At 33.4% G+C, this 144,179-nt stretch overlaps 8 protein-coding genes and 1 long non-coding RNA gene across 16 annotated transcripts; 3 read left to right on the top strand and 6 right to left on the bottom strand.

Annotated features, from left to right (window-relative positions):
• Positions 1-23,392: 23,392 nt before the first annotated feature.
• LOC126705459 (cyclic nucleotide-gated ion channel 1-like) lies at positions 23,393-45,530 on the top strand. Of its 2 annotated transcripts, XM_050404485.1 has the most exons (9): positions 23,394-23,555; positions 23,929-24,073; positions 25,641-26,040; positions 29,524-29,733; positions 30,894-31,177; positions 34,650-34,761; positions 42,528-42,764; positions 44,472-44,865; positions 45,242-45,514. In XM_050404485.1, the coding sequence occupies exons 2-9, from the start codon at positions 24,036-24,038 to the stop codon at positions 45,268-45,270; spliced, it is 1,704 nt and encodes a 567-aa protein (XP_050260442.1). In that variant the 5' UTR covers positions 23,394-23,555; positions 23,929-24,035; the 3' UTR covers positions 45,271-45,514. The 2 variants fall into 2 exon arrangements, with proteins under 2 accessions (XP_050260443.1, XP_050260442.1); XM_050404486.1 differs by lacking the exon at positions 29,524-29,733 and having other exon boundaries at positions 23,393-23,555; positions 45,242-45,530.
• Positions 45,531-48,867: 3,337 nt separating this feature from the next.
• On the bottom strand, positions 48,868-57,544 carry LOC126705758 (glucan endo-1,3-beta-glucosidase 6-like). Its single transcript, XM_050404950.1, has 2 exons — positions 56,382-57,544; positions 48,868-50,203 (listed from the first exon to the last, which is right to left on the bottom strand). The coding sequence occupies exons 1-2, from the start codon at positions 56,711-56,713 to the stop codon at positions 49,087-49,089; spliced, it is 1,449 nt and encodes a 482-aa protein (XP_050260907.1). The 5' UTR covers positions 56,714-57,544; the 3' UTR covers positions 48,868-49,086.
• Positions 57,545-61,528: 3,984 nt separating this feature from the next.
• LOC126706926 (glucan endo-1,3-beta-glucosidase 6-like) lies at positions 61,529-64,190 on the bottom strand. The gene is made up of 2 exons (XM_050406510.1): positions 63,230-64,190; positions 61,529-62,500 (listed from the first exon to the last, which is right to left on the bottom strand). Exons 1-2 carry the CDS (start codon positions 63,559-63,561, stop codon positions 61,690-61,692), a joined length of 1,143 nt encoding a protein of 380 aa, XP_050262467.1. The 5' UTR covers positions 63,562-64,190; the 3' UTR covers positions 61,529-61,689.
• A 7,264-nt stretch (positions 64,191-71,454) lies between these two features.
• Positions 71,455-74,526, bottom strand: LOC126706979 (uncharacterized). The gene is made up of 2 exons (XR_007648782.1): positions 74,235-74,526; positions 71,455-71,728 (listed from the first exon to the last, which is right to left on the bottom strand). It is a non-coding gene; the product is annotated as an uncharacterized LOC126706979 (long non-coding RNA).
• Positions 74,527-78,455: 3,929 nt separating this feature from the next.
• LOC126706729 (uncharacterized) lies at positions 78,456-99,342 on the top strand. Of its 2 annotated transcripts, XM_050406263.1 has the most exons (25): positions 78,456-78,679; positions 80,232-80,355; positions 80,519-80,581; positions 83,857-83,958; positions 84,073-84,241; positions 84,394-84,492; positions 84,717-84,866; positions 85,843-85,882; positions 86,106-86,163; positions 86,285-86,367; positions 86,920-87,018; positions 87,135-87,250; positions 87,339-87,457; positions 89,257-89,327; positions 89,465-89,570; positions 89,978-90,117; positions 90,280-90,438; positions 90,535-90,638; positions 90,885-91,060; positions 92,115-92,304; positions 96,076-96,175; positions 96,336-96,504; positions 96,916-96,998; positions 97,545-97,621; positions 98,777-99,342. In XM_050406263.1, the coding sequence occupies exons 1-25, from the start codon at positions 78,572-78,574 to the stop codon at positions 98,946-98,948; spliced, it is 2,877 nt and encodes a 958-aa protein (XP_050262220.1). In that variant the 5' UTR covers positions 78,456-78,571; the 3' UTR covers positions 98,949-99,342. The 2 variants fall into 2 exon arrangements, with proteins under 2 accessions (XP_050262220.1, XP_050262221.1); XM_050406264.1 differs by lacking the exon at positions 78,456-78,679 and having other exon boundaries at positions 80,341-80,355; positions 80,519-80,577.
• A 4,104-nt stretch (positions 99,343-103,446) lies between these two features.
• On the bottom strand, positions 103,447-108,594 carry LOC126707693 (organic cation/carnitine transporter 7-like). Its single transcript, XM_050407545.1, has 6 exons — positions 108,435-108,594; positions 107,854-108,122; positions 106,599-106,836; positions 104,554-105,067; positions 104,256-104,458; positions 103,447-103,859 (listed from the first exon to the last, which is right to left on the bottom strand). Exons 2-6 carry the CDS (start codon positions 108,120-108,122, stop codon positions 103,602-103,604), a joined length of 1,482 nt encoding a protein of 493 aa, XP_050263502.1. The 5' UTR covers positions 108,435-108,594; the 3' UTR covers positions 103,447-103,601.
• Positions 108,595-111,547: 2,953 nt separating this feature from the next.
• On the bottom strand, positions 111,548-132,624 carry LOC126707696 (organic cation/carnitine transporter 7-like). 5 transcript variants are annotated; one of them, XM_050407553.1, is made up of 6 exons: positions 132,255-132,624; positions 131,097-131,365; positions 130,225-130,316; positions 129,601-129,714; positions 112,024-112,419; positions 111,548-111,908 (listed from the first exon to the last, which is right to left on the bottom strand). In XM_050407553.1, exons 3-6 carry the CDS (start codon positions 130,226-130,228, stop codon positions 111,694-111,696), a joined length of 729 nt encoding a protein of 242 aa, XP_050263510.1. In that variant the 5' UTR covers positions 130,229-130,316; positions 131,097-131,365; positions 132,255-132,624; the 3' UTR covers positions 111,548-111,693. The 5 variants fall into 5 exon arrangements, with proteins under 5 accessions (XP_050263510.1, XP_050263508.1, XP_050263509.1 ...); XM_050407551.1 differs by having other exon boundaries at positions 111,550-111,908; positions 129,601-129,718; XM_050407552.1 differs by lacking the exons at positions 111,548-111,908; positions 112,024-112,419; positions 131,097-131,365; positions 132,255-132,624 and adding exons at positions 127,925-129,088; positions 129,205-129,507 and having other exon boundaries at positions 129,601-129,718; positions 130,225-130,667.
• Positions 121,129-123,848, bottom strand: LOC126707695 (spermidine hydroxycinnamoyl transferase-like). Of its 2 annotated transcripts, none has more exons than XM_050407547.1 (2): positions 123,713-123,848; positions 121,129-123,162 (listed from the first exon to the last, which is right to left on the bottom strand). In XM_050407547.1, exon 2 carries the CDS (start codon positions 122,893-122,895, stop codon positions 121,504-121,506), a length of 1,392 nt encoding a protein of 463 aa, XP_050263504.1. In that variant the 5' UTR covers positions 122,896-123,162; positions 123,713-123,848; the 3' UTR covers positions 121,129-121,503. The 2 variants fall into 2 exon arrangements, with proteins under 2 accessions (XP_050263504.1, XP_050263503.1); XM_050407546.1 differs by having other exon boundaries at positions 121,129-123,137.
• A 7,208-nt stretch (positions 132,625-139,832) lies between the features above and the next one.
• Positions 139,833-140,393, top strand: LOC126704654 (uncharacterized). The gene has a single exon (XM_050403687.1). The coding sequence runs from the start codon at positions 139,833-139,835 to the stop codon at positions 140,391-140,393; it is 561 nt and encodes a 186-aa protein (XP_050259644.1).
• The last annotated feature ends 3,786 nt before the right edge of the window (positions 140,394-144,179 follow it).

Here is a 144,179-nt window from a genome sequence, read left to right as displayed (position 1 = left end):
ATTTGGACAGTTCAGAGTTAACATAGCTGTTGTTGGATTGCTGCATTGGACTCCCCACGGTAGCAACAGTCGATTGCTCTCGATTCCTCAGGCTTGAAAGCGACTTTCGGGGTTCCAAACATCGATCCTCAACTGTAGTAAGACTCTTTTACCCTTGCTCCCCTTTCAAATTAATTTCAAATCCTGCATTAATCTCCTTGTAAAAGCTGAAATTTCGAACTATGCAAGTGTGGGGATTTTCATGATTTTGGGTGTTGTGGTCTGAAATGGCTCATGGGTTTTTACATATGCATGTTGTTCATACGATTTGTAGCATTTAATTACATAAACATAGTTGATTTGTACAAGCCCATTCAATTTAGGGTTCATGTGTTAATATGGAATTTTGGGATTTTCATGGGTGTGGGTGTTTTGACGTGAAATATGTAATGGGTTTTTTGTATGGATGTTGTACACACGTTTTCTACCCTTTAATTGCAAAGAACGCATGATTTGTGAGAAATGAGAAATTAGAGTTCATGTCTTCATATTGGGAATTTGGGGATTTTGATGAATTGCTTCATTTGATCTGAACTGGTTCATGGGTTGCTGTGTATGCATGTTGGCGACATGTTATCTATCGTTTATATTCAAAATTTTCACATCTTGGTATGCATGTTGGTTCATTTGCCAATCTTGTTCTTCGTGGAATTTGGGGTTTTGTTGAATTGGGTATAATTGCCTAAAATTGACCACCATGGTAAGTTTGATGGATGGTAGTGACTGGTTTTACACCCGCTGCACAATGTACACTGTGGGTTCGCATGTTTTTCAAATAACTTGACTGTATGGGTCAATGTTCATGTACATACAGAAAATTTTTCATTTCAATGCATTCATTCATTGACGCATATTGTGCATCAATCTCATGCAGTCTTTTTGTCATGCATATGTACATTGTGTTTATGTGTCTCTAACGCAGTTCTAAATATTGGTTTTCTGTTGTGCTTTCATTCCCACCTGTAGATCCTAGTTATGGCTCCTAAGAAGTCTAAAACCATTAAAACCAAAGCCAAAAGAGTGTCTGCCTCCTCATCTAAGCCTGCAATTGTGTTTGATCAAATAACGTTTCAAACGGTTACAAACGAGCAAAGGTTTGAAAATGTAATTCAGTATAGGAAAATTTGGCCGGAACGACAAATCAATCTAGATGAATTACCACTTGCTTATCCATAGGAATCTACAGTGTAGGAACTGGTTGTCTCTATGTAAAGATTTACAACCCCCTCCAGTTGCCCTGATTAGAGAGTTCTATTCCAATCTCCATATTCGTTCTGATGATAATTTGGGTACTTGGATTCGAGGTCAAAGTTTTGTCATAACTAAGAATGATATATCCAATGCTCTTAATGTACCTCGTGTTAGAACACCTACTTATCCATACTCGGAGCGTCCTCCTATATCTGATGTTATGACTCTTCTTTGCGGAAGATCAATGACATGGGGATCTGACCTAAGAATTAACTCGAGTGACTTAACCGAGCTTAATTATATCTTATTTAGGATAGCTTGTCACAACATCTTCCCCATCTCCTATGTCCATACTATTCCTATAGAGAGGTGTTTCTTTTTGTATGCCCTCGTCACTGATGCCTCCATTTGTTTTCCTTCCCTTTTCTATCAAACGCTTGTTGGGGCAAATAGGAGTAAGAGTAAGAAGCATGGTCTATTCTTCCCAGTTTTCATCTATAGGGTTCTAGACTATGTAGGGTTAGAAAACTTTCCTTCCCTAGAGTTGATCCACATCACAGCCCCTATAAGAGCCACCTTTCTCAAACAGCGGACTGCACAAAAGAGGAATGTTGGACCGAGTGTTGGGTCATCAAAAAGGCCACGAGTACAGTCCACTGCTGGAGACGATCATGCTGAGCAGAGTCCTATTGATCCTACAGCTACCGTTGCTGACATTGGTGACGATGGGGTACATGCTCACAGCACAGCTGCAGAGCCCACCATTCCTCCTCCCTTATCTCTTCGTGCTATGATGGAGACCTTTATGACGACTCAAGCAGCTCATGGACAGCTTTTAGATGGGCTTATTGCTGAGGTTGCTGTGTTGAGAGCGGATTTTTCAGAGTACAGCAGTGCTTTTCCACCTCCGCCACCCTTTGACTCTTGATGATTGCCTTTGGCAATACATAACAGACAGGGGAAGTAGGGATTGTAGCGTAGAAGCTTTAGGGTTAATTTGTAGCTTCCATAGATTATATGAAAGTTTTTTAATGTGATTCTCAAGTATTTGTATATTATTATATGTACTCTTCAAGGTCCACAAACATGGTTTTAATTTTATGATAATATGTCCATTTTCACAATGTGTGATGACTTTTATATTGAATGATCCTTTTCTTTCTTTTTTTCCTTCAACTGGAATGTTGATAAGGTAACCTCACTGATAACATATGCATATTTGAAGAAAAACTACAATCATTGAAATGATAACAGAAAGGAACCTACCTCATTAGATGCATTATTGATTAGTTATGCAATGGCTACACCAAAAAAATAAAAAGAGATCATAAAAGTAGATTAAACACATACTAGCCTCTGAGCACGCACGTGCGCAGAGGTTGTTCTATTTTTGTGGGTAAGGATTAATTTTAAAGCATTTCTTATAATTTGGGATTACTACATTTTCCAAACAAAAAAAAAGTACGGCGTTGTGATTCACCGCACATAATACTCATCACACCCATACGTTTTTTTTATTTGTTTTAATTTTTTTTTTTTTTTTTTGTGATTGGAAAATGTAGTAATCCCAAATTACAATATTAAATGCTGTAAATTAACCCTTACCCAAAAAATTGAAGAGACTCTGAGCACGCGCGTGCTAAAAGGCTAGTTTATAGTTGTATTTGATAGATTAAATTTGCCGTACTCATACACGTTTATACTTTTGGATGAACGTTATATAGATTTATTTTAATAATTAATACCTACGTTTCCTGTTTCCTGTCACTGATTTGTTTTGTGTTTCCACTTCTCCATCCATATCCTTATATTTAGGGAATTTAAAAGATTAAGGTGGGGAATTCGTGTGACCCTATCCTTATTTAAAAGTTTATCAAAATAAGAAAAACTACACGTTTTAAAAAATCCCACTTACTACACATCCATAACAAAAGTGAAAAAGAGTTGAAATTTCAAATATACTTATTTCACCGGTGAAGGAATCAATAATGGTTAGCCACTTACTACACCCCCATAACAAAACTTAAAAAGAGATTAAATTTCAAAGATATCAATTACCCTTAAAACTGAGAAAATGCACGTAACATTGTTCATGGAGCAGTAAAGTAATAGTCGATAAAAGAGGAAATGTAAATTGAATTTCACATAATTATACAATGATAAATATAATTTATGTTATAAAAGAAATATGTTTACAACAATTTCTTAGATAACAACCACTTCATGTGAGGGTTAAATTGGGTAACATTATCTAGTAGCTCAAATATATAATATAATAATACCCTCTAAAATAAAGTGGCATAAATTACATTTTAAAAAAAATACCGTAAATTACATGGAAAACTTGTTTACATAATACCCTCTAAATAAGAGTAGTGTAAATTACTTTAGGGAAAAAGTAGCGTAAATTACCACTTCAAGCAGTCTAATTCCCTTAAAACCCAACACCAAATTGGCCAATGATGAACACATTCGCTCCAGCCTGCAATGCCTCCATAAATTCCTTTAGATCCGGTCATAGAGTGTCTTTTTTTTCTTTTCTTTTTTCTGTTTAAATGAAATCAATTTTCAAATAAATTATCTATAATTAAAAATTTTGTAGAAAGTCTTTTATGGTGAACGTTTTAGAATATATACTAATATTAACTCTTCTTGAGCAATTTGATATTAAATAGATGGAGTTAAACTGAAAAAGTTTTCGTCCATGGAAATACGAAAATCAAAATCTTTTTCTTTCATGGGACAGATAATTGTTTTTGCAGATAATTGGTGAATAACAAAATAGAAATAAGTTTCCCCACAAGCAGTTTTCCAAATTGTGTCACTTTGAAAGGGTTTTTTGGTCTTACTTGTGAGGTGATATTTCCCCCAAAAACACTTGCAACCCGAAATACTACAATCACAATGATTTAGACATCATGCATCGAAAACGTATATGAGAGACTCAGAAAACAGTAATTCAGAAAACAGTGAGCACAACTAAATCTATCAATAAATCTATCAATCAAGAGATGTGGCATGAGAAGGAGACCAGTTAAAAGAAAAGGGTACAGAACCAACAATGAGCACAACTAAACTAACTAGTCGCTAACCCGTGCGATGCACGGGAAAACTATTGGAAAATAATAAAGCATGCATATATTAAAAGACAATTTAAGTTCATGTATGCTTGCAAGGGATACATACCTAAATCGTTCTTGCGGTAGAAATAGAAGCCTTATCTTTAAGATAAAGAACCGATGTAATGCTAGTGTGATCCACTATATGGCCAAACCTGTAATCCAAAACAAAGAAATGGCTAAATTTGAGACCACAAGTTCATATAAATAAATAAATAAATTAAAAAAGTTGAGACAAATCCCAATTCTTTCAAAAGCGATTTAAAATCTACTATTTGACAGTATATAGAATATTATTGAAGTTGTGATCTCACAAGTCATACTGTTCGTAGTAATAAGCTATTGATTATTTATTATCTATGAGTTTTAATGTTGAATTTTAATTGTTTAGTACTTGATAATTGATATCCAAACCTGAAGAATAAATAACAAAGAAGCAATTGAAACATACAATTGTCGCTAACCCGTGCTATGCACGGGAACTTACCTATTTCTGAGGTAAATTAAAATAATTTTATAAAATCTTAAATTGATTAAGAAACTACACCATTGCATGAGTTGCTCTTGTATGACTTCAATTTGTGTTACAATTTGATGAAGAAGCCATTGCTTGAACTTGCAATGACTTATACAAAATTTGTTTGTCAGACAATTTCATATACTGCAAAAAAATAACTCAAAAATTCAGATATTAAAACTTTTGAAAAACCAAAAAATATTAACGAATTAGATGATTCACTGCTTAGAATTTATTGAAACAAAACAAAATATGTATGACTAAATATACAACAAATATAAGAGAAAGATGGATTACATTGAAAAGAATAATCCATGACTATAACTATTGAAAGGAATCAAAAGATTCAAAGCCTATACACACACACGCACACACACACACACACACAACAAAGAAATATAAGAGAAAGACGTGTTACCATCAAAAGAATAATTCAGATGTTAAAACTTTTAAAAGACTAAAAAATATTAAAGAATCATAAGATTTACTTCCTATAAATTTTTGAAACAAAAAAAAAAAAGGTATATGATTACACAATAGAGAAATATAAAAGAAAAATTGCTTACCTTCAAAAGAATCATACTTGGTATAGTTATTGAAATCTGTTAAACATGTTCAAATATTGCAAAAACTAACACAAATTCAGATGTTAAAACTTCCAAAATGTGAAAACGGATATATAATTAAAGAATAAGTGATTGAAACAATTCGAAAGAGAAATATAAGAAAAAGAAAAAAGTATACAAACCCATAAAACAATCAGTTTTAAATTTTAACAGGTCTAAACTTTAAACGATGAAAAACCATAAAATAATTTTTTTTTAAAACAAAGTAGAAGAGAAGAAAATAAAAGAAAAAGAGCTTATACCTATACTCAGCTTTAAAAAAAAATAAATAAAAAAATTAGGGTTTGCACTGCTTTTATAGTGTTCATGCTTAACCTTGCAAATTTGGAAATAAATGATCAACTTTTGAGTTTCAATTTAAGTTTGACTCTCTCTCTCTCTCTCTCCCTCTCTCTCTTATGTATTTGTGTATAAAAGAATACACAAATTTGTATGATTCAAGGAAAAGATGTAGATTACAAAGAAAGTATGAAAATACTCTCAGAAAACCCAAACTCTAAAGAGCTCTCTCACCACAAGGAGAAACCTTAATTACATTACAAAACCAATGTTGAGGCACAAAACATGTGTGTGTGTATATATATATATATCCGTGGAGCATAATTATGGAATCCAAGTAGGACTTTTTTGATAAGCATCCAATTAGGACTTGGATTGCTTAAGTGGGCAAAAGTATTTTCTATGGATTTCTAATCTATATATATATATATATATATATAAAACCGAAGTCGTGCGATGCACATGTCCATCATGCGCCATACTTAGATTTGAAATCTAATCGTTAAATTTGAAGAGTATAATGAAAAGTTAATTCTAGTAAATTATGGTTACAATCAAATGATTGGATTTAGAGAAATGTGTGGTCAAAGTTGGTCAAACCCGATCAAATTTAATAGATGGTCCCGATATCACTGGACTTTGTGAAATTCATATTCAAATCTTGATCATTAGGATTGAAGAGTATCATGACATATTGATGTTGGTGAAATTTGAGACCAATTGGATGGTCAAATTGAGATAATATATATAGTCATATAAGTACACAACACATGCCCATCACGTGCCATACTTAGATTTGAAATCTAACCACCCAGTAACTTATTATTAAATTCATATTTTGGAAATCCAATCGTTGGATTATATTTTCTATATGTTCTTAACATGCATGACAATTTTCATGCCAATCGGATGTAATTTACCATTTATTCTGTAAACTAATCTTTTATGCATTATTTTAAACTACAAAAACTTGAATTTAGACAATTGATTTATGACATGCCTATTAATCTTTGATTACCTTAAAATTTTGTAATCATGAAAAATGTATGAAGATAATGTAATCTAACGGTAGATTTATCAAAATTCACATCGAATTAAGAAATATAGGGTTAGGTTCAAGTTACACCTGACGTAATTCTAAAAAATGTTACACCACCCAATAACTTATTATTGAATTCATATTTTGAAAATCCAACCGTTGGATTACATGTTCTACATGGTCTTAACATGCATGCCAATTTTCATGCCAATCAGATGTAATTTACTATTTGATCTATAAACTCATATTTTATGCATTATTTTAAACTACTAAAACTTGAATCTAGATAATTGATTGATGACATGACTATTAATCTTTGATCACTTTAAAATTTTGTAAGTATGAAAAATATATGAATATAATGTAATTTAACGGTAGATTTGTCAAAATTCACATCGAATTAAGAAATATAGGGTTGGGTTCAAGTTACACCTAACGTAACTCTAAAAAATGTTACACCACCCAATAACTTATTATTGAATTCATATTTTGAAAATCCAACCGTTGGATTATATGTTCTATATGGTCTTAACTTGCATGCCAATTTTCATGTCAATCGGATGTAATTTACCATTTGATCTATAAACTCATATTTTATGCATTATTTAAAACTACAAAAACTTGAATTTAAATAATTGATTGATGACATGGCTATTAATCTTTTATTACCTTAAAATTTTGTAAGCATGAAAAATATATGAAGATAATGTAATCTCACGGTAGATTTGTCAAAATTCACATCGAATTAAGAAATACAGGGTTGGGTTCAAGTTATACCTAACATAATTCTAAAAAATGTTACACCACCCAATAACTTATTATTGAATTCATATTTTGAAAATCCAACTGTTGGATTACATGTTCTATATGTTCTTAAATCATCTTTTATGAATTATTTTAATGGGAACAAATTTTTATTCACTTTTAAGAGAGAGAGAGAGAGAGAGAGTAAAAAGGCTGAAATTCTTGAATTTTAGGCTACCATTTTGAAGTTGAAAGTGCTATCATTTTTTTTTATGGGTACAATTGTTTAGAAAATAAGGACAGACCTTTTTTATATAGGATGTATATAAAAGGGTTTTTTTTTTTTTTTTTTTACTGTAAACAAAAGGTTCATCTAAAGAATACAAAGTGCTATATGTTTATACGTTTCTTTTTATTTTTCTTTGAATTTTAGAATAACTTTTATCTCCAAAAAAATTAATATTTTAATATTTTTTGCGAAGGTCAATCGTGGCCCTCGCAAATAATTTAGTGTTAGTAAGGGCATATTTTTAACCCACACAAAAAATAAACTTTTTGCAAGGGATTTTTATTGTCCCTCGGAAATAATTTGGTGGGAACATTTCCCTCCAAAATTTTTGACATTTTAATGATTATTTTGTGAAGGTCGATCCTAACCCTCACAAATAATTTAGTATTAGTGATAGCTTTTTTTTTACCGTCACAAATAATACACTTTTTGCGAGAGACTTTTAATTGTCCCTCGCAAATAATATGGAGGGAAAATTTCCCTCCAAAATATTAGTATTTGTGACGGCTATAACACATAATTGCGACAACTTTTCTTGTTGGTCACAAATATTTCACATTTTACTAAGTATTTGCGAGGGCTTTATTTTGCCATTGCAAATAAGATTTTTTGAGAGGGCTTTTTGGATCCGTCAAAAATTCTTGGTCGCTAATAGGCATTTTTCTTGTAGTGATTGCGAAGATCATCTGCTGAATTTACCATTATTAGTAGTGCAAAGATAAATTTCAAACAGCCATTGCACATTATTAGTATAACAAAAGCCTAACCTGATATAGTATTGGATTCATGTGAAGTGCTCCCAAAGATAGTATTCACACTATTTGGAATAAAATAAGTTGCCACCTCTTCTACCATCACATCCACAGGAACATCTAATAAGCTGTCAACTATAACTTCTTTGTCACATCTTTGGAGGATTTCATCATTCAATTGAGACAACACCAGCGTATTTTCCACATTACCAAAATAATAATAGGAGCCTTCACTAATTGTTTGTTGATAATTCCCACAGTTTTTCCCGATTTCAATCTCTTAGTAGCATCATTTTTATCATGACATTCAAAGGTATAGATACCAGAACCATACTTCTCTACGTACCTCAAATAGATTTCCATTAATGGTTTTACATTGAAGGGCAAAGGTACCAGGACCATACGAATTACAAACATCAAATAGGTTGCCAGGGTCCACCTCACTTCTACAACACATCTCTACTTGAGTTCGGATACCTCTTTTTGTTTTTTCTTCTTTTTTTTGTTATTTAAAATCAAACGCCTTTTTGACCTTGTAGCTCGTGCGTCGTCCATAACTATCTCAAATAATATACTTGTTCCATAATTATCGAACCAGTAACACAACATTACTGCTAACCACTCACCATATTTGTTAGTTACTTGAAAATTTATTAACTGGGAAAATACAAAGTTCTGGTAGTTTGTGAATACAATAAAAAACAGAAATGTTAAAAGCTCTAACGAAAATCATATTAACAAGAAGTCATATAATTTACCAGTAATAATAACAATACTATCAATAAAAAAGTAGCTAACCTTTTTCAAGAGAATAAAAAATTATTTATACATTATCAGGGTTAAATACTAACCACACTGCAATCACAACATAAACAGGGGGGAAAATTGACCTTTGTTAACAAAATAAGTAGGTACTATGGAAAATCACAGCTAACTACTTGACACATGAGGCATAGGAATAATTGCCAATAATAATAACAACATAAACAATAACAAAGAGCTGACCTTTGGTAAGGAAATAAGTAGTTAAAAAGCCTCAGTTCATTGGCAACAGAGTTTTCCAATTTTATGACAATCTCCTGTGGGGGAAAAAAGCACATCATATAAGGACATAAACTGTAAAAACATTGATGACGACCTTTGTTAAGACAATAAGCTGTTTAAAGACCCTTTATCATATAAGTTACCGAAAATGTACACACATAAAACAAAATATACTATTACGCAATCAGGGGAAGAAGAAGATGTAGAACCAAATCTGTTTCGAAATTCGATTTCTAAAGCATGGGGAGACAGTCCTGTGTGTGCAATATAAACAAGTTTTTTGAAATATATCATGGAAATATTAATGCATTATCAGAACTCTCAATTTCAATTCAAACAATTCCCTAGTTTCCTCGCAACTTGTTCTGAAACAGAAAATAAACATGCAACATAAATCATAGGAAAGAAAAAAATTATATAATTAAAGAATAAACATTCTTCACCAAAAGGAAGGAAAGCATAGGCAGATGAAAGAAATGAGTAATCAAACCTTAGGAATGGTTGGAATTCGTTTTGCATAGTGTAAACCAGGAGCAGTAAAATTCTAAGTTTCCTTGCAACTTCCTATGAAACAAAAAATAAACATGCAACGTCAGTGATAGGAAAACAAAAAAATTATACAATTAAACAATATAATTTTTTCACAACAACGAACGAAAGTATAGGCAGATGAAAGGAAGAAGTAATCAAACCTTAGGAAGCATAAACCAGGAGCATTAAAATTGTCAGTTTCCTTGCAACTTGTTATGAAACGGAAAATAAACATGCAACATCAATCATAGAAAAACAATCAAATTATATAATTAGACAACAAAATTTTTTGACAAAAAGGAACGAAAGTTTAGGCAAATTAAAGAAAGGAGTAATCAAACCTTAGGAATGGTTGGAATTCGTTTTGCAGAGCATAAACCAGGACCATTAAACTTGTAAAGAAAAGTAAAATCGGAATAGATGGAGAACCTCTTCCTATATAAGATACATAAATAGCATTCATTGAAAAAGAGGGGAGCTGTATGTTAAGGTGGCTGAATCGGTGTGGTAACTGGGACCATGCACCATTAGTTGAGTAGGAGAGGAACAATCTTGGGTTTTGATTATTGTAGAAGGAGAGGTGAACCTGAAAATACGCGGGTGTGGGGGAAAAAAAATAAATAAAAAAGGAGCACAGCTAACTTTCACCTAACTTCTATATGAAAGTAAGCGTAGTTACAACTGATCCCAGTTAAATTTAGACAGATGGAGGAAAATTAGACACCAATTTCATATTTAAATTGGTGTCGTCCCCACATGAATCTAGACACATGACATTGGTAACAGTTATGACCCTCTTCATATAGTGTTTTTCTAGCCTGTATTGACATGACAAGCCCTAATAACTTTTGATTGTAATGCTTGAACCATGAAATGAGGTTATAAATGCACCACAATAATGACCTTCTTTCTACCCCACTAAATTCGTAGATTGAGTAAGCTATGAGTCGCAACGTCTCAATGTCAAATCGTAAAATGCAAAACAAGTTTGGATCTACTTCAACATGTGGATCATCAGAAGTTCCAGCAGATCAACAACTACAGACATACACAGACCACTATGGAGGAAAATGGGTCGGAAAGAAGAGAGATTTCGTTAATATGCCAATATACACGTACGAGAGTCTTGGAATCGTTGGACACATCATAGTCGGCAAACCCACAAAACTAAGTACAGAAACAACCGCAATAAAGTTCATCGTAGCAGAACCACCATGGTCAACCCTATATGAGAAGAGGTGTGAGTTGGAGGTGTATTGTCGATGGCATGGGTTACGAGTTCCTAAGGCACGCTCAGCCGAGTTACCTAGAGATGAACCTGCCAACATACTTGCTCGTCTTGAACAAGAGAACAATCAAATGCAAAGGCGACTAGACCGTTTTCACGCAATCCAAAAAGCTAGGAAGCATCTAAAGGGGAAGGCGCAAGAGCGAGCCATGAAGTCTATTAATGAAATTACTACGTTAGATAATGAAAGAGATATTTCAGGCTTCTCAGATTCAAGCAATGATGACTTCCAGAAATTTCTACCTACGAATATTAGACGTTGTTGTTAATGTTTACACATTCTGTGCAATACAAAATGTTGTTCTTAACGTCTGACAAATGATGATTATGTACGTTCAACTTTTGCAAATCTAAAGAGTAACTGTTCATTAGTTTTCGCTAAATTTAAATGAAATCAGTTTCTCATTTTTTACCTGCTGTTCTTTGTTGCTACATATGAAAATTTAAACTGAAAATTTCATACATTCTAAAATACAGACTCTTCCAAACCACACACACCAACCACTCTTTCACAAAAAAACCATATGATTCCTAAAGCAAGGACTCGCTGGAGTAGAGTGGGGCCCAACTGAGACCATCACCGTCGAGGTGTAAACACACACATTTGTTCAAGATAATACTCCCTTCCAACATGCGTGACATGAAACTGGTAATGTATTACATTGTTATGTCAGTATGTTGCAATGTTTTCAATGGATTGGCTAAGTGTATATGAAATCACTTGCTCATTCTTTCCCTGTTTTTCTTTGTTGCTACATATGATTCTTATGCTTTGGTTGGACAATGTCCTCTGCTTAGATATGTTGATGTTTCCAATATTCTCTCTGTGTAAATTGAAATGTTACCCACATAACACTCATCACCCAACTTAGATTTATTACACATTACTTGTAGGAAAATTTAATAGATTCAATACATACAGACTCATCCAAACCGCACATATGATTCAATAATACGAATAATTCATATATATGACACCATGAGTCGTTGTATCATATACCCGTATCAGTGTATCTTAGTTCTGCTAGTGTACTACTTTATATAAATATATTACATACAGACTCATCCAAACCAGGCCAACCACTCATTCTGTCTTCCTCTTTATGTACAAGAAAGTTTTTTCGTAACAAACTTTTGTCTGACTTCATGTTTTATGGCCAAATCAGCTAAGGGATATGTTTCTATCATCTTCATCTAAGTCTATTATTTCTATCTGATAATCTTCCAATTTACAGTTCTTGTTGGGTGGATATTGAATCTCAGTGGTAGTCTTATCAAATATAAGAACATGGAAGCTTGAATTTCCTTCATATCTGAAGACTAAAAAATAATCATAACAGATAGAATGGTATTCAACGAAATCCTGCCAACCATTACAAAACCAAATGTTGTTATCAACTTTCTTCAATCCCACTTGCCAAATACCACCATAGGGAGCAGTGAGTGTAGCTACGATGGATAGCTCAGCACTGTTGAACCCTGACCAAAAGTACCCATCCACACACACGTGAAAATACAGAGCATCCCTTGAAAGTTTATGCATTAATTTTGGGGGTGAGCTGTCCACCATTTCTACTTACACACTTTGCAGTGCTGCATGTGCTGCTCAACAGTGCTTCACACTGTTGAACCCTGTCCAATCATATCACCTACACGCACATCAATACACAGATATGCATCCTTTTGCAATGCACTGTTTTCAAGGATGCAGAGCATCCCTGAAAAGTTTATGATATATTTAACACAGCTCGGCACTGTCTCGTCAAGTCATGTCAGATGAAGCACAGGAATGCTAAATAGTCTTCACGTGGACCCTATCTAGTCATATTACCTACACGCATGTCAATACACAAATATGCATCCTTTTTGCAATGCACCGTTTTCAAGGATGCAAAGCATTCCTGAAAAGTTTATGATACATTTAACATAGCTCGGCACTATCTCGTCAAGTCATGTCAGATGAGGCACAGGAATGCTGAATAGTCTTCACGTGAACCCTGTCCAGTCATATCACCTACACGCACGTCAATACACAAATATGCATCCTTTTGCAATGCACCGTTTTCAAGGATGCAGAGCATCCTTGAAAAGTTTATGAAACATTTAATGCAACTCAGCGCTGTCTCGTCAAGTCATGTCAGATAAAGCATAGGAATGCTGAATAGTCTTCACGTGAATAAACACACAACCTCCTTTGCAGTACACATCACCAGCCTTCTACTGTAGCATAAGCTATAGCCACATCAAACAGCTGCCTCAGCGAACCACGTGCACCAACAGGTGCCACTGTATAGCCAAGTCATGTTCGCAATTTTGCTTGTGCTCCTCAACACCTCACTAAACAATACAATGTCGAGACATATCATCTTTATTCACGTGAATACTTACCCTTATATATAATCACATCCACGTGAATACTTGCCCTTGCAAAACTCCTATATAAAGTCCTAGTCCCATTTACATCTACCCTTGCAAAACTCTTATATAAAGTCCTAGTCCCATTTACATCTACCCTTGCAAAACATCTACACATACCGATCAGAAGTCACATTTTCCAATGTCAATGCGCAATTGGATGCTACCTCATTTTCCAGATAACTATAGGAGGGAGAGAGATTCCGACGAGAGGGAATACTATGCCGGACTGCGGCGGGAGTGGGACTTTCGTGTGAACGAGTCCAACGGAACGTAACAATGTCCTCAACTACGATGACTACCTGTCAGAGTGAATTCCTGTCAGAGTGAATGCCTATATGGTATGTGTGTTATGTCTAGGGTTAAGTCAATAATGTTAGTAGCGTTAGTGTTCAATATGCAATGCATGCATATTGGTGACATCGTGTAAGTTATTTTAAGTTTTCTGTGTTATGTTGTAGGTGCTTATTGTTATGTTCTAGGTGCTTATTGAAAAGCATCATGTGTGGGAATATTTAACTTTTATGCGTTCTGTGGGAATAAACTAGATTGCGAATAATGTGCATGGTCCTTACAATCAATAATAAGGTTTACATGGTACAAATGCAACAACAATGACACACATACATTTAAAACATAGTTAACAAAAATAGTTAAACAACAAAGTCTAATTACACCACGACACGATTACTCTTTATCTGACATCTCCACGTCTGACTGATAAATGGGATCAGCAAGAAGTGATTGCATGAATTGTGCGTGCTCATACCACCCTCCCTCCACTGACTCTCGAATCTCGACTTGGCTCCGATATCGATTAAGACGTATCTTCATTCGATTATTTTCTTCTCTTATGCGGTTCAATGCTTTACGAAGTTCGTCAATCTTGTCTCTAGGCATTTGCGATGCGAGTCGCCGAGGCACTGGCAACTTAAAACCAACCAACTCATCATAAAACATTTGTTATTCACGAAATAACCAATCCCACTCCTATCTCATGGTATTGTGAACGTAAGCACTAATTCGCAGATTCAGATTAATTGGATAGCTGAACTCATCTTCCAATACCCAGCAACGACCCATAGCAGTGAACACATCGTGAGGCCTATAGAGTTATGGGTTGCCAGAACCATACATTGACACTAAATACAATAACATCAAATGATCAAGTTAACAGTGTGCATCAACTGTTGGTAAATAATGTAATGCTGCATAAGATGGTACATGACAGTGGCGGAGCTAGGATTTCAATTCAAGCGGGGCAAGCTTAGAAGTCAATATTAAAAATAAAAAAAAAATAAAAAAAAAAAAACGAACTATATTAAAAAAAATTATAAAAACAACTATAAGTGTCATACAAAAACTAATTATACGTAAACTATAGTTAGACATTTAAGTTAATACTATAAAATAAATTGTGGAAATAAATTAATTTTAAAAATATTTAAAATATAGCAATTTACTTGCAAAGTTGTATACACTTCTCACTATCTTTTCTTGATTGTTTTTGAAACTATAGGAAAAGTTTGACTTTCTATTTATTTTTCAAAATAATTAAAATTTTAGTTCATAGCATAAACCCACAATTTAAAACTAAAATGTCAAGAAATTGAGGACCAAAAAAAAAATTCTGTAAAATATAGGACTATCAATTGAAATGTCATAAGAAAGACACTAAAATGCATTATTATTATGCTAAGCTTAAGTGCATGATAATTAAAAGCTAACAGCTAACAAGTCAAAGCTCTAGGTGTGTGTTATTGTGCCTAACGGAAATTCTTCCAATTATTTTTGCTTGTGTCACGAACACACAATATAACCCAATGTACACACATAACATTTATCACCGTTTCTATAGCTTATTGTACATTTCTTGTAACATCAAACAACACTAAACAACTAATATAACCCTAAAATAACATTCAAGAAAATACACATAAAACTCATTCAAGAAAATACCAAAGCACAAGTAATACAACTTATTAAATGAAAATTATACTCTAACAAAAAACATACATTATGATTGACAAACTTTTATAATATCTACAACTACGTTTACCAACACAATAAAATTCTCTATGTATTTCAAAGAAGAGAATGAGTTTCTTACCTGAGATGATGGAGAGATAACACCAAACAACTGACAGAAAATTCTTAAAATGAGGAGAATATCTGAAAATGATGAGGAGAATTGCTTGAGAAGTAGATATCGCAGAAGAACTCGATTATAAAAGAGCCGAGTACGATTAATAACTCGATTTCCACTTAATCGAGTTCAGCTTCACGTGCAAACAACTGATGTGAAATAGCGTCAGAATAGCAGAAAACTCAATTATAATAGAGCCGAGTAAAATTAATAACTCGATTATCAGTTAATCGGGTTCTAAGTACTCGTTTTCTTCGTTGCCGAGTTACAAACAGTAACGTGGAAATTTTTTATTGCCCAAAAGCGAGGCTGGCTCATCAGGGTGGCAGGAACCTGCCCACAACTCGGCTTCCTAATAATCGAGTTATTTAAGTAACTCGATTATACGGTAATCGAGTATCTAAACAAGGGCACGCCCCTATATAGTTTCGAAACAGGGGCATAATGCCAAATATTTTTCCCATAAAGGGCAAAAGGCCAGAATCCTCTAAGTGTGACACATATAATATGTATATGTGTTATGCTTTTAGGGGTAAATAGGTATTTACCCTTAATTTAAAAACTATCTAGTAAAATGCCCATATTTTGAGACTATTTAGCAAAATGCCTTTGTTTTGGACAAAATTGAATTAAGGGGTAAATACCCATTTTGGCCCTAAATTTAGTATAAAAGCTATTCATGGATAGAATATAGGTAGAAATGAGTATTTACCCCTAATTTAAAAACTATATAGCAAATTGCCCCTGTTTAAAAACTATTTAATGAAATGCCCATGTTTTAAAACTCAATTTTAACAAAATCGAGTTTTGTGTAAAACTTGATATCCTCAAAATGTTCTATGTATATTTTTAAGTAAAACTCAACATTGCTAGTGTCGATCTCCACCAATAACTCGATTTTATTAAAATTGAGTTCCAAAAACATGAGCATTTTGCTAAATAGTTTCAAAATAGAAGTATTTTACTACATAGTTTTTAAATTAGGGGTAAATATTTGTTTTGACCTACTTTTAGACAATGTTTAAAAATCTGTATGCATGTGGGTGTATGATGATATATGTATGTCAGTTATAGATTTTATCTTTCTCAAGACAACTTTTGACCTCACCACTATTCCATAATACAATCTCCACTAATAACTCTAAATTATTGATACTAATATGGGAAGTAGTATTTTGCCTATTGTTAATGAGAAAATACTGTTCTAAAAGGGTGTAACTTTAGTCAAGTTAGCATACAGCTTCTTATAATGGTCCATTAGGGCATCAGCATTGGTGGTAGCAAAAAATTAGCAATTTAGTACCACAAAAAGCTATTTTATCTATTTAACCACCTCACTTTACAAAACACCCAATATTAGTGGTTTATTTTAGCATTCAACACAATAAAATTATATAAACAACACAAAGATGGTTGTGCACAGTGGAGGACCTAATATAACATTGTTTTTTTGTTTAGCATTTGAGCTACAGTGCACACGCAAAGATGGTTGTGCATTGTAGCTCAATAGCAAAAAAAATTGGCTTTTCCTCCATTGATGCAAGAGCATTTTGTTATATTTGATTGGTAAATTTAGCATTTTACCAATTTGCCTTCATCAATGCGTACTAATGGCTCTCCGAACTGTAAACTAATTATTTTGTCACATTAGTCAATCTATAACCGTATTTTTTCCTCCAATACCTTGGCAAAGTATGTCATTTGTCATCATATGTATAATCTCAAATAACAATAAATCTTGTTGATGAACTTTGTCATAATCAATTCTAATACGCTAATTATTGTTGTATATGCTAAGTTGTATACAACTATATACCCTAAACACAATTTCACAATTTTTACTAAATATCCTGCCTTCAAAACATGATTTCAACTGCATGTTTCCTATATACAATGTGTAAATATCACTGCTGATTTTAATATTCTCAAAGAAAGTAAAAGGAATAAACTTTGTTATTAGTCTCTTTTTTTTCTGCTGAGAATGTTATTACTCTCTTAGAGCATTAGCATCAGAAAATTCTAATTCTACTCTATTTTACCATTCCAAAAAGCCACTTTATCATTATACCATACCATTTTACCATTCCTCCAACATCCCAAAACTCTATTTTTATTAAAATATTTTTTTTAATCATTCTTTATTATTTATTTCCAACCGCTACATTTTTTCAGACTTGGCTGGAATTTCATCATTTTTTTCATCCTTTTTTTCACTTTCTCTCCCATGCTCTTTGTCACTTTCTCTCTGCCCCTCCATTTCCCTTTCTCTATGCCTAACTGCCTCTCGAGTTTGTGGGTCTCTCTGGTGCTGGGTGTGGCTGGGCTGCAGTGGTTTTTCGTGGATCGTGGAATTTCTGCATCTCTGCGGTGGATCATGGATCGTGGGTCTCTACGGTGGATCGCGGATCGTTTTTCGGTGAATTTTAATTTTGTTGGGTTTTGATTGATTTTGGTGGGATTTGATTTTTGTGGTTGGGTTTGTGGGTTGATCGGAGTGGCTTTGGGTGCTGGTTGTGGATGGGTATGGGTTATGGTGTTGGTGGCGGATTGATTTTGGGTTGGGGTTCACGGTGATGGAAGGTAGGTGGGTGAGTGGGTTTTGGTTGATGGTGGGTATGGTTTGTGGTGGTGGTGGCTAGTGGTGGGTTGATTTTGGGTTGGGGTTTACGGTGGTGGCAGGTGGGTGGGTGAGTGGATTTTGGTTTATGGTGGTTGATGGTGGTTGGGGTTGGGGTTGAGGTTGTGGGTGGTGGTGGTGGCTATGGTGGCTATGGCTGTGGTTGTAGCTGTGGCTGTGGCGACAGTGGGTGTGGGTAGTGATGCTTCAGCGATGGAGATGGGTGAGAGGCTTGGTGAAGCTTCAGTGATGGAGGATGGTGTGTGATGTTGATGTTGATGTTGGGAGGAGGATGGTGTTTGGGTCTGAAGAGAGGAGAAAGCAAACGGAGAAACAGAGAAGGAAGAGAGAGAAGATTTCGTGGGAAAAAACATAATAAAATATTATTATTTTTTTACAATACTGTGAACAGTGCAATTCTATGTTTAGAATTGTACTGCAGCAGTATTACAAAAAAATTTGCAATACTGCTGTTTACAATTCCCTGATGCAAGAGTTTTTGGGGCTTAAAATGCCAAATTTCCCTTAGATTTGGCATTAGCATTCCCCAATGCTAATGCTCTTATATACTCTATATCCACATGCCACAAATTTCCTTGCAATTTTCTGAAACATGTTACTTTGGACCCGTCAGATAGTTTAATAGCTTTTTTTTTTTTTTTTTTTAAAGAGAGTTTTAATCTATGACGTTCACTCCTAATGATAGCTCTTTATTATTAGATTAAGAGACCAATCAGATTTTGGTATAGACGGGAATTGAATCTCAAATCTTTTATACAACAACTTTACCATTTTTTTTTTTTTGAGAAAGACAACTTTACCAATTGAACTAACTGGAACTTATAATTTAATAGCAGTTAGCATTAGGTAACCTGTAAAATTCCTATTTATCTCTTTCGTTCTAGTCCAACCAAAACTCTTTAATAACCTGACTACATTATCAGTTAATGTTCTAACGTTTGGAAAATTATTGAATATTCCGGAAGTATCATAAATGTGTATTTCCTCCTCTCACATGAATTGTAGGTCCCACAATAAATTTAATTAGTAAGACACACAATTATGTGAAAGGAAAAAATACATATTTATGATACTCCGAAAATACCCAATAATTATCCCTTACTTATAACTACCTATCGTACATACATTAAGTGGTGACTAGCCAACAATTAATGCTGTCTTATTCATTTAGTAACTTTACCAACAATCGTACATTCATTAATTTATGGTAGATGACATGCATTGATTAGACATAAATATAATTTTTAGGTTATTTCCATTCAAAAAAAAAATTAGGTTATCTAGCCTGTAGTTTGAATTATTAATAAATTACAAAGTGAACTTATTTATTCATTTTTGCCAAATGTTTTGTTAGGAAGTTGCGAACTTGATTTTTTTTTATTCAATAAGTTTTGGTGATAATTTTTCTATTTTATAATTATTGATGTGATATATTACGACTTGTGGTGTATAATGTATATTGAAAACTATGTCAAGAATGAGTTTATTTGAAGGTGATAATGCTTTAAAATACAATTTATTATCTTAATAAATCGTGAAAAAAAAATGTTTAAAGATCAGTAATTTTTATTAAGAGTTTTGTAACTCATCAATTGACATTTTTTTATAATTTCTACAGAAGCGTCCAGTTTCAAATTCTCTCATAACTATTGAATTATATAAAACAAAAACAAAAAAACAAAAAAAAAACAAAAAAAAAAAAGAAATAGAAAACATAAAAGATTGCTGACTTTGATTTCTCCCATTTGTTACACGTAAGTGGTTGAGTTGACTGCGGAGTCTTCTTGGAGGAGTCTTCCTTCCTGGCCCACAGGCTATGAGAGGTACGAAGGACCTGATAAATAATACTAACAAATTGAATTCTTTTTTTTTTTGAAACTAACAAATTGAATTCTTATCCGTTAAGCTTAAAGGCCTTATAATTTCTACAGGAAAAATTATAAAAAAAAAAATTATAAAAAAAAAAAAAAAAAAAAGGAATTCCTATTGGTTGGTGATGAAGACGATATTAATAGCGAGAAAGATCGACTTATATATGTCAAGCAAGCCAAACGGTCATATATTGTAAACTTTGAATAATAAGGCCTGAATAATAAACTTAGAATCAAATATGACAAGCAAGCCAAACGGTCATATATATATATATATATATATATATATATATGTCACATTTGTATTTCAAATTTTCAACAATAATTGTGTGAATTAATCTAAAAACATGGACGGTTCAACCAAGGAGGTCCATGGCCAGGGGCCCCTTAGAATTTTTTTTTTTTTTTAATTTTTAAATATAGTATATAATTTTATGAGATTTTATAATTTAGATTCAAGAAAATTCTTCTTAGCCCTCTTAATATAATCCCAGGCCCCTTTAAAAAAAAGGCTCAAACAATAAAAACAAAAATTTGCACAAACAACAACAATTAGGGCCCCCCCCCCCCCTAAAAAAAAAAAAAAAAAACTATTAAAATAAACCATTTTTATGAGATGTGTTAAGACATCCCAAATATAATTGATAGGGATGAATCACAAAGCATATGGATCCCCTTCACAAAGAAAAAAAATGTAGCGACGGTGTTACCAAAGGAGATAGTCTGGACTACCTAACAGCCAAAAAAGTGACAGACAGAGTCATGTCCTGAATGGACAGATTTCTTAGAGCAGACGAAGCCTTTAATACGGACGAACGTGACAGAAATGGATTCAAAGGAGACGGATTGTTGAAGATACGTGTCGCCCAGGTGGCACTGGGTAGTCTCCAAGAATCCTAAAAAGGAAATGCCTTGCATTCTACATTCAACCATAATCACAGGAATCCATACAAGGAAAGGATCCCTTGATGATATGAGCATTAATGAGGATCTTCCCTACAAAGAAATACCATCTCCACCAAGAAATCAAGGTCGACTCTACACTACTATAAAAACCCCAAAACTCTCATAAATCAAGGTACACATAATTTACCATAGCTTTGACACTCTAGAGTTGTACAAAATTTCTCTAACTTAACTTTCGGAGAGTATTTGGCTAGTACCACACCGGTACTCTCCGTAATGTCTTCTTCTCCTTTGTTTCGCAAGTTTTGTCTAGGGCACATGAGAGCCATCCAGCTTACTGACGATTTTTGACATCATCAATAATAATTATAAAAAAAAAATTAAAAAAAAAAGTTTCTTAGGTGTCATAAATTAGGTCCTTTAATTAAATTCAAACAAATAATTAGATACTGCATATAAGAAAACATATCTAAAATTAAGTAATTTATTATTAATGATTGTCAATGGGTGGGTTAGTGATAGGGAACATTTCAATTGGTCTCATCTGACAATGAAACTCGATCCATCAGACACATAGACCAGTCTGACATACCGCTAAGTAGCCAGCTAAACCAGCACAAGGACTATTCACTGCAGTGAGTCGTCCAGCCATCTTGACTAGTTGAATGCCCGTATGGATGGACGAGTGAAAACAGTTCACTTCTCGAGGTGATATAAGTATTCCCATTCCACACTTATCCACGTATGGAAACTATTACACACACCACACTAGAAGGTATTCCTACAGATCCATACCCACTAAGTATGAGAAGTTAAACCTAAAGATCTTGGTGCCACTAACTCTAGTCTCTCCATTATACTAGTGCCTACATTCCTACCTTCTTGGGAAGGTGGTCACCCTAAACTACTACATAAGCACCAAAGCACCTCCATTCTAAGATATGTGTGCATAATTTCATACTCATACTTTTAAAGTTTCTGGAGATTGTTGTGAGTTTCTGATTTAACCTTTGGAGGGTTTTTGGCCCGCACTACACCAGTGCACTTCGTAGGTATTCTGCTCTTCAGGTCTTCTAACACTACGAGTTTGGATGATTCTCTTGTTGATAATCCTGAGCATCATTAGTTGGGATCATTACTTTTAACTAAATAACTTAAAACTTCAATTATTTTCATCTATTTGTCTTATGTATTTCATTGAGTGGTCCACTAATTTTCATCTATTTGTCTTAGGTATTTTCATCTATTTGTCTTATATATGACAAGCTTAACTAAGTCATAGTAAGCTTAACAAAACAGCATATGTCCAAAGGTAATTAATGTGCAATTCACATGATTAGATAGACCCTTAAACACTTTTCATTTTCTATTGTTAATATACTAAATGAGTACTAACTAGGATCTTCACTAAAAATAGAAAATTCATACATTGGTCCCCTCAATTCAATTGAAATCCTCGGTCCATCCCTTTCCAGTGCTGATTATGAGCATGACAATAGTTGCATTTATTTATTGCCTGTGTCTGTGTGGGTGTGTTGATTATTTATTGCCTTAAATATGTTTATCCATGCAAAACTTGTGATAACTAGTTATCTGCTTGTCTTTAATAATTCATTAATTCATTAAAGTTGCCAAGTTGGTTGTAAAGCCCGTAAGAGATATACGTATATATAGTTGCAAATCTGATACTATATAATTGTAACTAAATATTTTGTACATAAAAAAAAAAACAATTATTTTATATCTTTTCATTTTATGATATTTTGTTAATATTAAATAAATACTAATTTGAATTTTCATTAAAATTGAAAATTTATACGTTGGCCCCCTCCATTAAAACTCTGCTAGCTCCGTCCCTTTCCACCCATATTTTATTGGTTGGTGAAAAAGACAACACAGGAAGACTTGAGGGATTGACCAGTGTGAATGGTTCATATCACTCACCAATTAAGATCATGTTGACGGGAGTTACTCTTATTTATTTCTTGCAGCTGCTTCTGCACCTTCGCATGCTCTTAAAATTCTATAAGAAAGCCAATTTTTGGAACTCTTTGGTTTGTCCAGATTCCCTTCCCTCTTGTTCCGCCTTGTAAAATGCATGCTACTTGAGTTTGTGATCAGGTTCAATTACGCATTCTCTTTCTCAATTAGGGGTTACCTTTTTATTTTTTTATTTTTTTTTTTCTTGAACAAGTATTCGTTCCGTTAACCCAAGAAAGAACGAGAGGGTATGCTAAGGTCAATACCAGACCAATAGACCACGCAGTCTCAACCAAGCCAACTTTATCATATTTTCAACTAACCACTAAGGAGATATATATTTAGTGATAGTATTTTATAACTCCAAAAAAAATATTTATAAATACTTTTTGTTTACTTTTATTATATTTTTGAACAATTAGGTCAATAGCCTTGTTTTTCATTAGTATTGTTGCACTTTGAAATAATGAAAAATTTGTTAGTATTGTCTAATCTCTGTTTTACACTTCTCCAGGGATCAAAATTAATACCTTTTTTTTTGTAAAGCTCGTTGGGTTGTGTAAGCATAGTTCAGAGATTGGTTCTTTGTTTTGGAGGTTGGATCATCGACAAGCTTTAGGTATGAGTAATCGTAGCCCATCGCCAGAGAACGTTGAGAGGTAGTTTCTTTTTCTCTACTGTGCTAACAATAACCTTTTTTTTTTCTTTTTTCTTTTGGCCAATAATCTAACAAATTTAGTTCTAAATTGTTGTTGTTTTCTTTAATAAATAAATTGGTTATTATTCGGCTCTCAGCTAAAACATTTTTCAAGAAGATTTTGTATGTCTGTTCTATTCTGTTTGCCACTAGTACTTACTAGTACCTAGTGGTGTGTATGGGTTGGGTTGAAGGATTTTTTCAACTTAATCCATCATAGTGGGTTACAAAAATTCAACCCAATTCAATCCATCACAGGGATCCAACCTAACCCATGTGGATCGAGTTAGACCCATGGTTTGGACAGATTTTTTTTTTAATTGCTATTATTAACATTAAATTGAGAATTAGAACACTATCACTACAAATAAGAGCAAATTTATAACCAAATACTACTGAGTATAACACCAAATCAGCACAAATTATAAGAGAAGAACTAAAGATTTGGGTTTTATTTGAGAAGAGGGGTAAAAAAAATTTAAAAAAATATTTTTAAAAATATTTATTAAAATTTAAATATATATTAAATATAAGCGGGTTGGGTCGGGTCGGGTCGGGTTGGGTTAGATGCATACAAAACAAAATCATTTGAAATTAAATAGTGAATATGAATAATTTTGACCTTACTCAAAATTGAAAAATAATTCACCGGCTAGAGAGCAGAGTCCCCAAAGCATAGTAGTCCAAGTTGAACCATGATTCGAAAACCAAGTAATTGACTGCTGATAGAAATGTTTAGCTAAGAAGAAAATGCTGCAGCCTTATGCTATTTATTACCAGAAGTATTGATAAAAATTCGAATTTACATATGCTTTTGCCAAGTTAATTCAAAGTAATTTTTATTATTCAATTTGAATTAAATTATTATAATATTTTCTTTAATTCAACATATTATTAATGCTAATTGCTCTATAAAATTCCAAAATAATGCACTCCAATCATCTTGTGCAAAAGAGTGGGAGTCTGGAAAGAAAACATATATACGGTTCCACTAATTCAACTTCATATGTGCATAAGAGTGGTAATTGGTTAGGTTTGGGGTGGATTAGCCTCTTTCCAATCCCAAACTTTTTAAATATGAGGAATTCCATTCCAAACCTTTTTTTTTTTTAAATAGAGAGAAATCAGTGTGCATGTACTTAGTTATAAAAATCTAGCTTTCTTGTAAATAGAATTAATGATAGAGATGTTTTAATTTTTAATAAATAATGAATTTCAGTTAGGTCAATTGGTAAAATTTCTTATTATTGAATAAAAAATTTGAAATTCGATCTTCACTTACACCAAAAACTAATTAGAATTTTAACTTAATGATAAAGAACCATCATTATAGAACACACGTTATAGATTGAAAGTTGAGTAAGGTTAGCTTATATTAGTTTAAGGTGTACAAAGTCGACATAACTGTCCTAATACATAATTATTTTTTTTTTTTTTTTTTTTTAAGAAGATCCTAATACAGAATATCTGATAGCTTTTTTTTTTTTTTTTTTTTTTTTAAGGCAACCTCTAATTTTTATGTTTGCCAGGTCTTTGGTCAGGAATGAGAATAAGGATATCGAGGGGCAATGTCGTCCAAGCGAAGTTGTTGAATCTGCTTCAAAGTCAACATTTAAGCCATTGGTAGATTTGTTCCTTAAATGGTATGAAGAAATACTTGTATTGTTTCGCGCGTTTGCAGTATCACTGGATCCCTTGTTCTTTTACGTTCCCGTGATCAAAGAAGACAAAAAGTGCATTGGGTTAAACGAAGTGCTGTGGACCATAGCTATTGTTTCGCGATCGGTCACCGATGTCGTTTACCTAGTGCATTTTGTAGTGAAATCCTACAAGGAGCGAGGGTCGAAGGCAAATACCACAGGTCGGGAAAATGGTCGAAGGCACTTATGGTCCATGTTCAACGTTCTAGTTATTCTGCCTATTCCACAGGTAATGGAGACTTTAGCTACATTGTAAGTTGGAAAAATAATATTTTCGCTTATTTTTCTAGTAATTTGGAACTAACAAAAAAGACTTTATATATATATACACACACTTCTTCTTTTTCTTTTTTTCTTTTTTGACGTAAGCCTTCAAAAAATTATTGAGTACTTATAATTGAGCATTGTTTTCATAACTGGACCAGACCAATTTGTTCAACCGGGTTAATGCAAAAATTGTTTTCTTAAATGCCTTAGTACTCCAAAGCCAAAAAAATACATCTAATGCAAAAATTAACTTTACCAGTTGACTTTTTGTATTTATGTTATATTATTTTCTTAAATGACTTGTTTTTATTTATTTGAAGTTCCAATTTAGAAATACTCTTAAGAACATTCGCTTAAACTGGAAATTAATTACAAAAAATTTAACCAAATTTCATGATTACATATACAAGCATTTACAATCAAACATATTTTCGATAATAATTTTTTATTATTATCAATAAAATACAAACTCTTAAAGTCACACATGTGTGTATCTTTGAAAGCTCGATAGTCTAAATGCTAGAGCTAATTAAGACCCCCAATTTTAATTAAGGCTTGATTAATTTTAATTTAAACACACTTAATTGTGAATATACGTAATTATCAAATTAATTAATCAAAACACTCAACAATTGCATGGATGAACATATAAGTGCAAGGCAAATATGTAAAGGCAATAGGGAAAAGAAACTAAAGTCCAAGATAACACGCGATGTGTTATCAAAGAGGAAAACTTTTCTGCAACCCTCTAAGCCAAAATGAAGTTTGAGTACAAGGATAACCAAAATGACCCTCCAAGCCTAATCTATCCTAAGTACCTGAGCCCACCAAGCTCTAGCTACCAACGGACTTTACTAAACCTTGTCTTCACTAGCTTCCTATATCCCACAATACTTTCCACGCTCCAAAACACTCTCTACACTCTGAATGAGTGTCGGTTGTATTTGAGTACAAACTCCTCTCAAGGTATAACAATGGGAGAGGGGAGGAGAATAGACTAAATAGGAATTTTCACTTAAGGATGAGTAGCTCTCTCTAAGATGTGGGTGTTGTGGAAACCAATCTCTGGGGTTTTCTCTTTGATAGCCTCCTCACAATTTTGTGAGTAATGAAGGTATAGTATGGATGAAGGGTTGGAAAGTCACACTTAAATCCAGCTGGTCAATGTATCTCGCGAGTTGGCCAAGTTACGAGTGATTCGTGAAACAGATTGACTGTTGAACTTCCTCAAGTGCTCCTCACATGGCCTTTCATAGGTGCTACAGTCCCAAGCCAGTCATGAGCAAGTCACGAGATCAACTGTCTTGAGCAATCTAAACCAACTTAATACTAAACTCATTACAATTAAATTCCACAAAATATAAGGAAATAAATTAATGAAATTACAACACTTTTTGTCATGAAATATAGACAAGATAAATATTATGTAAAAACCATAACTTTACAATCTTTTAAACCAAAAACTAGTATAAAATATCTTTCAACTATCAAACCAATGGTCTTCTCAAAAAAAAAAAAAAAATCAAACCAATGGCGGAGCCACTGTAGGTGCACCCCCAATCCTCCACACCCCCCCCCCCCCGGCCATTTTTTTAATGCCTAAACAGATATTAATTATATATGTGTGTATGTGTAGTCCAATTTTTTATTTTAAATTATTAGATATTTATCCTTATGACTAAATGATACTTTCGGTTAATGAAATTTGGTGTTTTTGGTCCTCGCAATTTAAAAAGTTCTAATTTGGTCAGTAAAATTTTAAAATGAGATAATTTGGTCTCTCCATTTTTTATTCATTACTAATGGGGGTTGAGGCACCCCATTTTTGAGGGACCAAGACGAATCAACCAAATATTTAAGGAACCAAAATTGAACCATTCTCATATTTAAGGGATATAAATCAAACTTACCTTAAATTTTAGGGACCAAACCAAAGCATTTTAATTTTGAAGGACGAAAATTAAAATTACACAAAATTTCAAGGACCAAAGGTATAATTTATCCATAAAATTATTTGTTTGATTATATAAATTTTATATCAAGTCTATGGTTTCTAATATTAATTTGAATAAAGTCACGATCCTATATATTGTTGATGAGTTGCATGTATATACTAATAATTCGGTATTCGTAAATTTATAATGAATATATATTAAAATAAAATGGAAAAAAGAAAAAGAATTGAGCTTCCTTCTCATAAAAATGATAGTTGATTAAAGATAAATTAAAGATATTGAATCTATTTTGTCAATCTTGATTCTTGACTCAAGTTTGTTGAAGTTTAATAGGTATATTTTATGTAGTACAACTTTGGATAATAAAATACTTGATTTATATTTTGATCTTTGTTTATAGCACAATGTTACATATCCAACTACACATAGTAGGAATACAATGTATTCAAAGAAAAAAAAATACTAATCGTTATATTTATATTCGACCCCATGAAATAATTTATGGCATCACCACTACTTCAAATATAGTCACACTGTACCAATGTTCAAGGTTGTCAAAATCAAGATTCTACGTAGGATCACGGGAGGTAGGTAGGATTGTAGATTGTAAGATTCTACTTATTTTCATATTTTAAGCAAAAAAATACATTGATAGTGACTTTATACGTTGAGTAATCACATAAAATATGAATTCATCCATTAAAAAAAAAAAGATTTGCATCATATAATATAATTTGCATGCCCTACATCGTTACGTCTATATTATCGAAACAAATAAATTTAAGTTTTAACACAATGTATCTAAAAATTTTAGTACATGTTTAATTAGCAACTAAGTACCAAGATATTATTGACACATATTGAAAATATTTTCCAATTTCTAAGTTCTAAATCCAAAATAAGTTAAGCTAGTTAGCAAATGAAAATTAGCTTATTACAATCTGAAATCCAAAATAAAATTCTCATTTTAAGGTAAACTAGCTAATTATAAATATGAAATCCAAAAACACATGTTTTGGTAAGATCGGTAGGATCCCATACGATCCTACGATCCTGCACGATCCTACATACATTCCTACCATTTTTACGATCCTACTACGATTCTAAACGTTTTGGTGAGGTAAGATCGTAAAATCGTATGATCTTACGATCTAAATCGCGATTTTGACAACCATGCCAATGTTTCTAATTCCTATTTCTTAATAGCAGTACCTAACTACCTATATTATAAAGATCTAACACGTAATTTTCAACTGACAAAAAACATTAAATTTTTTCTTGGATAAGGAATATTAAGCTACTTTTATTTTACAACAAAAATATTTTCCTTTAATAAAAAAATTTCAAATAGATTAGTAATAAATCAAAATGTGAATTTGAAAAAAATCTAATACACACATAATTATTTTTTCTTTAAATTATCACCGTCCTACACATAATTAGATTATATCCATTGACTCTAAAAACAAAACTTGTTGTAATCCATTCAGGTGGTAATGCCAAGCATATTTTCAGAGATGAGACAGAAAAAATCTTCAAATATAACAATCTTGAACTATGTAATTCTTTTGCAATATGGGCCAAGAGTTTTCCAAATCTACCGATACTGGAAGCAACTCAAACGCGCAGGGAAAACTAATAAGGCTTCCCTATGGATCACAGCTTCATTGAATTTATTTCTATACATCCTTGCTGGTCATGTAAGTTTGCTTACGTAGTAATTTCATATTCTTTATTTTTAATCTTCGCAAATGTTGATTCTTTTATCAATGTATTGTTGTCTTTCTTAATATCTAAATTCCAAATCAACCTTCTTCTCAAAAAAATCTAAGCCAACCAACCTTGCTAAATCAAAATCATATATTGAAGAAATATCCAAAAAAGAAAGAAAAATAAAAATTACGAATGTTTCATTTTATTAATTTTTAGAATTACCTAGATTAATATTTTTGAAGAAATACCTCAAGAATGAAACTTAGAAGGTGCTATCTCGTGTAAGAGTTGTGTTGGGGAGATCATACCTTGGAAAGCTTCAAAATGGGTAGTTAATACAACATATATATAGGGACAACACTTGACTCAAAAGGCTGGCTTAAACCAATGGGTATGGGCCTAATTGTGTTATATTAACTACTTACCATTCTCATTATTATTCAATATGAGACTTCACTTATATATGTATACCCAACAATCTTTCCCCTCACTTGTGAATCTTTGCCTCTTGTTAGGCAACAAACAAGTCGCATTTGCTCTCCTTTGCCTTATGGACTTTTTCTTTGTCAACATGTCATCCATGAGCCTTATGTATGCCATCCATAAGGACCACATCTCAACTTTGTATGCTCATTTTTTAGAACTTAGCTTGCACTACTGTCTATGGGAACCTTGCATCTCACCATTTGGCAATACCCTTTTGTGGGATTTATTTTTTTATTATTTTTTTTTCAAGATTGTCTGTATGAGCTTCTATATATAGGCTTGTTTGGTGTGATCCCTAATTGTGAAGGCTCCAAGTACACACATCCCGTCCCTGTGCTTTGGATGCCTTTGTGCCTAATCTATGCGAAGTACGTTTCCATCCATTGGTAAAGTTTAGAGAAATATCTTGATTCGCTTATTGAGAAAAAAAATTTTTTTTTGAAAGGGAGACGTTTCCATCCATTGGTAAAGTTTAGAGAAATATCTTGATTCGCTTATTGAGAAAAAAATTTTTTGTTTTGAAAGGGAGAATAATTTAAGTAGTAGTTTCATATCCATACAATTCTCTTTTTCTCTTATTGTTATAGTTGTAATGGTTATTAACCTTTGGTTACGATATCTGCAAAATTTACTAATTTATAATGATAATCTAATCAATTAGGTATTGGGAGCCTTTTGGTACTTTTTCTCTACCCAACGACTAGCGGCTTGCTGGCACAAAGCTTATGAAATTCATAGTGATGGGGTTGAAATTTCTTTTAACTGTGACCACAGTTTTAGAAATATCTCTTTATTAGATGATTTCTGCCCTATTGATACACCAAAGCCAAGAAGTACCTTTGATTTTGGAATATTTCTTGAAGCCCGTCGATCTGGAAGCTTAGAGTCCACAGGTTTTCTGCCAAAAGCATTTTACTGTTTCTGGTGGGGCATGCGAAATCTAAGGTCTGCACATGATACACCCTTTACTATTCCATATCAAAATATATAAGTCGCTATGTAGTTCAAGTTACACATGATGTAACTTTAAAAATATTACACAACTTAATAATTTATTATTGAATTCATATTCTGAAAATCTCATTGTTGGATTATAGGTTCTATATGTTCTTTAACATGCATGTTAATTTTCATGTCAATCAGATGTTATTTAGTATTCGATTAATAAATTTATATTTTATACATTATTTTAAACAAAAAAAAAAAAAACTTGATTTTAAATAATTGATTAATGAAATGACTATTGATCTTTGATCACCTTGAATTTTTGTAAGTATGAAGAATTTATGAAAATAATGTAATTCAAAGATGGTTCGATGGATTTGTTAAAATTTGCTTTCAAATAAAAATATTGAGTGATGTAACATTGTTTAAAGTTACAAGGTTTATGGCTTTTTAATCTATTCTTAAATTTGTTGTTTGCACACAATTGAAACTAAAATAATTATGAGTAGTGCTACATGCAATATGTACTACAAGTTTACTACATTAAGCATACAAATTGAAGTGTCACCAATAATAAAAAGGTAATTCAAATATTCAATTATGAGGTGGTTAGAACCTACCGATCACATTCATTAGCATATAAGTTTGTAAGTTATATTATATGTAATAAAACTTGTAGGGTAAATTGCAAATTACACCCCTAAAGTTTGGGAGTGATTGAATTTTACACCTTGAAATTTTAGACTTTGGATTTTACCCCCTAAAGTTTTTGGTGTTTGAATTTTAAAACCTGACATTTTAAAACATGGATTTTACTCTCTAAAGTTTAGGGTTGTTTGGATTTTACACCCTCAAATTTTAAAACTTTGGGATATAAAATCCAAACACCCCAAAATTTTACGGAGTAAAATCCAAACACTTCTAAAATATAGGAGGTAAAATCTAAATTTTGAAACTTCACGGTGTAAAATCCAATCACCCCAAACTTTAGGGGTGTAATTTGCAATTTACCCAAACTTGTAATACCTATAATGTTTTCCAATAGTTATTAGTTTCTCCTAGTTTTATTAATGATCTCATTAAATAAAAATATCATTAACTTCTACTCTTTATTTCTTACATGGTAAAATCGTCAAGTAGAATAGAATTTCCTAGTGAACATTGGGATCACAATAGAAAGAAATACTTGAACCATGAATTGAGTTCTTAACGAATTTTCATAGATTTGGATCATCCTAGAAGTTCACAGGATTTTTTAAGTTTGCTACTAATAGAATTATGGTTTGCTTTTATCCTGAAGATGCTTTGGTTTTTTTTTTTTTTCTTTTCTTTGGCTATATTATATTCCTAATATAGATATATATGTCTTTGTAGTACTATAAAATAGTACTTTAAGCACAACTCAAGATATATATATTAAGTATTTTATAATCTAATGTATCCTTAAGGGTCGTGTAAGGTGAAAAGATCCTGTTCGGGTAAAAATCGAACTTAAACAGTTTGCAAGCAAGTCAGATTAATCATATTATAAGTTAACTAGTAGTTTTTAACATGCAATAATAATAATAATAATAATATGATCATATTATTATTGTCTTTCTAGTTCCTTTCAATACAAATAAGAGATCGCAAATAACTAAAAAAGGAAAAAGAAAAAAAGAGAACCAAAAACAAAAACAGTTTAAATAAAACGTAACTAATACATTGATTTCTAAGTTTACGCAATCCAATGTTCACTAATGAGTAATGATATCATCACCTTAAAATAACATAAAGAAAATGCTAATGTTTGTGAACTATGTCAAGTTATCAACCTTCTCAGTTGCACCTCTTCTTATTGCATGTAAAATAATAATAAAGTTCAATTATTTAGAAAGATAAATAAACAAAAAAAAATTTAAAGAATAAAATATAACATATTAGGTAAAGAAGAATAAATAAATATTTAATATAAATTGTACCTCAAGAACCAAACTTCAAGTTGTGTGAAAAACTAATTTGGGAAAAATGATTTCATTGCATTAATTAGGATTACAGAAGCTAATCTATATATACAAGCTAAAGGAAGTAACTAACTCTAACTAACTCCCATAAAATGTGCTAATCAGAAAAACTAAAATACTAACAGCTCTTGGCACGTGTATTACTAACAGTAGTTGGCACGTGTGAAACATATATACAATATACTACTAACTAAACTACAAGTCCTATATAGCAACTAACTACATGTCGTGCTCTGTTCTTCTATATCTTGACTTCCCCTGTTTTCTGTGTGTATGAGCTAATCTATAGCAATTGGTTTTTTATAAGTTGACCAAAAGGCTTCTTCTTTTTATAAGTTGGCAAGTAATTTTGTTAGTATTTTTATCTACAATAAAAAATTTTAATATAAGTCAAGCATACAAAGAAAGTGATTCAATAAAGAATTAAAAATTATGACTATTCTATAACAGAATCAACTTACCTAAAATCATATAACCAACTTAAAAAAATATCACTTTAAAAAACATGTTGGGTTCGATTGTAACCCATACAATAATTACCCATAAAGATTTTTGAGATAGAAACTAAGTCACTAGACCTCCAGCACAATAGACAATGTATCATAGCTTACCGCTTTTGCTGCAATTGCTGAACTAGCCTTTAGTCTCCACACTGATTTAGTGCCGCAAGCAAACAATCCAGAAGCAAATCTCGAAAATTTTGTAATAGGCTATCAGTTGACCGAGAGTCTTTTAAGAGTCTTCTAAGTGTTTTTTTTTTTTTTCCCTGATTGTCAATCTCACATGACCGAGCCTTCATTCTTGCATTGTCAAGATTGTCTTGTATAGTGAATAGATACTTCAACCTTCATTACCACTATTTACATTACAGTATCAAAAGCCAATATTCATGTTCTTAACATATATGTTATATTTCGTTCAAATAAGATGTTATTTATTATTCAATTTATAAAAAAAAATTTATGCATAATTTAAGATTATAAAAATTTGAAATTTAAACATTTAATTATTGATATAGTTATTGATTTTTAATCTTCTTGAAAGTTTACAAGCATTGAGGACATAATAAGAAAATGAAATCAAATGATGGATTTGTCAAAATTCACATCCGATAAAAAGATATAAAAGAAGTTTGTAGCCATTGTCTTCTTTTTGCTTTTCATTCTTTCCTTAATTTCCTCTAATTGTGTCGCATTCATGCTTCCTTCTCTCATGGATGTAATGGGCTTGAGCCCCATCCTTAATTAACAACTGCTCTTGTGTATGGGGTTGGAGTTCCTATTTGTCCAAAAGCCATAAACATGTGATCTTGATCCTGCTTTCTTACTTTGAAGGCCCAAATATAGATCTTTCATTTTCTCTTTAACTTATATATTTCCCCTAAATTTTCGTGAATTCTCATTTTTTGAATTTTAGTTCGAAATTTTTAAGCTTAGTGTCTCATACATTATTGTTGTGGTATTTTGCAGTTCTTTTGGGTCAAACCTCCAAACAAGTAGCTACATATGGGAAAACATCTTTGCACTTGGAATTTCTATCTTTGGTCTGTTATTATTTCTTTATTTCATTGGAAACTTGCAGGTGAGTGCCCAATCCCTTCCTTTCACTTCTTTTTTTGTGAAAACTTTTCTACACTTGGAATTTCTATCTTTGGTATGTTATTATTTCTTTATGATAGGCCAAAAATGTATTGACCCCTTTGGTAAATTAATCAATTAATTAGCTAAGTGAATTAATTAGATTCAATTACATGCAATAAGCGTGGTAGCACAAACAAATCACCAACTAAGTTAAATGCAACAAAAAATAAATTTGACACAGGTGATTTGTTTACGAATAAGGAAAACTACTAAGGCAAAACCCCACCGGGTGAATGTAAGGTCATAACTCCCGAGAATTCACTATTATCAAAACAAGCGGTTACAAGTAAAAGGAATCTTAGTACCTAATACCAATCTACAGTTGAACCCTTACTCCAATACCCAATTGGACTTGTGATGTAGCGACAATCTCTCCGTTCAATGCACGACTCCCAATAGCCTTCGCCTAACAAAATCAACCACACAGACATGCTCAACGGCCTACCGTGACCAATACCCAAGAAACTCGTCCCAAATGGCAACTGCACGCGCCTCCACGCACAGACACAAGCTCCGACTCTCCTCACACGCACCGTCAAGGATTCTCAACTCCTTCATCGAATTATGGTCACACACACCGCCATGTAGGCCTTGTTGTTCACCGATCTACAAAAACCTAAAAATCTGGCCCTCATCCGACCCTACAAGCGCTCTCATGTGCCACCTGGAAGTCCTACACGCGCTGTTGCCATCACACTCCTGCCACATGCCGTAGAACTACGCCAGCTTCTTATAACGTCATCCATGACATCATTTGATGCCTTAGATTGTCTTTGAATTCTCATTAGTTATTTGGACCTTGGATTATCTTTGAATTCTCAATACCTCATGTGATTCTTTAACCATTTGAATTATCAGCTTTTACATCTTTGATTCTTGGATCAAAGACACTTGGATTTCTAATTCTTGAATTTTGGACTCTTGAGTGGGTGCATCAAGGATTAGTTCTTGGTTCTCCGTCATGTAATTCACAAGCTCTTGCATTTGGATTCTTGGGTGGTAGTCTCCATTGATGCAGAAAGGATTGGTGTTCAAAACTAATATTGTGGGTGCATATGAAATCTACCCAATTTGTGTATAAGCCTGATGCCTCCACGCCTTGAAACCACTTCAACACCTCTCCTTCCATATAATAAGAGGCAATGAGAACCATGAGAACTGGTGGAGTGTTGTCAAGAGCAAAGAATTTGTAGACCTTGAGAAGCCATCAAAAAGAATATCCACATTTGAGTTTCAGTAACTCCATGAAACTTTGATGCGGTGCAATGAATTCGATCATCTCAAGATCAACTGCTCTAATACCATGTTGTGACTTAAATAATGCTCCCAAGTGCAAGAGTCACAAAATAATATTTCAGTGTGTTTGAGGTCGAATCCATAAGGAAAAGGAATTTATTAGCAAAACACAAGATAAATTAAAAATTAAAAACAATAAAATTTAATGTAAGAGAAATTTTGATTGAGGGTTTGGTAAAGAAAATTTAGAATGAGGGAAAACAACAATATATTAAGACACTAAGGTTTAAGGGTTCACACATAGCACAACCATTGGTAATCTTAACAATATTATTTTATAACTCAACTAAAATTCATACGAAGCATGATCTTAGTTTGATGATTTAGCAATTAGAAATCAAGAATTAGTTTTCCAAAATTTGATTCATTTTAGGCAAAACAAAACTAGTGAATTAATTCATAGGAAATTTTAAGCATCTAACATGCCGAAGTCTATGATAAATCAAAGAATATACAGAAACAATCACTATTCTAGATAATTAAATCAATAAAAAACACAAGAACATAAGCACTAGAACGATAAAATTATTGTCATGAACATACCAATAAATAGTTGGGTTTCACCCTTTATCTTAGCAAGGCTTCTATCAAGTCATTACACCAAATAAAACTCTAAAAATTGTAAATAAACTTTAAGAAAACCTAACGCTCCTTCTAAGACTGCTACCTCTTGAGTTTTTCCTAAAAAGCCTTTAAATTGTCCAAGAAATCTTATTATAAGTTGGATTCTCATTTAGAGAGAATCCCTAGTTTTTAGACTTCATTTAACCAACATTTTTGGCCCATTTAAAGTTAGAATCGGGGTATTATTGAACTATAAAGTTTTAGCCCTATAAGTTAGCTCTCCAGCACTTGAATCATCAAAATTAATATTAGAGTTGAAAGTTATGCCCAAAAAACTAAATGTTGTGTAGTCTAGAATCCCAATCTAAATTGGACTTAGATTTGATGTAAATCTCTTTTGATTCCATGCTCCAATTGGACTCAAATTTAATTAGGTTGACCTTCTTTAACTTCATTATCTCCCTTGTAAAAATAAATTCCATTAGGATTCCTTGCTAGAATTAATTTCATTCTCTACAAAAGACATGTAAATTCCATGATTTATACCCCCTTTATGGCACTTTGGCTTGTCGGTTCCTTCTCGCAAAGGCAGGATACGCTACACTCAATCTCCTTGAAAACAATTTTAGATTTGAATCCAGCGCAAGCTTGAGAGTATACGAAGTCTCTTAAAAAGAGATGAAGGAGTCACCACTTGGTTATAGGTCCAAAAACCAAAACATGACTCCATGAAGGTCTTTCTACTAGACTAGGTTCAAAGTTAGGGTACAGGATGGGAAGAGGTTAGGCACCCCAAGCCTACCTAGCTATAGTGACCTTCATATATCGTTGTTCAACTTGGTGGAAAGTAAGCTATCTTAGAGGCCCAAATGGATGTGCAATTGCATCTAAAGCCTAGGTATAAGAGCATCTCCAGCAGCCTCTCCAAATTTTTGCCTAATTTTTGCCTGTTTGGAGAATGAACAGTGACATTTAGCTTTTAGCTACCCACTTTTTCAAATACACTTTCCAACAGATTCTCTATCCCATTCTCTATCTCATTTAAATATTATTTTTTCATTTATTGTTTATTCTTTTTTAATCATCATTTATTCTTTTTTTAACAACTATATTTTTCAATGAGAAGTGCTATGTTCACAACATTTTACGCAATACTTTCACAACAAAATTTATGTGGAAAGTTATTACTAGTTTTAATTTGAACCCACCACTGAAATTATTTTTTTACTCGCCAATATTAACTAATAACAATCTGTTACTTAAAATTTATTGTGAAAATATTGTAAAAATATTGTGGTAGTATTTTTCAATTAGGATTTTTTATTTTTCATCTCTTTTTTTCCTCCACACGTTTCTTTTCTTTTCTTTTCTTTTTTCCTCTTTTTTTCTCCTCCACACCTTTCCCTTATCTCTATCTTCTCTAGCACTTTCTCTAGAGCACTTTTTTTTTTTTTGTTCTTTTCTTCTCTAGCAGCACTTCGGCTGGAGCTCTAGGAGCACTTTTCTTTTTTCTTTTCTTCTCTAGCAGCACTTCGGCTGGAGCTCTCTCTCACACATGAAGATCGTCCGCTTGTCCTTTTCCCACCACCGCATATCCTCCTCCCCACCAAGGCTCAGATGGGTCAGCTTTGCTTCTTTTTTTTCTTTTTTTTTTCTTTTTTTTTTCTAATTTGATTAGTTTTAAAATTGTGATTTGAGTTTGTATTTTGATTGAGACTGAGTTTAGAGATGTTTGAGAGAAAAGATCAAGAATAGTTCTGTTGTTACCGTTGTGATTATTGAGTGAAAATTAAAAATTTTAATCGGTTGTGATTATTGAGATTGAATTAATTCTTTTGCTCATGAACAGGTCTCTTTTTTTCTTTTTTCTTTTTTTCTGATTTCATTTGGTTTATGAGAAAAATTGTTTTCGTGTTTGGATTGTATTCTGCATTTTGTAGCCGTTGAGATATATAGAAGAGAGAAAGAGAGTGAAGAAGAAAGAGAAAGGAAGGAAAGAGAAAAAAAAAAAAATTTTAATTCAACCGGGATTAGTTTAAGGAGAAATAATGTTTGCATAAGCTACAGTGATTGCTACAGTGCTCTCCAGGCCTGGAGAGTCACTGTAGCAAATCTAAAAAAAAAATTTGGAGATAGAGAGGCTGTTGGAGGGCTGTTTTTGTGTGAACAGTGGCTTTTCTCTCCAAAATTTGGAGATGGCCAGCCCTGTTGGAGATGCTCTAAGCCTATGTATCATGTGTGACAAGCAAGGGAAAGTAGATAAAACATGTGATCATGGAAGCATAGACATGTATAGAATCATACAACTCATGGCATCAAGCTCAAAGCATTAGCATACAAACATGATAGAGGTCAAAACATCAACATCCAAGTATGTGCATGTGTATACCCAATTATGCATGTGCTCGCACACATGCAAATGGATACCAACCAAGATTGTGAGTTTCTCTCAAATGATGATTATGTCTTATGCAAAAAGGGATCATTAAAATTGATGTGAAGTCTTCATTGATGTGTGGATATCTTCCCTTTATTAAAATTAGATTTGTCTTGATTTGTCATCAATGATCTTGCATTTTTTAAGGCTTGAACAAGATTTGATTAATTAAGATAGAATTAACTTAACTTTTATGTTACTATGTAAGTTCAAATCAATTACCTTAATAACATTAAAGCTTGTCAAGATACTTTCCTTATCTTTGAATAGTCAACTAATTCCAAAAGGAATTGAATATTAATTGACTATTGATTTTGATTTTTTTAGAAAGTATTTAAGCTTTTATGAGTTGTAAGGCTTTCATTGATTATTTCTAAATATTTTAGTTGCCTTATGAGGATCAAATCAAAATCAGAGAGTGAATGAGAGAGAAGAGATAGACCGTATTAGGGTTTGATACAAGAAAGGAAAGAAAATAAGATATTTTGGGTATTTTGGATTTATTACACATGTGATACAAAAGGAAACAAACATGACAGCATATATACAGTCAAAGCAAATAAAACAAATAAGGAAAGATAGTAAAATATGGCATTAAAAGTAAATGAAAGAAATCTAGTTTCTACCTAGATTGGCATGCACATCTAGGCTTCAAATAGATTCCTAGAAAAACAACAAAAACATGAACCCTAGCCGTCTAAAACATGCGTACATAGGGGTATTGGTACGTATGCATCCTATCCCATGCGTACGCATCCTAAGGCAAATTAGGGTTTTTTTACAAATTTGCAGAAAAATGAAGAAAATGAATCAAACAACCAAAGAAAAGCATGTTATGGTACAAAAGCAACATATTAAAACATTAAAACCACATGAAAAAACATAAAAGAAACAAGAATCAAAAGGAAAAGTGTGGATCATAGGAAAGATTCATATCTCCTCCTCATGGCATTTACAGTGATGTTAATTACCAGCCCCTCAACTGAAATCAACTACCGCAGTTGAATGTGTGGAGGAATGATTCGAATGGTTCGGTCAAGTTTAGCTTAATGACCCTAAGTGGTGTGCTAGAAAAGCTTTGAACCAACTAGAAGCTTTGAACCAACTAGAAGTTTTGAACATAAATGAGCAGGAGATTATCTTCTAACCAAAGATGGCTGAAAATCAATCTAATGCTCACATTTTTTGCCCTTCTAGAGGTATTTCAACAAAGTTTATGTAGGTATTGAAAATCTGGACCATTTGGATGGTGAAAATGGGGGTTTATATAGGAAAAATTGAGATCTAGGATTAGGTTAAACTTTTGGGCAGTCAGTTGATCAGGCTGGTTGCCCCAGAATCTCACTGAAATAGAAATTAAGTGATTTAAGGATTTTGTCCAGATGGTGTGTATGCCACAGATTGAGTGCGTACGCATCAAATACCTAATGTACGCACCTTTTGTAAGTCTTGGCCCAATTAGGTCAAAATGGGCTTTTAGGCTTTTAAGCTTGATTCTTGAGTCATAGTTGGGCTTGGGCTTGAACTATATTGAGCCACTTTGGGGTTTGTATGCTCATTGGGCTCCATACATGATGCTAATCATATTGGTAGCGACTGATTTTCTCGTCATTGGGACTAGGGGATTTGGGTATAGGTCATAATGAAATGGGGTGTCTACAAGACATATTCATGCATTAAAATTCATTTTAAGCACAAAATCAATTATTCAATATTATTCTAAAACCAAATATAAAATGCATGAATTAACAAAAAATAAGTATGATAATACTTTCTAATAATGATATAAATATTCAAAATTAAGCTATTATTATACTTCTTGTTAGGAACTTGGTTTTTTCTATTGGGAATAGGTGGATCGCGTATGGAAATATATGGGAATCGTATGTGAATTGCCTTAATTCAAGATAGTCACACTCCATAAAGAAATATTAAGAAAGAAAGGAAGTGCACCAAGCAAGGAATTACATTTTTTTTTCAAGATATATCAAATTATGGTTCCTTGCACTCTTTATACAACTCAAGCTCTCCTATTATTGGCCACACATGTAAGGTTGTCCATGGGTTGGGTCATATCGGGTTTGGGCTCAAGCAACACTCGACCCAACCTGATCGGGTGAAGCATATCTCAACTCATCGCCGACCAAAAAGGTTGATCAAATTGGGTAGATCGAACCTTCAACAAGTGGTGGTCAATTTGGTTGGAGTTGTGGATCTAGAAAACGGAGAAAAGTAGGCTAGTTAACGGCAAAATTCAGTGAAAATCTGATGAGATTTCTCCAAATTTGACAGAAATCTCATCATATCCAATAAGATCTTGCCAAATCTTGCAAATCTCGCCAGAAAACTCATATATATTTCAAATAGTTCTTGTATTTTGGCTTTTGAGGAAGGAGACCTGCAACCGACTTGGCACCATTAATTTCTATAGGAAAAGACCCTCTGCTAACCACTGGAGTAGTCAGGTCAGGTTGCAGTTGGCTCGGATCTAGTGGGGTTTATCACTTAGCTTGGGTAACCGAGTGGGTTGGACAACCCTACACACATAGCTCTAACTCTATCATAATCCCAACATGTGTAACTGATTTAATCCTATCTATTTTACTTGGAACTTAACTACTAATTGAAGGGATGTAAGGATAAGATTATTTGGATAAGAGGATCTTACAAGAAGTGTGGGGTTACTAACATAACTTCTTCCAGCAAATGGCGTTCCATCAACAAAGTTGTGTTCTCTGCATTAGAAGCTAGATAGGTTAGTATTTTTTTTTGCATATTCCACAAGCTAGCAACTAGTTGTTACCCTTAGGGAACTTTTCGCATATTGCACAAGTTGGTGATTGAGTTGTTAGTATTTTCTTTTTGGGGAAAGTATAAAAAGGGCACCATAGTTTTATCATTAGGACACATTAAACCTTACATTTTTAAATGGGACTCATTAAACCCAAGACTTTCATAAATATACACAAAAATCCTTCCAAACAAATTTCACCCTCACATGTGAAATGTAAATTTATAAAAGTTAGGAGTTTAATTAAAGTGTCTCAAATCTCAATTGAAATTCTGGAGTTTAATATATCCTAATTATAAATTTATGAGGTTTTTCTTGTACTTTACCCCTTTTTTTAATTTTTTGGCTGAATCTTGTTCCCTTCGTTTTCCCCTCCACAAGATTGTTTAAGTCTATAAATTCTACCCCATTTCCTATCTACATCTCTCTTTTTTCATTTATTTATTTTTTTGAAAAGAAAAGGGTTTTTTTTTTTTTTTTTTTTTTGAGAAGATGGAAAAAAGAAAAGTTGTGTGGAAGTAGAACATTGAGATGTATAATTGTAAAATATTATTAGTTTTAATGCCTAAACATAGTAAGATTTGGCGAGTTGAACTGACTAGCAGAAGTGGGACGACAGATATACCTGGAGTGGAGAACAACAAAAGAACAAAAGTGGAGAAAACGAAAAAAAAACCTTAAAATATGGATGGACGAACACAAATTTGATAGAACAACAGGGGACAGGATTATTGACCACATGGCTAAGAAGTATGATGCAGACGATGACGTTCATGTAGAGACCCTTATCCCTGATCTTCTTCCTGAACTTCGAAGCGCTGTCAACTGCCATATCTGCTTAGATCTGCTCAAGAATGTGAGTTTCATTACCTTTATAAATTTGCTAAATAACTGCTTGTCCCATGCATGGTGACAATGTACTACACTTTGGAAATATTCTAATTGAATAGTTAATAAAACATAGAGAAATATCATTTAACCTAAAAACTAAAATTTGTAAGTTTTGTGCATTTCAATTAGTTCAATTGGTAAAATCTTTTATGGCCAAATATATTTATGTAATTATACTCATGAAAAAAATTTGTCATTTTTATGACCGTTGTGTAATTTTATAGCATATGAAAAAAATATTTGTTATCTATTGCATTAGTAAGTTAGGTTATAATCTTGAATAACAGTTAAGAAATAAGTATTTACTAGCTTTAATATACATTTTATAATGACAAAGACTAATTTTTGAAAATTAATAGTAAAATCCTACCAGATTCAATCTAATAATAAAATATCATTTGAGAATTAAATAAAAATGTTGAATATATAGATTTTAGAATTTACTAGTGTACTGTGTACATAAGAACGGTCGTGGCTACGTTTGGTAAGTTTTGGAAAATAGAAATTCTAGTAATATCAAATTCTAACCAAACGAAATTTGCAAAATACATTGTTTGGAGAAATAAAGTTTTAAATAATGGATCTCAAAAAAAAAGTTTTAAATAATGCTCAAATAAGTGAGAAAATAATTGTGCTCATTAAAATGCGTTTGATTATGCTTTTTTGAGAATATATTTTTTTATAAAATGATAATTTATTATTAAAATTTTCTACGATATGTTAATCATTTTAGTAAATAATATATCAAGCACAAGGAAAAAAAAAAATTTAACGCTAGAGCTAGTATAATTAGATCTACGAAAAAATTATAACAAAAAACTCATTTTTAATTGGATAATTTGTACAAAAATGAGAAGAAGAAAAAAAGCCGAAGTGATTCCCCTAACGTCTATATTTTTTTCATAACTTTTGTAATTTATGCACAATTTTACACAATTTCTTAACAATTTATAGAGATTTATGCACGAACAATTTTCCACAAAAGTCGTGAATGTGTATGGGCTTGCAGCATAGACAGCAGTGGGTTGCGAGTTGGGCGTGGGTGGGTGAAATGAGAATCGTCAGCTCTAAGGATTACTGTTCTGATTTTATTTTATTTTTTATAAGAATTACAGTTCTGAATTAATTGTAGAGGTTAGGGAAAATATATTCTTAGAATCTAGTACAAAGTAGAGTTAAAAAACACAACCAAAAAAAATTTTCAAAATGTATTCTTTATGCCTAGAAAATTAGCTACTAAATGCATTCATAGAGTACCTATAAGGAAACAATGTTATTCGACTAGAAGTAAACAGGCTGACCTAAAAGTTTTTTTTTTTTTTTTTTTTTTTTTTTCTCACCATTATACTTTTAAAAATAAAATATTAAATATTTCTTAGCACCTTTACTTATAATAATAATTATTTGGGGAATTATATAGATATTGTAGAAATTTTAGTTAATATAATAAAAGTTGGTTTTTACAGTGTGTGTTTAAATGACTCAATATTTTTTTGATGAATTGTCAAATGACTGAATATAAGCATTAAGCTTGACATGCTTTTAGTATGTAATTTATTGTAAGTATAGTAATAACATTATTAAGATAATTTGCATTACGTGAAACTCAATTACCAAATTATTAAGAGGTATACACAAACTTATAGTATTTTTTTTTTATTTCCTTGATCAGCTGAAAATCATAAAAGACAGTGGGTTGGCCGAGCATGAGCCACTGTTGCTCAAAATCTGCGACTCTCTTCAACCAATGTTCTATAACAAGCACTGCTACATTGTTAGGGAGGGAGACCCAATTGATGCGGTATTCTTTATTACAGCTGGCACTGTATGGACTTATACAAGCAATAATGGTGAAGGATCTGACACTCAACATGCTGAGCATCTTAAAAAAGATCAGTACTTTGGAGGAGAACTTCTTGAATTGGTTTTGACATCTACCTCCAATGACATATCCAAATTACCAGAAGTCCCAATTTCTTCAAAAACCCTGAAAACATACACAAAAGTGGAAGCTTTTGCTCTAATGGCCCATGACTTGAAACAAATTTGGCAATCTTACCGTATCAGTAAGTGTAAAAGTTTCCTTTTATTTTACACTAAAAGCCTACTTTTTTTTATTTTACATACTAATTTTTACAAAACATTCACATTAGTCTATCTATTTTACACATTTATTTAATAAAATATTCATTCTTTTACAATTTTTTATTATTTCCTCGCTCACTACTCCTCTCTCACATACCCAACACTATCAAAAAAATACTAAAATATTATATGCATGAGCTACAGTAACCGTGCATATATATACACAGTTACTGTAACACTTGTGCATTTATACATAATTTTACACCCACTAATATGTGTGTTTTTTTTTTTTTTTTTTGGGATCAAAATGTGTATATCTCATCACTTTTTCTTTTTTGCACTATTTTGCCCTTACAGATGCAAGTGCTCTAACTTGTCACAATTAGGCCCGGAGTTCTAGGCAGCTTCACTTGTACAATGAATCTGGCGCCGCAATCACCCGAAGATGTATGATAGTGATAGCGTTGGTGGTAGTATAAGAAAACTTTAGAATCCAGCAAAGCCTGACAGTACTATTGTTGCAAAGCAGTAGTTCGTTTTTTTTTTCTTTATGAACAGCAGTAGTTTGTTTTGATGTCTTTGAAGTATTTAGTTTTTATAGTCATAAGGTTGCTACTTGTTTGGATTTTGAAAATGATAATGGTAGAATTATAAAAAGAATAATGTGTGAAACAATAAATTGTTTAGGGTAACATTTTTTAGTTCAAATAAGGATTTTGCTTAAAATCTTATGTTTTCACCTTTACATCATTCTAGTTTGTAAGTTATAATTCATGCTATATCCTATTTCGTTTCGCCCTATACTCCGAAATCCTCTATCTCAATGATAAAAAATCAAATTAATATCAAAATTATTAATATCGTGTGTGAAACTCCATAACCCCAAAAGAACATAACACCCAAGTTTACCCCAAATCCCATTTCTAGCCAATTTTGCAAACTGCCTAATATGCGTACACTGATTATTTGATGCATACAAACCAAAGTTGTGGCGTACACACCAAAGTTGTGGCGTACACATCTTTAGTCAATCAGCCTGGCCAACTAGCTGGCCAGGATATCCCACCAAATCCACATTCAAAAGATCCCACTTTTTTCACCTATAGCGAAACTTTGCCAAAATCACTATAAAATACTTTTGAGTTTCAAAGAATGTGAAAACAGTTTTTGTAAGGACTTGATTGAGTTTATAACATTTAGTTGCTAGAATGCTAATTTTTTTTTCTCATAATTTCTCAGTTACACTCACTTTTTTTATTCACTCTTTTTATGATCTCTTCGGTACCATTTCATTAGTCTTAGGTTTCTCCACCAAAATGCCTAAAAAACTTACCTTTGTTCGACATATTGATATTGATTCACAAATATAGCTATGGTAGTCAATTTTAACCAATGGACCGATCTCTACAGTCATGTAAAGTGCTACATGTGTGAGGTATAGATCTTTTGCATGACCCATATTTCTCGTCCTTGATTTATTATTGTTTTTGTTGTTGTTGTTGTTGCTGCTGCTTCTGCTGCTGCTACTTTGTTTCTTTTTTCTTTTTTTATGTTTTGCTATTAATATGGTGTGGGATGTATTGCTTTATTTTTTTTTTTTTTTTTTTTATGTATTGTGATTAGTATGATGCCTTGTATATTGTATTATGTTCTTTTTTTCATTTGTTTTTATGTTTTGTTATTAATATAATGCATGATGTATGATAATTTAAATGATAACATGTTGTTTATTTATGTTTTAATTTTATTTTCTAGAAATAATATGAATCTAAAAATTTGGTTGAAACCACGGACGGACTTAGGATTTTAATCAAGCAGGAACATAATATAAAGAAAAAAAAAACTCCAAATAAGCATCTATATAGTATTTAAAAATTATAAATACTCAAAATCATTGTTTCTAAATACATTAAGATACAATCATTTACCAACAAAGACAAAAACAAAAACAAAATAAAATTTTTTTTTTTAATACTAGGCTGACTAGGATTTTTTTTAAAAAAAAAAAATTAGAACATTCACAGTGATGGTACTAAAAATTTTAACTTTTACCACATCACTTTACAATACACCCAATATCAAATGTTATATTTTTTTTTATCACTTCATTTAAAATAATATAAATAACTCATTAAAAAAATAAAAAATAAAAGCAAGAGAATTTGAGTTTTTTAATTGAAGGAAGAGATATAATTTTAATAAAATATTGTATTTATACCAGTTTACTTTAGTTGCAAAAAATTTAGTTTTCGCTTCTCTAATAACACGTAATTTTTTGGTTCTTTGGTAGTAAAATAGTTTTTTTTTTTTTTTTTTGCTAAAATACAATCACTATTGTGAATATTTTTATTGTTTTTATTAAGTTTTTGGATTGAATAGTTACTAGTTGGGTGAAGCCAGTTAGGCTTATTAGGAGAAAGGACGCCTAAGATTTTGGAATGGCATCCAATTACATAAATAAAATATATTATAACTATATATATATATATAAAATAATAATATTAAATTTTGGACCCGGGCCCCACCTGGGTGGTTGAAACCCAACTGCGTGCGTGTTTCTAGGTAAAACTCAGATTCTGACTTTCTTTTCTTTCTTTCTTTTTCTTTATTGCACGTAATAGGTGTTATATAGTTTTCCCTTTCATTTTCTTTTTGTAATTAATTTATTTTATGCATTTTTTGTTTTATTTTAGTTTTATAAAACCTAGAGCACCAAAAATATTTAGCCTGGTAACTTCGAGTTTTTTTTTTCAAATTAAACGTTGGACATTTTGTTTATTAAAAGATAGAAAAAGAAAGAACTATTTAAAACCTTAATAATAAAAAAATTATTCGGTTTTGGCCTTAAATAAATTAAATAAGTTTTGAATTTTTCGATTCTAAAAAAAAAAATTAATTAGATTCTTTCCTTTGAAAAAAAAGATTTTTTAAAAAAAAATCCATTAAAAAATCTATGGGTAGTCCATTTGGTTTAGCCTAATAACCCAGCCCACTAAATATAAAATGACCATTGCCCATAGGCGGAACCGTAGGTCGCAGTTTTTCCTTTCAGTCTGACCCAGCCCGACCTATTGATTGGTCAGCAAATCAGTTGACCCGGCCCACTAGGCCTAGTAAAAAGGGCCAGGCCAGCCCAATGACAACACTTTCTAACGGTAAATCATTCAAGGCCTTGACATCAACAATACTGAATTTTGTTAAGGGATGGAACTATTTCGTAGCAGCCATCAGCACTACCATCTTACCAAAAAACATGGTTTTCTAATTTAGTTGCTATAGATTTCGATGGAACATGTTGAGAATATCTCAAGCACTAATAAACAACATTGTTATTAATTTGAACAACTGGATTGTATTTGTATGGCTCCAATAAGGAACAGTATTTGCATATTCATAGATAAAATTGCTTCCTCATTTTTCCACCAAGCCAGGAGTTCTATTGGCTTTGAATCATGTATGTGATGATATTGCTTATTTCATGAGGATGTGGTAGGATGAATAATCAACTATGAGAGAGAGAGAGAGAGAATAGTTATATAGAAAAGCATCTGAAGCCAGCCAAACATTGGAACAAACTAGACATGTGAGAGGCTCTCTAGGAATAAAAGACGAGAAACTTTATTCTCTTCCTTACTGAAATTATGGAATCTGTCCTACAAAAGTTGTCCCTATTGCCTAAAAGATGAGACAACAAGAATTTTCCAGACAAAGAAGCCATGTGATCAAAGTACTCCCTTGTCGACTTGGGTGCTATACAATATTTCCGGGGCACATTGAGCTAGTCCTTGCAACTAGGTTATCAGCCCCTAATAATTATCTTATACATCTGGCATATGCAACCTCTCTATCACAACATTTGAGTCACGCAAAATTGATTTGTGGGGTTCACATTCTATGAGAGGGAGAATGTTTTATATGCCAGCTGCAAAAGATACCTCTCGTCAACAACACTCCACCTCAACCTGCTTGATAAGTACCCCCCATTCACAAACATTACTTACCATGCATAAAGAATTCCAAATGCAGTTTGATTTCAGACATGAATACATTTGACACATATAATGTCTTGTCTTCTAGATTGCAAAATTTGAACTAAAGTTATGCCATATATCGATGGCTCTTAGCTCCCACTACGCTATCCTACAAAGCAATTAGGAAAAGTTGAGGAAAAATGATACCTTGGGAACTAGAAGCCTCAAAATTCACAGAATTCTTAGCAAAAAGAGAATGAGGCCAGAAGCCAAAATCACTGGCTTTTGCAGACTCCCAACAGTCCTTTCTGTGCCACCATAATATGGCTCAATCATTACCGGAAATTTGCAACTTCCAACTGATGGATCAGTTTTGGTGATCATTGAAACATTGGGAAACTTGCAGGCTTGATCAAGCTGATTATTTCTCTGATAGTAACTGTTAAATGCATAAGAGACATTACCCCGAGCATCCAAATTTCCACAAGATGTCCCATAACCAAGGGTAGTGCAATCAGCAAGTCCACAGGCATAGCTCACACTTAGTGACACTTGTGGGTCATCAAGTTTAGCTGATGGCTTCATCACACACCACTTTTGGCCCAGATACTTCACACCCCGTGCTGCAACCAGGGCTCCTGAATTTGTTGCACCAAGATTAAGCTGGTATTTTGCTGACCCATCATAATTAAAGATCCCCCAGTGGCGTTCAAAATTTCCTGGTTGAACACTCTTAGCATCCTCATCAATCAAACTAAATAAATACACATCAACTGCCCCAGGTCTCATAGGGGTTCCTTTCCCACCCAATATATGGGTCATAAAACCTTGGTTGAACCGCTGTGCATACTGTATATTAGCATTCCGATCCCCATCAGTTGGCCAGCCAATCTCTCCAACTATGATTGGCAAATTTCCAAAACCATTCTTTTGTAGTGCCCACACAAGAGTGTCGTAGTTTGCATCAAACATATTGTAATATGATGTCCCACCATCAGTTACAGGTGTTGCCTTTTCATCAAAAAAGGCATACTCAACAGGGAAGTTTTCATCAGTGTAGAGACTTATAAATGGGTAGATGTTCACAGTAAAGGGGGCACCATTGTCACTCAAGAACTTGACAATGGCAAGCATTAGGTCATGTATGTCAGCTCGGAAGTCACCACCGGAAGGATAGCCAGTTGAGCTCGCATACACATCAGCATTAAGGGGGACTGTCACCTTTACTGTGGTGCCAAGACCAGCTTTTATGAGGGCAGATTGGACGTTCTGCAGAGCAGGGAAGGTTGTTTTGAGAAAGCTTCCATTGTATGTTTCCAAGAAGGGTTCATTTCCAACTGCAACATACCTGTAGATTTAAGTGAATATTGGTTAGATGGAAAGATAGTGATTCATTTTGCAGCAATATTACCGAAACTGAGAATTCTTCTTCATCGGCATAGAGGAGAATCATTATACCATAAGTCAGAAGAAGAAACCAAATGAGTTCAATATGGTTATTACAGAATTGTAAGAAAGGATATTTTATTATTTTTGAACAATTTTATCTGGAAGAATCAATTATATCCAGCTTCCTCTAACTCCAGGTTTCTCTTCACCTACATGTTCATTATTTTTTCAACCTCATTAAGAATATTGTGAGACACGAACTTCAGAAAGGTCAATGTTCACTGACAATGATCCAAACAAAAATAATCATAAGAGAAAGTATAAATGAAGACGCGTGATATTTTGGGTATAAAAAGCTGAGGGATATGGCCATGCTATTGCTAAAAAGTATAATGCAAGCAAACAAAACTGCAACCCATTACTCATACTGGTTTACTTTTTATTTTCTTACCCACCAATAAAATCCTGAACGTCAAGTAGTCAGAGATCTCCACTTTGGTTTTTGGATGGCATGAAAAATTTATATATTTCATAGACACTATTGACATAGATGGCATATAAATCTAAAAGGCCTCAAGATGTAAAATAAAAGTTACTTGCATTACATACAGGCCCAGTTAGGCACAAGACAATTGTGCAAAAAATGCATCATTTGAGATTGGAAGAGAAATCATCATGGCATTGATGTCACATTTTTTTTCCCTTTCTTGTATCAAGAAAAATTATGCAACAAGTATACAACATACATATCTACATGTTAACCAAATTGTCAATTAAAATGAATGAAACCGCCCAACTTTAAACCTAAAAGTTTGAAATCTATTTCATATAATTGAAGTTTTATCAACTTCAAATTGGGGATATGAGAAACAATACGACCAATTTGGTGCAAAGTCATCGCAATTCTCTAAGAAGTTTCATTCTAGGCAATTGGCTGCACCAGCATGTAATGTGATTGAATTAGGCTTATGATATTACAGAGGATGTGGTCCTATATAATAAGGCTTTTATGGATAGAACAATTCATGTAGGTGACTGAAAATGGGTTGGGATTTTACTTTGAAGTTTAGATTGTCACACAAGGTCAGAACTTTGAAATTTAGATTTGGACGCATTTTGTTTTCCCACTAATTACTCTTAATAGGTTCCTATCCTTTCTATCATATCCACATAGCACTTCAACCTTTGCCCAATGAGGAAGTAACGCAAATGTTGCATGGTTATTTTCAACTCTAAACATTCTGCTTTCTTGTGTGCAAGTTATCTAAGGGAAGTGGCATAGTGAGTGCTGTTTTACTGGATGGAGTCTACTGAAGCATTTAGGTGTGTATTTCACCTTGACCTTTAAATGAAGTTATAAATAGAATTGGTTGCTCAAACATAAGCGCTTTAGATTCTGATTGTGTACACCATGATCCCAGCATGATTCAAAAGAAGAAACACGTTTAATGAATCACCCCACATCTTGCTTTCCATCAAAAATAAATATGAATAAAAAAGTTAATCATATATTGAAATAGAAACAAGAAAAGAGAGAATCATCACGATATAATTACAAATGCAACAGAATTCTGTGAATGTTAAGAACTAAATCTACTCAAAAATAAATCTTTGTCAACTGGGGCTTAAGAAAGCAACCTATGCAGGTGATAGAGGTGGTAAGATAACTTGACAAACAAACTACAAAGAGGTCAAAGGACAACACTTTTTTTTTTTTGATAAGTAATAAGATATATTGATATAAAAAAGGAAAACCCTAGTACACAGGGAGTAAACAAGGGATAAGAAATCAAATACAAAAATTGCAAGAGTCTAGGAAATCAATAAAAGAACGGAATACAAAAATTGCAAGAGTCTAGGTCAAAGGACAACACTTAACAGGTCATACTGGTCAAAAGACTCAACTAATTACATTCTTGAATTTTTTTAATTAAATGAAGAAAAAAAAAAAAAAAAAAAAAACCCTAAGTTTGAAAAAATGATGCTGTCCCAATAAAAATAATCAACTTCAAGTACGGTACTTGACCAACAGAATTCAGTGAATGTAAGAACAAATTCTACTCAACAATATAAGTCTTTGCCAAATGGGACTTAAGAAAGCAACCTATGCAAGTGATATAGGTGGTAAGATAACTTGACAAACAAACTAAAAAGAGGCCCAAAGACAACACTAATCAACCTCAAGTACAGTACTTGAAAAATACAAACTAAAAGTCCGTGGAATGGAAGTCTTTTCTTTCAATTTTTTTTTTTTTTTTTTTTTTTTTTTTTTTTTATTGTTACGATAGAATTTCAACCTATCTAATCAACCTCAAGTACAGTACTTGAAAAATACAAACTAAAAGTCCGTGGAATGGAAGTCTTTTCTTGCAATTTTTTTTATTTTTTTATTGTTACGATAGAATTTCAACCTATGACACTTACTTCATGATGATTGCTCTTTATTATCCGGCCAAGACACCAATCAGTTTTTGGTGTAAATGGAGTTTGAACCCCAAATCTCTTATTTGATGACAAGAGATTTTAACAATTGAGTTAACTAGAACCCTCATGAAACATAAATTTATAGAGCTCCCAATAAGTAGATGAAGATCGACCTCCTGAGACTGTCCGCATCAAATGAATCATAATAGTAACTTCATAAAATGGTATTCATACAAATGATTGGTTGGAGCTAGGAATGTCACAAGGCCCAGCCTAACTAAATCAAATTGTGATGTAGGACAGAATATAGGGTTTAATTCTTTTTTTTCTTTTTTTTGTCATTTCAGAATTTTAAAGAATAGGGCTATATTTTGTCATTTTAGAGAGTTCATCAGTATTTTAGTGAAAATTGAATTCTTACACGGTAGTGTATTAATTATAATCTGTTTAAAAAAAACATTTTGGTGATATTTCTTTTTTAAGCCTAATTTAGTGCCTAACACAAATTAGGGTTCCCTAAGGGTTTCCTAGCCACCTTAGCACTTTTGTTTTTTTATGTTTTCCAATATAAATTAGAGGTTGTAGCCTCTAGGAATTCAAACTATGAAATAATACAATTATAGGGAGGATTCTCTTCTTTTTCTTTTTTCTTTTTTGATAGATTCCAGAGTTCTCTCTGTAGATTCAAAGAACGCCGCAAGGATTTAAGAGTTTCTTCTTGAAATAGACGTATTCTATTTCTTGTGGCTATCTTGTTATGTCAATTGGTATCAAAGCCTTGTCCTTTCCTAATCTAGTGGCTACTAAATGAGACAACAGAAATTCTGGTGATAGAGATCACAAAGGAGAAGTCCTTATCAGGGACAAAAAATTCTTTCAGTTTGAATGTGACACCTAGCAAGTACTACATGACATGCAACAAACACTCACACATATCTTTGCTAGGATACGCCATTAGAGACTGGTCAGGACCATGGCAACCACAAGCAATGCTATTACCACTATGAACAACAAAATTTGCTTGTTGATCTAAGGATTTACAGTAATAGGAATTGTAGAAACAATAGGGACAATTGTAGTGGAGATATAATTCAAATGGCTCACAGGCAACCTATTAAGTTTGATTCCTTTATACTATTTATAAGGGTTACAGATGAAAGAATTGAAAATTGTAATGATTGATTATATAAGGAAGATTTTCTTGATTGGTTACTTGATCTAGACTAGAGGATTTCTTTGGATATATGGGTAGTTCTTAGGAGAGAAATTTTTAACTCAGTTTCTATAAACTTAGTTGGTATGCCTCAAGTTGGTGGGAACGAACACAATTTCATAAGATCCAATAAGGTAAATACTAAATACAAAATTTGGTCATTGCAAAAGAAGAAAAATGATGCTTGTAATTAAAGTTTTTCCCTAGTTGTCATATACAAAGAAAGATTACTAGCCCAAAAATTCATACTCTAGGAATTATATTAATGAGCGCTATATTCAACCATCAATATACTAATATAGGGCCTAGTTTTGAAGAAAATCTTGATGTGGTTAAAAAAGATCATCTTACAAAAAGTTGATGAGATTAAGCTTGAAGATTATACTTTTCAAAATATTGATGAAGAAGTTAAAGATAAGAAGATTGAGTTGATTGAGAAAAATGACAAAAATCAAGAGATGGAGATTGTTGGTAATACTGTGGAAAAATTGTATATTGAAAAGAATATATTTCATAATGATTATGCGAAAGTCAAAGAAGAAAACATGGATATTTCTAAAGAAACTAATGAAGATCCTAAAATCGAGATTGTGGAAATAATTAAGGACAATCACGTCGAAATCAACTTAGATGACAAGCCCATCACTAATAAAATATTCCAATTGATTTGTAAGCTAAAATGAATTAAAATATATTGATTTTATAAGGGTTGAAATATTCACTATGGTTGTTGATTATCATCAAGTGAATATAGTCAATTTCTTGAAAAATAAGGAAAAAGAACCCCACACTGCTTTGTTAGCTCAATTGTTCAATTGATGAATTGCAAGTATGGAAAGAAGAAAAAGGGTTTGAAGTATTTATAATATTTGTTTGTCGGAATGGAAGATTCCAGATCCCGAATATTAACTCGAGAACTATCTATTTTGCAAGTGGAGGGGTCTCATTTAGTGAACAAGGCAAATAAAAGATAAAATAAAACTATAAAGTTGTGATTTACAACTATTTTATGTTGGCTTTAATTCCGTGCCAAATTTGATTATAATTTCTTCAATCATTTTTCCTTATATATATGTGGGTTTCTAATTGTAAGGGATGAGCGTGAGAGAGTGTGAAGACTCAAGCTTCAAAGGATGAACAAGTGGTTTTCACGAGTGTCTCGCGAGAAGCTTACCCGCGAAAGAGCCACATGTAGAGCACATGACTGGAAGATGAAGAGTAATGCCAGGCTGGAGATTTTCGCAAATGTCTCGCGAGTAAGGCCAACCCGCGAAGGATTCGCGAAACTCTCTGTTTGGCAAAAGGTGAAGTTTTGTTTTACCAAGTCTTTACTCATACTATATATACCCTCATTACCCACATATTGTAAAGAGTGCTTTTCAGAGAGAAAACCCTAGAAAATACACTTGAGAGTTAGAGATTGTTATACCCACAATCTTCTACACATTTCATTGTAGTTTTCCTCAACTCCTACCTCTCCATTTCTACATCCTTGAGAGGTTACTAGTCCAAACACTTACCACACCCATACTAAGTATTAAAGTGAAATTTTGGTGCTGCTGGGAAGCATTGGAAGGAGCCATTTATTGGCGGATGCAATCGAGCTGAATTGCGGAATCCGGAAAGCTAGAGAAGACAAGGATCCGAGAAGTCAGTTGGTAGTAGGAGCTTAGAGGGCTCAAGTTCATGGGGGTAGACTAGGCTTGGAAGGTCTTTTGTTATTCATGTACTTCAACTTTATTTTCTAGTGGATCGATTTCAAATTAAAGGGTCGTGGAGAAGTTTTTCGCCAAGTTCTTCGGTTTCCTCTTCGATAACACGTCTCGGTGTTATCTTGTATTTGCATCTCTCTTCCCTACTCTTAAGCTTTCCTTTTATTGTTGATGATGGATAAATATGGCTTAGGGTAGTGATAACGGATGTTTGCGCTTCTTTACTCTTGTTCCGCACTTAATATAAGTTGGAGTAAAAGATATCTAGCCGTAATTTTAATTTGGGGTCTAAACAAGCTCTTGTGTATTTACACAAATCCAAGCTTTCAAAAACTATGAAAATAGCGAGCAGCAGGAAGATTTATGAAATTTCAGCAGTCAAACCAGTTACTGAATATTCAAAATTCCAAAGAAATTTGACTTGCCAATACACAATTGCAATAATGGACTACTGCCTTATCCTCATCTATTTATAGCTTAATTTACACATACAGTATAGAGCCATTAGCTGACTTATATGATACATCCTAGACCAATTATAATTCATAAGCATGCCAACAATTACCAAACAAGAAGCCTATAAACTTAGACATGAATATCCGGATTTAGGGAGTTAATGTTTCTACCACTCCAATCAAAGAAAAATGAAATAATAATAATAAAAAAGGCTTAAACGGTATAACAGGAGTAATAGTTACTAAGATTAGTATACAAGAAATTACTTATGTTAACATTATTGGCAGAAGTAATGAGCAAAAGAAAACTGTAGGAAAGTGAAGGAAGCTCACTTGATGTTAACGTTATTGGTGGTGAGATGTGTGGAGACATTTTTGGCAACCCATTTCTCAGCAGCTTTCACACTACTGGCCATAGTTAGAAGCATATCATTAGGAATCCCAACCATGACCTCAATCCCAGATTTACCTAGAGCTCTCAATGCATCATAATCTGCATCAAAAAGCTTAATCCTTTGAAACCCATTATCCCTCAGCAGCCTCACTACAGTATCTGGAGGCAGAAGATGACTACACTGTGTGCCCCAGTTAGCACCAATGCCACTCACTGTGAAAACCATTGAGCACAATGAAACCAACCCAACAGAAAATGAAAGCCACCCCATGATCTTAATGCTTCAAATCTGCTTACTAGCCAACTTTCTATGCAAAAGACCCAGGAAATTAAGACTTCTGAAGCTAAAGATAGCTGTATTAGTTCAACAGGTATGAAAATAGAGAACAATGTGATCTAAGAAATACAGCTAGTACAAGAGAAAAAGCAAGAGCTTTTACAGTGGAATCCAACACTAAAACACAAATGGAATGATACCCATGATTGTTATGGTACTAAAAAAGCTTCACATAGATAGAATCCCAGAAGGGATAGTGGAAAAGTGAGTTAAAGATATACACTTACCTCAAAGAACAACCAAAAAAAAAAAAAAAAAACCCAGAAGGTACTAGCAGAGATTCTTCAAATACAAAAATCAAAAAAGAAAATATTTGGAATTACTCAAGTTGTTAAGATAAGGTGATTAACAAGTAAAGTAGAACTAGTACATGCTTAAATCTGAACAAGATTGATAATGATAGAAATCAAGAGAAAACGAAAAAGGGAAAGTTGAAAAAGTTATCTTAAGATAGAGAGAGAAATAAAGGTTAAGCTAAAATGGGAGACAAAATCACATGAAGAAGTTAAGGATCCACATATAGTGTTGGAGTGAGAGGTGAGCTCAAGAATCCAAACAATGCTCTCAGCTCAGCTTATTAGAGAAAAGGCAGAGTGAGCCAGCCAGTGAGAGAGAGCAAAGATGTCAGAGACAGAACACACACACACAAACAGAGAAAATGATAAATGAAAAAAACAAAACTAAAAAAACAGAAAAAAGGAACAGTGCGTGTGTGAATATGTGAGTGCGTAGTTATGACTTGTGTGTGTAGTACTACTATGCTATTACCGACTATGTACTATGTAGTGAGTAGGGAAGGTGGTTTTTTCAGTCGTGTAACGTGTTTATCAAAAAGTTTCAGTACTTCTCTGTGGCATCTTCTAGGGGACGGTGTTCTATGCCAAGCCAAAGTGTTACGTGGCATTTTGTTCTTTTTGAGTGTGCAGATTTTTTTTTTTTTTTTTTTTTTTGATGAGGAGTGTGCAGATTCTGATACCGTTTATCTCTTGACGGAGACCATCCACGTTATTACTTTTATTCCTTTTTGATCTCTTGACGGAGACCATCCACGTTATTATTTTTATTCCTTTTTGATTATAGACTATAGCCACTATAGTAACATTCTCACAATATTCTTATTTTTATTTATTTTTTATTTTTTATTATTTTATATGAGAAGGAAATTTGAACTCTAACAAGGAGCATTAACATCAATACTTATATAATTAAAAAAAGGATTTTGCTAATGTGTGCTCTTAAGGCACACAATAACTAACCATTTTTGGAAAAAAAATTCTCGGGAATTGAAAAAATATTAACAGTTTTTCAATTTTCAAGAAAATATTTTCAAAAATAGATGACTTAATGTGTGTAGGACACACATTAACCGGACCCTTAAAAAAAACACACATTTTAGTCAACTAAGGTCAAAATTTATCCACATTAGACTATATGCAGTTGTGTAAAAATATATGATTGTTATAGTCGAATAAAATTACACTAGTATTATTCATTATGCTTTCAGTTTTTTATTCTTTCTTTAGGTACCCAATTGTAGAGGACTTGGGCCTAGGTGATCAATACCGGCTCACCAAACTTAAGCCCAAGATCAGCTTGAGTAGTCGAGACTAGTTCGGGGGATGGGAGTTGGCCCAATAATAAGTGTAACAAGATCTAGAGAGTATTGTTCGAGGAATTCGCTAATTATTCGGGCAGATCTCGCCCACTACTGACCGATAAGACAATGCGAAATCAACAAGGAGATAGAGGAATTTAGATCAGCCCCGAGTACTAGTAGTGCTTTTGGGAGTTCGCTGTCGAACGTTATTTGGCATTTGAAACAAATTTCAAGAGAATTATTAGAAAACATGATGGTTTCTTGGGATTCTTGATGAAAGTGGGATTGCATGGAAACTAATGAAATAGTAATAATTTGAACCCCACTAAGGAGAGACTATATAAGAGGAATGAGGGCAGACAATGAGGCTGATTGGTCTCTAATACAAGTGAGAGAAAGAGTAAGAAAAGAGAAAGAGAGGGAGTAAACACAGGAAGGATGAAAGAACAGAGAAAGATAGAGATTAGAGAAAAAAGAGACTAAGTCTAAGGCAAAGAGGGTGTTTGAGCTGGAAATCATAGGGATACTTGAGGTTGGGTTGTCTAGGCTACATTTGAAGTGAAACCTATTGGACTGTGAGGAAACCCACCAATAAATAAATTGAGAGCCCAAATCCACTTTCCTAGATAGTAACGTTCATAGGTCTGGGGCACCGCACCACTCCAATGATGAAGGAAAAAAGTAAATGGTGGTTGTTGTATTTAAAGAAATATAAACAGTTAAAAAAATCAAGAAAATATATATTTTAATGAAATGTAATATGAAATAAGTAATTTGATGTGAAGAATTTTAAAAAATGGGGTACATAGAATAGAAAAAGTATATTCTTATACTAAAATAAATAGAAATTTTTACATAAGCTGATAAGATGGTAAGATATCGAAGATTCTATTAGGAAAATAACACCTTGGGGAAGATCTTAATTGAGTAATTAATATAACATATAATGACACCACTTGACTCAAAAAGCTTAAATCCTATGAGTTTGAGTTAAACTATATTATATTAACCACTTCATTTTATCATTCTTATTTCGTGGGACTTTACTCACACGTATATCCAACAAATTCTTGACCAATCAATATTATAATTGATCTATAATAAAAAGTCTAAGACACGGCAAATTTTTATAAAAATTTTTCATAATTTATTATAGTTGTTATTAAGAGCATTAGCAAAGGAAACATTTTGGCAAACTCTAATATAAGTAATTACCTTTTTTGTTATGTATACTTTTTCTTTTTATCCTAAGCTTGCTTTGTACACTCACTAATCACTATCTTTAGTTAAATACACATCACATTTATCTCTTTATTTCTTTCCTTCATTTTTTTCTTTTAAAATTATCATTCTTCTTAATTTTTTAATCTTTATCAGCTTCTTATACTTCAGACACCACACCTCACACGACTCACATCCAAGTCTCTCTCCCATTCACCATACTTTACACAGCCACTTCTCTTTGCCTTTTCGCCACTCACACCAAAAGAGGTGCAAAGGGAAGAAGGAGATGCAAAGGGATTTGGCAACATGGGTGCGGCTTTGGCCAGTGGCCACCAGGGATATATTCTTTTTACTGTAGGGATATATTATTTTTATTGGGTTGTTTATATTATTTTAAGGTTTTGTATGTAAAAATAAAAATTGGAGTGTTGGTTGTATTGTAAAGTGGGATTGTAGAATAGATGAAGTAACTTTTTAGATGGTAAAATATAATATTTTTTGCAATTCCGGATGCTAATGCTAATAAGCCTAATTTTTTAACATGCTATAGTAGAAAGGTATTGTAGTATGCTCTAAAAATATTTAAGATTTGACACATCTTGTGAAGCATGCATGGTTTTCGGTGTGTTAAATGCTAAAAATTTAGCATATAGTATACCAAATGTTAATGCTCTAAGCCTCTAACAATATATTTGGATGAAAGGAAGACAATGGGAATATTGAGAACAAGATAGAGTTGTTTAATTACCTAATCTGGATGTCTTTTAAAAGGAGAGAGCAAAGTGTTTGAGGGGTAAGATAATCCTCCAAACTTTTCATCTTAAATTCTAGGGGTAATTACAGTTAATTATCTTAAACTACACCTCAAATTATATTTTACACTCTAAACTTTCAGAATGCACGATTAGCACTCAAAATTATAACTTATGTTACATTTTACCATGCCATCAATTTTGTTGTCATCTTAGGCAGAAAACCAAAATTAAGGTGCAAAGTGTAATCAGAAGTATTATATAGGGTATTGAAATGTAATTTCTCCTTTCTTTTTAAATTTTAAGGAATTGAGAAGATGGGTAATTGAGTTTTTCCACGTAGTATTGTCTAGGTTAACAGCCCAGTTAACAGTGGGGTGAAAAGATAAACACAGTTTATAGTTTAAGGTGGTAACAATGCATTATGAAAGTTAAGAGGGCAAAATATATTCCATAGTATAATTTAAGGAAGTAAAGTGTAACTTACCCTAAATTCTAGGGAGTGGGATTCAAATTATATTAAAAAAAAAAAAAATAGATTGACAAGCTTTCTCTTGTGATGTCATTTATATCTATTTCTTTAAATTGAACAAAAAAATTGGTTTACTTGTAAATGTATATGATGTCTAAGACTTCTTCTTCTTATTTTTTTTTATTTTTTATTTTATAATCATATGATGACTTATTATTTCCTTTCATTCTCATAATCCCATTATAATTTTTAAAGCATCCAAAAAAAGGACATCAATATATTTTCTACTACTATTACTTAATTTTTAAAACATTTAAACAATGAAAATGGATAACCCTTTACTCTCCCATCCCTCTAAACTTCCAAAACATATTGTAAAACAACATCACTTTCATATTGGCTCATCGTTGATATTATCATAATTTGGGCAAAAGCCTGTGAATTTTTTTTCTCTAACATTGCTGAAATCTTATACCCTACTTAAGTAAAATTCAAATGGCATGACTATTAAGAAATTGCAAATTAATACTCCACCCTTAGTGATGGCGTGTTAGGGCTATTCAGATTCCAACCACCAAAGTCAAGCCAAACCGGTCGATTCAAAATACTTCTGGCAGTTCCCGATTAGCCAAAACTAATGTAGGTCGATTCACTCTTCGGTTTAAGTTTTAAAACTCCAACAAAAACCAAACGATTGACATATATATCCATATATATTTGATATCTTATAAATATATTAAAAACAGTAACACACACAAATACTGTCCAAAATAGTATTGTTTTGATTTATACGTATACATAGAGAGACAGATAGAAGTAAAAGCAAAAACACATACTTAACCCAATCCTTTATTTAGGAAGAACCTTAACCATGGCTAGCGCTATCAGCAAGTCCACAGTCATAGCCCACACTTGGTGCCGCATGTGGGTCAGCAAGTTTAGCTGATGGCTTCATCACACACCTCTTGTGGTCCACAAAGTTCACATTAAGCTGGTATTTTGCTGACCCATCACAATTAAAAATCCCCCAGTGGCGTTCAAAACTTCCTGGATCAATGCTCTTAGCATCCTCATCAATCAAACTATACAAGTACGCATCAATCATCCCAGGTCTCATCGGGGTCCCATTGCCGCCCAATATATGGGTCAAAAAACCTTGGTTGAACCGCTTAGCATACTCTATATTAGCATTTTGATCCCCACCAGTTGGCCAACCAATTTCTCCAACTGTGATTGGCAAATTTCCAAAACCATTCCTGTTTAGTGCCCACACAAGTGTGTCATAGTTTGCATCGAACATATTGTAATAGGTCTTCCCACTATCATTTATAGGTGTTGCCTTTTTATCAAAGAAGACAAACTCAATAGGGAAGTTTGGATCGGTGTAGAGACTTATAAATGGATTGATGTTCACGGTAATGACCCCATTATTGAAAATCAAGAACTTGACAATGGCAAGCATTTGGTCTCGTATGTCGGCTCGGAAGTCACCACCAGAAGGCAGGCCAGTTGAGCTCTCATACATATCATCATTAAGGGGGACTGTAACCATTACTGTGCCGCTAAGACCAGCTTTTATCAGGGCAATTTGGACATTCTGCAGAGCAAGGAAGGTTGTTTTGAGAAGGCTTACATTGTAGGTTTCCAAGAAGTGTTGATTTCCAACTGCAACAAACCTGTAGATTCATGTGAACATTGGTGAGATGGAAAGATGGTGATACATTTTGCAGTATTATTAGCCGAAAGTGAGAATTCTTCTACAAGGGAATAGAGAAGCATTATCATTATACCAAAAGTCAGAGTAAGAAACCCAATGGGTTCAATAGGGCTATTACAGAATTGTTACTTGTTAGGCAGGATTTATTTTTTGTTTTTTTGAAGCATAAGTTTTTATCTAGCCTCCTCCAACTCCAGCTTTCTCTTCACCTAGTGAGTTCTATTTTTTTTTTTTTTTTTGTCTTTTTTACCTCATAACAAATATCACTAGACATGAACTTCAGAAAGCAATAAACGATGAATCATTTGAAATTGAAGAGAAAGCATCATGGCATAGATGTCACACTCCTATCCTTTTTCTTCATATAATAGAAGTTTTACCAACTTCAAGTTGGGGATTTGAGATACAATGCAACCAATTTGGTGTAAAGTAGGCAATTCTCTAAGGAGTCACTAGCATGTAATGTGATTTAATTAGGCTTATGATATTACAGAGGATGTGATCCTATAAGCATTAGCTGACTTATAACCCAGATCAACCATAAGCTTGCTTACAATTACCAAACAAGAAGCTTATAACAGCAGTAATAGTTACCAAGAATAGTATACAAGAAATTGTTGATGTTTTACAGTATTGGCAGAAGTAATTAGCAAGAGAAAAGATAGAGGAAGTGAAGGAATTAGCTCACCTGATGTTGACATAATTGGTGGTGATATGTGTGGAGACATTTTTGGCAACCCATTTCTCAGCAGCTTTCACACTACTGGCCATGGATGGAAGCATATCATTAGGAATCCCAACCATGACCTCAACCCCAGATTTACCTAGAGCTCTCAATGCATCATAATCTGCATCAAAAAGCTTAACCCTTCGAAACCCATTATCCTTCAGCAACTTCACTACACTATCTGGAGGCAGAGGGTGACTGCACTGTGTACCCCAGTTGGCACCAATGCCACTCACTGTGCACACCATTGAACACAATGAAACCAACCCAACAGAAAATAAAAACCAACCCATGATATTAATGCCTCCAATCTGCTTTACTAGCCAGCTTCTGTTCAAAACACCCAAGAAATTAGGACCTCTGAAGCTAAAGATAGTTGTATTAGTTCAGCAGTGTTCGAGATATATATTAGTTCAGCAGTGTTAGAGATATATAGGCAACTAAACCCTAGACTACTAATACAAGCAGGACTAGGCTTAGATCTATTATATTGGGCTAATATATGTTTAATATATATCTCTAACAAGCAGGATGAAAGTAAAGAACAATGTGATCTAAGAAATACAGCTAGTACAAGAGAAAAAACGAGAGTTTAGACAGAGAAATTAAAAAAAAAGGTGAAGAAAAAGTAAAGGCACAGTATGAGCAGCGAGTGAAAGAGCAAAGACATTGTTAGAGACAGACAAACAAACGTACTTAGAAAGAGAAATAGGAAAATGATGAACTAAAAATAGAAGAAACGTCGTTATCATATTTTTGCTTTTGAGTGTGCAGATTCTGATGACGTTTCTTTAGCTCTTCACGGCAGTTTGTCATCGGGAGTAGTATTTTTGCAGAAAGAAAAACGAGTGAGCATATTTTGTAGTCAAGAAAATGTATAATATTTTCTAGTGATTGTGCAACTGCAATATCTGGGAACAGAGGATTTATGTGCTGGTTTTTCAACTTATTTCTTAGTTCTTATGAGGTTTTCTATGCTAACCATTCTGTCCAGGGACGTAGCTAGCTTTGGACCAGGTGCAATGGCCCTCCTAATTTAAAAAAAATATTATTATTATTATTATTATTATTATTATTATTATGTGTATGGGTCTTAATTTTAGTAATTTTGTTCTATAAAATTACATTTTTTTTCCCTTAAACAATATTATTGATTCTTTTAAGAGTAACGATATACTCACAAATTTTTTTAAAACATTTTTACAGACTGTTTTGATAGCAAATTCTTATTGGTTCACACATGAACCCACCAATCACATCATTTTTTTTATTTACTAGTAACTACTTATTACATCAATAATTTATAATAATAAAAAGTTTGTAGCACCAATATTTTCCTCATTTTAGTGACTATAAAAAAATATATACATCTAAAATCTAAAACAAAATATGCAAGCTCCAAAAAAATAGCTCAACAACCAAAATTACCAACAGTAAAACTTTAAAAAAAAATTAAGCTCAATTAACCAATTTTATTTAAAATAAACAACCCAGTCATTTTTAAAATTCTAAACAAAAATAATTTTATTATTACCAACCAAAAAAAAAAAAAAAACACTCAGCAGCTAAGTAGTAACAGAGTTAAAAGTTGAAATTACAGTACACAGCTAACAGTAAAGCCGCCTCCTTAACTCAAGGCTCTAGCTCATTCCCTGATTTTGTCCATGCATGTTTAGCCTCATTTTCACTCCAACACCACGGCTAATTAAGTTAGCCATTGATGCAATCAATGTTAATGGGCCCAAGTGTGTGCTGTTCGTGGTAAATGACTAACAACAAACATTATTACAATCTCGTTTTAACCTAATTACCACATGCACTACTCCTAGGTTGCAGGACACCTAGTATGGATGTATGGGACTACGACAATTTTTGAAAGGGTTTGGCTTATTTCTGGTTAATTTTTTAATAAGATATCTCATTTTTTAATAAAAAGCAGTCATGTCACTCATTACTTTAGCGTAAGGTTGAGATTAAAAATCAACGCCACATCATCTTTCTCTGGATGAGAGAAACTGAAAAAAAGCATATTTAGTAGTTTTTGCAACACATAGTATCCGTTTGGATTCAAACTAATTTGGCGTTTGCGTTTTGTAATATGTGTTTTTCTCTTTTTTTTTTTTTTTTTTTTTGGTTCAGCCTGCAATTGTTGACAAGTCACTATGAACAGTGCATTCGTATATTGTTCACGGGTTCCACAAATTACACTTTTCAGCAACTTTTTCATTAAAAATGAGTCCTACAGCACTATTTACACATTTAAAAATTATTTCGTTATGTTGTTTTCAGTTTAAACAAAAATAAGTTATATCCAAACGGATCCATAGTGAAGGAAACAAAATTCTCAAATTAATCAAAACTTGAAAGTTACATTGATAAAACCAGAAGAAAATCATAAAATATCAAAACTAGATGTTCATGAACAACCAAATATTTTCATTGGGGTATTCTCAAAAGAAAAAGAAAAAAAAAAGATTTTGGAACAAAAACTACCACTCAAACGCTTAACTCAAGTGTAGAACAAATAGATGTACCCACTTGCTTCTCAATGTTCTCATTCCTTTTTCAAAACAACAAGAAGAGCCATTAGGTAAATACCCTTTCTCTGCATTTTGGAAATTTCAAGGGCTTTAATTTTAAATTGACTCTCTTTTTTAGGGTAAATGGGTTTGTTTCTGATCTTAAAATTGATTAGAGAGAAACAGAGTACAAAAAACTGAGTCTTTTTTGTTTGTGATATGAATTAAAATAAGGCACAGTATGAGCAACGAGTGAGAGAGCAAAGATACTGTTAGAGACAGACAAGCAAACGTACGTAGACAGAGAAATAGGAAAATGATTAACCAAAAAAAGAAGAAACGTCGTTATCATATTTTTGCTTTTGAGTGTGCAGATTCTGATGACGTTTCTTTAGGCTCTTAACGGCGGTTTGTCGTCGGGAGTAGAATTTTTGCAGAAAGAAAAACGGGTGAGCATATTTTGTAGTCAAGATAATGTATAATATTTTCTAGTGGTTGTGCAAGTGCAACATCTGGGAGTAGAGGATTTATGTGCTGGTTTTTCACCTTATTTCTTACGAGGTTTTCCATGTTAATCATTCCGTCCATGCATGCATGTTTAGCCTCATTTTCACTCCAACACCACGGCTAATTAAGTTAGCCATTGATGCAATCAATGTTAATGGCCCCAAGTGTGTGCAGGTAGTAAATGACTAACAACTAATAACATTATTATAATCTCGTTTTAACCTAATTATCACATGCACTACTTCTAGATTGCACGAACACCTGGTACAGATGTAGGTATGAGGCTACGACAATTCTTGAAAGGGTTTGGTTTACCTCCAATTAACTTTTTAATAAGACATCTCATTTTTTTTTTTTTTAAATCCCCCCAAACAAACACACCCTTAGTGGACAACAAGGTAGAGGGATAAATTTTTTTTAGAGAGATAAAGTCTAGTTTAGAGTGAGAAAGTGGTTGCTATAAAATCAATCTAGTTACCTAGGTGAAACACAAAATTTTGTTAACGATTTCTCTTTTTTTTCCCTCTACTTTGTTATTGTCTAGAATAATAAAATGAAGGGTAATTCTAGCGTACCCACCCCTTTTTTTTGGGGGTACGGTACCCACTAGTGGACAACTTGCTACATCAGGTTACCAAAACATCACATTTGATGGTACCATCCTCACATTATATAGTATTAACATCACATGTAACTGTACTTTTGTCACATACGGTAGCTCCCTTATTTTTTCTCATATTTGATGCTACCATCTTCACATTGTACAGTACCAATATCACATGTGATTGTACTTTTGTCACATTCGGTGGTTCTTTTTTTTTTTTTTTTCTCACATTTGATGATACCATCCTCACATTGCGCAGTACCAACATCACATGTGACTGTACTTTTGTCACATTCGGGGGTTCCTTTATTTTTTTCTCACATTTGATGGTACCATCCTCACATTATGCAGTATCAACATCACATGTGATTGTATTTTTGTCACATTCGGTGGTTTCTTTATTTTTTTTCTCACATTTGATGGTACCATCCTCACATTGCGCAGTACCAACATCACATGTGACTGTACTTTTGTCACATTCGGTGGTTCCTTTATTTTTTCTCACATTTGATGGTACCATCCTCACATTATGCAGTACCAACATCACATGTGACTGTATTTTTGTCACATTCGGTGGTTCCTTTATTTTTTTTCTCACATTTGATGGTACTATCCTCACATTGCACAGTACCAACATCATATGTGACGGTACTTTTGTCACATTCGATGGTTCCCTTATTTTTTTCTCACATTTTATGGTACCATCCTCACATTGCGCAGTACCAACATCACCTATGACTGTATTTTTGTCACATTCGGTGGTTCTTTTTTTTTTTTCTCACATTTTATGGTACTAGCCTCACATTGCACAGTACCAACATCACATATGACTGTACTTTTATTCGCTAGTTCCCTTGTTTTTTTTTTTTTTTTCTCTCACATTTGATGGTACTATCCTCACATTGTGCAGCACCAGCATCACATGTCATTGCACTTTTATCACATTCCCTGATAGTCTTATTTTCTCTCACATTTAATGGTACTATCTTTACATTGAGTAGTACCACCGTGCTACACTTTCGTATAATAAAAAATTTTCAATCTCTGCTCTCAGTTTCTGAATCTCTGACTTTCTTCTTCTCTCTCTCGATTTTTCTATAATCTACGCTTCTCTCCAATTTCGTCTCTCAAAATCTTCTTGTCCAAACCATCCACAAAAACCTATCTAGAGCGACGATTACTAAACAAAACCCTAAGCAAGACCACAAAAGAAGAAACAGATCCCTAAGCCATGAATGGTTCCTTGTCAACTCTAGCGAGGGAATTGTTCTGGCCAAAAAAAAGAAATCCATTGTTTATTTGTTGTCCTACATTCCCTCTCTCTCTCAATTGTGCTCTCTTTCCTTTCTCTTCGACTTTGCTCCATTTTCAGAAAGGACCTCACCATTAATTGACCTCGTCGGTGCAGGGAAATTACATGGCGACGATCGAAACCCATTTCACGTACTGTAGAGTTGGTTTGAAATTTCCCCAAATTTTTTGGATTTGAAAAAAATGATAACTATAAATATGATAGTACTTTTGTCACATTGTGTAGTTCAAAGATCACTTTTGATAGTACTTTTGTCACATTTGGTGGTTCCCTTATTTGTTTTCTCACATTTAACAGTTCCATCCTCACATTGTGTAGTTCCAACATTACATTTGACGGTACTTTTGTCACATTTGGTGGTTCCCTTAATTTTTCTCACATTTGACGATTTTATTCTCACATTGTGTAGTTCTAACATCGCATGTGATAGTTCTTTTGTCACATTTAGTGGTTCCCCTATTTTTTTCTCACATTTGACGGTTTCATCCTCACATTGTGCAGTTCCAACATCACATTTGATAGTATTTTTATCACATTTGGTAATTCCTTTAATTTTTCTTACATTTGATTGTTTCATTCTCACATTATGCAGTTTCAATATCACATGTGATAGTTATTTTGTCACATTTGGTGGTTTCCATATTTTTTCTCACATTTGACGATTTTATTCTCACATTGTGCAGTTCCAACATCATATTTGACAATATTTTTGTCACATTTGGTATTAACCTTATTTTTTCTCACATTTGACGGTTCCATCCTCATATTATCCAGTTCCAACATTACATTTGATGGTATTTTTTGTCACATTTGGTGGTTTCCTTATTTTTTTCTCACATTTGATAGTTCTATTCTCACATTGTGTAGTAAAAACATCACATGTAACTATACTTTTGTTACATTCAGTGGTTCCTTTATTTTTTTTTCTTACATTTGATTATTACATTCTTACATTGTGCAGTTCCAACATCACATGTGACTATTCTTTTGTCACATTTGGTGATTCCCTTATTTTTTTCTCACATTTGATAGTTCTATTGTCACATTTGGTAGTACCAACATATCATTTACCAAAAAGTGACTATAATGCTCTTAGAAACTAAAAAATCGACCATAATGCACCTTAAATCTAAAAATTGACTGAAATGCCTAGAGTCCCAAAAAATGACCGAAATGACACTGAAACCTTAAAAAATTTCAAAATACCCTTGAAACCTATAAAATGACCAAAATATCTCATAAAACTTAAAAATAACCAAAAGACCCTCGAAACCCTCAACAATTACTGGAATAACCTTTGTACTTTAAAAAAAATGACCAAATGATCCTAAAACCTAAAAAATGATAGAAATTACCTTAAAATATAAGAAATGATCGAAAATGACCAAGAAATCTAAAAAATGACCAAAATACCCTTAGTACCTAAAAAATTACTAAAATGACCTTGAAAACCTTAGAAAGGACTGAAATATCATGTTGAATCGTACTTTTGTCACATTCAGTGATACCATTTTTTTTGTTTTTCACATTTGACAGTTTCATCGTCACATTATGCAGTACCAACATCACGTGTGACCGTACTTTGTCACATTCAATGGTTTTCTTATTTTTTCTCACATTTAATGGTTCCATTTTCACATCAAGTAGTACCAACATCACATCTAACAATACTTTTATTATATTTGGTGGTACCTTTATTTTTTACCCACATTTGACAGTTTCATATTAATATCATGTAGTACTAACATCATATCTGACTGTGTTGTTATTACATTCGATGATAACCTCATTTTTTTACTCACATTTAAAGGTTCAATCATCACATTACGCAATATCAACTAGTGACGGAGAGAGACTTGGATGTTCAGGGGCAATGCCCCCCCCCCCCCCACCCAATTATTTAGAAAAAAAAATATTATTATATACATAGGTACTAATTTTAGCAACTTTGTTCCATAAGATTACACTTAGAACATTGATGCCTAGATCTTCAAACCAAGCTCAAACAATAAATTTTTAAGAGTGTGGGCTTCTAAGTTAGGTGCATTGCTGAGATAATCACAAATTTAAGACTAATAGAACCTAAGTAACAAATAGGAATGAATAGACCAACCATTAAGTGTAAACTCTTCCTTGGGCGGGTCCGAGGATAGATCTTGTATTGATAAGTAAGGTTGATATTACTTTACAGGGTAATTCTCTGTTCTCACACTTGTTTTCTTTTTTCTTGGAAAACGTTTATTCCTTTCTTTTTGGGGGGTTCCTTTCCTTATATAGCCTATTTCCTTGTATCTCAACCCTCCATCTATACATTTTAGGGGAACTCTTTGAATGCTTGTCCCATTAGGATCCTTTTGGAGGTGGTAGAAAGAGCTGTGAGCTATGAAATCACTGTTCAAGGGTCATTTTCTCATTAATGCAACTGGTTAGGTTGGTGTAGAGAATTGAATGCGAAGGTGGGAGGTGTCTTCTTCAAGAAGCTTCCTTCCTTGCATATCTTGTACCATTCCTTTGCCATTCATTCCCCTATCCTTGGGTTTTTCGGGTGTGCCAATTGCCCTTTAGCTCTTTAATTCTCTTTGGGTGGGCATAGTCCTTGGAGTTTGCCTGCTTTTCTTTATTTGAATTTTCTCACTGTTGACCTTCTCTCTCTCTCTCTTTGAGTGTTGGTATGTCTCTCGACTTCTTTGCATTTAAGATATTTTAAAATATTTTGAAAATTTAAATTTCATATTTTTACAATATATATATATATATATATATTGAATTGTATAGAGTCCTAGTATATGTATCACTCTCTCTATCTCTCCAAGTAACTTTTTGGAATGAGCTGCTCAAATTGTCGTTGTTTATTAATTTTAATAAAATTCATGATAGTGATTTTGTGTAAGTTTCAAAATATCATCATTATCATCTCAGAGTTTGAGAAATTCTTAAGATTTTTTATTTTTCTATAAAGAAATTAAAGAGTAAATGGGTCATGATAAGTTTTAAACTTAGAGTTTCACTATTTACTCATTAAATTTACCACTTAATTCTTCTAGACTAAACTCTTTTGCACTTTTATATCAACTCTAAAGAGTCTTTTTTATAAAAGGATTACTAGATTAGTCTTAGTGAAGTCATTTCTGTCCTGCACATGGCCTTCTTGACAATTACCATAGCATCTAAGAGGGAAAAATTTGATTCAACAGTTGTACAGAGAATCTAAAATGACTTAAAAGTTAGAGAAAAGCAACAAGAATAAATCGCAAATACTTTTCTCTATTGAAAAATGAACACATCCACAATGGAGGATATGGACAACTATATTAGCCCAAAGAAGGATATGAAGTTTATGAACAACTCAACTTTATAAGCTATTTGAAAATTCCAGCCAAATACAGGGAAAAAGTAGAAAGGAATGTCTGAAGAAGAAAAAAATTTACAGCCAAATACTTCAGTTGCCATCTTTCACATGTGTTGGTTTCTTCTGCATGCGTCTCCCACACGTTTGCCATCTTCTCTGCATATCATGCCTATAAACAGGCATGTATCATTATCAGAGAAAAAAATTTCTCTTATTAAGTGTATAATGTAGCATTATTATTATTCGGGGCCACATATTGCCAACGTAAAAAAAAAGAACCTAATTTACAACAAATCCTCTCTACATAACAATAAATTTGGTGCCAATCTACCAGAAGCAACTTAGAATTTTAAATCCTACATATCACAATTTATGTTGCCACACGTTTAACAATCAAGTAATAATAAGCTCTCATTATATGTACTTAATACATAAACATAAGAGGCATCAGGCCTCCTAGTGATGATTTTCCAACAACAATACAACTCTTAGTTTTTACCTAGCAAACCCAAAAGGAAGCCACATTGCATTTGACTGGAAAAATACCACATCTTCAAACATCTTCGATACCAAGAAGTAATCAAAATAAAAAATATTATAAGTAGAAGGTGATTAGAATTATAAGCTAGCCAATACAATTGCATACCTGTCAGTCTACCCTACTTGTATCTAAATTAAATAACAGCACTGAAGCCTGTAGCTTACAATAAAAAGGGAACCACATAAAATCAACAAATATTTGCAGAAGGCATCAAGTAATAACTTGTCAACTATAAACAAAGAGTATTTACTTTGCCAGCAAGGGTTGTGAACATTTTACATTTAGTGGACAAAAATCATAACTCCAAAAGGAACTTAAGAAACTAGTGAGGAACAAAATCAACACAAAACACACAAATGAAGTGAAAGTTACGTTCTTTATTAAATCAAACTTTCAAGTCCTAAGCACAAAACCGAGGGAAACAAGCGAGCCAAATAATTTCACAACAATAATTAAAATGAAAGACAATTTCAGATTACCTTTACTCTAAGTGCTTACTCATTTCTTGATATTGTTGATGGTTCTTATCCATGTCCAGAAAAATTTTTCAGTCATGATAAGGGATTGCCTACCACACAAGAAAATCCAGATTTTCTTCAATGGTGCATAAAGATCGAGCTTTAATGTCAATGATCAGTGCTACGTTGTATCACTTAGCTCTTACTCTTGTTCTTGGGCAAACTATAGCTAAAGGTGTATGGGATACTTCGGAAAGGTGCTATACTTCTATGTCTAGATCTAACATTCTTGGTTTGAAGAGAGAACTAAATAGTTAAATAGCATTAGGAAGAACAATGATTATATTGATGTGTACTTGGCCAAAATCAAAGATTGCAGAGACAAATTGGTGACAGTAGGAGTTCATATTGAAGATGAAGAGCTTCTACACATTGTTCTTGATGGACTGCCATAAGGGTACTATTCCTTCAGTTCCGCTCTAAGAACCAGGGATGATCCAATAGGATATGAACAAGTTCATGTTCTTCTCACCTCTGAAGAAAAATCACTAAAGCATGCCTCTGAGCTAATCAAAGACCCTATTCATATGGCTATGATTGATCAAGGACCTACGCCAATTTCGTCTCCTCCAATCCTTAATGGTCAGTTCCAAGCATATAGAGGAAGAGGTAGATCAACCAATAATTAAGGCAGAGGAGGAAGATCCTATAGAGGTGGTTATCATAATCAAAATCAGAAATTTTATCAAGGTGGTTATCAAGCAAATCTCTCTCTCTCTCTCTCTCTTGTTTTAGGTTAAACTCTATTACTTTAAACTATGCATACATAACTACATTTTCACTAGACAACCTAATTTGATGAACTATTGTATTTCCTTATTAAGAAACTGTGCTTGTTTCTATAACCCCCTTTTTATTATAGTTTAGACAGCATCAACCCCTTCCAAGAAAATCAATCTTCTTGGGCTACCAAAAATCTTAACAGCCCAGGAAGATACAATCACGTGCACATGCAATTTAAAGAAAAAAAAAAAAAAATAGCGCAGCATTAATTGAGGAAAGGTACTACCGTTTTAGACATGGGATATAATTTACTTATAGCATCCACTCAGTGATAACTGCTCTCTATCATCAGGGCAAGACACCAATTATTTTTTGGTTAGGCAGGATTTGAACCCCATGTCTCTTATTTTAAGACAAGATACTAGTTCCCAATTCAAACAAACCAAGATCCTATGAGAATGTCAATTATTTTCCAATGAGTGAATGTCAACTTGCAAACTAATTCAACTTGCACTAGAACCAAAGAAAAGTGTGTGTGTGTGTATATATATTGTATTCATGGGAACCAAGGACCACAATATAAACGAACAAGATCATGAAAGGTAAGCCACGAAAGTTTACTAATACAAACAAGAAAAGGGGGAACAAAATTGATGTGTTCAAAAAAAAAAAAATTCCAAGAAATCTATGCTAAAAAACTAATGCTGAAATATTGTGCTTCAGTAATGGATCCGAAGGATCTAAAATCAATGATATCCAAACACCAAAACCATATATTAGGGAGTTTAGGGTTCCAAATTCATTCAAATACACGAAACAAAAAATTGTAAAAATAAAGAAAGAATACAACGAAGTTTGAAATTTCAAACAAAAAAACAAGTTAGAGTTCACACCTTGCCAATCTTGAACTTCATGGAAACAGTCTCGAGCATCATCTTCATTGACATTGCCTCTGAATTGAAAGAACGAGAGAGAGAACGCAACATCTATTTTCTTTTTCTTTCTTTTTTTTAGCTTTTATACTATAATTTGTTCTATCGGTAATCGGTAAGCCACTAAAACTCAGTTAAACGGCCAGGATTAAAACCTTCAGAATTAATGGTCCAAATATGGGTGGGTACCGTACCCCTACAAAAAACAAGTGGGTACCGTAGAATGACCCTAAAATGAATAATGGATACTAGATTTCCTTTGCCTTTTCTTATTCTCCTCTCCACATTTCCAATGCTTCTATATATACTAGCCTCTGAGCACGCGCTCACGCACGTGCTCAGAGACTCTTCTATTTTTTGGATAAAGATTAATAATTTGCATTTATTATAATTTTGGGTTTCTACTTTTTCCAATTACCAAAAAAAAAAAAAAAAACCAAACGTGGGGTGAGTTTTGTAGATTAAAGAAGTTTTAAAACTAACAAAAAAGTAATCCTATTTTATAGAGAGTTAAAGAGTAGAAGTAGGAATTTAAATTAACATAAAAGTAGGAGCTTATTAAAAGAAAGAAGGCATTTCAACGTAGAAATAAGAATTTATTATTTTTGTCAATTTACTATTTTAATCCCATTTTTAAGTTTTAGGTAGGGGTATTTTTGACATTAAAAAAAAGCAATAACTAACTTTCTGAATCCTCTTAATATAAGTTTTAGGTAGGGGTATTTTTGACATTAAAAAAAAGCAATAACTAACTTTCTGAATCCTCTTAATATATACAGATGAATAGGGGCTTCAAATTGAAACGGTTTCATAAGTTTTGAACTTTCATTTACAAAATTAAAAACCCGGGACCTAATATGAAATAAGGTGTAAATCATGGGCATTTTTATGTAATTTCTCATTAAAAAAATAATAACATTAGAACGGTCGTATAGCTTGATGTTTGAACTCTGCATCTCTGTATTTTTGTCCATGGCTAATGTAATTTCTTAATTTTATGCTAGTTCAAATGAAGATATTACTTTCAATTTAACTCACTTGTTGCACACTAATGTTAAAATGCTAGAATGCAGTACAAGAGTACACACATGTATTCTTTTGGTATTACTTATAAAAATTCATTTCAATTTTATCACTTCCATTTTTCTTTGATTTTGTTAATTATAGCTGAAGATGGATCAAATCATGGCTAGGTTTTCATGCCATAAATTCTTACTTTGTTCTTTTAGAAAAAAAATTTATAGTAATCAAAGTTCACAGTTTTATGGTTTTTCTTGTGAGGATTTGTGGTTGTTTGGGGTTTGATTTTTATGCCTATTTCTCATTTTGGTGATTGGTCTTTTTGTTTATATTCAATCTTGCATGCATTTGATATTACTCTCTTTTTAGAAATCGGAGTAGAATGGGATTTGAAATTTCAAAATTTCATGTTAGTTTAGATTTTGTAATATAATAATCCGTACAAGGGGTGGATTACTAATTTGGAGTTTTTTTTGGGGGGTAAATTAGAGCACCCTCCCTTGAGATTTATTGAAATGACCCCTTGAAATTCAACATTTCATTTTAGTTTAGATTTTGGTAATTTCATAATTTTGGCTCTTGTATCATGAAATTGGTTGATCTAATATTTGATTGGGACAAAGTAAATTATTATTATTTTTTTATAATAATTCTCTTGATCCCAAATAAAATCTGAAATTTTTTATATTTTTGGACTTAATTTGGGATTTTCACATGTAATCCGATGCGAACAAAATACGGTATCAACCATCCTTCTATAATCAGTCAAGTTAAAAATACCCTCGTAGATTTCTCATTGAAGAGGTGGGGCTGAGAACAAGAGAAGCAAAATTAGTATGGGATTGAGATTGTCTTCCAAGAGCAAAGAGGACTCGAGAATTAAAAGAATGGATCAATAAAACAAATAGGAATCATATTTGGTATTTTGTAACAATCATAAGATCATTCAGTTTGGACCACTTTTGGAATAGAAACTTTTGGGCTTAAGATCCTAGGAAAATGCTCTTGGGCTTGGAGGAAAATCTTTTAGCTGAGAGAGGAAGTATTCAGAGCATCTCCAGTAGATTAGGCAAATTTTTGTACTATTTGGAGAATGAACAATGACTTTTACTTTTTAGCTACCCACTTTTTCAAATGAGAAATGATATGTCTACAACATTTTTACAACAAATCCTAAGTGGCAGGTTGTTACTAGTTGTTATTATTGGGGTAAAAAAGTAATCTTAGTGTTAGTTCCAAATTTGAACCAATAACAACTAACCATTTGTGATTTGTTGTAAAAATGTTATAAAAATATTATAGACGTAGTATCTCTCTTTTCAAATACACTTTCTAATATATTCTCTATCTCATTTCAATATTATTTTTTCATTCATTATTTATTATTTTTTTAACAATTATACATCTTCCAACATTTTTTTATTCAATACCTTATTATTATAATAGAGAAAAAACATTTAAAGAATGAACAGTAGCCCATCAGACTTGTTAAGCTACTGCTCATGAGCCAAAAAAATTTCCCGGTATAGAGAGTCCATTGGAGAATGAACAGTAGTCTATTTTGTGGGTTTACTCTCTAAAGTAAAGAGCATTTTGTGTTTAGTTCTCCTGTTAGAAATGCTCTTAGGGATCCTAGGGATCCATGCCACTATCTCCCTATGGTCTCATTGCAAAATTCGTAATGAGAATTATCTATGACATGGATGTAGAGAAAGAAGCCAAAGTCTGCTCTATCGTTGACGGTTCGGTTCGGTTTTATGGAGTTGATCGAAATTAAGAGTAACCCTTTAAAAGCAATATTGCATTTTGTTTTTGAGGGTAAGAAACTCAAGAACTCTCCAACAAGGCTTGCAAATTTAGCATTTTGATTTATAAGATATTGGATTGAAAAAAGTTTACCTCCAAATTTGATTTGAAGGGATTTTCCTTCAACCCACTACATGGTGATTAAAAGGACTATCTATGTATACTTTTTTTTTTTTTGATGGGGGGGGGGGGGACAAATGAGAGTGTCCAAACCTCTACGAATATCTGACTATTCTTTTAGTTATATGCAGTCCCTTTATTCCACACACACCAAGTTATTACATAGAGGAATCCTTTAAGAGTGGCCTCAAGATGTTGACAAAAGATTTCCAATCCAATATCTCATGGATATCATGAGGCTTTAGGAATCATTTAGCCAACCTCTTGGAGTTCAAATGACATTTTAAATAAGTTATATGACTTATTTAAATATTATATGTGAATAATTTTATAAATCGCTAATTAATGGATTGGGGGAGATTTTTTTCAAACTGGTTTGGAGGTAAATCTTGTCCCATTAGATTTAAGATATTGGATTTACTAAGAGGTATAAATATAATTAATAACCTTAAGGCCTTTTAGGTTTAGTACAATATCATACCCTCCACAGATCTTGTGATATTTTTTAATGACATTTTCAGGTTGTATTTTTTTTTTCTCATGTACGGGTGTGTTGTCATTTTTGGGATTAATAAGTCTAAAATCACAACAAATTTCATAATTGTCTAGATGATAGATTGTGATTAGTGTGGAATAAAACTAATGTCAATGTTGGTTCCATGTGAAAGTGATGTAACACTAATCACCATTTGTCACCTCAAAAAATTAAGAAAAAGTTGTGAAATTTATTATGTCTATATCATTATTGTGTTCTTGTGTATATTTTAATTTCTTAAATCAAACAATAATACAAACACACTCATTTTCATACCCAATTTTACACATTTCTAATTTGGTTGACTACAAGTGGTTGACAAAAAGTGTTCAGTTCATGTAATCAGCGTTCATCCATTTTAGTATATTGTGAAATTTGGTTTAAAATTAGTTGTCTCCCTAGATTTATCATTTTTTTTTTTAAATACATAGTTTATTTGTATAATGTTTATCTAAACATATAATTTTCGGTAATTTTTAATTATGTTAAAGAAGTTACAGAAGCTATAAAAAAAAAAAAAAAAATTATTTCTAAAAAATAGATTATTTGAAAAAAAACTGAAAAATAAAAAAAATTGATACTCTTGTATGTGAAATTTGAAATTTGTTGAGGGGCAATGTGGCAGTGGTGTGCCCAACAAACAATTTTGTGACATGTCAGCACATATGACGTTTTGACTCCCAAACCCCAAAAATATTTCCTCTTTCTTTTCCTTTTTACTTCCATCAGTCCCTCGAACTCAGTCCCTTGATGAAATTTCATTTCTTTCACATATATCACAAATAGCCAAATCTCTGTGAGAATCGTAGGATCACAGATGAAGAAGAAAATGGAATCTGAACGTAGTAGTAGTAGATCTACTGCGTCTGCGTTCTTCGTCAAATCGTTCCGTCTTCAATTCCTCGTCGTCCTCACTCTTCTACTGGTATAATTCCAATCGCTTCTCTCTTTGGATTCGTTATGAACAATTTGTTGTTGTTGTTGTTGTTCTTGATCGCCGTCAAAATTTGTTAGGTTTTGTCTTTGAATTTTGAGTCGCGCTCACTGTGATCTTCATGTGGACTAAGCAAATGCCTCGAATCAATGAAAACCTAGAACTGTTTAATCCGTTTCTTTCATTTTCCACTTTTTTTTTCTCGGCTGCCAAACAGAAGATTAAACAATATTGAAATGTGAAGGAGAGGCTCGATATCAATAATATATATATATTTTTTGAAGTAGAGGTTTAAGCAGATTCTGTGTATTGAATTTAGGAATTAGTCTTTCACTATATAAAGAAAAACTAGGATACCAGCATTTCATTCAATTATTCTAATTTAAATTAAGGTTTATGATCATTTGAATTTATATTATATTTGCTTATGTTTGTGCATTTTGATTGATTGTGTTACAGCAAAAGGCTGGTATTGCTATTTATTATTATTGTTATTTTAAATTAGGTTAGTTTGGTTATAGCTTTATGCAAAAGCAGGGAAAAAAAATCCAAAATTTTCGACAAAAATTGAATATTGAAATAGTATTTCCCTTCTTTATTTTTCAAAATAACTCTGTTTATTTTAAATTTTTTCCAAAAAAAAGAGAAAAAAAAAGAGGCTTTTTGGCCTTAGATACCAAATGTCTAAAATTTGCACCTTAAAAAGGTTGTATCCAGTGCTGCCTTACTCCCAAATTTTTTTTTTTTTTGGAGAGGCTGATTCCTGGACTCAACCTGCCATTTATTGCTTTTGGTGGCCGTCGCACCTAGTTCCGGCCTCTAAAAAATCATTTGTTATTCTGGAAAAAACACTTTTTAGCTTCAAAGACTAGAAACACAGACACTCCAAAAGTCAGTGTGTCTATGTTGGACATGTCGATAAACTCTGCATTTGTGTGTTCTCAATTTGTTAAGAAGATTTAAAAAAGAAATTTCCTGATTTTAGATATATATATATATATATATATATATATATTTTAAAGATTTTGATTATTGTTATTTATTTTGAAAACTTAAAATAAACATAAAATATCCCTATAAATAAATAAAATATACTTCAAGATATATGTTAGTTAATAAATTAACTGTTGTATCCCCACTGTCGTTTCTAATTTTTCAAGAACTGCTGTATTGTCGTGTTAGTGTCTGTGTTCATGCCTCTTAGTTGAAAAATCTGTACTGAATGCTTTCATTGATTTTTTGTTTCCTTTTCTTTTCTTGGCATTAAAGAAATTGGATTCAGTATATGGATGCATAAAGTTCAATTTCATTTGTTCAATCTTACATTTCTGTGATACCATTTCGAGGATCAAATTATTGTGGTTTTCACTTGATATTCATGGCTTGCCATGGTGTGCTTTCAAGGAAAATAATTTTAGCGTAATTTTTTATGGATTCCTGGAGGTTGCTTATGAACATCTCTTTATTTAATTTTAATTTTCATAATCAATATAAACTGGAGTGACAACACTATATGCTGATCTATATATGGCATGTGTACTAGTTCTTAGCAGCCAGGTCACATGGATCTACCCCCAGCACTCATAGAAGAGGCAAGTCCTCAGTGTTCTCTTTATTCAATCTCAAGGAGAAGAGTAGATTTTGGAGTGAGTCTGTTATACGTGGAGGTATGTTTACATATTGTATATTTGGATTTTTACATTTTTTTTTTTATAAATATTACTAAGGAGTGGTCTTTTTCTTTTTTGTTTTTGTTTTTGTTTTATTGATTTTGTTTTTTTTTTTTTTTTTTTTTTTTTTTTGCGTGTAATGTTATCTGCTAATGTTCAGATTTTGATGATTTGGAATCTTTGAGCCCTGGCAAGATGGGTGCTCTCAATTACACCAAGGCAGGTAATTACCTGTCTTTCATCAATATATTCCTGAAATTTTTTTTATTAGCCCTTTTTTATAAGTTTGCAATGCATATGATAAATTATTTATTACTCTTGTTAAATTACCTTGTGTAAATAATTTTTTAGATTATGCTTAAGCGAGATGGTCTTGTACTCATGTCATTGTATTAATTAGGCCTGAGAGCTTTTTTTTGGCGGGGTCACTGCAGATATCCAGTTTGCTTGTTATATTATTAAAAGTGTAGAAGAGGTTTTTTTGGTTTGAATAAAATGTATATTTCTATAATGCAAATATTTTACTTTGTTTTGAACCATTTTAAAGTGCACTTTTAACCTCTCTCTCTCTCTCTCTATGTATATATATGAACTTAAAATATATATTCATTGACACATAAATCAAATAATTAGTAGTATGAACTTGTACGAAGTAAATTTTTGATGGACTAGTCTTTTCATTTAGTGATTGCTAGGCCAATCAATACAGTTTTGTTTTAATTTTTGTCCATACCTTAACACAACCCACTAGCCCAAGTTCAACACTTTCTTTTTTCTTTCTCTTGTTTCTCATCCACCTGTTCTCTCCATCTTTATCTTCTTTCTTTTTTGTTTTCCCCTTTTCCTTTTGCTCCTCCACACTTTTTCTCCTTCATTTATCTTTTCTCTCTCTCTCCCTCCTCCCCCCTTCTGATTCGTCATTTCTTGTTTCTTCCTTATTCTTTTGGCTTTACTCTTACGGATACAAATCCCTCTCTCTCTCTCTCTCTCACAAATTTCCTCATTAATGCAGCCTAGCATCAGTGCCACCATAGTGCCTCCCTCCTACGGGTTGCCTCTCCCCACCATGACACTGTTGATGGACAATTGATTTTGTATGGGAGTTGAATTATCTAAAAAATAAATAAAATTGTAGAAGAACAATTTCTTAGACCAAAATATATCTTTTGCCTGGAAAGTCCAAAATTGACTTTAACAGCTGGTACGAAGCGATATCAACAGCTTTATAAAGAGTATTTTGGCTATGTCCCAAGACACTCTTCATGCCTCAGAAGGATGTTGTATGATGTCCTTTTTCGCAGCACGAAGAAAGGAAAAAGTTAAAAAAGAAGAAGGAAGAGTGTGTGGGAATATCTTTTGATTTAGAGGTAAGATTATGAGTGGCTATGCATGGCACTCTATTCCATTCTCTCAAAGGTTGAATGCCATGTTTAGCTTCACCCTCTACTATCCCTCCCTTTTCCTAACAAGAAGGAAACAATAAGGAGAAGGTAAAAGGAAAGGTGTAAATTTCTTTTGGTTTGGTGGTGAAGACTAGTAGTTTTTACTGAGCTTGAATTTAGGTGGCCTGTAGGAGTCTACAAAGCATTGGTATGTACATAGGAAATAGGCCAAGGTAAGACTTGGACACTGCAATACAACAAATTCTAAGAATTTAGAGGACACCGAAAGGGCGCAACTACTAACTTATCTCCTAATTGTTTATTTCTTTAATTTAAAATTTAAGATTCAATAAGTTTATTGGGGTAAGGGGGGCCTTTGTCTTCTTTCTCCCTTGCTCCTTGATATGTGGTCTTCCTTTGTCTTCATTTTCCAGCTTTTGTCTAGTCTCTTGAGAGTTGGAAAGACAACTTTTATTCATTGAATTAATTTTTTTTTAACTAGTAAATTTCAAAATGATATAAATTTACCTAGTTCATATTTTAAATCTGATTAATTAGGGGTGACAAAATTTGACACGACCCGTAAACCCGACACGACACGATACGAAATTAGTAGGTTATGGGTTGAGGTTTAATGGGTTCGTGTCATATTCGGGTTGACACGATTGACCCATTTAATAAATGGGTTGGGTTAGCGTCCATCCCATGGAACTTGTTTAACCTGTCTGACCCGTTTAATTAAATGAGATTTTACCAATATATTCTTCAAACCCTAGGTATATAAACTTATTAGTTGTTGTGGTTTATTTTCTTTGACATATTATGATTAATTATTTGTGATATTGAGATAAGTTTTAGTTTTTAATTATTATTTGTGACGCAGTTACTCGTTAGTTCTGAATTTTAAATTAAAAAATATTTATTTGTTTGTGATGCAATTATTATTATTTTTTTCGTTTTGATAAAATCTAATACACAGGTTGACACGATTGACCCGTTTAATAAATGGGTTGTATTAGAGTTGAGGAATCCTGACTCGTTTAATAAACATGTCAGGTTAAGGTTGACCCATATAGTGAAATACTCATGAGTTGACATGACACAAACCTGACACTCGAACACGAATTGCCACCCCTATAATTAATACAATTTTGAATAGAGTCATTTCCAAGTCAAGGGTCAAAATTTGGCAATGCTATAAAAGAACTTGGCTGCAGATGTCATGTCTTGTCAGGTGTCTTTACTGCACCCTGTGAGTACCCTCTAGGTGTCCCAGCTGTGCCCATTATAAAGGTCCAATATATCTAATGGCAGACATGTACAGACACGTCAAGTCTTGTTGTACATATGTCATCATCCTGAAGTGTGTCAGCATTTTCTTTAATGTATTAGTGCTTGATAGCCAGGAGGTTGAATGCTTTCTTTATCTTCACATTGTGATAGTCTCCATGCCCTTCTAATCTCACGTTGATAGCAAATACTAGTTTACTTAGGCATATCTTAAGCTATTGATTTTTACTTATAAAAAAAATGTCTTAAGTTATATGATTTTTTGTTTTCGTATACTGAAAAAATCCATTTGTTAATTCCATATCTAATGCTTTTGTGCCTGCCTATTCGACTTTGAACTTTTCATATATAACTTAAGTGTCAAATGTTCTTTTAATTGGTCTTAGTTTGGTACTATGGTTCTTGCTCAAATAATTGGTTTGGATGTATTTATGAAGATTATGACATCTTTCTGCTGGAAAATTGAAAATTTCAAATCTTGATCAATGTTGGAATGATGATATGTTAGTTTGACTTGATCCCTCATAAAAGAATTTTAAGTGAAAACTGCAAATTGCAAATTTTATGGTGTCAAAAGTTGATTTCCCTTGTGCTTCCTGTGCTCATTTAAAAGCAGCGTATCATAACTTGGGGTTGTTAAAAATATTATATAGGATGCTCATGGCCTCTGCAGCTTATTTTGTTTGTTCTGAACAAGTCTTTGTACCCTTAGATTTCATTTTTTTTAATTCTAGTCTCCTTGTTTCCAAACAAAGCTATATCTCTAGCATCAATTTGATAATGATAAGTACTGAGCTGTTACAATATTTGCTGGCTTGTTTTACAGGTAATATTGCCAATTATCTAAAGCTTTTGCAAGTTGATTCCATGTATCTTCCAGTTCCTGTGAATTTCATTTTTGTTGGATTTGAAGGAAAAGGGAACCAAGGTATATAAATATACTGTTTATTATATTCATACACTGGCTGAATTTTTGGCTTTAATTTTTAGAAATTTGGTTTGATGGTTTCCTTATTTGTTTCTTTATGCCAATATTCTTTAGATTTCAAGCTTCACCCTGAAGAACTTGAGCGGTGGTTCACAAAAATTGATCACATCTTTGAACATACACGCATTCCAAAAATTGGAGCAGTTCTCTCTCCATTTTACAAAATTAGCGTAGATAAAGGGCAACGTCATCATCTTCCTATTGTCAGCAGCATAAACTACAAGTAAGTTCCTTTGTAATTTTGTCTGCTTGTTCATTTTAGGAATATGGGCTTGGCATTTTTATTTATTAATTGCCTTCCTCGATTTCATTGGAAATTATAACAATAAATGTTGCTATTATATGATGGTAACGATGAAGAATGTGCTTGTGCAGTTTTTCTGTGCATGCAATACAAATGGGTGAAAAGGTTACCTCCATTTTTGAGCATGCCATCAATGTTTTTGGCCGCAGAGATGATGTTTCTGGTAATAGGTAAATCCCTTATTAATTATCTTCACTGATATAAGCTTAATTAGTTAATCAAGTGCCACATTTGGGTATAATTAGCAACTTCTTCCTTCTACATTTTTTTTAATTCATTATTTACTTTAATCACCGAAAGGAAACTTACATGATCATATATATCTTGTTTGTCTGGCATTTCTGATTCATCTATTTTTCTCCCTATAGTAATTCTCTAAACTTATTGCTTACAGAACTGATGAGGGTGCTCTTTGGCAAGTTGATGTGGACATGATGGATGTTCTTTTCAGTAGCCTTGTTGAATATCTTCAACTTCAAAATGCGTATAACATATTCATTTTTAATCCTAAACGTGATGTAAAAAGAGCTAAATATGGATACCGGTGAGTATGTTGGTAAGATTCATTATTTTTTTTCCCACTTATTGTGTATTTAATCAAAATTATTATTCTTAGATATAACTTGTTCTCTAGTGCTAAAAAATATGCTTACCACATTTATGTTAATTTCCTAAAAGCAATTGTTAAGTATATAAATTGCTTGTGAAGTTGTTGGCTAATCGATTGAACTTAAAATTCTTTTGATTAAATAGCTAGTGTCAACGAGGTTAGACTTGTGATTTGCACATGATTGACACTGTCACTTTAATTTAGACAGATTTTGACAGAAAGATGGATTGAAAATTTGAAACAATGTTGAAAATTGAAGGGAACATTTTTTAATTGGAAGAACATAGATTAAAAATAGTCTTTTTTATTTTGCAAATCTGAAAATGTATACTTTAGAAGAAATTTAGTGAGCTCTACAAATGTTAAATGTTTTTGTGTGGTGTGACCACGAAGGAGATAGAAAATTCAAAAAAAGAAGGAAAACAGAGGTCCAATCGATATAGTCAGTCATAACAGTGAAAAATTACAAGGCAGTTTTCCATGCATGAAGCTGTCCTTAGTTTCTTGAACTTGCTTAGTTTCTTGAACTTTTGTACAGCTGACAAGTAGCTCAAGAACCATCAAGCAGTTCCCAGATCACTCTGAACACATGATGAATCTTACATCCTTTACAATTTGGCAGTGTAATAAAACATCATCCACAAATTCACCATCTTTTTGTCACATTTCATCCCTGTTATTATACTTGTCTGATTGTATGTAATATTGTAATAATGTTGATGTTGAACTTCTGGAAACTGCTGGCATTATCTTACAGCTTGATTAAATCTTTCTGTTTGTCTTAAAGTGCATTCTTCTTTTATCTTATAAAGACATTCTTGCACTTTCCTTAGTTTGATTTAATTAACTTTATCTTGCATTTGGTTTAGCTTTTAATTGTAATTTAAAAAAAAAAAAAAAATTGCTGCAGGAGAGGTTTATCTGAATCAGAAATAGACTTTCTTAAAGAGGTATTTTCTTTTTCTTTTTAGTTTCTTTGTTTGCCTTTTGCGTTCCTTTGCTATTCTTCAAATATGTGTTATAAATTTTCATGTTTTACATTTTTTATAAGATATAATTACTCGTCTCTAGTTAGTATGCTAGGTTTGAAGTATCTCTTGCTGGTGCTAAAAACATCTATGCTGCCTTCATTTTGTCTATAGAACCAGCACTGATCGAATTTTCATTGTACAGAACAAGGATTTGCAAACAAAAATTATTCAGTCAGACAATGTTCCAGAAACTGTTCTTGGTATGAGAATTTCCTTTCTAATTTCTACCGTTTTAATTTTCAGGACATAATGAAATTCTTATTCAATTACTAGTATATTTTTCTTATAATCAAATTATTCTAAATATTAAATTATTTACAGCTCTCGATAAGATTAAGAGACCTTTGTATGAGAAGCATCCAATGGCAAAGTTTGCCTGGACTGTAACTGAAGATACAGATACGGTTAGTATAATCTTTGCTTAAAATGTTGAAAAAGTGAATGTTAATATAATTATATTCCTGGGAAGTACTATCGTTTAGTATGTTGTTAGTATTTGAAATAGAAAAATTAGGATATATTCAAAGGTGGAAAGATAAATGCATCTTTTCAAAATGAAGGAAACTACAATGTAAACATGTTAAGATTTATGTTTAGAAGAGGGATATTACTGGGCCCGTTTGGGTTATACTTGTATAACTTGTTGGCCTCCAAAGCTGATTAGAATTATAAGGTGCAATTTCCTGTGGATGTCCAAATTTGTCAAAAAATCCTGGTAAAATTATTGTCAGTGATATGCTTCCTTCAAAAAATTTCAATCATAAGTTTCTTGCAATTTTGAGCCTCCTTTTGTAATACTTTAGGCTACTTTGTTTCTTTTTTCATGAAGTAGAATCTTTTTAATAAAATTATTCTTCAAAATTATTATTATTATTATTTATTATTTATTTTTGTTGAGCTTCCTTTTTATCTATTATTATAGTTTAGCTGCTACTGGGGTTCATTTGTAATTTCAGGTGGAATGGTACAACCTTTGCCTAGATGCGCTGAATAATGTTGAGAGGCTGAATCAGGGGAAGGACACTGCTGATATTATTCAGGGAAAAGTTTTACAGGTATACTATTTGGCTTCTCTCTCTCTTTATATATATGCATACCAATGAAGTGTTACTGAAGAAAGCCATCAAAGGTCAACTCTTTAACTAATGGATTTCAATTCCTTCATTTCAAGTTGTTGAAAGGGAAGAATGAAGACATGAAGCTCCTTTATGGAAAGGGATTAAAATCTGAGAATCTTGGTGATCTTCATGTGGAATGTCTCACTGATGCATGGATTGGAAAAGACAGGTTCAATATCTCTTTCACTCTCACACTAACCTGCACCCAGATAGATAATTGAAACACTGATGCATAATATTCATATAAACTGCATCAGGTGGGCGTTTATTGATTTAAGTGCAGGCCCTTGGTCATGGGGACCTGCTGTTGGTGGAGAAGGAGTGCGCACTGAATTAAGTTTACCAAATGTTGAAAAAACGATTGGTGCAGTTTCAGGTACTACTGATACATCATTTCAGTGCTTATTCATTTGTATGTTCTGATGTGTGCACTTTTCCCTTTTGCTTTGACAGAATTCCATTTTAATTAATTAATTAATTAATTTTATTTTTTGTGGGTTCCTCAGTCATGGTGTTGATACCACAATTCAATGTTAGAATGTTTTGAGCAAAAATGAAAATGTTCTTTGGCAGCCTCGGCGATGTACAGTAGAACAATGAGCCCTGATACCAAAACTGATGTAGAACAAAATCAACAAGAGCAGAAAACTAAAATAAACCTAGGAAATCAGCACCTAGCATTACTTAGAACCAAACCAAACGTGATAGAAAACCTAGGAAATAGCACCTGAGTCAGCATCAATCCATTGGTAAACTTCCATCTGATATTTTGTTCGTCATAATCTTGTCCCATTAGACTACAATAGGACACTTATATAGACTGCTGGAATTAAACCCAAATCCTCTCTTTGAGGGGAGTTGGGGAGGATAAGGTTTGCTGGATGCCTGCTAAGAGTAGGGGTAGGGGTTTTGAGGTTAGTTTTTATTACTGGGTTTTGACTGGAAGCCTAAGGTTCCTTCTAGAGTTGCTTTTTTTGTTTGGATTTCAACTTTGGGGAATATTTTGTCAACTGATAATCTACAGAAACAAAGAATTTGGATTTTAGATTGGTGCTTTTATGTGTAATGGAAATGGGAATCAGTAGACCATTTCCTAAACCATTGTCTTATTGCTATTGAATTGTGGGCTATGGTGTTCACTTTGTTTGTTATTCATTGAGTAATGCCAAAGATGGTAGTTGAGATTTTAGTTTGTTGGCAAGGAAAGTTTAGGTGTCATCGTAATTGTGCTATTTGGATGGCTGTCCCTCATTGTTTGATGTGGTGCATTTGGCGGGAGAGAAATAACCAAAGCTTTGAGGATTTTGAAAGGACAATACCATACTTAAAACTTTTTGATTTCAAAACGCTATTGAATTGGATGTCAGTTGTAGGAAGTCATTAAATATTTTTGGTTCATCCTTTGATGGATGCTTGTAATTTGTGTGTTTGATTGTACTTGTCCCTAGTTTACTTCTTGTATACTTGGGTGACTCTTTTATGCAAGTTTAATAAATTTTTCATTACTTATATAAAAAAAAAAAAAAAAAAAAAAAAAAAAAAATTGGGTCGCGAAGTCTGATTATTAAATCATGAAAACAACCTTGACTCTAGGAAATTAAGTAAAATACCTATATCCTTTTTTTTTTTTTGTTTGAGAAAGAAAATACCTGTAACCTAATTAGCTAATAAGACCTAAAACAAAATCCAATGGACCAATAGTAAAAAAAAACAATTTACTTCTAAAAAATTAAATAAACCTAAATTAAAATAAATTTTCTTTGCACTCTTTCAATCACTTGGACATTTTAATTTACGTTGGCTTATATGTGGCCATGATCATATTGGGTTGTTTTCTTGTATGTATTTTCCTTCAAAATTAATGGTATTTCACCATGTTGCAGAAACCTTATGGAGCGTTGTTAGGTACTTTCATATTTACTGTGCATGCTGTTATTCTGTTGGAATGGTGTTTAGTATAGCTACACAATAAGATGCTATTTTGTGTAGTTATGTTTCGCATTGTTTTTTGACTGCTTTGTGGATCCCTTAAAATCATTAATCAATCAGGAGTTGGGGGGTACATTATGTGGACTTCTTAAGCATTGACCTTAGTGCATAGTTGGATAATGATTTTTAGCTCTTTACTCAAGTTCTTTATTTATAATTAATTTTGGCTTTTCTTGTTGTATGTAGAAATTTCTGAAGATGAGGCTGAGGATCGCTTACAAGATGCTATTCAGGAAAAGTTTTCCATATTTGGTGATGTATGTGCTTTTTGGTGAATAAAAGAATTAATCATTAATGTTAGATTTTTTGGTTCTTGCATTTCACATCAGTACTTTACATGAATTGTGAGACTTCCACAGTCTCATTCTTTTGATTGTGCATGTAAATATTGCAGAAAGAGCACCAGGCCATTGATATTCTTCTGGCAGAGATTGACATATATGAGCTTTTTGCTTTTAAGCATTGCAAGGGAAGAAAGACTAAGCTTGCTCTCTGTGAAGGTAGTCTTGTTCTTTGAGATAGAATGGTTTAGGGGGGCATGAACCCACACACACACGCACACACACACACACACACACACACACACACACACACATATATATATATATATATTTTACATGCAATTTTAGCACTTCTGAGAAGTAGTTTAGGAAAGCAAAAATCATGTGTGGTTTTAATATCTCTGATACATGACATATGGGAACGACAAAAGCATGTATTTCTTTTACTTCACTTGTCAAAACATTGCAGGTTTGACAGCTTGGTGATCCAAATGCTTTTTAGTATACCTCTTGATATAATGTTTGTGGTGATTGAATATAACAATTATGGTGTGACATTACCGTTTTCTTTCTTATTCTTTTGAAATATGGCTTGTGAATCATACATTTCAATATTATGATTCCAGAACTTGATGAGAGAATGCGGGATTTGAAAAATGAGCTCCAGTCCTTTGAAGGTGATGAATATGATGAAAGTCATAAGCAAAAGGCCATAGAGGCGTTAAAGCGAATGGAGAGTTGGAATTTGTTCAGTGATACTCATGAGGTATGCTTGTTGGTCTGTCTTTGAGTAATTACTCTGATATTTTCCTTGCGAGATTTGTAAGGCTTATCAATATGTTTAGATTATTTTTCTTGTGATGATTCTGCCTTTTCAATCAGATATATGAATTTCTGTCATCATATATTTATTTTTCCTCATGGGCAGGAGTTTCAAAACTACACAGTTGCGCGTGATGCTGTTCTCGCACATTTAGGTTCAACGTTGTGGGGATCCATGAGACACATTATATCTCCTTCCATTGCTGATGGTGCTTTTCATCATTATGAGAAGATATCCTTTCAGTTATATTTCATCACACAGGAGGTATGATGTGCATTACAAAATTCAAACAAGCTTCAATGAAACTGAAATTTTACCCCTGAACGGATTTTTTTTTCTTTTTTCTTTTTTTTGTTGCAGAAAGTCAGAAATATTAAACTATTGCCTGTGGATCTCAAGGCTATCAATGATGGACTTTCCTCTCTGTTATTACCCTCTCAGAAAGCTATGTTCAGTCAGCATATGTATGCATCCATCATTGTTGTTGGATTTCTTTAGTTTTTGTTTTAAGTAGTTCTTTTATGTTTGATTGTATATTAAAGGTCTTTTGAGCTAATATTAAGGGTATCATTGTGGAAGCTTTTGCTTGATCTTATTTATTTATTTTTATATATATTTTCTTTTCCCTTTTGAAAATTAGATGCTAGATTTGTTTCTTCTTTCAGCTTGTATATTTCTGCTTGCTTTATTGATCTGGATAAGATTTGTAGGTTACCTCTGTCTGATGATCCTGCTTTGGCGATGGCATTTTCGGTGGCACGAAGAGCGGCAGCTGTCCCTCTATTGCTTGTTAATGGAACTTATAGGAAAACATCAAATTCCTATCTTGATTCTTCCATTCTCCAGTACCAGTTGCAGAGGCTGAATGATCATGGTTCTTTGAAAGGTTATCTCTGCTGCAAAATGCACATATGTTCATGAAAATAGATTATTTATAGGCTGGGTTTTGTCTCATTGATACCATAACTCTTTTCTTTCATTCACTAAACCAACATAATTTTGTCTTGCTGTTCATTTAGTGCAACCTGGCATATTCTGTCTACATTTGTATTAGGAGCTAAACTTATATATAGAACCTTAGGTGTTGTTCCTTAAGTCTTTCAATTAAATTCAAACACATGGTTGCATTGACCAATGCAGTATGGATAATATTTTCCTTTTAAGGACAATTAAATTCAATTCAGCCATGTGTTGGAATTTAATGAGGGAGCCTAAGGTACAACATCTAAAGAGTTGTACCTAAATTTTGCCCTTATATAAGATTCTACTAATGGGTGGGAACTGTGAGCCAGACAATTTAATTTAATATGATATTCAAAGTACCATGTAAAGGTTTAAACGTGGTACAATGATTGTGACTGAAATAAAAAAAGGTTGAAATACTGATTTTTATGAGCATTGTAGATTAAGATGTGGGACAATTAGGAAAAGAACCTTTATTGGTCCAAGAGCCCTAGTTGTCCTCACATTTAAAGAGGAAATTAGTAGGATGATACTAGGTTTAACCTTTTTTTTTTTTTTGGTTATGTTGAATGGCATTAAAACACATAGAAGAGTAAAAAAGATAAGAATGTTGATGGTTGACACACATCCAGTGTGTTTGTTTGGATGACCTTGGTGTGCCAAATGCACACTAGAGTTAGGATCACATTACCTAATCTAATGCTTAGTTAATGTTAATCTTAGATAGCTCAATAACTTTAAATTGGATAACATTTTACCACTTCCACCTTTGGATTACATATCCTTCCCGTGCTTATGTGTCAAATTCTACTTAAATTGGATATCATTTAGCATCCAATCTATATAAACGATTGATCTTGGTGTTTTTTTATGTAAAAAAAATAAAGAAATAAAACATTTTATAAGTGAGATAGTGCTTTCTGTTTGCTTATAACTTTTGGAATCATCATCATTTTTTTTTCCCTTGAATAATGTAGGGTCACATGCCCATAGCAGATCCACCCTTGAAGTACCCATTTTTTGGTTCTTTCACAGTGAGCCATTGTTTGTTGACAAGTATTACCAGGCAAAGGCACTTTCTGACATGGTTATCGTTGTTCAGTCAGAGGAGTCATCCTGGGAAAGCCATCTTCAGTGTAATGGGCACTCACTTTTGTTGGATTTGAGGTTAGTATTTTAGACAATATATTACCCAGTTTTTAATCCTCCATTCTTTCATTGTCTTGATGTATAATATTCTATAATATGATTAATTTTGGGTGACATCTTACAGAATCAGGGAAAATGTCTTTTTCGTTTTTTTTTCTCTCTCTTGTTGTTGTGTTTTTTTTTTTTTTTTTTTTTTTTTTTTTTGTTTGGTGGGGGTGGGGGGGGGGGGGGGAATTTAATAGTATAGAGAATGGCAAAGCCTACGTATTTGAAAGTTATTACATCATGGAGATATCTATGCAATGAGCCTTGGCTCAAACTGCACTTGCTGCTCTCGCATGTGTGGATGAAGGGCAAGGTGGTGGGTTCATAACCCATTGGGTGCTTGTAGTATGTGTATAACTAACTACCAATGACATAAAAAAAGGAGATATCTCTGCAAATCTACTGCTTTCATTTTTGATATAGATTAGATCAGCTGTGGAACGATGGTATCTGACTTAATAATGGGTCAAAAAGTGAGAACCTTTTCCCTCTTTTCTGAATTTAATTTAAATTTTTTTTTTTTTTTAAATTATAAATTTTATATTATTATTATTCTTGAAATAAAAAAAGGTAAATAGATGTTTGATTGCAAAGCGACTTCTTCAAAAAAATGACATAAAGAAGTCAAAAAAAAAAGAAAAAAGAGGAGTAAAAAAATCTAAGACAATGATTTTATAAATTTTGGACTGTCCGCATAAATAGGCCTGTCCAGAGTTATCTGGTTTGAGTCAAGATAGGGACTCTTCCGTAGCTGATCTTTGCAATTTTGTAATGGTGTTCTTCATTGGGATGTTCAGTTCTCATGACTGGTGCAGGATTGGGAGTTGGATCCTTTGTAGGTTTTTATGGATCTATTTTATTCTTACTTCTGTGAGAAGAAGTGGAGAAGACAAACTGTGTTGGAGGACAACAAAGGGTTGGGGCCTTAAGGTAGGAGGTTACTATTGTTCTTTATTGACGATTAATGCCATGCCTTTTCCTTGGAAAAATATTTGGAAATCGAAGGTACCTCCTAGAGTTGCTTTCTTTTCGTGGACACTTGCATTAGGGAAATTCTTGCTATAGATAATTTATGGAAGAGAGGATTGTTTTAAATTGGTGCTATATGTGTAAATGGAGTGGGGAGTCTGTGGACCATTTACTTCTTTATTGCCCCATAGCTAATGAGTTGCAGACCATGGTGTTTTTTTCTGTTTGTGGTTCAATGGGTTATGCTACTGAGGATTTGGATTTGCTAGCTTCTTGGTAGGGTCAATTTGGCTTTCATTGAAACATAGCTATTTAGAAGGTAGTGCCACATTCTTTAATGTGGTGTCTTTGGTGGGAAAGAAATTCTTGAAGTTTTGAGGGATGTGAATGCTCTAATCTCAAGCTGAAGTCGTTTTTCTTTCATTCTTTTTTTGATTGGATTCTATCTTTGCAATCTTTTTCTTGTTCTTCTCTTTAGATATGTTTCATCATTGTCACCTGAGGTTGATTGTCTTGTACCCATAGTATATCCCTTGTGTACTGGAGTTTCTTTTTCCTTCAATAAAGTCATGTTACTTGTCAAAAAATAAATTTCAGAATGAGATTACCATTAGTAAATTTCCAAATGCTAGACCAATTAAATAAGAGCTTGTAAACCTAGCCGACAGAAGGGTCCCTGCACTTTCTGCATCCTTAAACTTATGTTAGTTTTGTTCCCCTCCAAATTTTCCACTTCAAGCACAATGGAACTAGCTTCCAGATGTCCGACGAGTGCTTGCCAATTTATTCATTCCATTCAAACAATAGATTAATAACCTTTTCCAGTAAAACCCACTGAACCCCAAAAGATCTAAGATCAAAGCTCTATAGATTGAACGCAATAGAACAAATGTAACAAAAAGATGATCCACTGTCTCTCTACCCTGGTGATACATACAGTACTATGCAACTAGCATGTAACCTTGCTTGATGAGATTTTCATACGTTAGTATCTTCCCCCATGCTGCAGTCCAAACAAAGAAAGCGACCCGCCTTGGGTCTTCATCCACCAAATGCTCTTCCATGGGAAGGGACTAACACCCAAGTCTTTTAAGGTCCTGTAGAATGAACGGATTTCAAACTCTCCATTCCTCCTTTCAACTTCCAATACAATCTGTCAACACCTTCTTAAAGTGGAAGATATGAATAAAGGAGATTGAGGAAGGAGCCTATCGAACCAAATTCCCAATCATTAAGTCATAGTGGAATCTCACATCCCAGCTCCTCCTTTCACCCTCATTCAGTCTTAGCAGCAAGGATTTATGGATTCCTTTCTATCTATGGAACAATAATACAAGACTGGACATTCTATGGAACAATGTCAACCTCAAAACGAGCATACTGTAAGAACCTATTCCACCCGATCGTGATGCTCTTCCATAAACCATGCCTATGAGTTCCTCAGATGGATTTTGTGCTCTGTTCAACCCAATCCTCGCCATACTTAGTAGCCACAACATTCCTCTAAAGATGCATTTCCTCCCTCCCAAAGTGTCACAACCACTTCTCCTGAAGAGCTTGATTAAAAGTGACTAACTTCCTAAACCCCCATTAGCAGTCTGAGTACACAGTGTCCCATCTTACCAAATGATGCTTAAAATTGTCACCCATGCCATCCCACAAGTACAACCTATTTGCCACACTAGTAGGAATAGTGACCAAGGAGACATAATAAGTAGAGAGACTTGATACTCCACATTGGCGTTGCTCCCTCTTTTGACAAGTACAACCTCATCCTACTATAGCCAAGGTCTAATTTGGTACTCCTGTTACAACATTATAATTTTTTGTGTGGCCTTTGAATCCTACAATTTACACTGTTTTAGTTTTAGGCTTTGACCAGTGTGACCTATGGTGAACTCTAAATGTTGGGATCAATTGATGGAACTTGAATGATTGTCCATAATGGTTGCTTGTGGGCTATTTTATCAATCAATATTATTTTTTGGAAAGCTATACATGCACCGTAGAAGTCTTGACTTCATGCCCACTCATCCTCCATCTTGCTCTTACATGAAGAGGAGGTGCCATTTGAAGCTAGTTCTCATTGGCTATAAAATCAATCAATTTGTTTCTAAGAAGGAAGACTTTTATAACTGAAATGTAACAGACAAGATAAGTAGCTGCCTTAGTTATTGGTGCTTATCTGGACATGCGTCTAGCATTCAGTTGCTTAACTTGGTAAATGCTTCTTGCTCCTCAATATACTGATACACTAAGAAGCATGGACATGGACCCAACATGGGACACAATGACACTACAATTCTTGAAAGTTTAGGACATGACATGGTGGAGATACAACAATTAATATATATCTTTAGGTATATTTTATGTTTATTTTAATTTTTCAAAAATAAATAACAACTATCAAATTCTTTAAAAATATATCTAAAATCAAACTATATTTTTTAAATAAATTTTTTCCTTGCAACACACTGAGACATGTATGCAAGAGTGTCTTTAGCGTGTTTGACATGAACAAGTGTCAGACACAGAGGCTGGGAATTTTGGAATCTCTTGTGCTTCTTAGCTGATAAGCCCCTTTTTTTTGTGCGTGTGGGGGGAGGTGGCTAGTTATGTTCTATTTTGGTCTACCTATATATATTACCAATGCTTCACCCTTGTCTAGAACATTTTGCATAGAAGAATGGTATTTATGTACAAAAAGCAGCACAATCATGACAAATTTATTTATTGCGCTCCCCCCTCCCCCACCCCCCAAAAAAAAAAATCCAGGAGGCCCGTAAAAGCTGCATTGGCCGCTGCTTCAGAGCATCTTGCTGGTTTGCTTCCTCTTCATCTTGTTTACAGTCAAGCCCATGAAACTGCAATTGAGGTATGTCATTTGCTGTGATGACAAAAGGTATACTGATGCATTCTGTTCAATTTCACAATTATTAATAAAGAAATACCAAGGAAAGTTTATTTGTCTCTCTCACATGCGAGCACACACTCAGAGGTCTTTTTTTTTTTTCCATTTGTCTGCAACTTGACAGGATTGGGCATGGTCGGTAGGATGCAATCCGTTTTCCATTACTTCTCAAGGCTGGCATATATCACAGTTTCAGTCTGATACGATTGCCCGGAGCTATATCATCACAACACTTGAAGAGTCTATTCAACTTGTTAATTCAGCTGTTCATCTTCTACTCATGGAGCGTACAAGTATCCTTTCCTGTAGTTTTGTAACAAATGAACAATATAATGTCAGTTTTAAGTTTATACAAACTCAATAAAATGGTGGTATCAGTATAGGCAACTTTTGCATGGTAAGCAAAGCCAGGAATGGAGTCCTTATTAGAGGTGACTGATTTCTTATGAGATTTGGTCTGGCAGCAGCTTTATATATTTTATTACTCAACTGCAAGGCCAAAAATTATGGCTTATTATTATTATTATTGGGGTTTCCACTTATTTTAGTGTATAAATGCTGTAAAAGTTGTAGTTGACAAATGCTGCTACTTGTAACATTCTTCTACCTTTTATTTAAATCTGCATCTAGGGTTCTATTTTGTCCTGAAATATTATTGCTATAGGAATTGAAGTTTTTATTGATGGAAACTTAACAAGAGGCAGCTGAAAAAACCTATAAACTCTTTCTGTCCCATGAACGTGAGCTTGTGAACCAATATAACTACGTTGTCAGCCTGTGGAGAAGGGTGAGTGACTTGGTCATTATCTTATCTTAATATTTATTATGCCCTTTCCTTGTAACTCTTTTTCTTTTCCTATTAAATTAATTGTAGCTATTCACCTTAAACTGTGGGATCATCTGCAATGTCTACCCTCAACTTTAAATTTTTTTAATCGACACTTTAATTCAAGATTAATTTGTAATGTGCATGATACTACATGCTATCCATATTCATGTCAAAATTAACAAATTACTAGGTTAGAATGGGGTTGACATTGCAAATTAATGTGCACCAATATGTTAATATTGGCAGATAATGTACCCTACAACCCAATCTGCTGATTAATTTTTAATTTTCACACTGATTTGGACGGTGGGATGAATATTGCAAATTCATCACAAATTAGGGTGTTGATCTCAAAAATTTATTGCCCAGGGTGGACATTGCAAATGACTCCTTTGTTTAGATACAATTAACTTTTTCTGTTCTTGAATTGTTTTGTAGATGGTTATTTCATGTCTGTTGAAACTGTTAAATTTTACAATTGGATAGTAAAATGTGTCTTTTCAGATTTCAACTCTTACTGGAGAATTGCGTTATTTGGATGCCTTAAGACTGCTGTATACGGTAGAGGAAGCATCCAAAGGGTAGGCACTTGGAATATTTCTTTATTGTTTCCATTGGCTATTAATACTGGGTTACATGCACAATTCTTTATAGTTTATATATTGCATGTTTATTTATGTGTCTCCTGAGATGCCATTTTAAAAAATAAAAACCAATGGGCTTCTGAAGCCCAAGTGAAACAGAAATAACAACAAAAAGTAACTGCTCATGTATCTGCATGTTATCATTAGGCTTCACATATTGGGTATCTTAGACAAACTTTTTGAAAATTTTTATTGGAAAACAGAAATATATCAAAAAGAGAAGAAAAGGGACAGTTTTAGAAGATACATGCAAGCAAATATCAATCTAAAGAGACCTGTTTTCTTTTAATCATTCAATAGGCTGGCAACAAATGTTTTCTATATATGCAAAACTTGAACTAAGCAAGAGATTGTGTGTGTGTGTGTGTTTTTCTCTTCTTTTTCTTTTTACTTTTATTTTGAACACTGCTGTAACCTCCTTAATTTCAAAATGATAGATCAAATCTTTTAGTGAATGTTTGTATATTTAATATAACAATGGGAAGGAAAATTTGAAGATAATGAAACCTGTTTTCTTCTAATCATTCAATAGGCTGGCAACAAATGTTTTCTATATATGCAAAACTTGAAGTGAGCAAGAGATTGTGTGTGTGTGTGTGTTTTTCTCTTCTTTTTCTTTTTTACTTTTATTTTGAACACTGCTGTAACCTCCATAATTTCAAAATGATAGATGTTCAAATCTTTTAGGGAATGTTTGTATATTTAATATAACAATGGGAAGGAAAATCTGAAGATGATGAAAATGATCAAGGAAGCAATTCATGAGCATTTTCCTCTCCTTCCTCTTGTTCATTTTGAATTTAAATGGAGCCTTAAGAGTGAGGAGTCTGTTCCTCTGATTGGCTGGGATCTGTGTCATAGCTTACTACATAATTGGCCTGTTTTGTTTTGATGCATGTGTTGCGAGCATCATTTGCCATTGCAATAGAATTTGTTGTATTATTTATCTTTTTAGGGAGTAATATAGCATGTAATGTGCCTGTCATGTTACCTTTTTGCTTGGAAGAAAATCTACAATATGAAAGGCCAAAATTTGATCATGCATGTTTGTATGTAAAGTTGACTTAATCTCTAATCTCATATCTCTCACAGGTTTGTTGATAAAGTAAATGCAACTATAGCCCTTCTCCACCCAATTCATTGCACAAGGGAAAGAAAAGTACATGTGGTTTTTGATATGACAACAATTCCTGCTTTCTTGGTTGTTTTGGGTGTCCTCTATATCGTGTTAAGGCCAAGAAGACCAAAGCCTAAAATCAATTGAGTTTTTGAGAAGAGACAGACCATTGTAGTATTGATCAACACAAGGCTTCCAGTAATTTGATCGGTTACGACTTCCTGGAATGGTCCAAGAAGAAATTTTTTTCCTCTGCTAAAGTCATAGTTTTTTCCCTATCATACATGGTCACTGTTTGAGGCAGCAAGACTATATTCACATTATGCCAATGTGCCGTTGTTCAAGATCCGTTGGGTGTATGTGTGACTTACTCATCTAAAGAACTGTACTGAAATGATAGTTGGTCAAAGGGAAACTAGGAATAGGATGCGGTGAAATAGCCACCTAGGCAAAAGTTTAAATACATTTGTTTGTAGTCTTGAACCATACTAACCTGTACATTTCATAGTTTGACAATGGAAATCTGAAATTTTGCTTTTAATTTCATGAGTCTTCTGCATAATCAATATATATATAAAATCAAAGACCTCATGTGGAAATGCATGAGGTCCTGTCATGTGGCACTCTAAGCTTCCATTTAGTCTTTTTAACCTTTTTTACATTAAATTTTTTAATTATAACCCAATAATTTATAGTAATTTATTTTTACTGTCACATATATGGCAACAATGACCAAACAATTGTAATCTTCTAAAAAAAATAACTACGTTGTCAAAGTAGATGAAAAGCCCAATCCATAAATATTGACCCAAATATGAATTTCCCACCAACATGTAGCTGAAAGGCTACAACCTTTGACTCACCCCAACTTTGAACCCCCACCAACGTGTAGCTCAAAGGATAACCCACATTGAACAACCCACCAACGTGTACCTCAAAGGCTAACCCATGCCAACTCTGAACACCCTACCAACGTGTAGCTCAAAGGCTAACCCACGCCAAGGCTGACCCACCCCACAGTTCAGTTGATGAAAGTCTAAATTTTTACACACAAACCCTCTTCTTCTTTCCCACCTGTAGATGAAACCCAGCCAAGAATTTCAGTCACAGCAAACCTCTGTTTCTCTATACAAAAACTCTTCAACTTCTAAGAAAACAATGGTTTCCATTTGTTGAGGGCCACTTGCGGAAGCCCAGGTAGACAGAAAAGCCCAATAATGAGGGCTATAAAGAATTGACAAGGTAAATAGCAAAAAACCCATTAGGCCCAAGCGGCAGGAATAATGGATCACAGACCCAACAAATAATTAAATGGGTCTTGAAGAAGCAAGCGGGCTCAAAGAAGTCAGGAAAGAAAGAAATAGCATCCCATGGGCAGAGTATGAGGTAGAAAAGTGAGAAAGGGCCGTCGCAGGCCCAAGGCAATGCAAACTAAGAGAGTAAGGAGTTTATGGCAGGCCTATGAACTCCAAAGATAAGGATAAGGTTATTGGGCCGGGGAAGCCCAATGAAGTTAGTAAAAAACCCATGAGAGTGTTGAATTAGCAAACGGGTCGAGGAAGCCCAAAGAAAGCAATCGGGCCATGGATGCCCAAAGGAAAGCCCAAAGGGACATAGGAGCCCATGAGGAAAAGCAAAATAGTGCCTATGACAAGCCACTAAGAAAAGGGATAAACGGCTGGCCCAAAAAAGAGGTCCAGCAATATTAAGTTATTACGGCAGGAATAACAATTCAACATGGCAGACAATAAAGAAAATCAAAAGTGGGCCAAAGAAATATAAGGCCCATCATCATATGAAGCCCAGCTCCTGAATCAAGCGAAAAACCAAAGGAAAGCCCACATGAAAAGCCAGGAAAAGCAGACGGAGAGTCATCAAGTTGCGACAGACGCATGAGCAGCAGGCAGACTTTTGGACAAATCTGAAAGGGAAGCATGCGCAAAACCCAGGCACCATCAGCCTGTACCCAACCAATATAGGACATGGTGGGGCCATGGGCCAGAAGTAAGAGGTAAAGGGGGTATGGTTTGGTGGTGGGGAGAAGGGAAAAGATCTATTTGCGGCTCCTGCCCAAGCCTCTTTTGGGAGGTACGTCCTGCTAGGATGATAGACCACCCAAAAGAGGCAAGTTTGAGGGGGGACCATCGGGGGCATGCTCTGAGAGTAGAGAGAAAAAGTATTAATACCGTGGCAGGAAGAAATGTTACGGTATACAGAGGAACAAAACAAACCCGCCTCTGTCTGGCGAGGGTGGATGTCGCACAGTCCTGGTGGTCGGCAAGTATACCCAGACCAGACAAAGGCGGTTAGGGGGCAAAACGGTAAAACACTAGCCACGGCAGGCGCTATAAAAAGGCTCTTGCCGTGCCTTGTAGAGGGGATTGAAAAACAGAGTATATTTTCGGGAGTGAAAAGAAAAAACAGAGCAAGAAGAAAAGAAAAAAAGATAAGAAAGAAAACAGAGAAGAAAAGAAAGGAAAACTAAGAAAAAGGAGAGTTAGTCCAACGGGCATGCACCAATAGATCGATTTCCCTCTCTCCCCCTTCAAATCTCACCTTCTTCCAAAACGCAAATAAGGACTTTTGGGCAATAACCATTCAGGTCCGACTCCCTCAAAGCCATTAATCCCCACGGCAGGATCTTTTTCCTGGGGGGATTATTTGCATTGAGAAGAGGCGTTCTCTCCTCTTTGGCTTTGCTACGCCAGACTAAACTTAAAACTTAATTTATGCTCATTTAAATTAGCCAGTATTATTTTCTTCATTTTTTCTCTGTGATTGATATTATTATGACTGTAATCATGCTTTGCTAGCAGGGAATACATAGCCATATATTTAAATAAGTCAAAGTACTCTGTTTTAATTATTATTATATCTGCCTGCCGTAATTTGTCTGCAACAGTTCTGCTTGCCGTAAATTTGCTCATGGCAGACAAAACATAAGTTTGTGCACAAACTGGCCCAAGTTGAGTTACAATTGGACCGGCCTCAGCTCCCTTACTCAGAAACACTAGGAGAGTTAGTCCAACGGGCATGCACCAATAGATCGATTTCCCTCTCTCCCCCTTCAAATCTCACCTTCTTCCAAAACGCAAATAAGGACTTTTGGGCAATAACCATTCAGGTCCGACTCCCTCAAAGCCATTAATCCCCACGGCAGGATCTTTTTCCTGGGGGGATTATTTGCATTGAGAAGAGGCGTTCTCTCCTCTTTGGCTTTGCTACGCCAGACTAAACTTAAAACTTAATTTATGCTCATTTAAATTAGCCAGTATTATTTTCTTCATTTTTTCTCTGTGATTGATATTATTATGACTGTAATCATGTTTTGCTAGCAGGGAATACATAGCCATATATTTAAATAAGTCAAAGTACTCTGTTTTAATTATTATTATATCTGCCTGCCGTAATTTGTCTGCAACAGTTCTGCTTGCCGTAAATTTGCTCCTGGCAGACAAAACATAAGTTTGTGCACAAACTGGCCCAAGTTGAGTTACAATTGGACCGGCCTCAGCTCCCTTACTCAGAAACACTAGGGCCCATCACCACAGGAGGCAGCCCAGCCCATTACCACAGGAGGCAGCCCAATATACCATATACAAAAAAGGCCCCTACACCATTCCAACTCAGTGATTATCTATACAAACACTCTTCACTTCTAAAAAAAAAAACGGTTTTCACTATAAAAATTAAACCTAGTGATAAATCAAAGCTGTAGATACTTAATGTTAATTGAGAATCACGTTTGTTGTAATGGAAATGATAAGCAGGTCGAGATTTATTTGCAATATCTGTATCATTCTTGCAGTAGCTTTTCTGTGCTACTAGATTCTCCTTTGAGTTTTTGGGCTTTATTTTTTGCGTAATATCGAGTTATATACAAGATATTTAGCAGCCCCTTATGTCATTGATTTTTGTAATCCATTCTTTTAACTACAACGGGTTCTCTTGAAGAAGTATGTTGGTTTGTTGCCATGCCGGCAGGCGGCAGCCACCTCCAAAATATTGACAAATCATTCATTTAAAAAAAAAAAAAAAAAAACTCTTAACAGTTTATTGTTCATAATTGCTTCCTGATTTAGACCTCTCCTTCCTAGTGCCTCATAGCTACATAGCTAGTGTTAGATAATTGTACGATAGATTTATTCAAAAAGTTTGAACTCTGCCATCAGTTTCTCCAAGTTCACTGAAATATGTGCTAGAGTTAAGAGCTCATTGGCTTTCTGCTAGGGTAGAAACCCTGTGAGTGCTTGACCTATTGCAATGTAATGTATATTACCCCTGTATCACTTTTACGTGATTTAGGTTTATAAACACCCAAATTGATTGAGAGTGATGCTAGAGGAAATTTTGTGTTATACTAGAAATTATATTTTTGTTAGTTAAAATATAGTATTAAATTGGATGGATGATATCTACTTTTTTAAACGATTAAAAAATTTCCCAAGCGATGGATATGTGGATATTCATTGGAATTAGTTTTCCTACAACCCAAGCTATGAAAATGTGGATATCCATTGGAATCAGTTTTCGTACAAAAATATGGTTCATCTGGAATTCAGATGAGCATAGGTATCTGTCGACTCTCTTGAGTTATCTACAAAAGAAAAAAAAGGAAAAAGAAAAAAAGAGACATTTGCAGGGAGAACGGAAACATTTCAGCTTAACTGATTTTATTCGGATAATGATCAAGTAATACACATTCATTATGAACAAAATAAAAACTTAATTTTTATTTTTTGAACAAATAGAAGTATTGTGGGGATGATAGCTGTCATTATAGAGGTGTGAGGGTATAAACTAATCACCAAATTCTGGAACTTCTGTAGACTTTGATACGGCTAAGTTGTCACTTAGTTCCCGGCCCTTGGTTTCAAATGGAAGCAGAAGAGCAGAGATGGCTGAAAGAACTATGACAGCCTCAAATAGAATAATGGCAGCTGTTTGGTGGCAATCAGTTACTAATCCAACTGCTACTAAGGGGCATATCATTCCACCAATTCTTCCCATAGCGTTTGCAACTCCAGCCCCAGTTGTTCTCACAGAAGTTGGGTATAACTAAAAAAAAAAAAAAAAACTAATAATTTAGTTGCAAACACTATGAATTCAACAATAGTTTTCTACATTATCTGTAGAAAGGTTAATGTCGAGATGCATGGGAAAGAAAAATGAGTAATTAATTTCTTAAGGAATGAAAAACCTTGAAGATTAAACTCAACGGGATTTTTAACTCATAAAAATATACAATTTGAAAAAAAAAAAAAAAAAAAAAAAAACTCATCTTCATAGTTCACTATGGACTTGTTTGCTGGGAGTTTTAGTTAATTTAACTGGTAAAGTCTCTGATAGATAAATAAAAAATCTGAGTTTCAACTGCTAAAATTCTCTTCATTGACTGCAATAATGCTGAAGTCCAAAAGAAAAACTCTTTTCAAAAGAAATTATGAGAGATACCTCAGGAGCATATATATGTGCGACTGTCAAGATTCCCATGGCGCACATGCGAACTCCAAACAATAACCCTATTGTTAAAATAGCAGACTGATGGAAAACCAGTGGAAGAAGGATTATGAAAGCTAAGACGGACATAATTATCACTGAAAGCTTGCGTCCTACTCTATCGACAATTATTGCTGATAACAGAAGCCCTGGAAACTCTGGAAAATAAAATTGATTAATACCTCATCTGTAATTGGACTTAAAAAGGAATCTGAAATAGTTTAGAAGAAAGTAGACACTAGACATAGATTACCTGCCAAACTTGTGATAAATGCATTTATGTAAAGGCTATTATCCTGGAGATTTTCTAGATGGAACATGGTTGAGCCACATTTGCTTTCCACACTACTTAGCTCAGTGGTCAGAAATATAATACCATAATATAAGAAATCAATTCCAAAATATAACGACCATAGGAGAAGGGTTGTTCGAGCTAAGCTTGACGAGAAAAGTTTAAAAAACAATGAGAGGCCTTTTTTCAATTCCTCAGTCTTCTTTTTAGTTGAGGAGAGTAAATGAGTTTCCTCTGTTGGATCAAACTCTTCATCTTGTCTCTCTTCTGCATTGGAAACACGCATGCCAGAAGGTATCTCTGTCCGGTTGAGACAAGCAATTTTTTCCAGAATGTGATGTGCATCAATGGTATTACCTTTCATACACAGAAACCTTGGAGACTCTGGTACAAGAGTACAAAAGAAAAGCAAAGCAAATGCTGGTACAGAGGAGAAAGCCAATAGCCACCACCAATTCAATCTTGTCATGACTATCTGCAATACAAATGACATAATAATTAAGTTGCAACTAGTTCTCGTCCCTTTGTATTATGGTCTTTACTCGCTAGTATGTTAGGCTGTGTTTGGTCAATTGTCTCAAGACCACATGACAGAATTTTAACACTCAAAAAGCAGAATCTGAAGTTTATTTCAACTGAACTGTTTTCCCCATGGCAATCAAATGATTAAGTACATAAGTCATGTCGCCTTTAAGTCATTAAGTCTCTTCCAAGTCAGTGAAACTGACCTTGTCAACATTTGCAATACTTTGATTATCTTCCTACTGGTTTTAAAAGAAATATATTCACTTCTATGTATTTTAACAATTGACAAATTTCACTTAGCCATAGTTATTAGAGGAAGAGTGGGGATCTGTGATGGAGAATTAAGAAACATAATAGTACTAAAAAGTCTAAAACATATCAATTCAAAGTGGATTTGTGAAAAATAAAAAAACTCATCAACCAAAAGCAAAGCTGCAAAAAAGAATAAAACAATATCCACTACAAGAAAGAAGAGAATCAAAATAAAGCAAAAAAGAATTGAGAGTGAGAGATCACTATTTAAAAAAAAAAAAATATATATATATATATATATAAATTAACGGGAAAAACATAGACTGAAAGAGAGAGAAATGTATAAAGAAAATAATAGAAAATTTATAGAAAAGAAAATGAGTAGAAGAAAAGTAGAAAATTGAGAGGAAGGAGTGGAGGAAAAATAACAGTACAGAAGGGGATTAATAATGGGAAGAAGAGTTGGAAAAAGAGTAATGGTTACATAAGAAAAAATGGGAAGAAGAAGAGCTAAAATTAAATGATTGTATTTATAAAGTTAATATTTTTAATATTTCTTCATACCAAACATTGTTTAAAAAAATAAAATAAAAAATAAGATAAATGATGTGATGAGGTGGTGTAACAGGGGCTTTGCAAAATTAAATGCAAGGCTTCTAGTTATGACCCGCAACTTACCAATTCATATTGATGAAGCTTGAAGTTTAGGCTGTGTTTGATTCGATGGAAAAGGTTTTACAGAAAACATTTTACATGTGTTTGGTTGGATTGAAAATCTAGTCAACCTGAAAACATTTTCTCTTTGATTGTAAAATCCAGTTGTCAGATTGAAGATTATGATATTATTTCAATGTTCAATTTTATTTTATTTTCTATTTGAATTTAAATAGGAGTTGGTTCCGATTTTTTAGGATTAGATTGTGATGTGAGGATATATAAGGATATCTCATTCTTGGCTATTTATGTAAGTATGCATTAATGAGAATAAACAAGAAAATTGACCCAGAAAGTCTATTTTCTCTCCAAGTTAAGGAGATGGGTCTTGAATTGACTACACTATCTTGTGGATTTAGTAATTTATCCTGGTTCATGTTACTTCCAATATTATATATAATATAGATTAGAATATCACTCCATCAAATCTTCTTTCTCTAATTTAGACAACACAGTTCTTAGAATATTTACTTGAATAATAGCTGGAGATATCAGGAAATATATATAGAACATACCCATGCAAGTGTAGCCTCAAACATTGTTCCAAATGTCCAAAAAGTTGAATGGACAACCATCCAGGTGCCCCTTTTTCGAGCAGGAACAAACTCTAGAAACCAGGATTTAAATACAGGCCCTCCGCCCAGGCCAATGCCAACCAAAAAACGAAAAATCAACAATGATATATAGTTTGGGGAGAAGGCACTAAAAAACCCAGCTCCACTAGTTAACATAGCCATGCCAAGAAAAAACTTCCTGACAAGGGAAAGTGAAGGAGTAACAGATAAACAAAGGTTGAGCAATGTCATCATAAGGGTAGCAAAATGGCAGGAGTCAATTGTCTCCTTGACAATATATATATTACCAAAGAAAGAAACGACATCTACAGATTAGTTCTCTAGTAGAATGACTTAGCACTTGATGAATAGCTTGCCCAGGATTAACTTATAAAAGTACATTCCTATACCAGCAAGCTTCACCAAGAATTTGTTGATGTGAAACTTTGCAAACCATGAAAGAGATCCGTGGAGTTTCTTATTAAAAAGGACAGCACGCTAGTGCCAAAAATTTCCTTATACTAATACTGGCATGAGAGTTCAGCATAATTCACAAGTTAACTTAGAAAAATCATTTTGCTTTCCTAGAACATAGCTCCGAGAGCCAATAAAAGCAGGTAATTAATTAATGATATTTATAAGTAAGCACGAAGAGACTTCTATTTTAAAAGGTTGGAATTCATCACTAGCGTATCTCCAAATTTCTTTGAAATTATAAATTATGGATTATCCCAAAAGTTTAAATTTTTAAAAAATGGGGAATTTAATTATAATTCATATGGATCCAAACTACCCTTTAATAAGTGGGGTTCTTTAATAATGGGAGGTCGAGTGCAGGCAGGGTCCAAACTAGGACCATTTGCTCTAATATCATAATAAATTACTAATGATTACAAAATCTTAAACTATTCTGAAATGGTACATCTAATTATTTAACTATAATTCTAACAAAAAGTATCTTTTATTACTTGAGAATTTTTTTTCCCTTGAGCTTATGCAAATATGATCTACTACAAGAAGTGAATGACTTGAATTGGATCATGTGTCCTTAACAGAGATAAGTTGACATGTTGATAGGTTATGAAGCTATTGATGTATATCCCAATCATTACATCATATATGCCTTAATGAATTTTCATCCAAAGAGGAGATGTAGTTTTTTAGTTTTTTACCAGGCAAAGACAAGTCATAGGATTGAAAAAAGGGAAAGGACTACCTCCTTCCATAGGTATCTGATATAAGGCCCCCTATATATGCCCCAACTAGCATGCCCGCAAAAACAACAGTTGTTAAGAGGCTCTCTTGGCCTGATGAAAGTCCCCACTCAGACTCAACTTCTGGTCCTACAAAAGTGATAAGCATAAACTCTGTTGCTTCTGCAAACCAACCTAGTCCTGCATAAGCAAGCACAAGGGCCTGGAAGTTCCCAAACCCCACAGCATCAAGTGCTTCATCCAGTGTGAACACAAGGCTCTGGTCTTCCATCTAGAGAATCATATATAGAAGAAACTAATATCAACTGTTATATTTTTTTTTTGTATATAGATTGAGTTGTGTTTAGAATGCATAGAACACTTTAGAAGAAAGTATATTTCAAACAAGCTGGAATTCAGCAACTCAAGTAACACAGGTCTGTCAGCAAACACAACACTAAAACTGGGAAGTTAAATGGTTTGACTCTGAGCAGACTAACAGAAACACCCGACTACAGAAAATCTCCTCATTTTCTCTAGATGAAGGGTAACGTTTTCCATATTTCCATACAAACATTAAATCATGAATGCAATAGTGAAATACCTTTGCAAGAACACCGAGATAGTAGGCCAGTTGTATAGGTCAAACCCTAAGAAATTGCCTTAATATTCTCGGAATGATTGAAGGCAGAACCTAGAGCAGAGAGTACTGCGTTGTAATATGTTTGATTGTAAGAATACAAGAAAGGTTTGTACTATTTTTTTTTTTTGCATATATTGCAAGCAAGTTAAACAACTTAGACATAATAAAAAGATGTTATAATATTTGAATGATTAGGGGGTTTATTCTTTATTTATTTATTTATAATAAAAAAATTAGTAGTCCTAATCATTAGTCCTATCATTTTGGACTCCTTCGCATTCTCATTATTTGTTTGTTTATGATTACAATCATTTAAAATTTAACTACTCTCATTGTGTCATTGCCTTTTTAGCCATTTCTCTATCCTCAGCAAAAATTACGAATAGTAATATTCTTCTCTCTTTCTTTCTTAAGTGTTATTCACTATTTTTATATGAATACAAATCTTCTGTTTCACTTTTATATCCCATTTTATGCTCCACCAATTACAACTTGATTTCTACAATTCATTTGGTGATAGCCATCCCTACTCAAGATTGTATGACATTCAGACTGAACCAAAACTACAAGATTCAAAGCCTCTTTTACCAAGCTACAACATGGAAGTAAGTCTTATTTGAGAACAAAACGAGAACCACAACCTCCCCAATTAGCTAACTAATGGTCTCATTTTTGAAGCAGAATGTTTTAGGCTAAAGGGGAAAGTCCACGTTAAACATACACAGATTTTCTGTACCAAATTTAGCGACAAAGTGCTAATTTATCAATCTTGACCCATATTATCGAGTTATTATCAAACATTTTGGTTTGCTGACCACCCAGTAGCTACCTCCATAATACTGAACAAACATTACATGTCAACTTTTATTCGCTAAAAACAAAAAGCTAATAATGCTGTAAATCATGTCTCAAAGGTTTCAACTATAAATTTTCATACACCCGTCTCATATGAAAATTTCTCCAAAATAATAGTATTGCATTTTTTCTAATTTCTTCCTGACTTGAAGCTTCCCTATGATTTTGTAGGTCAGATGTTGGATGGTTCATGCTGAACATTGTAAAATAAAGGGAATATAAGTTGGTGTAGATATTCTAGAGAAAACGGAAGTAAGAGGTTCAGGCTTCACGACCTATGTCCACAAAGAAAGCCCTTAAAAGGCTACATCTTAAGCTGTTAGTGAAGCAAGTCCGTAGAGTCAGGGTCTCTGTTGATCAAAAGAAATTCCCTCTTTTGGGGAAGGCTGAAAAATCCAAATTCCAATGGTCTCATGTGTATAGAGGTCAGCTGTGACAACTGTTGTTGCTCCACATGAGTAGAGGATAACTGAGTCATCCACAAGAAGTGTTGAGTCAACTATTTAGCAGAAGGACTGGAGCTCCCCTTCAGCCACCCTCGCAGGTCGAGGCCACTTTGGACATTCCTTTACTTTTTGATTGTTTTACGATTCAAAGGACAAAGATTGATCAATATGTTGTGCGATTGTTAAGTGCTTTCAATATACTAGAGAAACCTAGACTAACCCAAGCTTAGTATGCTTGTTCTATAAGTATATGGGTCTACAATTCGTTTGGGTGTTTTGGATCATTATACATAATAAACCAAAAATCCATTATCTGTAATACATTGGAGATAGTTTCAAATTTATCTTCCTATAATAAACCATAACTTATGATGAATTTGCAATTCATACACAAAGTTGTAGGTCAGAGACTTTTGAATTTGTATTTTGCAATCCATATATCATATCAACTGAGTTTAGTTGTGTGACAGCTTTATTTAAAATGTTTGAGCCCTGCCCTCACAGTTTCTCAAAATTACTGCTCTGAAGAATGTCATGTAATGTAATGCAGCTTAAAAGACTTGAGAAACCTGAGACATTTGAAGGGACAATGAACATGGAGCTCAAGATGACCCGTGCATTTAGCAGCTGATTTTATTAGAACAATAATTACACATACATTCTGAACAAAATAAAGATAATTTCATATACATTTTGAACAAATAGTACTATTTGGGGAGTGATTTTTGCAGTCAACTAAGTAATAAGAAAAACCATGTGAAGCTTCTTATTCTTCTTCTTTTCCTTTGTCACAATGGTGCAAGGGTATAATTTAATCATCAACTACAAGAACTTCTTTTGACTTTGATACACCTATGGTGTCACTTAATTCCTGTCCCTTGGTTTCAACTGGGAAGAGAAAAGCACAGATGGCTGAGAGAACTATGACAACCTCAAATAGAATAATGACAGTTGTTTGATGGCAACCAGTCACCAATCCAACTGCTACTAAGGGACATACCATTCCACCAATTCTTCCCGTAGAACTTGCAATTCCGGTCCCAGTTGTCCTCATAGAAGTTGGGTATATCTTCAACCAAAAAAAAAAAAAGGAAACTAATAATTTAGTAAATATGAATTCAATAATAGCTTTCTACATGATTAGTACTGTAGAGATGCTGGGGGAAGAAAGCTGAGTAATTTAACTATTAACGTCATAAGTAATGGCATAGTCCTCTTTTAATACTTTATAGAGATAGAACAGATCATGAAGGTGCAGCTTCAGATCTTTCTCAGAACTGGAAACATAGATTAACCCCCTCAACAGGATTCCTAAACCAGAGAATATAAATAAATAAAATACAATTTTGAAAGATTGATCTTCTTCAGTCAACTATATATAGTTCACTTTTGACTTTATTAGTGTTCCAAACCCCATGTAACTAACATATTCCCGAAGGATAGCAAACACCACATAAATGGTACTGAAGAGAGGATTAAGACACTGGACAAGTTCAAAGCCCAACTGAAGAAACATTTTCTACAAATAAGCAAAAAAAAAAAAAAAAAAACACTCTCTATGCCACTTTATTATAATCAATGCATAAGATGATTGCACCTTTATCCTTACTAGATCTTGTAACAAACCACATACAACAAAAGAGAAGGTGGCAAACACTATTGGGGATATTTCCAGTTCTGCTGGCTGCTCATCTTCACAAGTAGATAACCCTCACAGTTGAAGCAGATTACAATAATGAATGCAGGATGAAAAAAAAAAAAAAAAAAAAAAAAAAAGATAATATTTTGCAAGACTTGGAAATTTCTATCTGGATGTGTTTGTCTCATTTCCCTATGTTTAAGATATATCTTTCCATGTCAATTTCATTAAATATCTTGACTATTAATCAAGTCCAAAACAAAAACTCTTTCAAAAGGAATCATGGAAGATACCTCGGGCCATATATATAGGCAACTGTGATGGATCCCATGGAACACATGCGAGCTCCAAACAATAATCCTGTTGTTAAAACTGCAGACTGATGGAAGACCAGTGGCAGAAGGAATATACAAACTAGGGTGAGCATAATAATGAAGGAAAGCTTGCGGCCAACTCTATCCACAATTATTGCTGATAGCAGAAGTCCAGGAAGCTCTGGAAAATAACATTGTGTTATACCTCATCAATAATTAGATTAGAAAAATCTGAAATAGTTATTGATAAAATTTTGAAGTTATCTAGAAGAAATTAGATACCAGACATAGAGTACCTGCCAAACTTGTAATAAATACATCTATGTAGAGGCTAGCATCCTGGAGATTTTTTGGATGAAACCTGGTTGAGCCACATTTGCTTTCCCCACTACTTAGCTCAGACGTCAGCAATATAATACCATAATATGAGAATACATTTCCAAAATAGAACATCCATAGGAGAAGGGTTGTTCGAGTTAAGTTTGGTGAGAAAATCATACAAACTGTTGACAGGAAATTTTTTACTACCTCAGTATTCTTTCTAGTTGATGAGAGTAAAAGAACTTCTTCTGTTGGAGCAAATTCTTCATCTTTTCTGTCTGTTTTAGTAGAAACAAGAAGGCCAGAAGGCAGCTTTTGTTGATTGAGTTGAGCCATTTTCTCCAGAATACGAAGTGCATCAGTAGTATTACCTTTCATACACAGATACCTTGGAGACTCTGGTGCAAGACTATAAAAGACAAGTACAACAAATGCTGGTAAAGAAGAGAATATGCCAGTAGCCACCTCCAATTTAATGTTGACATGACTATCTACAATAAAATGACATAATAATTAAGCTGCATATATTCCTGGTGTCTTTATATCCTTGTCACCGGTATGTTAATCCTAAATTGTCTCAAGACCACACAATAAGAGTTCTAACAATCAAAAGAAGCAGTGAAGCTTATATATATATATATATATACACACACATAACCTGAAGCTTATATCAACTGAGTTTTTTTCCACATGACAATCAAATAATCAATTAGAGAAGTCATTTAGTTTCCTTCAATTTATTGGAGAAACTGTTCTTTTCAATAATTGCAATACTTTGTGTATCAATTTATAAACTACCATTTGTCCCAAAAGTTTAAGCTGACGGGAAATGATAAATTTAATCAGTTAACAATAATTCTAACACTCTCCTCACATGTAAGCTCATATGCCCTCAAGTAGTGGGGCCCACATGGAATTTTTAATTTTGATTGGGAGGTAGTGAGGAGGCATGGTTTGAAGTCAAGACTACCAGCACTAAACCTAATGTCATGATTAACTACCATCTGTTCCAGAAGCTTAAGCTAATAGGAAAATAGTGAATTTAATCACTTAACAATTATTCTGACATCTACTTATTGGCTTATGGGATATATCCCATCTGCTTAACTTCTTAAGAATGGCTCATCACAAATTTTGTAAATGAAAAAAGAAAAATACATCCAGTTAATTAAATCAATTCAATGCGAATGAGAAACAATATCAACCCATTCCAGTGTGCTTGCCACATCATCAGAACAAAAGCAAAACGCTTTCCCTTCTTTGTGTTTTCAATCTCCCCCTAATAGTCATGAAGCCTATCTCAAATTTAATTGATTATATCCAAGACAAAAGGATGTGGATTCTGCTTAAGGTACAAGTGTACATGCATCTTATCCCTGTGTGATTCAAGAAGATCATCCCAATGATGAATGAATCTTGTTTCTCATTTCCTTCACAAACTTCTGACAGAATGAAGTATATTTACTTCATTTGAGATTATCTGTATGAAGAGTATAATCTAAACATTGGCATATATAAGAGAGATTTACTAGGAAAAAAATGTATGAAGTACAAAAGAACTTGGAGATCATACATTGCATATTCTCAGTCAAACAGACTTCTATGCAGTTACGGTAAAGATTTATTTTCAACGACATTGAGGAACTTTGGTACATGGAGATAGTGGACACTAGACCTTGGCAGCTGATATATATATATATATATATATATATAGAACAGAAAGATGAATGAAGTAAAAAAGCAGGTGATATATACCACTATTAGTGGCTGCAGAGAATAAAAGTTATGCAATTTCAGAAACTTTTCTGGTTCAAAGAGGTGCCTGATTAGGCCCCTTAAAAGTCCCTGCAACTAAAGCAGTTCATAGTAATGAGTGAAAGTCATTTTATTAAAAAGTTTTTTTTTTTTATTTATTTATTTATTTTTTTTAAGTTCAAGAATTATATCACAACATATTATACATAAGTTATGTCTTTGATTAAGTATATATATCTAGAATACTGAAGTTTGGGATCCCCAAAGCTCATCCCTCAAATCTCTTTTTGCTACTTCAGTTTTAAAAGGAGAAAAGTAGATGAAGCCTTATAGATGTATGACCCAACCCCACCCCAAAAGGAGTTCATTCCTTCAGTCTCAACTTTTAGAATATCACACCTTCAATTCTCATTTCTTTGATTTAAACAATTGTTCTGATTTCAAGTGAAGTAAAAAAATCCTCAAAGAGGGGAACCTCATATTATCAATGCAGCATTGAAGACAGAAACTATGATCAAATCAAGAAAGGAAGAAAGTCAATATCGGAGAAGGAAATAAAATATATAAAGATAGGAGTAAGTGAGAGTTAACTTGAATTATAACTGAACATGTTAGGAAATAAAACATACCCAAGCAAGTGAAGCCTCAAAAATTGTTCCAAATGTCCAGAAAGTTGAGAAGACCGCCATCCATTTGCCTCTATTGTCAGCAGGAACAAACTATAGAAACCAGGACGCAAATACAGACCCACTACCCAAGCCAACACCAACCAAAAAAAGAAATATAAAAAATAATATGTAGTTTGGGGAGAAGGTACTTAAAAACCCAGCTCCACTAGTAAGCATAGCTGTGCCAAGAAAACCCCTTCTGAAAAGAAAATTGAAGGGAGTATTAAATAAACAGAAGGTTGAGCAAAGTCATCACAAGGATAGCAAAATGTCAAAAGTATTTAACAATAAGTCTTTTTGAGGAATAAAGTTTGGCATGCCAAGTGCCAAAATTTTCTTATACTAGCACTAGAGTTCTTTTTTTGGATAACATAGGGAACCTTTCTAAAACACCTCTAGCCAGTAAAACCTACACTAAATGTCATTACTCTCCCAGAACAAAGCTTTGATAGCAAAAAAAAGAGAAAAATCAAAGCAGCTAATTTTAACATTTAGCTTGAATAGATTTCCATTTTAAATAGTTGGAATATGTGACAAGTTTATCCCCAAAATTCATTGAAAGTATGGTTCATCACATGGGGAAAAAATAAAGTTCTCTTGAGGTTATGCACGTATGATCAACTGCCAGAATTAAATTAATCAAAGTAGATCATTTGTTGTTAGCATAATTAGTTTTCATATTCTTGATAAGTCATGAATTGATTCATACATATCGTACTCATAACATTGTATATGCCTTAATTAGTATTGAGACAAGATAAAAAAAATGGAAAGGGATTGTCTTGCTTCCTTCCATAATTGTCTCATACAAGGCCCCATGAATATGCTCCAACTAGCATGCCAGCAAAAACAAAGGTCGATAATAGGCTCTCTTCGCTTCAGGAAAGTCCCCACTTAGACTTAACTTCTGGTCCTACAAAAGAGATAAGCATAAGCTCTGCTGCTTCAGCAAACCAACCAAATCCTGCATAAGCAAGCACAAGAGCCTGCAACTTTCCAAACCCCACAGCAGCAAGTGCTTCATCCACTGTGTACACAAAGCTCAGGTCTTCCATCTAGGTAATCAAATAAAAAAAATAAATAATCATGATTGTCATATCTCGTGTATATACATTGAGGTATGATTAGAATGCATAGAACATTTAGAGGGTTTAAATTCTTCTTCCACTCTATCCTGTCCTGCTTAGCAGCTCATTGTGCATAACCAACACCAACTTTGGAAAAGCAACAAATTCAGCATCACCATAGATAGTGTTGAAGAGAAACAAGCAGTTCATAGCATTATGCTAAGTCAAAATGACTTGTCTTAATGGAGGTTCCCGGTCTATTTACAATTTTCAGTGATGGCTCTAAAAAAGTTGCTGCTTTTTAAGATGAAGCAACTTTCTTACTTCCACTGATTCAGTTTCTTGTGTTTCATTAATTCTTAACATTTCATTTCCATTCTAAGAAAGCTGCTAAAGGTCAGTTTGGATTGTGAGAGGTTTGGTCAGCATATTAGGTTTGAGGTTGAAGTGGGGAGCAAGTTCAGTTTTGGCATGATTGCTGGTGTGAGGACAAATCTCTTAGAGTGGCTTTCCCGGTCTTGTATGAAAATTCCACGGATCGGGAAGCCTCAGTGGAGTCTTTGTTGGTGAGACAAGCTGTTGGCTAATGCAACATAAACAGTATTATCTTTCCCAATGACAATTAAATTCAATATAGCCATGGGTTTGAATTTAATAGGGGAACTATACCTAAGTTTTGCCCTACCATGTTTAGTTTATAGAATTCCTCTTGAGATTGTTGATAAATTACTAATTGTCAGAAAAGCTTGAGCTATTGGAAAATGGTGCATTTAATTATGTAATCACCAATTATAATTTTCAAAGACCAACAGACACTTCTTCATACTTTCCTAATAACAAAACTATGATTCATAAATATTTCTCCTTCTATCAATCTTAGTCTCAAATTAAACTTTACAAAAAAGAAAAGGTCGAAAAAGTATTCCAATATAGACATTAAACATGTAATGATGAAATACCTTTGAGAGCTGGAATTTTTATGAAGGTTTCTTTGAGCTTGTCACCACCACATACACCAAATAGCATATGGTCATATGTTTATCAGCAGTGAACTGATATGTGAAATAGTGCATAACTGCATATGAAAATAGGCTAGTTGTATCAGCCCAAAATGGCCAAGTACCATCTTTGGCGGAAATATTTGATGATCTATCATTGTTAGCGAAATAATTAGGAACTCGAGTTCCATGAAAAATAGCCACCAATTTTTTATGTATCTCGAGTTTCATAAAAAATAACACGGCAAACTCAAGTTTCACAAACTCGAGTTCTAAAAGAGTGATACATACATAAATTTTCAAAATAGTGGTAGATCGCCAAATTTTTAGGCCAACAATGGTAGTTGGCCATTTTGGCCAGTTGTATCATACGTTTTGTCAAGAATTGAAGACTAAGGGTCTGTTTGGTTGGAGGAGTGGAAAAGTGGGAGAATGAAAAATTAGTGAAAGAATGGAAAAATAGGAGGATAGAAAAGATTTGGTTTTTCCTCATGTGTGTTTGGTTGGAGGGGTGGAAAAGTAAGAGAGTGGAAAAGTGAGAAAGTGGAAAACTCTTTTGTTTGGTTAGAGAGAAAAAGGAGAGGATAAAAAATATAGTTTATATAAATTGACTATTATACCCTTGTTACATAATATGTAAGAAATAGATTTATTTGTACTCATTAAATAATATAAAATTTACCAACAATTATATTTTTCAATGAGAAGTGTTATGTCCACAACATTTTTCGTAATACTTTCATAACAAATTTATGTGGAAAGTTGTTACTAGTTCTAATTTGAACATATAAGTGAAATTATTTTTTTATTCACCAATATTAACTAATAACAATCTGTTACTTAAAATTTATTGTAAAAATATTGTAGTAACATTTCTTAAATAGGATATTTTATTTTTTATATTATTTATCTTTTCTCTCTTTTCATTTTATCCATACGTTTTTTTTTTCCTACGCTATCTCCTCCACACACGTTCCTATCTCTATCCCCACCCCCTTCTTTTTCTTTTTCTCCCTCATTCAAGTCTCAAGAACGTTCCAGGCTTCCAGCACTCTCATTCTCTCTTTTTTCCCTTCAATTCGCTCTTTTTGTTTTGTTTTGTTTTTTTTTTTTTTTTTTACTTGATTCCAGAACAGTCATCCCTAACGCAGTCCAGATGGGTCATCTTCGTCCCAAAGCAATTGGCCCAGCCAGAGCCGTCGCTCATCTTCGTCCCCAACGCAATCCAAATGGGTCAAATGACTTCTGTTTTCTGTCTTTTTTTTTTTGTTTTTTTTGTTTTTATTGTTATGATTTGATTAATTTTAAAATTGTGTTTTTGAGTTTGTATTCTGATAATCTGATTATGCTTGAGTTTAGAGATGTTTGAGAGAAAGATTGTTGTGTTTGTAGCCGTTGTGTTTGTAGCTATGAGGGCATTTCTGTAAAAGTGTTGTGAGAGCACTTTTCTCTCCACAATTTTCCTCCCGATTTGGGAGGATGAAAATTGTGGGCTCGGGAGAGAAAATTTTTTCCTGAGTTTTCCATCCTCAGCATTTTCCTTCTTTTGCCAAACAATGAAAAACAGTGTTTTACACCATATTTTCCTCCCTCTGTTTTCCATCCTCTCTATTTTCACCCCAACCAAACATAGTGTAATAGATGAGCTGCAGAAAAGGACACAAGAGATCATACCATGATTACTAGAGAAATAAGAATTCTTGAAGTGAGTGATGATAGAGTCACAGCCAGAGCAGATGGTAGTGCTGTGTTTGGTCAGAGGAATATAATACAAAAAAGATTAGTATTCTTAGAGCATTCCCATTAAGGATGCTAAAAGGGGTATATGCTAAATTTTAGCATCAAAACACCAAAAAAGCAACTCCATGACCATCAAAGCTTTCAAATGGGGCATACTGCTACAGTGAGCTTGTTTTAAGAGCATTCTTATCAAGGATTCTAAATTTTTTAGCATTTAGTACTTCAAAAACCTACTTTATTTATTATACATCCCACTTTAAAATACAATTCAGGCTATAGTGAGATGTTTGATGTATCTTAAAGTGAGATGGTATAATAAATAAAGTAGGTTTTTGAAGTGCTAAATGCTAAAAATTTTAGAATCCCTAATAAGAATGCTCTAAGGCTCATCTTTTATTCGGCATGTAGTATAAGCAAGTTGATGACTTGACTTGACGTAAAACAATATATATATATATATATATATGCTTTTGCTATTTGCAAATTTTTTTGGGTCTTCAACCTTTTATGAAATCCATTTTTACAGTTGATTCTGGAAGCTAAATAAAATGAAATACAAATGGACTGTAGTCATTTGATATAAAAGAATAAATTGGTGCCCAAAAATAAAAATTCATTATTATATGAAATTTTTTCGCCAAGTGGTTATATGATTTTTTATAATTATTATTTATTGTTTAACTTTGATAATATTAATGAAATATTTTCTTTTAATTAAAGTTCGATTTTAATTGATCCATTTACAATCTGGACTTGACAAACTCACAAAAGTGAAAGTAGGGGTGGTAATTTGTGTTGATAGAACTATAAATACACCCATTTTGTAACTAATTAGTGGCACATGAAAAATTGTATATTCAAGCCACTCAAGAGTTAGAATGTCATTTGGACCGTTCGATGAACACAAATCTATATATATCTAAAAGTTGAAGCGTAGCATTCATTGTTGCTACGTTCCTATTGAGCCATATCAGCGGCCATATCATTTGCCCCCATTTCTCTTCACTATTTCCAACCATAACTTCCCTTTTACCTTTTCAATTCTCCACTACTCTCAACCTTAATGTCACTTCTCATCTATCTCTTCCTCTTCCTTTTATTTTGACTCTTCTTATTTTCTTTCTATTACTATATATATATATGACATTCTTTCTCACATTTTATACATATTTTCTCACATGAAAAAGGTTATTACTCCCTCTCTCTCACGTTTTTATTTTTGTGTGAATTTTTTATTTTTGGTATCTCTACTTTAGATTGATGTATTTATGTGTTCTTTAGAATTTTACTTTGGATTGCAATTTGGTTTTGTATTTTTAAGTTATTATCTTTTTTCTTTTTCTTTTTTGTGATTGTTAAATTTTATTCTATTGCATATAAATATAGTTTACAAGAATATAATGTTATTCTATTATATATCATGGCTTGGATAATTTGGTGTTTGACTTATGACTATATATATATATATATATATTATTTTGATGCTTCTTTTTCTCATTTTATTTTCTATTTCTCTTTTGAAAAAGGTAATTTCTCTCTCTCTCTCTCTCTCTCTCTCTCTCTCTCTCTCTCTCTCTATATATATATATATATAATATTTATTCTTTTTTGCAACATTACTTTAGGTTGATGAATCATTGTATTTTTATATAATATTATTGGTTAATAGTGTGTTTGATTTTTATAAAGTTTTTTGCCACAAGTCTTCTCTCTCCCTCTTTTAGCTTTTGTTTGATTTTTTTTTTTTTTTTGACATAATACTTAGTTATTTTGGAAGTGAAATTTTGAATTTATATCAAAATACAATGTTCGCTATGTATTTGAATGTCTCTATCAACTATTAAAATTAAACCTCCCAAGATGAATATGTATAGACAATATTTTTATTTTTATTTATTATTTAGTTATAACATCAAAATTAAAGTAAATGAATATGTAAAGTTAAAACTGCCTAATATGAATTTGTAAAGCCATTATATTCATATATTTAATATTGTCAAAAAATTAAAAGTAAAATATAAATAATAACAAGAATAATGATGTGGTCAATGATGTAACAAATGAGAACGCTTAACAGGAGCGTAGCAACAAAAATACGATATGAAAATCCATTTAAAGACAATTAAATCTTAATAAATAAAATTGTATGCATTAAAAAAAAAAAAATTAGATCATGTTCTCTTTATGTTGTTATACAAATTATTTTCTTTCATTTCGATAGGTGAAGTGTTCAATTTTAGACATAAAGTCTACTTTTTTCCTACATATTATTTTAAATATTAAATTTGTAATATGGTATAGTCTTCTAGAAATGTCTAAGAAATATGCAGTTCCAATCTCATGCATCTATATTAGTAAACAAAATTCAATCGATAGTTTGAAACTACTCCTATGATGAGAAAAATTATAATTATAATAATCTCTTTTTAAGACAATGAAAATTTTGAATTATATATTTAAAACTCAAACAGTTTAGTTGTATTGGAAAAATAAGTCCAAATAATAAAATTATGATATATTTTTTGAGATAGATAAATGAAAAATAATTTTAGAAATTGTTTGAGTTTTTGGGTGAACAAATTATTTTCCTCAAAATTTAGAGAACAAATTATATATTATACCATGACTAAAATAAAATTATCTATTTTCACGCATCGCGTGAGTTTGAGACTAGTTTGTAATAAATTCTATAGAATATAGCTAGGTGTTAAGAGTTAAAGACTTCCAAAATACGAACATTATTCTTGCTTGTATAACGCTATAAGTAAATATTTTTAAATATCAAATGACAAAGTATATCAACTTACATAAATAGCAGAACTAAATCTTGAATCATCAACTGGCCTCCAAAAGAGAGAAATTTTGGTTTAAATTTGCTTGCCATTATTTTGCACATCAACTTACATAAATAGCAGAACTACAAAGATAGGATGTGTCTCATCCAGCTACTTCTAAATTAAAGGAACCATTCATATCTAATAATTTAAAATAGCAATAGATTAACAACTAGTGTTAAATCTTCTGCTACCATTTCTTCCTAAAAGATGGGAAGCATTATTGACAAATCCTATCAACTAATCAACTGCTACCAATCCTTGCGAAATAACTAAGAACTAGTCCAGCACATCCAACTCCACTTCATCAGCTTTTATCCTTTGTTGAGTCCAAGCACTCATGCAACTTTGCACATCCACAGCTGGTCCTGTGTTGTCCTGAGATATTTCGGTTCATATAGCAAGATCCTCATAGAAGAATTTCTTGAAAGAATCCATATGTTGTGTTTGTAAACGAAATGCTATGATGAGAGATCCATCATTAAGGGGACTTGGCAAAATAAATGATTTACCATCCATATTTAACAACCCTGGACCCACGTATGTAGGCTTTCCCCATCCAAAATCTGTGTCATAGACTGGTAGATTCATCCAGCTACCAAGAGAAAGGTTAGGATTCCCTAAGAAAGGTGCTTCTGTACCGAGTCCTCGAATGTGAAAGCTGTTCCTCAGACCACCAACATGTTTCTGACTTGCTATAAAATCAAGATTAGACATTATATACTCATCTGTCACTGTCTCAATGGCTTCCCTTAGTTTTCCAGCAGAATAACCCAGTGGCTTGGACAAGAGGTCGCCGTAGAGACATGTTGATGTCACTGTAGCACAAATTGCGTTTCCAAAATATTGTTGAGGGAGAGGTGGATTTAACCGGTTGCGAACGTCAACTAAAATGCGAACCCTTGTAGGTTGATTGTCATGATCAGCTACACGACGTACCTTACAAGCACACCTCCACATGTGGCCAGAAATAGCCTCGTATCTAGAATATGGCCTTATTGTTGACACCCCATTTTCTTGATATGGGGTTTCATTATTGGCTCTGTTCTTTAGTCCCTCAACTTGCTCTCTAGTAAGTTTTAATAAGGTCACACTAGTTTCCTTCTTTTGCTCTTCCTTGGCATCCAAGCTCCCGATCACGAGTGGTGACTTTGTGGTGTACGTTATGTGATCAAAGCGCAGCTTCATAAGCCGTTTACTTGATCTCAACACAGTTCGATCAAGAAATGGTATCTCATTGTCCTCCAAATCGCATCCTCGAGCCAACTTTGCCCATGAGTTGATGAAGTTAGTTGCAGATAGTCCATCAGCCATGGTATGAGATACGGCTGTTCCAACACAAATGCCACCACAGCTAAATCTTGTCAATTGTGCCAGGAACAAAGGCCACTCCTCAATTGGAGTAGTATAATCAATCTTGGGGACAAGATCTTCGACTACACCAGTTGGTGCAAAATCACCAAGTTCATCCAATTTTGCGTCAGCATAAGCTTCCGATATTTGCACTCCCATTACATTGCAATCAAGTTCTAGCCGGCCGCCTTCTATCCAGCGTAGCCGGCCAGCAAGGAGGTAGAAGTGAACCAATGCACGACTTAAGGCATTTTTCATCTTCTCAAATGAAAATGGGATGTTGTTGTTGTTGTTGTTGGATTTGTAAATGTGTATGGCTGGTGCATGAGTCCACTGCGCTACTTGATCACTCTCAGATAACTGCAATAGGCCACTTGGAGTAGGCTCGCTTGGAATGACTATGGAATTAGACTTGATGCTGATGCTCATCATTTTGTTCTACAGATTAAGGCAATAATTCCCTAACTTCGCTTAAAAACTTCTTTTGGAAACCCTTCACCTTGCCATAAAAACTGCCTTGTTCATGATTCAGTTCTCCAAAATACAGGATTTTTAGGCTTCATTTCCATGTCGGCATACAATGACAGATTGTTCACTAACTCTGGCCACATACTCCCGAGAATTCAGTCAAGATGGTAGTGCAGTTTTCCTTTTAAGTATTCAAAACCATCTACCTGAGAAAAAAAAATTGAGAATAAGCTGCAGCAAACATTAACAGAAAAATCCAGACAATAAAAACACTTAAAAACCCATTTGAATCTTAAAAAGTCATTACAAAGCGAAGGGCACAACTACACAACAAAGCAATAGAAATATCAAACTTCATGGTGAACTTTTAGTCATGCTTACTGTCATCAATCTAGTCTGACATTATTATTATTATTATTATTATTTTTTTTTTTTATCATCAATCCTAGTTTGACATTCTCACCAACAGATCTGGAACATCTAGAAAGCATATCTTATGACTAATTTAGCTTGTAAAAATTGTAATTTTGTTAGTAGCAAGCATATCTTTTGACTGATCTGAAATTTCAGCAAGTTTAAGTTTATTGATTTGAAATTAAACAAGATCATTTTAAGCCTTATGCATTGTATTATTTACAACCCTCATTCTACTTGCTTCTTAAAAATACTACTCCACCAAGTCTATAAGTTCTCTTTGAATTTTCTAAACTAGTAGGATAAATAAGGAAGTAATTATTTAAATTATAAAAATAAAAATAAAAAGTGGCGAGAAGACATATACCTGAATCTTATTATTCTCAGAGTTCTTCTTGCTCCAGCAGCTACATTTGCGGCAGCGTATGTGTCGGTGGGAGAAGAGTTAAAGGAGATGAGATTTGATTTTGTGGCCTGAAACTAACTATTGTGTTTGTTTGTTTGGTTTTTTTTTTTTTTTTGAAAGGACCATTGTGTTTGAGTATTGAGGATTTAATTAAGCTATGACCGTTAGGTAGCGTCAATAAAATGATGACGTGGGTGGCATATGTACATATAGAGTAATGTTGTGGACACATAAAAATGGTCAATTTTGTGCCCCAACTTGCCATGTGACGAGTTTTGATTGGTGGATGTGTGATGGTGGATTATATGGAGACACACTTCTACCACTCATAACTCGCCACGTGGCAAGTTGTGGCACAAAATTATGCATTTTTACATGTCCATGAGATTACTTGTACATATATTGGACTTTGAGGCAATCTTTTGGAAACCCCTTGCCGTAAAAACTAGTTTTGGTCATGTATGTATTAATTAATTAATAAAGCCTCCACCTCCCTACCCTATAACTAAAAAGTAAAGTAAAAACTGGTTTGGTCAAGTAATCTTTTGGAAATCCGTCACCCTCGTGTAACACATAGAAGGTTAATTGATTGGTGAGTACCCCCTTTTTTTTTTTGGTTAATGTGTAATAGGCTATGGGCCTTAGGCTCACTTTATTTATTTTATATAGCACACATATTTGTACTGCACACTCTGCCTCTTACTCATGTATATTTTATTGTAATTTTGCAAAAATTGTTGAAACTCAATTTTCCAAATGCATCAAAAATTTTTGATCTGACAATGCTCTTGAATATATTTAACATGCTTTTCAAGCTATTTTGCATTCCTATGACACTATTCATCACCTAACTTGTCTAAATACTTCTTAGCAAAATGGTAGAGCTGAATGAAAACTTTGTCATATTTTTGACACTGTTCATGCTCTTCTTTTCTTTGCCAAAGTTCCTGCTCCTTTTTGGGGCGAGACCGCTTTTCATGTTGTTCATGCTATTAATCGCATTCATAACACAGTCGTCCAAAATCAAACCCCATATGAGCACCTTTTTGGATCATTTCCTGACTATCACCACTTACGCTTCTTCAGCTCTACCTGTTTCATTCTATTTCGACATGAGCACAATAAACTTGAGCCTCGATCTAGGCTTTGTTGTTTTCTTGGTTATGGCGAAACTCAAAAGGGGTATCAGTGTTATGATCTTGTCTTTTATCGTCTTTATGTCTTCCGAAATGTTGTCTTTTGGGAACAATGCTCCTTTGTTGAGCTCTCTCACTTCAGTGCCTCCCTGACTACCTCCTTTGTCTTAGAAGTTTTTCCAAATGAGCCACATATTCCTTCTATAATTGCTCTTGATTCTCCTATAGACTTCTTTGTCTAACCACCAAATATTTTTTATGCCCAGTATGTGGTTAAATGATTAAATTTATCATATCCTAATAGTTTAAGCTTTTGAAAGTTAGAACAATCGGTAATTTAACATGATATCAGAATAAGAGATCTTGAATTTGATCCTTATTTCTTCCACTCTACCTCTCATTTAAATTCTCACATGTTAGGCCTCACCTATTAAAAGATAGTTTCAGTCCACACGTGAGAAAGAGTATTAAAAATATATGGTTAAATAATTAAATTTATTATATCCCAATAACTTAAACTTTTGGGATAATCGGTAATTCAACATTTTTTTTTGGATGAATGAAATTTGGATTTATCAAAACCATACATTATTACATATTGTGCAAAAGAATCGCTTATTGTGTTATTGAATATTGACTATGTTGGAAAAACTTCTACTAAGTTTTGATTAGTTTAACTGGTAAAATATCTTGTCAACGAAAAAGAGATGTGGTTCAAACTCGGTCTACAGCAAAAACTAATTGGTATCTTGACTTAATGATAAAGAGCAATAATCATGAAGCAAATGTCATAAGTTGAAATTCTATTATATCTATAAAAAAAATACACAATAGGGTAACATTAGAAAAGATTGGCAGTTCCCCTAAAAAAAAAAAAAAAAAAAAGAAAAGAAGAAGAAAAAGTTTGGGAGCAAACTGATATTACCCCTAGTATAAGGGGCTAAAGTGTATTTTTGCTCCTTTTTGTTTTTTACTTTTGGAAGACAACTAATATTATTAGCCAAAATCGACGAAAAGTACAGAATAAAGGTGGGGAGGGACATCCTCCATCCATACAGACAAACCTCTGGCATGTCTAGCATGTCTAGTCAGGTTATGAGCAACCTTATTACCACTCCTAAAAGGATGAGAAAAAGAAATACACTCGTTGGTGTTTAAGGTGGATTTAGCCAAAGAAATGATGTGACCGAATGAAGAGAGAGAATCTTCTGTAGCCATAAAGGTTTTGATCACCACATCCGAATCTCCTTCAAGGATGAAAGGTCTGATGCCAAGCTCCTGAGCAAATGAAATCGCCCTAGCAGCAGCCATAGCTTCGACGATATCGGAAGAGAAAGGAAGTGGGGCTTGTTCTGAGAGGGAAGCCATGATATTCCCTTGCCAGTTTCGGATTACTACACCCAGCCCTGCCTTGCCCAACTCAGGAAATGTGGCCCCCATCAAAATTAACTTTGAAACAGTCCATGGGAGGTGGAGACCACTGAGCTTGAGCTTGTACTTGTCCAACGACACCTTGCAGCAATGGGAGCGAAATATTGTGCAGTTTGAAGTCAGACAAGGCTTGTGAAGCTCGTGGGACCATCCTATTGTAGGATTATATACTTTTTAATATAAAACAACTTATTACTTCATTGAGTTTTTTCATTGAATTATTTTACTTGGTGATTGAGTTTTGGATTAAGTGGTTTTGGAATATTAATGTGTGATTAAATGGTAAATTCTCATATTGAATTATAATAATGAATGTGAATGGTTATTATAACATTGTTAGATCCAAATTTATTGGTTTAAACTTTTAAGTTAAGTGGTGTTTTGAACATGCTATATGAAATTTTTACAAAGTTACTCCTCAACGTGTCAATGCAAACTTTTGATAACTAATAGACTTTCTTTCTACTAAGAAAACCCAAACCTAGTCAAAGTATGAATTTGAAACAATTTCTACAAATGATTTCATTGCCCATTTCTCATTTGACAAAACTCTCAAGAATCCAATGACAATTGATGGTTCCAGCAGCGATGGTTTTAATGAGCGAGAGAGAGATATGGGGTGAAAGGTAAAACGTGGGGCTGGGGAAAATAAAATATAAATTTTTAAATTTTTAGAAAATTTATGTTTTTCTTCCTAAGATAAGGATGGGTTCAAGGCAATAGATCAATACTCGCATCTGCCCCCGATTCAGGTTGGGCAAATCCCACCCCTGCTGATCCCTTAGTTGAAAGGGTTATATATCTCACTCACCTTGTGTGGGCCTCATTCATCTGTAGGACCCACATAATGTGAGCGAGATGCTACATGTAACTGAAACACCACATACCAGCTCCCCTTAGTGATGGCCATCCCTAAGATTCAAAGTCCCATTTACCACCCCACAGGATGGAAGTAAGTCACATGTGAGAACAAAACAAGAACCACAACCTGCACAACCATCTAATTGACTACTCATTCACTATTCCATGTAGTGCCAGAGAGCAGAGACCAGGGCTCCTATGTTTTGGGTTATGGTCTCATTTGTGAAACAGAATTTTTCTTGCAACGAATTCTCTTGAAAAGGCATCTTGGCTTGCCTTCAATATGTTCCACAAATCAAAGGTTTCAACTGTTAGTAAGAGCATTGTATTGTTTTTAATTGCTTCCGGATTTGGAGTTTTCTTTCCAGTTTGTAGATCAGTTGTTTAATAGTTCAAAATACATTGGAGATACTTTAAAAGTTGTGTTTCTGCAATTCATGACTTATGTCTTGAACCATTCATGCATATGCCTGTAGTTATTCAAAAATAGGAATCATCACGATAGGGGTAGCATCGTACCAGTGCTAATGTGTAATGGCATTCTTATGTGAAAGCAACGGGGGCCAAAAAATCAAAGACAATTTGAGGCATGATAAAGCAGCTAATCATATTTTTTTTAGTCCTATATGAAAAATTATTACTGCTCAGAAAAATGCCATGTAATGCAGCTTAAAAGACTTGAGAGAAAAATGAGACATTTGAAGGGACAGAGAGAACTTAGAGAGCTTACCGCACAGGATGACACTTACATTTCAGCTTAACTGATTTTATTAGAACAATAATTACACATACATTATGAATAAATAATACTATTTGGGGGAGTGATTATTGCAGTAAACTGAGGTGTAATAAGAAAAAAAAACATGTGAAGCTTCTTGTTATTCTTCTTCTTTTCATTTGTCACACATTGGTGTAAGGGTATAATCTAATCACCAACTAATAGTGCTTCTTTTGACTTTGATACAACTACAGTGTCAATTAATTCCTGTCCCTTGGTTTCATATGGGAAGAGAAAAGCACAGATGGCTGAGAGAACAATGACAACCTCAAATAGAATAATGGCAGCTGTTTGATGGTAACTAGTCACCAATCCAACTGCTACTAAGGGGCATATCATTCCACCAATTCTTCCCACAGCACCTGCAACTCCGATCCCAGTTGTCCTCACAGAAGTTGAGTATATCTTCAAAAATAAAGAAAAAATGAGTACTAATAACTTAGTCAATTTGAATTCAATAATAGCTTTCTACATGATTAGTACTGTCGAGAAGCTGGTTGAAGAAAAATGAGTAATTTAACTTTATAAGTAATGGCATCAACCTCTTTAAATACTTAATATAGATACTACAGATCATGAAGGGCAGCTGGAGATCCTCCTTGGAATTGGAAACATAGATTAAACCCTTCAACAGGATCACTAAACCAGAGAATATATTAAAACACATTTGAAAAATTGATCTCCTACAGTCAACTAAAAATAGTTTACAGTTGACTTGTTTAGTGTTCCAAACGCCATGTAACCAATCTATTCCCAGACCGCCTAAATGGTTCTGGAGAGAGGATGAAGATGCTGGACAAGTACAAAGTCCAACTGAAGAAACATTTTCTTTGGTTGACGCAAAATACACACACACACACATTTTCTTTGCCCCTTTACTAGGCAGAGAGAATCAATGCATAAAATACTTGCACTTTTATACTGACTAGATCTTGTAACAAACTACATAACAAAAGAGAAGGTGGAAGACACTATTGGGGATATTTCCAGCTGTGCTGGCTGCTCATCTTCATAGGTAAATAAACCTCAGTGGCAGAAGGAATATACAAGCTAGGGTAAGAATAATAATGAAGGATAGCTTGCGGCCAATTCTATCCACAAGTATCGCTGATAGCAGAAGTCCAGGAAGCTCTGGAAAATAACATTGAGTTATACCTTATCAATAATTATATTAGAAGGAATCTGAAATAGTTATGGATAAAATTTCAAAGTTGTCTAGAAGAAAGTAGAAACCAGACTTAGAGTACCTGCCAAACTAGTGATAAATACATCTATGTAGAGGCTAGCATCCTGGAGATTTTCTGGATGCCACATGGTTGAGCCACATTTGCTTTCCGAACTACTTAGCTCAGACGTCAGCAAAATAATACCATAATATGAGAATACATTTCCAAAATAAAACGTCCATAGGAGAAGGGTTGCTCGAGTTAAGTTTGATGAGAAAAGCATAAATACTGGTGACAGGCAATTTTTATTTTCCTCAGTATTCTTTCTAGTTGATGAGAGTAAAGGGACATCTTCCTTTGGAGCAAATTCTTCATCTTGTCTGTCTGTTATAGTAGAAACAAGAAGGCCAGAAGGCAGCTTTTTTTTATTTAGTTGAGCTATTTTCTCCATAATACAATGTGCATCAGTAGTATTACCTTTCACACACAGATACCTTGGAGATTCTGGAGCAAGACTATAAAAGAGAAGCAGAACAAATGATGGTAAAGAAGAGAATGCCAGTAACCACCTCCAACTCAATCTTGACATGACTATCTACAATAAAAATGACATAATTAAGCTGCATATTCTCCCGGTGTCTTTATATTCTGGCCAACAGTATTTCAATCATAAATTGTCACAAGACCGCAAGATAAGAGTTTGAAGTCATTTAGTTTCCTTCAATTTATTGGTGAAACCGTGCTTTTCAACAATTGCAATACTTTGTATATCCATTTATAAACTATCACTTGTCCCAAAAGCTTACACTGATAGGAAATAATAAATTTAATCACTTAATCATTATTCTAATTAGTAGTGCCCACAAGGAATTTTTAATTGGGAGGTAGAGAGGAGGCATAGTTTGAAATCATGACTACCTGCACTAGTATCATAATATCAACCATCTGTTCCAAAAATTTAAGCTGATAGGGAATGGTGAATTTAATCACCTACCAATTATTCTAACATTTACTTATTGGGTTATGGGATAACCCATCTGAATAACTCCTTACAAATGGTTCATCACAAATTTTTTAAAAGAGAAAAGATGAAAAACATACCCATGCAAGTGCAGCCTCAAAAATTGTTCCAAATGTCCAGAAAGATGAAAAGACAACCATCCATTTGCCTCTATTGTCAGCAGGAACAAATTCTAGAAACCAGCATGCGAATACAGAACCACTACCCAGGCCAATGCCAACCAAAAAACGAAAAATCAAAAATAATATATAGTTTGGGGAGAAGGTACTTAAAAACCCAGCTCCACTAGTTAGCATAGCTGTGCCAAGAAAACCCCTCTTGAAAAGGAAAAGTGAAGAACATAAGGCTAAACTCATACAAGGATAGCAAAATGTCAAGAGTCTTTAACGATGAGTCTTTTTGAAGAATAAAGTTTGGCATACCCAGCGTCAAAATTTTCCTTATACTGGCACTAGAATTCATTATAATTCACAACTTCACAAATAATAAATATCAGTACTTTCCCAAAACAAAGCTCTGATAGCCCCACCCCCCCCCCCCCCCCCCCCCAAAAAAAAGAAAAGAAAAGGCAGCTAATTTTAACATTTAGCTTGAATAGATTTCCATTTTAAACAGTTGTAAATGTGACAAATGTATCCCCAAATTTCATTGAAAGTTGGGTTCATCATATGGGGAAAAAAATAAAGTTCTCTTAAGGAAGTTTTTGATTCATCAACCATTCTAAACAGTAATTCAAAATTTTGAAAGATACAAAAAAGAATAAGCAAAAAGACCAATTGCACTTATTCTTTCAATTGAATTATGCACATATGATCAACTGCCAGAATTAATTGGATCACTTGTCGTTAACATAATAAGTTATCATGTTCTTGATAAGCCATGAATTGATTCACATATATCGTACTCATAACATTGAATATGCCTAAATTAATACTGAAAGAGAAAGGCCTGCCTTCTTCCATAGTTGTCTGATACAACGCCTCATGCATATGCTCCAACTAGCATGCCAGCAAAAACAACGGTCGATAATAGGCTCTCTTCGCTTGAGGAAAGTCCCCACTCAGACTTAACTTCTGATCCTACAAAAGAGATAAGCATCATCTCTGTTGCTTCAGCAAACCAACCCAGTCCTGCATAAACAAGCACAAGAGCCTGGAACTTTCCAAATCCCATAGCAGCAAGTGCTTCATCCACTGTGTACACCAGGCTCTGGTCTTCCATCTAGGGAAACAAATACAGAAGAAACTAATCATGATTGTCATATTTTGTATATATGCATTGAGATATGTTTAGAATGCATAGAACATTTAGAGGGCTTGAAGTCCTCTCCCTATGGAAAACCAACACCACCTTTGGAAAAGCAACAACTTCAGCATCACCATAGATAGTTTTAAAGAAAAACAAGCAGTTCATAGCATTATGCTAAGTCAAAATGACTTGTCTTAATGGAGGTTCCCGATCTACTTACATTTTACAGCAATGGCTTTAAATAAGTTACATCTATTTAAGATGAAGCAGCTTTCCCACTTTCACTAATTCTGTTTCTAGTGTTTCAGTAATTCTTAACATTTTGTTTCCATAATTTCTGTGAAAGCTGATAAAGGTCAGTTTGGATTGTGGAAAATATAATTTCCAAGTAGGGCATAAGTTAGGTAAAGTGCCTTAAATATTGTACCTTAGGTTCAACAGTTAAATTCAAACATATGACTGCCATGTTTTATCTTTCTTCTTTCCCAATAATAATTAAATTCAAAGCAACCATGTGTTTGAATTTGATTGGAACCTAAGTTACAGCACCTAAAGAACTGTGTCTAAATTTTGTCCTTCCAAGAATAATTTTTAGAATTCTTTTGATATTGTTGATAAATTACTGATTGTTCAAAAAGTTTACTCTATTAGTAAATTGTAAATTTAATCATTTATTAATCATTATTCTAACAATTGTAATATTGAAAGACCTACAGACACTTCTTCATACAATCCTACTAACTATACTATGATCCATAAATATTTCTCTATCAATCTCGGTATCAAAATTAAACTGAAAAAAATAAATAAATAAATGACAAAGTAAACAATTATAAACATTAAACATGGAGTGTTGAAATACCTTTGAGAGCCCGAATGTTTTTTGGAGGTTTCCTTGAGATATTCACCAAATAGCAAAGCAATTGAGCATTCACAGAACAACACTGAGTTCCGTAAAAGCTCCATCAAAGAAGCAAGAACCTGAACTATTTCATGAAAAGTAGGAAGCGAACATGCAACATGGAAAAGAAGAGGAGAACCAACAGTGTCATGTTAAGGGAGATGGATATAAATGGTCATATGTTTGTCAGCACCGAACTGAAATGTGAAATTGTGCATAACTAGCTGCATATAACATAGTATGAGAGAACACAGAAGTATTCGTGTCATACTTCATAGTTCCTGCCAATAATTGAAGCCAGGGTAGGTAGTTTGGTGGAATGTTTGGTCAAAAGAAATACGTACAAAGAGAAAAAGAAAAAAAGAAAAAAAAAAAATCATTCAACAATCTACCCTTTAAATACTAATAACTACTTTCTCAAAAAAAAAAAAAAAAATACTAATAACTATCTTAAATATTTATAATCCACTTGATAATATAAAATGGACAAAGTTTAGCTACAAAATTAGTTGTAGCTTTAGGCTACAAACTTACTTAATATCTTTTTATTGGATGTGAATTTTGACAAATCCACCATTGGATTACATCTTCTTCTTATATCTTCCATGTTTGCAAAATTTCAAGAAAATTAAAGATCAATAGCTATGTCATCAATAAATTTTTTAAATTGCAAGTTTTTGTAATTTAAAATTATGCAAAAAATATAAGCTTATAGATCATATAGTAAATGATATCCGATTGACACAAAATTTAACATGTGTATTAAGGGCGTAAAGAACATGCAATTCAACGGTTAGATTTTCAAAATATGTTGTAGTATTTATTTTATTGAGTGAGTTTGTAGCCTTAAATTACAATCAATTTTGTAGCTAAACTTTGTCCATATAAAATTTACAAAAAAAATAAAAAGTGAAAAAAAAAAATTTACCCAGTACTTGATTTCTTGAAAATAAAATACTATACAGAAAGAAAAAGCAAAAAAAAAAAAAGATAAAGATAAATTATTCCACAGTCCATACTCTAAATACTAATAACTATATTAAATATTTATAATCCACTTAATAATATAAAATTTACAAAAGAAAAAAAAAAATCCCAGTACTTTATTTCTTGAAAGTAAAGTACTATACAAAAACGAAAAGAAGAAAAGAAAATCACTCCACAGTCCACACTCTAATGGCCTGTTTGAAAGTTTAAAAAAGGAGGGAGAGTAGAGTAGAGGGAGGGAGAGTAATTCAATTACCTTGTTTGAAAGTTTTTTAAGGAATGAGGAGGAGGAGTTTGGAGGGGTTTGGAGGGGTTTCAACCACCTCTAACTCCTCATTTTTAATTCCTCAAAATTGGAGAGATTTGGAGGGAGAGTAGAGTAAATAAATTATTGACTAGATAAATTTCCCAATTTGCCATTTCTAAATTAATAATAGACCAATGTTGTAAGTCCATTTTCAAATAGGAGTAAATTTGTCTATTTTAATCATTTCCTCTCCTCTCCAACCTAATTTTTAAAACATCCAAACAAAGGAAATGACTAATTACTCCATTCCCCCTTACTAATTTTAAAAACATCCAAATAAGGTGGAGGTGAATCATTCTCCTCTACTCTCCTCCCCACTACTCTCCTGCCCTCTACTCCCCTTTACTCCCCTCCCTCTCTAAACTTCCAAACAGACCATAAATACTAATTACTATTTTAAATATTTATAATCCACTTAATAATATAAAATTTACAAAAGAAAAAAAGTGAAAAAAAAATTATCCAGTACTTGATTTCTTGAAAATAAAGTACCATACAAAAAGAAAAAGAAAAAAAGACAAAAGAAAAATCATTCCATAGTCCACACTTTTTAATCCACTTAATAATATAAAATTTACAAAAGAAAAAAAAAGTAAAAAAAACAATTTATCCAGTACTTGATTTCTTCAAAGTAAAGTATCATACAAAAAGAAAAAAAAAAGAAAAGATAAAGATAAATCAATCTATAGTCTTGAAAGTAAAGTACCATACAAAAAGAAAAAAGATGAAAAAAAAAATAAAGATAAATCACTCCATAGTCCACACTCTAAATACTAATTACTATCTTAAATATTTATAGTCCACTTAATAATATAAAATTTACAAAAGAAAAAAAAAAGTGAGAAAAAAAATTACCCATTACTTGATTTCTTGTAATTAAAATATCATACAAAAAGGGAAAAAAAAAAGATAAAAAAAAATTATTCCACATTCTATACTCTAAATACTAATTACTATCTTAAATATTTATAATCCACTTAATAATATAAAATTTACAAAAAAAAAAAGTGAAAAAAAAAATTACCCAGTACTTTATTTCTTGAAAGTAAAGTACGATACAAAATGAAAAAAAATAAATATAAATTACTCTACAATCTATACTCTAAATATTAATTACTATCTTAAATATTTATAATCCACTTAATATTATAAAATTTAAAAGAGAAAAAAAAAAGTGAAAAAAAAAATTACCCAGTACTTTATTTCTTGAAAGTAAAGTACCATACAAAAAGAAAAAGATAAAAAAATATAAAGATAAATTACTCCACAGTCTATACTCTAAATACTAATTACTATCTTAAATATTTATAATCTACTTAATAATACAAAATTTAGCTGCATAGAGCTTTAACCTTTTTTGAGGATAAATGGCAAATACTGAGGTTTAACCTTTGATGTACACAACTATGAGGGTAGGTCAAACCTTGTAGGTTTTGAACTACACGTGGGTGGAGAGTTTAGACTTGGGTCATAAGTCATAATGGCTGGGCTTGGGCTTTTTGTCTATTTTGAAAAGGTATTTGCTTTTAGAGAATTACTAAGGGTCATCAAATAGCCCATGACCCATGGACTAGCCCAGTAGCTCGCTAGCCCACCAGGCTAATGGGTGACCCGGCCTGGTAATATTGAAGCTCGTGGGCAGTCCAATAGCCCAATGGGACAGGCTATGGGTTGGTTTCTTTACCCATGGACGCCCAGTGGGCCGGCCCGTTAGCCTAGCCTGTTAGCCCAGCCCCTTAGTCCGACCCGTTGTCCAAAATTTATAACAAAATAATTTGGGGGTTGGGCGGGTGAGGGATTGAACTTTAGACATTATAAAAACTTTAAGACCACACACCTAACTACTAAATACTTGGAATGATTGTGATACAATATGCATAATAAATATATATATTTTGGTATTAGTCTAGTAGCTTTGATTTTTAAAATAAAGTTACTAAGATGACTATTGCCCTACCTCTGTGCCTTTGGAAAGAAAGTCATTTTTTCCTTTGATAAATTCCAATTCTTTCCTTACAAGTTACAATCATAGCAGAAATTTCTTTAAAAAAAAAAAAGGCTTACCGTTGGTTGGAAGAAATTCTTTCCTTAATGAGTTGATATTTGATTCTTCATATATTTCCTTAAAGAATTGATATGTTATTCCTCAAATATTTCCTTTAAGAATTGATATTTGATTCTTCAAATATTTAAATATTTGAAGAATCAAATATTGTTCAACCTAGTTGGGATGTACACATTTTGTAGTGATGCAACTGTTTTCAATCTAACATATTCATGAAAATTTCAATGTACTTATTTATTCTTATCAATACAAGTTAATTAATCCTATTTTAGTACCTTTTTAAGAGGTATGTCTTAGTATTTTTTTTAATAGAATCTTTTTAGTAGATTTAATTGTTCAATTTGATAGTTTGTAATAATATATAATTATAATTATTTTGGTTAAATTTTTATAACCCCATTGAAGACCTGTTAAAAATGCCCATGGGTAGCCCATTAAACCCATCTCACTAGCCCAACCTGCTAAAGCCCAAGTGGGCATTGCCCATGGGTAGGGCCATGGGCTAGGTTTTTCCATCCAGCCCGGCCCGACCCAGCCCATTGATTAGTCAACAGCCCATTAAGCCCAGCCCATTAGACCCATGGGCCAAGTAAAAACGGGCCGGGTCAGCCCGGCCCGGCCCATTGACGAGGCCTAAGAATTACATATGTTTGGCCTAATTGTCAACCTTAGCCCATATCAGTAACTAATAATAAAAATAAGTTACTAGGTAATAGTTTAAAAACTTAATGAAAAAGGTTTAAAAAACTAAATGGAAGCTTAGAGCGCCACATAGTAGAACCTCATGCATTTCCATATGAGGTCTCTACCTTTTTATATATATTGATTGATTGGACCGAGTAAGATTAAACAAGTTCCAAGTTGTATTCATGATTTTTATTTTATTTTATTTTTTTATAGACATAATCAGGATTGATGCGTGTACAGTCTAAATGAAAAGTTTGGGCTCAATCAAATAGGGTCAAGCCACAGCTAGATAGCTTAGAACTTAGGTACCTTGTCCCAATAAGAGGAAATTAGCTGCAGATGACTAGACCACGTCAATACCATACAGGGTGTGACTTGATGGTAGAAGTCTTTATTATTATACCCAGAAAGGAGCGGTTTAAACAATAGTCCTAGTAAGGCCCGTGTGGTACATGTAGTATTATTCATTGCTGTCACGTGGTGTGAGGTCGATAAATCCACACCAGAGACCCTCTTTTCTTATTCAACAAAAAAAAAAAAAAAATGACATACCACGTCAATGTGGCAGTTATTTTGAGGAAAATCTTAAATCACATATTATTTTACAAACAGTTGATGGGTAAAATAAAAAAACGATATTAGTGGTGGACTTATATGAAAATTAGTAAGAATTTGTCACATCAATAGTTTATAAAAATGTTGTAAAAAAGTTTGTAATTGTAGTAGCACTACTCTTTTAAAATGGTAACACTCCAAACGTTGAGGATTTGACTCATTTGAGTTTTTAGAATGATAGACCGTGAATTCAATCCCACTTAAAATCAAATTGCTACAAATCCAATTAACTGAAAAAATTGCTTATCCTTCGCCCTATATAAGGAAGGCTTCCGCATTAATTTTGTACATAAGAGCATTCAAGCAAATGAAGGATTGGAAGAGATACCATACAATCAATTAGTTTGCCTCTAATTGGGTTCATAGGAGACAAAGTGCATTGCTCAAGACTCAAGATTAACCACCCAGCCCCGTATAGATCACCAAAATGGTAAATTTTCTTGAGGTAGGCTACCCATCAAATTACAATACAAATATAGGGGGGATAAAAAAGAAAAAATAGAAACAGCAGCTTAGGAATGCTGTATGACCTCCTTAGGGGAAACGATACAAATGGGATCTTTACTGTAGAGGGATTCAAAACGAGGAGCCCCCTCTTACCAAGGGTGAAGCTATGTATTGGCTTGAAACCCACACCCCATCCCCCTAGGGACGGCGCCACCCCCTTTTTTAAATTATAATATACATAAATATTGAAATCTGAAAGGTTAGGTCGCCACCACCCCCCCCCCCCCCCCCCCCCCCCCCCCCAAAAGTCCAATAATTCTCTTAGAAATTTATTGGCTTAGTGGTCATCTAGACAAGTTTTTCTTTGTTTTTCCTTTGTTTTTCCATAATTTCTTTCTTTTTATATTGTACAATGTGCTATTATATTTGCTAAAGTTTTGGATTATTTGTGATTTTAAAGACTTAGTTGGTTCAATTATAATTGTTTTATTCTTTTTGATAGACAATTCTATCATTGATATTAAAATTTTGGCTAAAATACAAATTATACCCTCTAAGTTTGATTGAAATTCATTTCAGTCCTTTAACTTTACTTTCGTTCAATTTAGCACTATAAGTTTCAAATTTATTTAATTCAGATCTTCTGTACAATTTTGTTTAAAATTTTCCATTAAAAAAATATTATTTTCACATGAAAAAAACCTATAAAATTAATAAAACTATTTTATAAAATTTTTATGTGAATTTTATTTTCAAATTTTTTTTCATTCGTTAATTGCAGACTTATCAGCAATTGAGTCCTATAAGTTTAAAAAAAAATTCAATTCATGTCTTTTGTCCAATTTTGTTAAAGAATTACCATTAAAAAAAATATTACTTTCATGTTAAAAAAATCTATAAAATTAATAAAAATAATTTTATAGATTTTTTATGTGAGAATTCTTTTTCATAATTTTTTTTTCATTAGTTAATTGCATACTTAACAACAATTTTTTTAAACAAAATTGGACAAAAAGTCTTAATTGAATAAATTTGAAACTTATAAGACTCAATTGAACAAAATAAAGTTAAGAGGATTGAAATAAATTTTAGCCAAACTTAAAGAGTGCAATTTGCATATTAGCCTAAAAATTGAACTTTTAAGACTTTCTAGCTAGAGATGCATGATAACATATGAATTTTATTATAAAAAAAGTTCATCCTCAAGCATAACTTCGTTAAAAAAAAATGCAAAACTTTGATAATAAATAATGGTTTTTTTCATATATTTTTATTAATGTCTAATATCAAACTAGATAACTTTTTTATTTTCATTAGAATTTAAACAATAATAAGTTCTAAAATTTTAGTAATTATACATAATCAATAATCAAAATTGATAATTTTGTAAATTATGACTTCCTCTAGGATTAGAATATTATATATATATATATATATATATATATGAGTGTGTGTGCATGTAGGTTTTGTCTTGACTAATGTTTTAGTACCATAACTTGGCCCCCCCAAATTAAAAATTTCTGGCTTTGCCCCTATCTTTTAGGGTGTGTTTGTTTGGAGGTGAAATATGGTGGATAGAAAACTTTGGAGAGAAAATAGGAAGAAAAACTTTTTTGGAATGTGTTTGGTTGGGTGGGGAGAAAAGAAAATAAATTGTAGGGCTGAGGTGTTTTCTCCCTGGGCCCACCAAAATGTTTTCTCCCCAAAATGGAGAGAAAACTGAGTGGGGATGAATTTTTTCTTGATGGACAAAAATGCCTATGTGTACATACCTTTATTTTATTTTATTTTTTTTCTCCTTGGGTAGTAAGTAACGTTGCCTTTCTTTTTTTGTTTTTTGTTTTTTTCTTTTGGGCCTGGGCATTCCTTTTTTTTTTTTTTTCTTTTGATTTTCTAGGGCTGGGTGTGATAGTTGTTTTTTTTTTTTTAAAAGACGTGATTTTTATTTTTGGATGTGATTTTTATTTTTTTAATAAATTTGGGTGATTGCTCTTTTTTGGTGGTTATTTGTCACTTTTTTGTTTTAATTGGTTTGCCGTTGAGCTTAAATCAAATCCTAGACTTACAAACTTGGTTCTCTTCAAGCCAGGGTAGGGTAACTACACCACTTGGAGTGCATACCAGATGTTAGCTAAATCTGACAGGAGTCTTGTTCCAAACTGCTCCAACTTAGGTTGAAACAAAAGAATGTGGTCTGGAATTTGGTGCTTGCTGGTCCCCCCCCAAGGTTAAGCACATGTTGTGGAGAGCAACTCATGAAGCTATCCCAACCCTGCTAAACCTGTAGAAACGCAAAGTGGTCTCTTTAGTCACCTGTCCTAGGTGTCTCTCGGCTTGTGAGGACACCATTCATTCCTTGTGGAGCTCCCCTGCTTTGCAAGTCATTTGGGAAGCTATTGCAGCTGGTCAGAGGCTTCTAAAACACAGATTCATGACATTTGCTGACCTTATGGAGACGGTAGTGGAGATGAAGGACTGCTTCGATATCAACATGGTAGCTGTGATCTTGTGGATGATTTGGGAATGTAGAAATTCTGACTGCGTGGGGGGCTGCTCTACTGACCTTCGAACCATTCGTGTTAAGGCTTCGACCTTTCTCCATGATTTTTCCTCGGTTCAGATTCCTCGACAGGTGCAGCTCTCAGTTTCTGGCAACAACTCTAGGTGGATTCCCCCTAATCCTTTGACATATAAGGTGAATTTTGACTGGGCAATTTTTAAGGAATTGGGTGCTGCTGGTTTAGGTATGGTTATCCGAGACTCTGAAGATTCAGTTATTGGCGCCTTGGCTGAAAGAATATCTTTGCCATGTTCAGTTGCTAAGGTGGAAGCCTTAGCGTGTAGAAGAGCAATCTTAATTATTCGCGAAGGAGATGATGATTTTTTGAAGCCACTGTCGAGGGGGATGCTGAGATTGTCATCTCGACTCTTAAAGATGGTAGGACTAGCAACTCTAAATTTGGCCATATTATCTAGGATTCCCTTGTGTTAGCAAATGAGCTTTGTTTTTGTGTTTTCTCTCATGTAAAAAGATTAGGCAATACTGTTGCCCATTACCTTGCCAGAAAAGTCAAATCTGGTAATGAGCTACAGGTTTGGATTAAGTCCACACCTGATGACATAGCTCCTCTAGTGTACCGTGACTCTTTGTAGTCTTTTTTTCCTTTTCAATGAATATGACCCTTGGGTTTGGATTCTCAAAAAAAAAAAAAAAAAAATTAGGCATCATTCTTTAATAAGAGTATATGAGTAAATTTATTCAAACTTATTTTTTTCATCCCTCCACTTTTTCACTCCCAGCCAAACAAAAATGAGAGAAAATAAAATATTTTCTATTCTCTCACCGTTTTTTATCCTTCCACTTTTCCACTCCTCCAACCAAATGGACACACTACTATCCTTGATTGGTAGATGGAAGTACAAAGTTGCATCTTGTGGTATGAAGAGGGACTCAAGCAAGGAGAGAAAATCGAGAGCCTGAACAAGAGCTGTAGAAGAAAACTGATTGGATAGGACCATCTATGTAAACTCATGAAGATATGTCTGACATTGACACCAAAGTCATGGTACATGGGCTGAGCATCCATTTGCCTCCTAACCGGTCCAGTAGAAGAGGAAAACTTTCAGCCTCTAGAGGAACAAAGCCATAACAGAGGAAATGGATAAGCTTTTTTAGGCTCAATTCATTAAGGAATGATGCTTAATTTCTCAAGAAATACAGATGAATGAGCTTGGCCATGAAAATACTTTATTTATTAGAAAACAAGGATTGTACAATAGGTAATGCCACACTTAAAGCATTTTTGGAGATAGGGAGATACCGCAATTCTCCAATGTTGCTCAATTGCACTAGAGCAAGAGAGCGTTTTATACCAATATCTATCGGTATCTCCTACCGTAGTTAGCTCAACATTAATTAGAGAAGATGAGGGGATTTAGAAGCCTACGTACAATACATGTCGGGTCTTATGACTTATGAGGAGCAAAAGAGAGATCAATAAGGATTGAAAAGTTGGCTTTCGCCTTAATAACATTAACAAGGACACTTAGGACATACTTCCAAGCATATACCATTATAGTACTAACTGAACAACCATTAAAATGGGCCTTACACAAGCTTAACACTTTTGAAAGCTTAATCTAGTGGTCAATGAAATTTGATGTTGTGTATTAGATAAGGATGAAAATATAGGGCAAGTTGTACCCATCTTCATGGCTAAGTATACTCTTGATGAGGAGGAGTTGGGGGAAGAGCATATTGAGAAAATGAAAGAGAAAACCTAGACCATAAGCTTTGAAGGTTCGACAAATAGACAGGACAATGGGGGACGGTTAATCTTGACCATGCTTAAAGGGAAAAACTCGAGTATGCTTTGCACTTCAAATTCAAGGCAACTAACAGTGATGTAGAATATGATTATCTCATATTCAAGCTTCAAATTGTGAAAGAATTGGGGGCAAACTATGTGCCAGCCAACAATGACTCCCAATTGGTGGTCAACCAAGTATCACGCAAGTACAAGGCCAATAGGTAAAATGGATAAATATTTGGCTGAGGTTTTGGATTTACATGATCAGTCTAAGAAGTTCGAGATCAAACAAGTCTCGAGAGAGTAGAATAAAAGTATAGATAAGGGTACGTTTGGTACACTGAATGTGGATTACAACAGGAATGGTAATCTTTATTACCAAGAATAAAAGGTGTTGTAATGAAATAACTAAACATATTCATTAGTTTGATTGTGAGTTGTAATATTAGAATAAAACTTATGATCTATTTTAGGAAATATCTCATTCATACAAATATATTTCCTAGAAAATAATATATTTTAAATTTTAGAGAGATGAGCTATTTTTTGATGATTTTTTATTTCTATAATTATTAGGTGGATATGGAAAGTTTATTTATTTGGAAATATATTAATGTTAGAAATTATTATATCTACTAAGGAATAGCTATTACAACCTTTTTTAGAGAGGAATAGTTATTCCTCATTTTAAAGAATAGCTATTCATAAGGAATGAATATTCCCTGTAATAAAAACATAACCAAACTATTGAATAGCTAAATCATAGGAATAACTATTATATTACAGTGCCCATTACAGTCTACCAAACGTGCCCTAAGTTGACTTAACTAGCCTCGGTGTACTAGAGCCCAACTGCCCAACCTTAGCATATCTCCCCACTTGAATTCCTAGAAGAACCAAGTATCATGAATTTGGGAGAGAGGAAAGGGGTGAACCTTGCAATTGTAAAGGAAAAATAAGTAGCGCCCATAATTGATATTGGCAGTCTAGGAAGCTCCCTATGGAAAAAAGGTGAAGCCAAAAAGGTTAGGTTCAAAGCAAGTAGGTACACTTTGATAGACGAGGTCTTGAACATAAGGATCTTCACTCTTTTTCTCCTTTAATTTGATGCCTCTCATCTTATAAGGTAGACTGTGTTAAAAGAAATTTATGAGAGGGTATGCAGGAATCACCCAAGCAGTAAGTTTTTAGCCTATATAACCTTGAGATCTCAATACTTCTTACTAAGCATGTAGAATAGTAGAAGGATGCACACGACTTGGTTAGGAGATACGATATATGTCAAAGGTTCTCTAACATCCCGAGGCGCGCCCATCAGAGGATATGATGCTAACAAGTCCGTGGCCCATTGCTTAGTGAGGAATAGACATTGTAGGTGTATTGCCTCATGGTAAAAGACAAGCCAAATTCATAGTGGTGGCTATAGATTACTTCATCAAATGGATTAAGGTAGAAGCATTGATAACAATAACTGAAACAAACATCAAAAATTTTGTGTGGAAACCAATAGTCTATAGATTCAACATCATCCGAGTATTAGTTATAGATAACGGTAAGCAATTCAATAACCAAATGTGCAAGGAATTTTACACAACAATAACTGAAAGTTTCAAGAAAATTTTGATTCTTTTGAAGCTTGTATTTTGGTCATTTTGGAGGTTTAACAATGTATTTTGGTCATTTTAAAAGGTTCATGGATATTTTGGTGGTTTTTGGGAGTATTTTTGTGATTTGGAGGTTTTGGGGATATTTTTATCATTTTGGTTGTTTTGGGTGTTAGTTGGGTCATTTTGGATGTTTCAAATTTTCAATAGTATTTTTTATCATTTAAGTGATTTTGGGGATATTTTTATCATTTTGGTTGTTTTGGGTGTTAGTTGGGTCATTTTGGATGTTTCAAATTTTCAATAGTATTTTTTATCATTTAAGTGATTTTAGGGCTATTTTTATCATTTTGGAGGTATTTTACTCGTTTTGGTAATTTTTGAGGTATTTCAATCAATTTAGATGTGTTAGGAGTAATTTATTTATTTATTTTTTAATTGATTTTGGAGGTAGGGTTTAGAATTGGAGGGGGAAAAAATATGAGTATCAAAGATTACCCATTTAATACCCATTTGAAATGGTTAATATATGGATTTTTACCCTTTAATTGGATGAGTAATGGCTTATACTGGGTGGGTTACACGAGTTAATGGGTTTGGCTGATGATCCATAGCCACCTTTATTTGAAATGGATGGCGTTCATGTCGATAAATTTCAACATATGTGTAATTTAGGTTAAAATGAGTTGTGTTGGTGGCAATAGAATATGACCTACTTATTAAGTGTGTTAGTCGTGTCGTGTTAAGTCATTTAATAAACAAGTAGTGTTAAGATTGAGGGGTTTCAAGTCTTTTGACATAATTATCAAATGAACATGTTTGTGTTGATCCACATAGTTGAACATGTCCCATCAACACAAATTA

Source organism: Quercus robur, chromosome 11 (genome assembly GCF_932294415.1).
Source record: "Quercus robur chromosome 11, dhQueRobu3.1, whole genome shotgun sequence".
Classification (NCBI taxonomy): Eukaryota; Viridiplantae; Streptophyta; class Magnoliopsida; order Fagales; family Fagaceae; genus Quercus; species Quercus robur.
The sequence above is the reverse complement of the archived record's forward strand: the minus strand, read 5'-3'. Positions and strand labels throughout refer to the sequence as shown.

Coding starts and splice junctions, on each gene's coding strand:
- LOC126707693 (XM_050407545.1), bottom strand. CDS start 108,122: ATGGAAGACCAGAGCCTTGTGTTCACACTGGATGAAGCACTTGATGCT. Junction 104,459..104,553: donor ATTTATCACAAGTTTGGCAG/GTAATCTATGTC, acceptor TTTATTTTCCAG/AGTTTCCAGGGCTTCTGTTA. Junction 103,860..104,255: donor CACATATATATGCTCCTGAG/GTATCTCTCATA, acceptor TTTTTTTTTTAG/TTATACCCAACTTCTGTGAG.
- LOC126705459 (XM_050404485.1), top strand. CDS start 24,036: ATGAGTAATCGTAGCCCATCGCCAGAGAACGTTGAGAG. Junction 29,734..30,893: donor TATACATCCTTGCTGGTCAT/GTAAGTTTGCTT, acceptor CTAATCAATTAG/GTATTGGGAGCCTTTTGGTA. Junction 44,866..45,241: donor TTGGCAATCTTACCGTATCA/GTAAGTGTAAAA, acceptor TTGCCCTTACAG/ATGCAAGTGCTCTAACTTGT.
- LOC126706729 (XM_050406263.1), top strand. CDS start 78,572: ATGAAGAAGAAAATGGAATCTGAACGTAGTAGTAGTAGATCTACTGCG. Junction 83,959..84,072: donor TGAAGGAAAAGGGAACCAAG/GTATATAAATAT, acceptor AATATTCTTTAG/ATTTCAAGCTTCACCCTGAA. Junction 90,639..90,884: donor GCTATGTTCAGTCAGCATAT/GTATGCATCCAT, acceptor TAAGATTTGTAG/GTTACCTCTGTCTGATGATC.
- LOC126707696 (XM_050407548.1), bottom strand. CDS start 130,500: ATGAGTTTAGCCTTATGTTCTTCACTTTTCCTTTTCAAGAGGGGTTTT. Junction 129,719..130,224: donor TTGAGGCTGCACTTGCATGG/GTATGTTTTTCA, acceptor TTTTTATTGTAG/ATAGTCATGTCAAGATTGAG. Junction 129,089..129,204: donor ATTTATCACTAGTTTGGCAG/GTACTCTAAGTC, acceptor GTTATTTTCCAG/AGCTTCCTGGACTTCTGCTA.
- LOC126706926 (XM_050406510.1), bottom strand. CDS start 63,561: ATGGGTTGGTTTTTATTTTCTGTTGGGTTGGTTTCATTGTGTTCAATG. Junction 62,501..63,229: donor ACCAATTATGTCAACATCAG/GTGAGCTAATTC, acceptor ATGAATCTACAG/GTTTGTTGCAGTTGGAAATC.
- LOC126704654 (XM_050403687.1), top strand. CDS start 139,833: ATGACATTTGCTGACCTTATGGAGACGGTAGTGGAGATGAAGGACTGC.
- LOC126705758 (XM_050404950.1), bottom strand. CDS start 56,713: ATGGGGTGGCTTTCATTTTCTGTTGGGTTGGTTTCATTGTGCTCAATG. Junction 50,204..56,381: donor ACCAATAACGTTAACATCAA/GTGAGCTTCCTT, acceptor TTAAATCTACAG/GTATGTTGCAGTTGGAAATG.
- LOC126707695 (XM_050407547.1), bottom strand. CDS start 122,895: ATGATGAGCATCAGCATCAAGTCTAATTCCATAGTCATTCCAAGCGAG.